The following is a 144,179-nucleotide window of genomic DNA, read 5'->3' as shown; positions in this document are numbered from 1 at the left end:
GCATGGTGACCGTTGTTTTCAATCCCGATGCAATTTCTGTGTTTCATCAACACTCAGATACTCATCAGATTACAGAATGTCTCCAGATGTACATCGGAAACTACTACTGGTCTTCCTGGGAACGATCAAAGAGTAAACTGTTTGAGACATTACTCCCATGGAGGAAAGTGCGCATGGTGACTGTTGTTTTCAATCCCGATGCAATTTCTGTGTTTCATCAACACTCAGATACTCATCAGTTTACAGAATGCCTCCAGATGTGCATCGGAAACTACTACTGGTCTTCCAGGGAACGATCAAAGCGTAGACTGTTTGAGTCATTACTCCCATGGAGGAAATTGCGCGAGGTGACTGTTGTATTAAATCGCGATGCAATTTATGTGTTTCAAGAACACTCTGCTAGTCCACAGACTACAGAATGCCTCCAGACGTGCATCGGACGCTACTACTGGTCTTCCAGGGAACGATCAAAGAGTAGAATGTTTCAGACAAAACTCCCATGGGGGAAAGTGTGCATGGTGACTGTTGTTTTCAATCCCGATGCAACTTCTGTGTTTCATCAACACCCAGATATTCCACAGATTACAGAATGCCTCCAGATGTGCATCGGAAAATACTACTGGTCTTCCTGGAAACGATCAAAGAGTAGACTGTTTGAGATATTACTCCCATGGAGGAAAGTGCGCATGGTGGCTGTTGTTTTCAATCCCGATGCAATTTCTGTGTTTCATCAACACTCAGATACTCATCAGATTACAGAATGCCTCCAGATGTGCATCTGAAACTACTACTGGTCTTCCAGGGAACGATCAAAGCGTAGACTGTTTGAGTCATTACTCCCATGGAGGAAATTGCGCGTGGTGACTGTTGTATTAAATCGCGATGCCATTTCTGTGTTTCAAGAACACTCTGCTAGTCCACAGACTACAGAATGCCTCCAGATGTGCATCGGACGCTACTACTGGTCTTCCATTGAACGATCAAAGCGTAGACTGTTTGAGACATTACTCCCATGGAGGAAAGTGCGCATGGTGACTGTTGAATTCAATCCCGATGCAATTTCGGTGTTTCATCAACACTCTGATAGTTAACAGGTTACAGAATGCCTCCAGATGTGCATCGGAAACTACTACTGGTCTTCCAGTGAACGATCAAAGCGTAGACTGTTTGAGACATTACTCCCATGGAGGAAAGTGCGAATGGTGACTGTTGTATTCAATCCCGATGCAATTTCTGTGTTTCAACAACACTCTGATAGTAAACAGATTACAGAATGCCTCCAGATATGCATCGGAAACTACTACTGACCTTCCAGGGAACGATCAAAGCGTAGACTGTTTGAGACGTTACTCCCATGGAGGAAAGTGCGCATGGTGACTGTTGTATTCCATCCCGATGCAGTTTCTGTGTTTCATCAACACTCTGATAGTCCACAGATTACACAATGCCTCCAGATGTGCATCGGAAACTTCTACTGGTCTTCCAGGGAACGATCAAAGCGTAAACTCTTTGAGACATTACTCCCGTGGAGGAAAGTGCGCATGGTGACTTTTGTATTCAGTCCCGATGAAATTTCTGTGTTTCGTCAACACTGAGTTAGTCCACAGATTACAGAATGCCTCCAGATGTGCATCGGAAACTACTACTGGTCTTCCAGGAAACGATCAAAACGTAGACTGTTTGAGAGATTACTCCCATGGAGGAAAGTGCGCATGGTGACTGTTGTATTCCATCCCGATGCAATTTCTGTGTTTCATCAACACTCTGATAGTCCACAGATTACAGAATGCCGCCAGATGTGCATCGGAAACTACTACTGGTCTTCGAGGGAACGATCAACGCATAGACTGTTTGAGACATTACTGCCGTGGAGGAAAGCGCGCATGGTGACCGTTGTTTTCAATCCCGATGCAATTTCTGTGTTTCATCAACACTCAGATACTCATCAGATTACAGAATGTCTCCAGATGTACATCGGAAACTACTATTGGTCTTCCTGGGAACGATCAAAGAGTAAACTGTTTGAGACATTACTCCCATGGAGGAAAGTGCGCATGGTGACTGTTGTTTTCAATCCCGATGCAATTTCTGTGTTTCATCAACACTCAGATACTCATCAGTTTACAGAATGCCTCCAGATGTGCATCGGAAACTACTACTGGTCTTCCAGGGAACGATCAAAGCGTAGACTGTTTGAGTCATTACTCCCATGGAGGAAATTGCGCGAGGTGACTGTTGTATTAAATCGCGATGCAATTTCTGTGTTTCAAGAACACTCTGCTAGTCCACAGACTACAGAATGTCTCCAGACGTGCATCGGACGCTACTACTGGTCTTCCAGGGAACGATCAAAGGGTAGAATGTTTCAGACAAAACTCCCATGGGGGAAAGTGTGCATGGTGACTGTTGTTTTCAATCCCGATGTAACTTCTGTGTTTCATCAACACCCAGATATTCCACAGATTACAGAATGCCTCCAGATGTGCATCGGAAAATACTACTGGTCTTCCTGGGAACGATCAAAGAGTAGACTGTTTGAGATATTACTCCCATGGAGGAAAGTGCGCATGGTGGCTGTTGTTTTCAATCCCGATGCAATTTCTGTGTTTCATCAACACTCAGATACTCATCAGATTACAGAATGCCTCCAGATGTGCATCTGAAACTACTACTGGTCTTCCAGGGAACGATCAAAGCGTAGACTGTTTGAGTCATTACTCCCATGGAGGAAATTGCGCGTGGTGACTGTTGTATTAAATCGCGATGCCATTTCTGTGTTTCAAGAACACTCTGCTAGTCCACAGACTACAGAATGCCTCCAGATGTGCATCGGACGCTACTACTGGTCTTCCAGGGAACGATCAAAGCGTAGACTGTTTGAGACATTACTCCCATGGAGGAAAGTGCGCATGGTGACTGTTGAATTCAATCCCGATGCAATTTCGGTGTTTCATCAACACTCTGATAGTTAACAGGTTACAGAATGCCTCCAGATGTGCATCGGAAACTACTACTGGTCTTCCAGTGAACGATCAAAGCGTAGACTGTTTGAGACATTACTCCCATGGAGGAAAGTGCGAATGGTGACTGTTGTATTCAATCCCGATGCAATTTCTGTGTTTCAACAACACTCTGATAGTAAACAGATTACAGAATGCCTCCAGATATGCATCGGAAACTACTACTGACCTTCCAGGGAACGATCAAAGCGTAGACTGTTTGAGACTTTACTCCCATGGAGGAAAGTGCGCATGGTGACTGTTGTATTCCATCCCGATGCAGTTTCTGTGTTTCATCAACACTCTGATAGTCCACAGATTACACAATGCCTCCAGATGTGCATCGGAAACTTCTACTGGTCTTCCAGGGAACGATCAAAGCGTAAACTCTTTGAGACATTACTCCCATGGAGGAAAGTGCGCATGGTGACTGTTGTATTCAATCCCGATTCAATTTCCGTGTTTTATCAACACTCTGATAGTCCACAGATAACAGAATGACTAAAGATGTGCATCGGAAACTACTATCGGTCTTCCAGGGAACGATCAAAGCGTAGACTGTTTGAGACATTACTCCCATGGAGGGAAGTGCGCATGGTGACTGTTGTATTCAATCCCGAAGCAATTTCTGTGTTTCATCAACACTCTGATAGTCCACAGTTTACAGAATGCCTCCAGATGTGCATCGGAAACTACTACTCGTCTAACAGGGAACGATCAAAGGGTAGAACGTTTCAGACAATACTCCCATGGGGGAAAGTGTGCATGGTGACTGTTGTTTTAAATCCCGATGCAATTTCTGTGTTTCATCAACACTCAGATAGTCCACAGATTACAGAATGCCTCCAGATGTGCATCTGAAACTACTACTGGTCTTCCTGGGAACGATCAAAGAGTAGTTTGTGACATTACTCCCATGGAGGGAAGTGCGCATGGTTACTGTTGTATTCAATCCCGATGCAATTTCTCTGTTTCATCAACACTCAGTTAGTCCACAGATTACAGAATGGCTCCAGATGTGCATCGGAAACTACTACTGGTCTTCCAGGGAACGATCAAAGCATAGACTGTTTGAGGTATTACTCCCATGGAGGGAAGTGCGCTTGGTGACTGTTGTATTAAATCGCGATGCAATTTCTGTGTTTCATCAACACTTTGAAGCTCCACAGATTACAGAATGCCTCCAGATGTGCAATGGAATCTTCCACTGGTCTTCCAGGGAACGATCAAGCCGTAGACTGTTTGAGATATTACTCCCATGGAGGAAAGTGCGCATGGTTACTGTTGTATTCAATCCCGATGCTATTTCTGTGTTTCAAGAACACTCAGATAGTCCACAGCTTACAGAATGCCTCCAGATGTGCATTGGAAACTACTACTGGTCTTCCAGGGAACGATCAAAGTGTAGACTGTTTGAGACATTACTCCTGTGGAGGAAAGTGCGAATGGTGACTGTTGTATTCAATCCCGATGCAATTTCTGTGTTTCATCAACACTCTGATAGTCCACAGATTACAGAATGCCTCCAGATGTGCATCGGAAACTAATACTGGTCTTCGAGGGAACGATCAAAGCATAGATTGTTAGAGACATTTCTCCTGTGGAGGAAAGTGCGCATGGTGACTTTTGTATTCAATCCCGATGCAATTTCTGTGTTTCGTCAACACTCAGTTTGTCTACAGATTACAGAATGCCTCCAGATGTGCATCGGAAACTACTAATGGTCTTCCAGGAAACGATCAAAGCGTAGACTGTTTGAGACATTACTCCCATGGAGGAAAGAGCGCATGGTGACTGTTGTATTCCATCCCGATGCAGTTTCTGTGTTTCATCAACACTCTGATAGTCCACAGATTACAGATTGCCTCCAGATGTGCATCGGAAACTGCTACTGGTCTTCCTGGGAACGATCAAACAATAGACTGTTTGAGACATTACTCCCATGGAGGGAAATGCGCATGGTGACTTGTATTCAATCGCGATGCAATTTCTGTGTTTCATCAACACTTTGAAGGTCCACAGATTACAGAATGCCTCCAGATGTGCATCGGAAACTACTACTGGTGTTCCTGGGAACGATCAAAGCATAGACTGTTTGAGGTATTACTCCCATGGAGGGAAGTGCGCTTGGTGACTGTTGTATTAAATCGCGATGCAATTTCTGTGTTTCATCAACACTTTGAAGCTCCACAGATTACAGAATGCCTCGAGATGTGCATCGGAATCTTCTACTGGTCTTCCAGGAACGATCAAACCGTAGACTGTTTGAGACATTACTCCCATTGAGGAAAGTGCGCATGGTGACTGTTGTATTCAATCCCGATGCAATTTCTGTGTTTCATCAACACTCTTATAGTCCACAGATTACAGAATGCTTCCAGACGTGCATCGGAAACTAATACTGGTCTTCGAGGGAACGATCAACGCATAGACTGTTTGAGACATTACTCCCATGGAGGAAAGTGCGCATGGTGACTTTTGTATGCAATCCCGATGCAATTTCTGTGTTTCGTCAACACTCAGTTAGTCCACAGATTACAGAATGCCTCCAGATGTGCATCGGAAACTACTACTGGTCTTCCAGGAAACGATCAAAGCGTAGACTGTTTGAGACATTACTCCCATGGAGGAAAGTGCGCATGCTGACTGTTGTATTCCATCCCGATGCAGTTTCTGTGTTTCATCAACACTCTGATAGTCCACAGATTACACAATGCCTCCAGATGTGCATCGGAAACTTCTACTGGTCTTCCAGGGAACGATCAAAGCGTAAACTCTTTGAGACATTACTCCCCTTGAGAAAAGTGCGCATGGTGACTGTTGTATTCAATCCCGATTCAATTTCCGTGTTTTATCAACACTCTGATAGTCCACAGATAACAGAATGACTAAAGATGTGCATCGGAAACTACTACTGGTCTTCTAGGGAACGATTAAAGCGAAGATTGTTTGAGGCACTACTCCCATGGAGAAAATTGCGCATGGTTACTGATGTACTAAATCCCGATGCAAATTCTGTGTTTCATCAACACTTTGAAGGTCCACGGATTACAGAATGCCTCGAGATGTGCATCGGAATCTTCTACTGGTCTTCCAGGGAACGATCAAACCGTAGACTGTTTGAGACATTACTCCCATTGAGGAAAGTGCGCATGGTGACTGTTGTATTCAATCCCGATGCAATTTCTGTGTTTCAACAACACTCTGATAGTCCACAGATTAGAGAACGCCTCGAGATGTGCATCGGAAAGCACTACTGGTCTTCCAGGGACCGAACAAAGGGTACCCTCTTTGAGACATTACTCCCAAGGAGGAAAGTGCGAATGGTGACTGTTGTATTCAATCCCGATGCAATTTCTGTGTTTCATTAGCACTCGGATAGTCCACAGATTACAGAATGCCTCCAGATGTGCATCGGAAACTACTACTGGTCTTCCAGGGAACGATCAAAGCGTAGACTGTTTGAGACATTACTCCTGTGGAGGAAAGTGCGAATGGTGACTGTTGTATTCAATCCCGATGCAATTTCTGTGTTTCATCAACACTCTGATAGTCCACAGATTACAGAATGCCTCCAGATGTGCATCGGAAACTAATACTAGACTTCCAGGGGAAGTTCAAAGCATACACTGTTTGAGACATTACTCCCATGGAGGAAAGTGCGCATGGTGACTTTTGTATTCAATCGCGATGCAATTTCTGTGTTTCATCAACACTCTGATAGTCCACAGATTACACAATGCCTCCAGCTGTCCATCGGAAACTTCTACTGGTCTTCCAGGGAACGATCAAAGCGTAAACTCTTTGAGACATTACTCCCATTGAGGAAAGTGCGCATGGTGACTGTTGTATTCAATCCCGATTCAATTTCCGTGTTTTATCAACACTCTGATAGTCCACAGATAACAGAATGACTAAAGATGTGCATTGGAAACTACTACTGGTCTTCCAGGGAACGATCAAAGCGTAGACTGTTTGAGACATTACTCCCATGGAGGGAAGTGCGCATGGTGACTGTTGTATTCAATCCCGAAGCAATTTCTGTGTTTCATTAACACTCTGATAGTCCACAGTTTACAGGATGCCTCCAGATGCACATCGGAACCTACTACTGGTCTAACAGGAAACGATCAAAGGGTAGAACGTTTCAGACAATACTCCCATGGGGGAAAGTGCGCATGGTGACTGTTGTTTTCAATCCCGATGCAATTTCTGTGTTTCATCAACACTCAGATAGTCCACAGATTACATAATGCCTCCAGATGTGCATCTGAAACTACTACTGGTCTTCCTGGGAACGATCAAAGAGTAGACTGTTTGTGACATTACTCCCACGAAGGAAGGTGCGCATGGTGACTGTTGTATTCAATCCCGATGTAATTTCTGAGTTTCATCAACACTCTGATAGTCCACAGATTACAGATTGCCTCCAGATGTGCATCGGAAACTGCTACTGGTCTTCCTGGGAACGATCAAACAATAGACTGTTTGAGTCATTACTCCCATGGAGGAAATTGCGCGTGGTAACTGTTGAATTCAATCCCGATGCAATTTCGGTGTTTCATCAACACTCTGATAGTTAACAGGTTACAGAATGCCTCCAGATGTGCATCGGAAACTACTACTGGTCTTCCAGTGAACGATCAAAGCGTAGACTGTTTGAGACATTACTCCCATGGAGGAAAGTGCGAATGGTAACTGTTGTATTCAATCCCGATGCAATTTCTGTGTTTCAACAACACTCTGATAGTAAACAGATTACAGAATGCCTCCAGATATGCATCGGAAACTACTACTGACCTTCCAGGGAACGATCAAAGCGTAGACTGTTTGAGACATTACTCCCATGGAGGAAAGTGCGCATGGTGACTGTTGTATTTAATCCCGATGCAATTTCTGTGTTTCATTAGCACTCGGATAGTCCACAGATTACAGAATGCCTCCAGATGTGCATCGGAAACTACTACTGGTCTTCCAGGGAACGATCAAAGCGTAGACTGTTTGAGACATTACTCCTGTGGAGGAAAGTGCGAATGGTGACTGTTGTATTCAATCCCGATGCAATTTCTGTGTTTCAAGAACACTCTGCTAGTCCACAGACTACAGAATGCCTCCAGATGTGCATCGGACGCTACTACTGGTCTTCCAGGGAACGGTCAAAGCGTAGACTGTTTGAGACATTACTCCCATGGAGGAAAGTGCGCATGGTGACTGTTGAATTCAATCCCGATGCAATTTCGGTGTTTCATCAACACTCTGATAGTTAACAGGTTACAGAATGCCTCCAGATGTGCATCGGAAACTACTACTGGTCTTCCAGTGAACGATCAAAGCGTAGACTGTTTGAGACATTACTCCCATGGAGGAAAGTGCGAATGGTAACTGTTGTATTCAATCCCGATGCAATTTCTGTGTTTCAACAACACTCTGATAGTAAACAGATTACAGAATGCCTCCAGATATGCATCGGAAACTACTACTGACCTTCCAGGGAACGATCAAAGCGTAGACTGTTTGAGACATTACTCCCATGGAGGAAAGTGCGCATGGTGACTGTTGTATTTAATCCCGATGCAGTTTCTGTGTTTCATCAACACTCTGATAGTCCACAGATTACACAATGCCTCCAGATGTGCATCGGAAACTTCTACTGGTCTTCCAGGGAACGATCAAAGCGTAGACTGTTTGAGACATTACTCCCATGGAGGGAAGTGCGCATGGTGACTGTTGTATTCAATCCCGATCCAATTTCTCTGTTTCATCAACACTCAGTTAGTCCACAGATTACAGAATGGCTCCAGATGTGCATCGGAAACTACTACTGGTCTTCCAGGGAACGATCAAAGCATAGACTGTTTGAAGTATTACTCCCATGGAGGGAAGTGCGCTTGGTGACTGTTGTATTAAATCGCGATGCAATTTCTGTGTTTCATCAACACTTTGAAGCTCCACAGATTACAGAATGCCTCCAGATGTGCATTGGAATCTTCTACTGGTCTTCCAGGGAACGATCAAGCCGTAGACTGTTTGAGATATTACTCCCATGGAGGAAAGTGCGCATGGTTACTGTTGTATTCAATCCCGATGCAATATCTGTGTTTCAACAACACTCTGATAGTCCACAGCTTACAGAATGCCTCCAGATGTGCATTGGAAACTACTACTGGTCTTCCAGGGAACGATCAAAGTGTAGACTGTTTGGGACATTACTCCTGTGGAGGAAAGTGCGAATTGTGACTGTTGTATTCAATCCCGATGCAATTTCTGTGTTTCATCAACACTCTGATAGTCCACAGATTACAGAATGCCTCCAGATGTGCATCGGAAACTAATACTGGTCTTCGAGGGAACGATCAAAGCATAGATTGTTAGAGACATTACTCCCGTGGAGGAAAGTGCGCATGGTGACTTTTGTATTTAATCCCGATGCAATTTCTGTGTTTCGTCAACACTCAGTTAGTCCACAGATTACAGAATGCCTCCAGATGTGCATCGGAAACTATTAATGGTCTTCCAGGAAACGATCAAAGCGTAGACTGTTTGAGACATTACTCCCATGGAGGAAAGAGCGCATGGTGACTGTTGTATTCCATCCCGATGCAGTTTCTGTGTTTCATCAACACTCTGATAGTCCACAGGTTACACAATGCCTCCAGATGTGCATCGGAAACTTCTACTGGTCTTCCAGGGAACGATCAAAGCGTAAACTCTTTGAGACATTACTCCCATGGAGGAAAGTGCGCATGGTGACTGTTGTATTCAATCCCGATTCAATTTCCGTGTTTTATCAGCACTCTGATAGTCCACAGATATCAGAATGACTAAAGATGTGCATCGGAAACTACTACTGGTCTTCCAGGGATCGATCAAAGCGTAGACTATTTGAGACATTACTCCCATGGAGGGAAGTGCGCATGGTGACTGTTGTATTCAATCCCGAAGCAATTTCTGTGTTTCATCAACACTCTGATAGTCCACAGTTTACAGAATGCCTCCAGATGTGCATCGGAACCTACTACTGGTCTAACAGGGAACGATCAAAGGGTAGAACGTTTCAGACAATACACCCATGGAGGAAAGTGTGCATGGTGACTGTTGTTTTCAATCCCGATGCAATTTCTGTGTTGCATCAACACTCAGATAGTCCACAGGTTACAGAATGCCTCCAGATGTGCATATGAAACTACTACTGGTCTTCCTGGGAACGATCAAAGAGTAGACTGTTTGTGACACTACTCCCACGGAGGAAAGTGGCATGGTGACTGTTGTTTTCAATCCCGATGCAATTTCTGAGTTTCATCAACACTCTGATAGTCCACAGATTACAGAATGCTTCCAGACGTGCATCGGAAACTAATACTGGTCTTCGAGGGAACGATCAACGCATAGACTGTTTGAGACATTACTCCCATGGAGGAAAGTGCGCATGGTGACTTTTGTATGCAATCCCGATGCAATTTCTGTGTTTCATCAACACTCAGTTAGTCCACAGATTACAGAATGCCTCCAGATGTGCATCGGAACCTACTACTGGTCTAACAGGGAACGATCAAAGGGTAGAACGTTTCAGACAATATTCCCATGTGGGAAAGTGTGCATGGTGACTGTTGTTTTAAATCCCGATGCAATTTCTGTGTTTCATCAACACTCAGATAGTCCACAGATTACACAATGCCTCCAGATGAGCATCGGAAACTTCTACTGATCTTCCAGGGAACGATCAAAGCGTAAACTCTTTGAGACATTACTCCCCTTGAGGAAAGTGCGCATGGTGACTGTTGTATTCAATCCCAATTCAATTTCCGTGTTTTATCAACACTCTGATAGTCCACAGATAACAGAATGACTAAAGATGTGCATCGGAAACTACTACTGGTCTTCTAGGGAACGATTAAAGCGAAGATTGTTTGAGGCACTACTCCCATGGAGAAAATTGCGCATGGTTACTGATGTACTAAATCCCGATGCAAATTCTGTGTTTCATCAACACTTTGAATGTCCACGGATTACAGAATGCCTCGAGATGTGCATCGGAATCTTCTACTGGTCTTCCAGGGAACGATCAAACCGTAGACTGTTTGAGACATTACTCCCATTGAGGAAAGTGCGCATGGTGACTGTTGTTTTCAATCCCGATGCAATTTCTGTGTTTCAACAACACTCTGATAGTCCACAGATTAGAGAACGCCTCCAGATGTGCATCGGAAAGCACTACTGGGCTTCCAGGGACCGAACAAAGGGTACCCTCTTTGAGAAATTACTCCCAAGGAGGAAAGTGCGAATGGTGACAGTTGTATTCAATCCCGATGCAATTTCTGTGTTTCATTAGCACTCGGATAGTCCACAGATTACAGAATGCCTCCAGATGTGCATCGGAAACTACTACTGGTCTTCCAGGGAACGATCAAAGCGTAGACTGTTTGATACATTACTCCTGTGGAGGAAAGTGCGAATGGTGACTGTTGTATTCAATCCCGATGCAATTTCTGTGTTTCATCAACACTCTGATAGTCCACAGATTACAGAATGCCTCCAGATGTGCATCGGAAACTAATACTAGACTTCGAGGGGACGATCAAAGCATACACTGTTTGAGACATTACTCCCATGGAGGAAAGTGCGCATGGTGACTTTTGTATTCAATCGCGATGCAATTTCTGTGTTTCATCAACACTCTGATAGTCCACAGATTACACAATGCCTCCAGCTGTCCATCGGAAACTTCTACTGGTCTTCCAGGGAACGATCAAAGCGTAAACTCTTTGAGACATTACTCCCATTGAGGAAAGTGCGCATGGTGACTGTTGTATTCAATCCCGATTCAATTTCCGTGTTTTATCAACACTCTGATAGTCCACAGATAACAGAATGACTAAAGATGTGCATCGGAAACTACTACTGGTCTTCCAGGGAACGATCAAAGCGTAGACTGTTTGAGACATTACTCCCATGGAGGGAAGTGCGCATGGTGACTGTTGTATTCAATCCCGAAGCAATTTCTGTGTTTCATCAACACTCTGATAGTCCACAGTTTACAGGATGCCTCCAGATGCACATCGGAACCTACTACTGGTCTAACAGGAAACGATCAAAGGGTAGAACGATTCAGACAATACTCCCATGGGGGAAAGTGCGCATGGTGACTGTTGTTTTCAATCCCGATGCAATTTCTGTGTTTCATCAACACTCAGATAGTCCACAGATTACAGAGTGCCTCCAAATGTGCATCTGAAACTACTACTGGTCTTCCTGGGAACGATCAAAGAGTAGACTGTTTGTGACATTACTCCCACGGAGGAAAGTGCGCATGGTGACTGTTGTATTCAATCCCGATGCAATTTCTGAGTTTCATCAACACTCTGATAGTCCACAGAATACAGATTGCCTCCAGATGTGCATCGGAAACTGCTACTGGTCTTCCTGGGAACGATCAAACAATAGACTGTTTGAGACATTACTCCAATGGAGAGATGTGCGCATGGTGACTTGTATTCAATCACAATGCAATTTCTGTGTTTCATCAACACTTTGAAGGTCCACAGATTACAGAATGCCTCCAGACGTGCATCGGAAACTACTACTGGTCTTTCTGGGAACGATCAAAGCATAGACTGTTTGAGGTATTACTCCCATGGAGGAAAGTGCGCATGGTGACTGTTGTATTCAATTCCGATGCAATTTCTGTGTTTCACCAACACTCAGTTAGTCCACAGATTACAGAATGACTCCAGATGTGCATCGGAATCTACTACTGGACTTCCAGGGAACGATCAAAGCATAGACTGTTTGAGGTATTACTCCCATGGAGGGAAGTGCGCTTGGTGACTGTTGTATTAAATCGCGATGCAATTTCTGTGTTTCATCAACACTTTGAAGCTCCACAGATTACAGAATGCCTCCAGATGTGCATTGGAATCTTCTACTGGTCTTCCAGGGAACGATCAAGCCGTAGACTGTTTGAGATATTACTCCCATGGAGGAAAGTGCGCATTGTTACTGTTGTATTCAATCCCGATGCAATTTCTGTGTTTCATCAACACTCTGATAGTCCACAGATTACAGAATGCCTCCAGATGTGCATCGGAAACTAATACTGGTCTTCGAGGGAACTATCAAAGCATAGACTGTTTAAGACATTACTCCCGTGGAGGAAAGTGCGCATGGTGACTTTTGTATTCAATCCCGATGCAATTTCTGTGTTTCATCAACACTCAGTTAGTCCACAGATTACAGAATGCCTCCAGATGTGCATCGGAAACTACTACTGGTCTTCCAGGAAACGATCAAAGCGTAGACTGTTAGAGACATTACTCCCATGGATGAAAGTGCGCATGGTGGCTGTTGTATTCCATCCCGATGCAGTTTCTGTGTTTCATCAACACTCTGATAGTCCACAGATTACACAATGCCTCCAGATGTGCATCGGAAACTTCTACTGGTCTTCCAGGGCACGATCAAAGCGTAAACTCTTTGAGACATTACTCCCATGGAGGAAAGTGCGCATGGTGACTGTTGTATTCAATCTCGATTCAATTTCCGTGTTTTATCAACACTCTGATAGTCCACAGATAACAGAATGACTAAAGATGTGCATCGGAAACTACTACTGGTCTTCCAGGGAACGATCAAATCGTAGACTGTTTGAGACATTACTCCCATGGAGGGAAGTGCGCATGGTGACTGTTGTATTCAATCCCGAAGCAATTTCTGTGTTTCATCAACACTCTGATAGTCCACAGTTTACAGAATGCCTCCAGATGTGCATCGGAACCTACTACTGGTCTAACAGGGAACGATAAAAGGGTAGAACGTTTCAGACAATATTCCCATGTGGGAAAGAGTGCATGGTGACTGTTGTTTTAAATCCCGATGCAATTTCTGTGTTTCATCAACACTCAGATGGTCCACAGATTACAGAATGATTCCAGATGTGCATCTGAAACTACTACTGGTCTTCCTGGGAACGATCAAAGTGTAGACTGTTGTGACATTACTCCCACGGAGGAAAGTGCGCATGGTGACTGTTGTATTCAATCCCGATTCAATTTCCGTGTTTTATCAACACTCTGATAGTACACAGATAACGGAATGACTAAAGATGTGCATCGGAAACTGCTACTGGTCTTCCTGGGAACGATCAAACAATAGACTGTTTGAGACATTACTCCCATGGAGGGAGGTGCGCATGGTGACTTGTATTCACTCACGATGCAATGTCTGTGTTTCATCAACACTTTGAAGGTCCACAGATTACAGAATGCCTCCAGATGTGCATCGGAAACTACTACTGGTCTTCCTGGGAACGATCAAAGCATAGACTGTTTGAGGTATTACTCCCTTGGAGGAAAGTGCGCATGGTGACTGTTGTATTCAATCCCGATGCAATTTCTGTGTTTCATCAACACTCAGTTAGTCCACAGATTACAGAATGACTCCAGATGTGCATCGGAAACTACTACTGGTCTTCCAGGGAACGATCAAACCGTAGACTGTTTGAGACATAACTCCCATTGAGGAAAGTGCGCATGGTGACTTTTGTATTCAATCCCGATGCAATTTCTGTGTTTCAACAACACTCTGATAGTCCACAGATTACAGAACGCCTCCAGATGTGCATCGGAAAGCACTACTGGTCTTCCAGAGACCGAACAAAGGGAACCCTCTTTGAGACATTACTCCCAAAGAGGAAAGTGCGCATGGTGACTGTTGTATTCAATCCCGATGCAATTTCTGCCTTTCATCAACATTTTGAAGGTCCACAGATTACAGAATGACTCCAGATGTGCATCGGAATCTACTACTGGTCTTCCAGGGAACGATCAAAGCGTAGACTGTTTGAGACATTACTCCCATAGAGGAAAGTGCGCATGGTGACTGTTGTATTCAATCCCGATGCAATTTCAGTGTTTCAACAACACGCTGATAGTCCACAGATTACAGAATGCCTCCAGATGTGCATCGGAAACCACTACTGGTCTTCCAGTGAACGATCAAAGCGTAGACTGTTTGAGACACTACTCCCATGGAGGAAAGTCCGAATGGTGACTGTTGTATTCAATCGCGAGGAAATTTCTGTGTTTCAACACCACTCCGATGGTAAACAGATAACAGAATGCCTACAGATGTGCATCGGAAACTACTACTGGTCTTCCAGGGAACGATCAAAGCGCTGACTGTTTGAGACATTACTCCCATGCAGGAAAGTGCGGACAGTGACTGTTGTATTCAATCCCGATGCAATTTCAGTGTTTCATCAACATTCTGATAGTCCACAGATTACAGAATGCCTCCAGATGTGCACCGGAGAATACTACTGGTCTTCCAGAGAGCGATCAAAGCGTAGACTGTTTGAGACAATACTCCCATGGGGGAAAGTGCCCATGGTAACTGTTGTATTCAATCCCGATGCAATTTCTGTGTTCATCAACACTCTCATAGTCCTCAGATTACAGAATGCCTCCAGATGTCCATCGGATACTACTACTGGTCTTCCAGGGAACGATCAAAGCGTAATCTGTTTGAGACATTACTCTCATGGAGGAAAGTGCGCATGGTGAATGTTGTATTCAATCCCGATGCAATTTCTGTGTTTCATCAACACTCTGATAGTCCACAGATTTCAGAATGCCTCCAGATGTGCATGGGAAACTACTACTTTTCTTCCAGGGAACGATCATGGCGTAGACTGTTTGAGACATTACTCCCATGGAGGAAAGTGCGCATGGTGGCAGTTATATTCAATCCCGATACAGTTTCTGTCTTTCATCAACACTCTGATAGTCCACACAGTACAGAATGCCTCCAGATGTGCATGGGAAACTACTACTTTTCTTCCAGGGATCGATCAAGGCGTAGACTGTTTGAGACATTACACCCATGGAAGAAAGTGCGCATGGTGACTGTTGTATTCAATCACGATGCAATTTTTGTGTTTCATCAACACTTTGAAGGTCCACAGATTACAGAATGCTTTAAGATGTGAATCGGAAACTTCTACTGGTCTTCGAGGAAACGATCAAAGCATGGACTGTTTGAGACATTACTCCCGTGGAAGAAAGTGCGCATGGTGACTGTTGTATTCCATCCCGATGCAATTTCTGTGTTTCATCAACACTCAGTTAGTCCACAGATTACAGAATGCCTCCAGATGTGCATCGGAAACTACTACTGCTCTTCCAGGGAACGATCAAAGCGTAGACTGTTTGAGACATTACTCCCATGGAGGAAAGTGCGAATGGTGACTGTTGTTCTCAATCCCGATGCAATTTCTGTGTTTCATCAACACTCTGATAGTTCACAGATTACAGAAAGCCACCAGATGTGCATCGGAAACTACTACTGGTCTTCCAGGGAACGATCAAAGCGTAGACTGTTTAAGATATTACTCCAGTGGAGGAAAGTGCACATGGTAACTGTTGTATTCAATCCCGATGCAATTTCTGTGTTTCATCAACACTCTGATATTGCACAGATTACAGAATGACACCAGATGTGCATCGGAAATAACTACTGGTCTTCCAGGGAACGATCAAATCGTAGACTGTTTGAGACATTACTCCTGTTGAGGAATGTGCGCATGGTGACTGTTGTATTCAATCCCGATGCAATTTCTGTGTTTCATAAACACCGGGATAGAAAACAAATTACAGAATTCCTTTAGATGTGCATCGGAAACTACTACTGTTCTTCAGGGAACGATCAAATCGATGACACTTTGAGACATTACTCGCATGTAGGAAAGTGCGCATGGTGACTGTTGTATTCAATCACGATGCAATTTCTGTGTTTCATCAACACTTTGAAGGTCCACAGATTACAGAATGCCTCCAGATGTGCATCGGAAACTACTACTGGTCTTCCAGGGAACGATGAAAGCGTAGACTGTTTGAGACATTACTCCCATGGACGAAAGTCCGTCATAGTGACCGTTGTATTCAATCCCGATGCAATTTCTGTGTTTCAACAACACTCTGATAGTAAACAGATTACAGAATGCCTCCAGATATGCATCGGAAACTACTACTGGCCTTCCAGGGAACGATCAAAGCGTAGACTGTTTGAGACATTACTCCCATGGAGGGAAGTGCGCATGGTGACTGTTGTATTCCATCCCGATGCAATTTCTGTGTTTCATCAACACTCTGATAGTCCACAGATAACAGAATGACTAAAGATGTGCATCGGAAACTACTACTGGTCTTCCAGGGAACGATCAAAGCGTATACTGTTTGAGACATTACTCCCATGGAGGGAAGTGCGCATGGTGACTGTTGTATTCAATCCCGAAGCAGTTTCTGTGTTTCATCAACACTCTGATAGTCCACAGATTACACAATGCCTCCAGCTGTCCATCGGAAACTTCTACTGGTCTTCCAGGGAACGATCAAAGCATAAACTCTTTGAGACATTTCTCCCATTGAGGAAAGTGCGCATGGTGACTGTTGTATTCAATCCCGATTCAATTTCCGTGTTTTATCAACACTCTGATAGTCCACAGATAACAGAATGACTAAAGATGTGCATCGGAAACTACTACTGGTCTTCCAGGGAACGATCAAAGCGTAGACTGTTTGAGACATTACTCCCATGGAGGGAAGTGCGCATGGTGACTGTTGTATTCAATCCCGAAGCAATTTCTGTGTTTCATCAACACTCTGATAGTCCACAGTTTACAGGATGCCTCCAGATGCGCATCGGAACCTACTACTGGTCTAACAGGAAACGATCAAAGGGTAGAACGTTTCAGACAATACTCCCATGGGGGAAAGTGCGCATGGTGACTGTTGTTTTCAATCCCGATGCAATTTCTGTGTTTCATCAACACTCAGATAGTCCACAGATTACAGAATGCCTACAGATGTGCATCTGAAACTACTACTGGTCTTCCTGGGAACGATCAAAGAATAGACTGTTTGTGACATTACTCCCACGGAGGAAAGTGCGCATGGTGACTGTGGTATTCAATCCCGATGCAATTTCTGAGTTTCATCAACACTCTGATAGTCCACAGATTACAGATTGCCTCCAGATGTGCATCGGAAACTGCTACTGGTCTTCCTGGGAACGATCATACAATAGACTGTTTGAGACATTACTCCAATGGAGGGATGTGCGCATGGTGACTTGTATTCAATCACGATGCAATTTCTGTGTTTCATCAACACTTTGAAGGTCCACAGATTACAGAATGCCTGCAGATGTGCATCGGAAACTACTACTGGTCTTCCTGGGAACGATCAAACATAGACTGTTTGAGGTATTACTCCCATGGAGGAAAGTGCGCATGGTGACTGTTGTATTCAATCCCGATGCAATTTCTGTGTTTCACCAACACTCAGTTAGTCCACAGATTACAGAATGACTCCAGATGTGCATCGGAAACTACTACTGGTCTTCCAGGGAACGATCAAAGCATAGACTGTTTGAGGTATTACTCCCATGGAGGGAAGTGCGCTTGGTGACTGTTGTATTAAATCGCGATGCAATTTCTGTGTTTCATCAACACTTTGAAGCTCCACAGATTACAGAATGCATCCAGATGTGCATTGGAATCTTCTACTGGTCTTCCAGGGAACGATAAAGCCGTAGACTGTTTGAGATATTACTCCCATGGAGGAAAGTGCGCATGGTTACTGTTGTATTCAATCCCGATGCAATTTCTGTGTTTCATCAACACTCTGATAGTCCACAGATTACAGAATGCCTCCAGATGTGCATCGGAAACTAATACTGGTCTTCGAGGGACGATCAAAGCATAGACTGTTTAAGACATTACTCCCGTGGAGGAAAGTGCGCATGGTGACTTTTGTATTCAATCCCGAGGCAATTTCTGTGTTTCGTCAACACTCATTTAGTCCACAGATTACAGAATGCCTCCAGATGTGCATCGGAAACTACTACTGGTCTTCCAGGAAACGATAAAAGAGTAGACTGTTTGAGACATTACTCCCATGGAGGAAAGTCCGCATGGTGACTGTTGTATTCAATCCCGATGCAATTTCTGTGTTTCATCAACACTCAGTTAGTCCACAGATTACAGAATGACTCCAGATGTGCATCGGAAACTACTACTGGTCTTCCTGGGAACGATCGAAGCATTGACTGTTTGAGGTATTACTCCCATGGAGGGAAGTGCGCTTGGTGACTGTTGTATTAAACCGCGATGCAATTTCTGTGTTTCATCAACATTTTGAAGCTCCACAGATTACAGAATGCCTCCAGATGTGCATTGGAATCTTCTACTGGTCTTCCAGGGAACGATCAAGCCGTAGACTGTTTGAGATATTACTCCCATGGAGGAAAGTGCGCATGGTTACTGTTGTATTCAATCCCGACGCAATTTCTGTGTTTCATCAACACTCTGATAGTCCACAGATTACAGAATGCCTCCAGATGTGCATCGGAAACTAATACTGGTCTTCGAGGGAACGATCAAAACATAGACTGTTTAAGACATTACTCCCGTGGAGGAAAGTGCGCATGGTGACTTTTGTATTCAATCCCGAGGCAATTTCTGTGTTTCGTCAACACTCATTTAGTCCACAGATTACAGAATGCCTCCAGATGTGCATCGGAAACTACTACTGGTCTTCCAGGAAACGATCAAAGCGTAAACTGTTTGAGACATTACTCCCATGGAGGAAAGTGCGCATAGTGACTGTTGTATTCCATCCCCCAATGCAGTTTCTGTGTTACATCAACACTCTGATAGTCCGCAGATTACACAATGCCTCCAGATGTGCATCGGAAACTTCTACTGGTCTTCCAGGGAACGATCAAAGCGTAAACTCTATGAGACATTACTCCCATGGAGGAAAGTGCGCATGGTGACTGTTGTATTCATTCCCGATTCAATTTCCGTGTTTTATCAACACTCTGATAGTCCACAGATAACAGAATGACTAAAGATGTGCATCGGAGACTACTAATGGTCTTCCAGGGAACGATCAAATCGTAGACTGTTTGAGACATTACTCCCATGGAGGGAAGTGCGCATGGTGACTGTTGTATTCAATCCCGATGCAATTTCTGTGTTTCATCAACACTCTAATAGTCCACAGTTTACAGAATGCCTCCAGATGTGCATCGGAACCTACTACTGGTCTAACAGGGAACGATCAAAGGGTAGAACGTTTCAGACAATATTCCCATGTGGGAAAGTGTGCATGGTGACTGTTGTTTTCAATCCCGATGCAATTTCTGTGTTTCATCAACACTCAGATAGTCCACAGATTACAGAATGCCTCCAGATGTGCATCTGAAACTACTACTGGTCTTCCTGGGAACGATCAAAGAGTAGACTGTTGTGACATTACTCCCACGGAGGAAAGTGTGCATGGTGACTGTTGTATTCAATCCTGATGCAATTTCTGAGTTTCATCAACACTCTGATAGTCCATAGATTACAGATTGCCTCCAGATGTGCATCGGAAACTGCTACTGGTCTTCCTGGGAACGATCAAACAATAGACTGTTTGAGACATTACTCCCATGGAGGGAGGTGCGCATGGTGACTTGTATTCACTCACGATGCAATTTCTGTGTTTCATCAACACTTTGAAGGTCCACAGATTACAGAATGCCTCCAGATGTGCATCGGAAACTACTACTGGTCTTCCAGGGAACGATAAAAGAGTAGACTGTTTGAGACATTACTCCCATGGAGGAAAGTGCGCATGGTGACTGTTGTATTCAATCCCGATGCAATTTCTGTGTTTCATCAACACTCAGTTAGTCCACAGATTACAGAATGACTCCAGATGTGCATCGGAAACTACTACTGGTCTTCCTGGGAACGATCAAAGCATAGACTGTTTGAGGTATTACTCCCATGGAGGGAAGTGCGCTTGGTGACTCTTGTATTAAACCGCGATGCAATTTCTGTGTTTCATCAACACTTTGAAGCTCCACAGATTACAGAATGCCTCCAGATGTGCATTGGAATCTTCTACTGGTCTTCCAGGGAACGATGAAGCCGTAGACTGTTTGAGATATTACTCCCATGGAGGAAAGTGCGCATGGTTACTGTTGTATTCTATCCCGATGCTATTTCTGTGTTTCAACAACACTCTGATAGTCCACAGCTTACAGAATGCCACCAGATGTGCATCGGAAACAACTACTGGTCTTCTAGGGAACGATTAAAGCGAAGATTGTTTGAGGCACTACTCCCATGGAGAAAATTGCGCATGGTTACTGATGTATTAAATCCCGATGCAAATTCTGTGTTTCATCAACACTTTGAAGGTCCACGGATTACAGATTGCCTCGAGATGTGCATCGGAATCTTCTACTGGTCTTCCAGGGAACGATCAAACCGTAGACTGTTTGAGACATAACTCCCATTGAGGAAAGAGCGCGTGGTGACTTTTGTATTCAATCCCGATGCAATTTCTGTGTTTCAACAACACTCTGATAGTCCACAGATTACAGAATGCCTCCAGATGTGCATCGGAAACCACTACTGGTCTTCCAGTGAACGATCAAAGCGTAGACTGTTTGAGACACTACTCCCATGGAGGAAAGTCCGAATGGTGACTGTTGTATTCAATCGCGAGGCAATTTCTGTGTTTCAACACCACTCCGATGGTAAACAGATAACAGAATGCCTACAGATGTGCATCGGAAACTACTACTGGTCTTCCAGGGAACGATCAAAGCGTTGACTGTTTGAGACATTACTCCCATGCAGGAAAGTGCGGACAGTGACTGTTGTATTCAATCCCGATGCAATTTCTGTGTTTCATCAACATTCTGACAGTCCACAGATTACAGAATGCCTCCAGATGTGCATCGAAAAATACTACTGGTCTTCCAGGGAGCGATCAAAGCGTAGACTGTTTGAGACAATACTCCCATGGGGGAAAGTGCCCATGGTAACTGTTGTATTCAATCCCGATGCAATTTCTGTGTTCATCAACACTCTCATAGTAATCAGATTACAGAATGCCTCCAGATGTCCATCGGATACTACTACTGGTCTTCCAGGGAACGATCAAAGCGTAATCTGTTTGAGACATTACTCTCATGGAGGAAAGTGCGCATGGTGACGGTTGTATTCAATCCCGATGCAATTTCTGTGTTTCATCAACACTCTGATAGTCCACAGATTACAGAATGCCTCCAGATGTGCATGGGAAACTACTACTTTTCTTCCAGGGAACGATCATGGCGTAGACTGTTTGAGCCATTACTCCCATGGAGGAAAGTGCGCATGGTGGCAGTTATATTCAATCCCGATACAGTTTCTGTCTTTCATCAACACTCTGATAGTCCACACAGTACAGAATGCCTCCAGATGTGCATGGGAAACTACTACTTTTCTTCCAGGGATCGATCAAGGCATAGACTGTTTGAGACATTACTCCCATGGAGGAAAGTGCGCATGGTGACTGTTGTATTCAATCACGATGCAATTTTTGTGTTTCATCAACACTTTGAAGGTCCACAGATTACAGAATGCCTCAAGATGTGCATCGGAAACTACTACTGGTCTTCGAGGAAACGATCAAAGCATAGACTGTTTGAGACACTACTCCCGTGGAAGAAAGTGCGCATGGTGACTGTTGTATTCAATCCCGATGCAATTTCTGTGTTTCATCAACACTCTGATATTGCACAGATTACAGAATGACACCAGATGTGCATGGGAAATAACTACTGGTCTTCCAGGGAACGATCAAATCGTAGACTGTTTGAGACATTACTCCCGTTGAGGAAAGTGCGCATGGTGACTGTTGTATTCAATCCCGATGCAATTTCTGTGTTTCATAAACACCCGGATAGAAAACAAATTACAGAATTCCTTTAGATGTGCATCGGAAACTACTACTGTTCTTCAGGGAACGATCAAAGCGTAGACTGTTTAAGATATTACTCCAGTGGAGGAAAGTGCACATGGTAACTGTTGTATTCAATCCCGATGCAATTTCTGTGTTTCATCAACACTCTGATATTGCACAGATTACAGAATGACACCAGATGTGCATCGGAAATAACTACTGGTCTTCCAGGGAACGATCAAATCGTAAACTGTTTGAGACATTACTCCCGTTGAGGAAAGTGCGCATGGTGACTGTTGTATTCAATCCCGATGCAATTTCTGTGTTTCATAAACACCCGGATAGAAAACAAATTACAGAATTCCTTTAGATGTGCATCGGAAACTACTACTGTTCTTCAGGGGTCGATCAAATCGATGACAGTTTGAGATATTTTTCGCATGTAGGAAAGTGCGCATATTGACTGTTGTATTCAATCACGATGCAATTTCTGTGTTTCATCAACACTTTGAACGTCCACAGATTACAGAATGCCTCCAGATGTGCATCGGAAACTACTACTGGTCTTCCAGGGAACGATGAAAGCGTAGACTGTTTGAGACATTACTCCCATGGACGAAAGTCCGTCATAGTGACTGTTGTATTCAATCCCGATGCAATTTCTGTGTTTCAACAACACTCTGATAGTAAACAGATTACAGAATGCCTCCAGATATGCATCGGAAACTACTACTGGCCTTCCAGGGAACGATCAAAGCGTAGACTGTTTGAGACATTACTCTAATGGAGGGAAGTGCGCATGGTGACTGTTGTATTCAATCCCGAAGCAATTTCTGTGTTTCATCAACACTCTGATAGTCCACAGTTTACAGAATGCCTCCAGATGTGCATCGGAACCTCTTACTGGTCTAACAGAGACGATCAAAGGGTAGAATGTTTCAGACAATACTCCCATGGGGGAAAGTGTGCATGGTGACTGTTGTTTTCAATCCCGATGCAATTTCTGTGTTTCATCAACACTCAGATAGTCCACAGATTACAGAATGCCTCCAGATGTGCATCTGAAACTACTACTGGTCTTCCTGGGGACGATCAAAGCGTAAACTGTTTGAGACATTACTCCCATGGAGAAAAGTGCGCATGGTGACTTTTGTATTCAATCCCGATTCAATTTCCGTGTTTCATCAACACTGAGATAGTTCACAGATAACAGAATGACTAAAAATGTGCATTGGAATCTACTACTGGTCTTCCAGGGAACGATCAAAGCGTAGACTGTTTAAGATATTACTCCAGTGGAGGAAAGTGCGCATGGTGACTGTTGTATTCAATCCCGATGCAATTTCTGTGTTTCATCAACACTTTGAAGGTCTACAGATTACAGAATGCCTCAAGATGTGCATCGGAAACTACTACTGGTCTTCCAGGGAACGATCAAAGCGTAGACTGTTTGAGATATTTCTCCCATGGAGAAAAGTGCGCATGGTTACTGTTGTATTCAATCCCGATGCAATTTCTGTGTTTCAACAACACTCTGATAGTCCACAGATTACAGAATGATACCAGATGTGCATCGGAAACTGCTACTGGTCTCCCAATGAACGATCAAAGCGTAGACTGTTTGAGACATTACTCCCATTGACGAAAGTCCGCATAGTGACTGTTGTATTCAATCCCGATGCAATTTCGGTGTTTCAACAACACTCTGATAGTAAACAGATTACAGAATGCCTCCAGATATGCATCGGAAACTACTACTGGCCTTCCAGGGAACGATCAAAGCGTAGACTGTTTGAGACATTACTCCCATGGAGGAAAGTGGTCATGGTGACTGGTGTATTCAATCCCGATGCAATTTCTGTGTTTCATTAGCACTCGGATAGTCCACAGATTACAGAATGCCTCCAGATGTGCATCAGAAACTACTACTGGTCTTCCAGGGAACGATCAAAGCGTAGACTGTTTGAGACATTACTCCTGTGGAGGAAAGTGCAAATGGGGACTGTTCTATTCAATCCCGATGCAATTTCTGTGTTTCATCAACACTGTGATAGTCCACAGATTACAGAATGCCTCCAGATGTGCATCGGAAGGTAATACTGGTCTTCGAGGGAACGATCAAAGCATAGACTGTTTGAGACATTACTCCCGTGGAGGAAAGTGCGCATGGTGACTTTTGTATTCAATCCCGATGCAATTTCTGTGTTTCGTCAACACTCAGTTAGTCCACAGATTACAGAATGCCTCCAGATGTGCATCGGAAACTACTACTGGTCTTCCAGGAAACGATCAAAGCGTAGACTGTTTGAGACATTACTCCCATGGAGGAAAGTGCGCATGGTGACTGTTGTATTCCATCCCGATGCAGTTTCTGTGTTTCATCAACACTCTGATAGTCCACAGATTACACAATGCCTCCAGATGTGCATCGGAAACTACTACTGGTCTTCCAGGGAACGATCAAAGCGTAAACTCCTTGAGACATTACTCCAATGGAGGAAAGTGCGTATGGTAACTGTTGTTTCAATCCCGATATAATTTCTGTGTTTGATTAATACTCTGATAGTCCACAGGTTACAGAATGCTTCCAGATGTGCATCGGAAACTACTACTGGTCTTCCAGGGAACGATCAAAGCGTAGACTGTTTGAGACATTACTCCCATGGAGGAAAGTGCGCATGGTGACTGTTCTATTCAATCCCATTGTAATTTCTGTGTTTCATCAACACTCAGTTAGTCCACAGATTACAGAATACCTCCAGATGTGCATCGGAAACTACTACTGGTCTTCCTGGGAACGATCAAAGCGTAGACTGTTTGAGACATTACTCCCATGGAGGAAAGTGCGCATGGTGACTGTTGTATTCAATCCCGAAGCAATTTCTGTATTTCATCAACACTCTGATAGTCCACAGATTACAGAATGCCTCCAGATGTGCATCGGAAACTACTACTGGTCTAAAAGGGAACGATCAAAGGGTAGAAAGTTTCAGACAATACTCTCATGGAGGAAAGTGCGCATGGTGACTGTTGTATTCCATCCCGATGCAATTTCTTTGTTTCATCAACACTCTGATAGTCCATCAGATTACAGAATGCCTCCAGATGTGCATCGGAAACTACTACTGGTCTTCCAGGGAACGATCAAAGCGCAAACTCTTTGAGACTTTACTCCCATGGAGGAAAGTGCGTATGGTGACTGTTGTATTCAATCCCGATGGAATTTCTGTGTTTCATTAATACTCTGATAGTCCACAGATTACAGAATGCCTCCAGATGTGCATCGGAAACCACTACTGGTCTTCCAGTTAACGATCAAAGCGTAGACTGTTTGAGACATTACTCCCATGGAGGAAAGTGCGCATGGTGACTGTTGTATTCAATCCCGAAGCAATTTCAGTGTTTCATCAACTCTCTGATAGTCCACAGATTACAGAATGAAATCAGATGTGCATCGTAAACTACTACTGGTCTAACAAGGAACGATCAAAGCGTAGAATGTTTGACACATTACTCCCATGGGGGAAAGTGCGCATGGTGACTGTTGTATTCAATAACGATGCAATTTCCGTGTTTCATCAACACTCTGATAGTCCACAGATTACAGATTGCCTCCAGATGTGCATCGAAAACTGCTACTGGTCTGCCTGGGAACGATCAAAGCATAGAGTGTTTGAGACATTACTCCCATGGAGGAAAGTGCGCATGGTGACTGTTGTATTCAATCCCGATGCAATTTCTGTGTTTCATCAACACTCAGTTAGTCCACAGATTACAGAATGCCTTCAGATGTGCAACGGAAACTGCTACTGGTCTTCCAGGGAACGATCAAAGCGTAGACTGTTTGAGACATTACTCCCGTGGAGGAAAGTGCGCATTGTGACTGTTGTATTCCTTCCCGATGCAGTTTCTGTGTTTCATCAACACTCTGATAGTCCACAGATTACACAATGCCTCCAGAAGTGCATCGGAAACCATTACTGTTCTAACAGTTAACGATCAAAGCGTAGATTGTTTGAGACATTACTCCCATGGGGGAAAGTGCGCATGGTGACTGTTGTACTCAATAACGATGCAATTTCTGCGTTTCATCAACACTCTGATAGTCCACAGATTACAGATTGCCTCCAGATGTGCATCGGAAACTAGTACTGGACTTCCAGGGAACGATCAAAGCGTAGACTGTTTGAGACATTACTCCCATGGAGGAAAGTGCGCATGGTGACTGTTGTATTCAATCCCGATGCAATTTCTGAGTTTCATCTACACTCTGATAGTCCACAGATTACAGATTGCCTCCAGATGTGCATCGGAAACTAGTACTGGACTTCCAGGGAACGATCAAAGCGTAGACTGTTTGAGACATTACTCCCATGGAGGAAAGTGCGCATGGTGACTGTTGTATTCAATCCCGATGCAATTTCTGAGTTTCATCTACACTCTGATAGTCCACAGATTACAGATTGCCTCCAGATGTGCATCGGAAACTAGTACTGGACTTCCAGGGAACGATCAAAGCGTAGACTGTTTGAGACATTACTCCCATGGAGGAAAGTGCGCATGGTGACTGTTGCATTAAATCCCGATGCAATTTATGTGTTTAATGAACACTCAGTTAGTCCACAAATTACAGAATGCCTCCAGATGTTCAACGGTAACTACTACTGCTCTAACAGGGAACGATCAAAGCGTAGTCTGTTTGAGACATTACTCCCATGGAGGAAAGTGCGCATGGTGACTGTTCTATTCAATCCCATTGTAATTTCTGTGTTTAATCAACACTCAGTTAGTCCACAGATTACAGAATGCCTCCAGATGTGAATCGGAAACTACTACTGGTCTTCCAGGGAACGATCAAAGCGTAGACTGTTTGAGACATTACTCCCATGGAGGAAAGTGCGCATGGTGACTGTTGTATTCAATCCCGAAGCAATTTCTGTGTTTCATCAACACTCTGATAGTCCACAGATTACAGAATGCCTCCAGATGTGCATCGGAAACTATTACTGGTCTATCAGGGAACGATCAAAGGGTAGAATGTTTCAGACAATACTCTCATGGAGGAAAGTGCGCATGGTGACTGTTGTATTCAATCCCGATGGAATTTCTGTGTTTCATTAATACTCTGATAGTCCACAGATTACAGAATGCCTCCAGATGTGCATCGGAAACCACTACTGGTCTTCCAGTTAACGATCAGAACGTAGACTGTTTGAGACACTACACCCATGGAGGAAAGTGCGCATGGCGACTGTAGTATTCAATCCCGAAGCAATTTCTGTGTTTCATCAACACTCTGATGGTCCACAGATTACAGAATGAATTCAGATGTGAATCGTAAACTACTACTGGTCTAACAAGGAACGATCAAAGCGTAGAATGTTTGACACATTACTCCCATGGGGGAAAGTGCGCATGGTGACTGTTGTATTCAATAACGATGCAATTTCTGTGTTTCATCAACACTGTGATAGTCCACAGATTACAGATTGCCTCCAGATGTGCATCGAAAACTACTACTGTTCTTCCTGGGAACGATCAAAGCATAGAGTGTTTGAGACATTACTCCCGTGGAGGAAAGTGCGCATGGTGACTGTTGTATTCAATCCCGATGCAATTTCTGTGTTTCATCAACACTCAGTTAGTCCACAGATTACAGAATGCCTTCAGATGTGCAACGGAAACTGCTACTTTTCTTCCAGGGAACGATCAAAGCGTAGACTGTTTGAGACATTACTCCCATGGAGGAATGTGCGCATGGTGACTGTTGTATTCCATCCCGATGCAGTTTCTGTGTTTCATCAACACTCTGATAGTCCACAGATTACACAATGCCTCCAGATGTGCATCGGAAACTACTACTGGTCTAACAGGGAACGATCAAAAGGTAGACTGTTTGAGACATTACTCACATGGAGGAAAGTGCGCATGGTGACTGTTGTATTCAATCCCAAAGCAATTTTTGTGTTTCATCGACACTCTGATAGTCCACAGATTACAGAATGACTCCAGATGTGCATCGGAAACTACTACTGGTCTTCAAGGGAACGATCAAAGCATAGACTGTTTGAGACATTACACCCGTGGAGGAAAGTGTGCATGGTTACTGTTGTATTCCTTCCCGATGCAGTTTCTGTGTTTCATCAACACTCTGATAGTCCACAGATTACACAATGCCTCCAGATGTGCATCGGAAACTACTACTGGTCTAACAGGGAACGATCAAATGGTAGACTGTTTGAGACATTACTCACATAGAGGAATGTCCGCATGGTGACTGTTGTATTCAATCCCGAAGCAATTTCTGTGATTCATCGACACTCTGATAGTCCACAGATTACAGAATGACTCCAGGTGTGCATCGGAAACTACTACTGGTCTAACAGGGAACGATCAAAAGGTAGACTGTTTGAGACATTACTCACATAGAGGAATGTGCGCATGGTGACTGTTGTATTCAATCCCGAAGCAATTTCTGTGTTTAATCGACACTCTGATAGTCCACAGATTACAGTATGCCTCCAGATGTGCATCGGAAACTACTACTGGTCTAAAAGGGAACGATCAAAGGGTAGAATGTTTCAGACAATACTCTCATGGAGGAAAGTGCGCATGGTGACTGTTGTATTCCATCCCGATGCAATTTCTTTGTTTCATCAACACTCTGATAGTCCATCAGATTACAGAATGCCTCCAGATGTGCATCGGAAACTACTACTGGTCTTCCAGGGAACGATCAAAGCGCAAACTCTTTGAGACATTACTCCCAGGGAGGAAAGTGCGTATGGAGACTGTTGTATTCAATCCCGATGGAATTTCTGTGTTTCATTAATACTCTGATAGTCCACAGATTACAGAATGCCTCCAGATGTGCATCGGAAACCACTACTGGTCTTCCAGTTAACGATCAAAGCGTAGACTGTTTGAGACATTACTCCCATGGAGGAAAGTGCGCATGGCGACTGTTGTATTCAATCCCGAAGCAATTTCAGTGTTTCATCAAGACTCTGATAGTCCACAGATTACAGAATGAAATCAGATGTGCATCGTAAACTACTACTGGTCTAACAAGGAACGATCAAAGCGTAGAATGTTTGACACATTACTCCCATGGGGGAAAGTGCGCATGGTGACTGTTGTATTCAATAACGATGCAATTTCCGTGTTTCATCAACACTCTGATAGTCCACAGATTACAGATTGCCTCCAGATGTGCATCGAAAACTGCTACTGGTCTTCCTGGGAACGATCAAAGCATAGAGTGTTTGAGACATTACTCCCATGGAGGAAAGTGCGCATGGTGACTGTTGTATTCAATCCCGATGCAATTTCTGTGTTTCATCAACACTCAGTTAGTCCACAGATTACAGAATGCCTTCAGATGTGCAACGGAAACTGCTACTGGTCTTCCAGGGAACGATCAAAGCGTAGACTGTTTGAGACATTACTCACATGGAGGAAAGTGCGCATGGTGACTGTTGTATTCAATCCCGAAGCAATTTCTGTGTTTCATCGACACTCTGATAGTCCACAGATTACAGAATGACTCCAGATGTGCATCGGAAACTACTACTGGTCTTCCAGGGAACGATCAAAGCGTAGACTGTTTGAGACATTACTCACATGGAGGAAAGTGCGCATGGTGACTGTTGTATTCAATAACGATGCAATTTCTGTGTTTCATCAACACTCTGATAGTCCACAGATTACAGATTGCATCCAGATGTGCATCGAAAACTACTACTGGTCTTCCTGGGAACGATCAAAGCATAGAGTGTTTGAGACATTACTCCCATGCAGGAAAGTGCGCATGGTGATTGTTGTGTTCCATCACGATGTAATTTCTGTGTTTCATCAACACTTTGAAGGTCCACAGATTACAGAATGCCTCCAGATGTGCATCGGAAACTACTACTGGTCCTCAAGGGAACGATCAAAGAATAGACTGTTTGAGACATTACTCCCGTGGAGGAAAGTGCGCATTGTGACTGTTGTATTCCTTCCCGATGCAGTTTCTGTGTTTCATCAACACTCTGATAGTCCACAGATTACACAATGCCTCCAGATGTGCATCGGAAACTACTACTGGTCTAACAGGGAACGATCAAAAGGTAGACTGTTTGAGACATTACTCACATAGAGGAATGTGCGCATGGTGACTGTTGTATTCAATCCCGAAGCAATTTCTGTGTTTCATCGACACTCTGATAGTCCACAGATTACAGAATGACTCCAGATGTGCATCGGAAACCATTACTGTTCTAACAGTTAACGATCAAAGCGTAGATTGTTTGAGACATTACTCCCATGGGGGAAAGTGTGCATGGTGACTGTTGTATTCAATCCCGATGCAATTTCTGAGTTTCATCTACACTCTGATAGTCCACAGATTACAGATTGCCTCCAGATGTGCATCGGAAACTAGTACTGGACTTCCAGGGAACGATCAAAGCGTAGACTGTTTGAGACATTACTCCCATGGAGGAAAGTGCGCATGGTGACTGTTGCATTAAATCCCGATGCAATTTATGTGTTTAATGAACACTCAGTTAGTCCACAAATTACAGAATGCCTCCAGATGTTCAACGGTAACTACTACTGGTCTAACAGGGAACGATCAAAGCGTAGTCTGTTTGGGACATTACTCACATGGAGGAATGTGCGTATGGTGACTGTTCTATTCAATCCCATTGTAATTTCTGTGTTTAATCAACACTCAGTTAGTCCACAGATTACAGAATGCCTCCAGATGTGAATCGGAAACTACTACTGGTCTTCCAGGGAACGATCAAAGCGTAGACTGTTTGAGACATTACTCCCATGGAGGAAAGTGCGCATGGTGACCGTTGTATTCAATCCCGAAGCAATTTCTGTGTTTCATCAACACTCTGATAGTCCACAGATTACAGAATGCCTCCAGATGTGCATCGGAAACTATTACTGGTCTAACAGGGAACGATCAAAGGGTAGAATGTTTCAGACAATACTCTCATGGAGGAAAGTGCGCATGGTGACTGTTGTATTCCATCCCGATGCAATTTCTTTGTTTCATCAACACTCTGATAGTCCATCAGATTACAGAATGCCTCCAGATGTGCATCGGAAACTACTACTGGTCTTCCAGGGAACGATCAAAGCGCAAACTCTTTGAGACATTACTCCCAGGGAGGAAAGTGCGTATGAAGACTGTTGTATTCAATCCCGATGGAATTTCTGTGTTTCATTAATACTCTGATAGTCCACAGATTACAGAATGCCTCCAGATGTGCATCGGAAACCACTACTGGTCTTCCAGTTAACGATCAAAGCGTAGACTGTTTGAGACATTACTCCCATGGAGGAAAGTGCGCATGGCGACTGTTGTATTCAATCCCGAAGCAATTTCAGTGTTTCATCAAGACTCTGATAGTCCACAGATTACAGAATGAAATCAGATGTGCATCGTAAACTACTACTGGTCTAACAAGGAACGATCAAAGCGTAGAATGTTTGACACATTACTCCCATGGGGGAAAGTGCGCATGGTGACTGTTGTATTCAATAACGATGCAATTTCCGTGTTTCATCAACACTCTGATAGTCCACAGATTACAGATTGCCTCCAGATGTGCATCGAAAACTGCTACTGGTCTTCCTGGGAACGATCAAAGCATAGAGTGTTTGAGACATTACTCCCATGGAGGAAAGTGCGCATGGTGACTGTTGTATTCAATCCCGATGCAATTTCTGTGTTTCATCAACACTCAGTTAGTCCACAGATTACAGAATGCCTTCAGATGTGCAACGGAAACTGCTACTGGTCTTCCAGGGAACGATCAAAGCGTAGACTGTTTGAGACATTACTCACATGGAGGAAAGTGCGCATGGTGACTGTTGTATTCAATCCCGAAGCAATTTCTGTGTTTCATCGACACTCTGATAGTCCACAGATTACAGAATGACTCCAGATGTGCATCGGAAACTACTACTGGTCTTCCAGGGAACGATCAAAGCGTAGACTGTTTGAGACATTACTCACATGGAGGAAAGTGCGCATGGTGACTGTTGTATTCAATAACGATGCAATTTCTGTGTTTCATCAACACTCTGATGGTCCACAGATTACAGATTGCATCCAGATGTGCATCGAAAACTACTACTGGTCTTCCTGGGAACGATCAAAGCATAGAGTGTTTGAGACATTACTCCCATGCAGGAAAGTGCGCATGGTGATTGTTGTGTTCCATCACGATGTAATTTCTGTGTTTCATCAACACTTTGAAGGTCCACAGATTACAGAATGCCTCCAGATGTGCATCGGAAACTACTACTGGTCCTCAAGGGAACGATCAAAGAATAGACTGTTTGAGACATTACTCCCGTGGAGGAAAGTGCGCATTGTGACTGTTGTATTCCTTCCCGATGCAGTTTCTGTGTTTCATCAACACTCTGATAGTCCACAGATTACACAATGCCTCCAGATGTGCATCGGAAACTACTACTGGTCTAACAGGGAACGATCAAAAGGTAGACTGTTTGAGACATTACTCACATAGAGGAATGTGCGCATGGTGACTGTTGTATTCAATCCCGAAGCAATTTCTGTGTTTCATCGACACTCTGATAGTCCACAGATTACAGAATGCCTCCAGATGTGCATCGGAAACCATTACTGTTCTAACAGTTAACGATCAAAGCGTAGATTGTTTGAGACATTACTCCCATGGGGGAAAGTGTGCATGGTGACTGTTGTATTCAATCCCGATGCAATTTCTGAGTTTCATCTACACTCTGATAGTCCACAGATTACAGATTGCCTCCAGATGTGCATCGGAAACTAGTACTGGACTTCCAGGGAACGATCAAAGCGTAGACTGTTTGAGACATTACTCCCATGGAGGAAAGTGCGCATGGTGACTGTTGCATTAAATCCCGATGCAATTTATGTGTTTAATGAACACTCAGTTAGTCCACAAATTACAGAATGCCTCCAGATGTTCAACGGTAACTACTACTGGTCTAACAGGGAACGATCAAAGCGTAGTCTGTTTGAGACATTACTCCCATGGAGGAATGTGCGCATGGTGACTGTTCTATTCAATCCCATTGTAATTTCTGTGTTTAATCAACACTCAGTTAGTCCACAGATTACAGAATGCCTCCAGATGTGAATCGGAAACTACTACTGGTCTTCCAGGGAACGATCAAAGCGTAGACTGTTTGAGACATTACTCCCATGGAGGAAAGTGCGCATGGTGACCGTTGTATTCAATCCCGAAGCAATTTCTGTGTTTCATCAACACTCTGATAGTCCACAGATTACAGAATGCCTCCAGATGTGCATCGGAAACTATTACTGGTCTAACAGGGAACGATCAAAGGGTAGAATGTTTCAGACAATACTCTCATGGAGGAAAGTGCGCATGGTGACTGTTGTATTCAATCCCGATGGAATTTCTGTGTTTCATTAATACTCTGATAGTCCACAGATTACAGAATGCCTCCAGATGTGCATCGGAAACCACTACTGGTCTTCCAGTTAACGATCAAAGCGTAGACTGTTTGAGACATTACTCCCATGGAGGACAGTGCGCATGGCGACTGTTGTATTCAATCCCGAAGCAATTTCTGTGTTTCATCAACACTCTGATGGTCCACAGATTACAGAATGAATTCAGATGTGAATCGTAAACTACTACTGGTCTAACAAGGAACGATCAAAGCGTAGAATGTTTGACACATTACTCCCATGGAGGAAAGTGCGCATGGTGACTGTTGTATTCAATAACGATGCAATTTCTGTGTTTCATCAACACTGTGATAGTCCACAGATTACAGATTGCCTCCAGATGTGCATCGAAAACTACTACTGTTCTTCCTGGGAACGATCAAAGCATAGAGTGTTTGAGACATTACTCCCGTGGAGGAAAGTGCGCATGGTGACTGTTGTATTCAATCCCGATGCAATTTCTGTGTTTCATCAACACTCAGTTAGTCCACAGATTACAGAATGCCTTCAGATGTGCAACGGAAACTGCTACTTTTCTTCCAGGGAACGATCAAAGCGTAGACTGTTTGAGACATTACTCCCATGGAGGAAAGTGCGCATGGTGACGGTTGTATTCCATCCCGATGCAGTTTCTGTGTTTCATCAACACTCTGATAGTCCACAGATTACACAATGCCTCCAGATGTGCATCGGAAACTACTACTGGTCTAACAGGGAACGATCATAAGGTAGACTGTTTGAGACATTACTCACATGGAGGAAAGTGCGCATGGTGACTGTTGTATTCAATCCCGAAGCAATTTCTGTGTTTCATCAACACTCTGATAGTCCACAGATTACAGAATGACTCCAGATGTGCATCGGAAACTACTACTGGTCTTCCAGGGAACGATCAAAGCGTAGACTGTTTGAGACATTACTCACATGGAGGAAAGTGCGCATGGTGACTGTTGTATTCAATAACGATGCAATTTCTGTGTTTCATCAACACTCTGATAGTCCACAGATTACAGATTGCCTCCAGATGTGCATCGAAAACTACTACTGGTCTTCCTGGGAACGATCAAAGCATAGAGTGTTTGAGACATTACTCCCATGGAGGAAAGTGCGCATGGTGACTGTTGTGTTCAATCACGATGTAATTTCTGTGTTTCATCAACACTTTGTAGGTCCACAGATTACAGAATGCCTCCAGATGTGCATCGGAAACTACTACTGGTCTTCAAGGGAACGATCAAAGCATAGACTGTTTGAGACATTACACCCGTGGAGGAAAGTGTGCATTGTTACTGTTGTATTCCTTCCCGATGCAGTTTCTGTGTTTCATCAACACTCTGATAGTCCACAGATTACACAATGCCTCCAGATGTGCATCGGAAACTACTACTGGTCTAACAGGGAACGATCAAATGGTAGACTGTTTGAGACATTACTCACATAGAGGAATGTCCGCATGGTGACTGTTGTATTCAATCCCGAAGCAATTTCTGTGATTCATCGACACTCTGATAGTCCACAGATTACAGAATGACTCCAGGTGTGCATCGGAAACTACTACTGGTCTAACAGGGAACGATCAAAAGGTAGACTGTTTGAGACATTACTCACATAGAGGGATGTGCGCATGGTGACTGTTGTATTCAATCCCGAAGCAATTTCTGTGTTTCATCGACACTCTGATAGTCCACAGATTACAGTATGCCTCCAGATGTGCATCGGAAACCATTACTGTTCTAACAGTTAACGATCAAAGCGTAGATTGTTTGAGACATTACTCCCATGGGGGAAAGTGTGCATGGTGACTGCTGTATTCCATCCCGATGCAATTTCTGAGTTTCATCTACACTCTGATAGTCCACAGATTACAGATTACCTCCAGATGTGCATCGGAAACTAGTACTGGACTTCCAGGGAACGATCAAAGCGTAGACTGTTTGAGACATTACTCACATGGAGGAAAGTGCGCATGGTGACTGTTGTATTCAATCCCGAAGCAATTTCAGTGTTTCATCGACACTCTGATAGTCCACAGTTTACAGAATGCCTCCAGATGTGCATCGGAAACCACTACTGGTCTAATAGGGAACGATCAAATCGTAGATTGTTTGAGACATTACTCCCATGGGGGAAAGTGTGCATGGTGAATGTTGTATTCAATCCCGATGCAATTTCTGAGTTTCATCAACACTCTGATAGTCCACAGATTACAGAATGCCTCCAGATGTGCAACGGAAAATACTACTGGTCTTCCAGGGAAGGAACGAAGCGTAGACTGTTTGAGACATTACTCCTATGTAGGAAAGTGGGCATGGTGACTGTTGTATTCAATCCCGATGGAATTTCTTTGTTTCATCAACACTCTGATAGTCCACAGATTACAGATTGCCTCCAGATGTGCATCGGAAACCACTACTGGTCTTCCAGGGAACGATCAAAGCGTAGACTGTTTGAGACATTACTTCCATGGAGGAAAGTGCGCATGGTGACTGTTGTATTCAATCCCGAAGCAATTTCTGTGTTTCATCAACACTCTGATAGTCCACAGATTACAGAATGAATTCAGATGTGCATCGGAAACTACTACTGGTCTAACAAGGAACGATCAAAGCATAGAGTGTTTGAGACATTACTCCCATGGGGGAAAGTGCGCATGGTGACTGTTGTATTCAATCCCGAAGCAATTACTGTGTTTCATCGACACTCTGATAGTCCACAGATTACAGAATGCCTCCAGATATGCATCGGAAACCACTACTGTTCTAACAGTTAACGATCAAAGCGTAGATTGTTTGAGACATTACTCCCATGGGGGAAAGTGTGCATGGTGACTGTTGTATTCAATCCCGATGCAATTTCTGAGTTTCATCTACACTCTGATAGTCCACAGATTACAGATTGCCTCCAGATGTGCATCGGAAACTAGTACTGGACTTCCAGGGAACGATCAAAGCGTAGACTGTTTGAGACATTACTCCCATGGAGGAAAGTGCGCATGGTGACTGTTGCATTAAATCCCGATGCAATTTATGTGTTTAATGAACACTCAGTTAGTCCACAAATTACAGAATGCCTCCAGATGTTCAACGGTAACTACTACTGGTCTAACAGGGAACGATCAAAGCGTAGTCTGTTTGAGACATTACTCCCATGGAGGAATGTGCGCATGGTGACTGTTCTATTCAATCCCATTGAAATTTCTGTGTTTAATCAACACTCAGTTAGTCCACAGATTACAGAATGCCTCCAGATGTGAATCGGAAACTACTACTGGTCTTCCAGGGAACGATCAAAGCGTAGACTGTTTGAGACATTACTCCCATGGAGGAAAGTGCGCATGGTGACCGTTGTATTCAATCCCGAAGCAATTTCTGTGTTTCATCAACACTCTGATAGTCCACAGATTACAGAATGCCTCCAGATGTGCATCGGAAACTATTACTGGTCTAACAGGGAACGATCAAAGGGTAGAATGTTTCAGACAATACTCTCATGGAGGAAAGTGCGCATGGTGACTGTTGTATTCCATCCCGATGCAATTTCTTTGTTTCATCAACACTCTGATAGTCCATCAGATTACAGAATGCCTCCAGATGTGCATCGGAAACTACTACTGGTCTTCCAGGGAACGATCAAAGCGCAAACTCTTTGAGACATTACTCCCAGGGAGGAAAGTGCGTATGGAGACTGTTGTATTCAATCCCGATGGAATTTCTGTGTTTCATTAATACTCTGATAGTCCACAGATTACAGAATGCCTCCAGATGTGCATCGGAAACCACTACTGGTCTTCCAGTTAACGATCAAAGCGTAGACTGTTTGAGACATTACTCCCATGGAGGAAAGTGCGCATGGCGACTGTTGTATTCAATCCCGAAGCAATTTCAGTGTTTCATCAAGACTCTGATAGTCCACAGATTACAGAATGAAATCAGATGTGCATCGTAAACTACTACTGGTCTAACAAGGAACGATCAAAGCGTAGAATGTTTGACACATTACTCCCATGGGGGAAAGTGCGCATGGTGACTGTTGTATTCAATAACGATGCAATTTCCGTGTTTCATCAACACTCTGATAGTCCACAGATTACAGATTGCCTCCAGATGTGCATCGAAAACTGCTACTGGTCTTCCTGGGAACGATCAAAGCATAGAGTGTTTGAGACATTACTCCCATGGAGGAAAGTGCGCATGGTGACTGTTGTATTCAATCCCGATGCAATTTCTGTGTTTCATCAACACTCAGTTAGTCCACAGATTACAGAATGCCTTCAGATGTGCAACGGAAACTGCTACTGGTCTTCCAGGGAACGATCAAAGCGTAGACTGTTTGAGACATTACTCACATGGAGGAAAGTGCGCATGGTGACTGTTGTATTCAATCCCGAAGCAATTTCTGTGTTTCATCGACACTCTGATAGTCCACAGATTACAGAATGACTCCAGATGTGCATCGGAAACTACTACTGGTCTTCCAGGGAACGATCAAAGCGTAGACTGTTTGAGACATTACTCACATGGAGGAAAGTGCGCATGGTGACTGTTGTATTCAATAACGATGCAATTTCTGTGTTTCATCAACACTCTGATAGTCCACAGATTACAGATTGCATCCAGATGTGCATCGAAAACTACTACTGGTCTTCCTGGGAACGATCAAAGCATAGAGTGTTTGAGACATTACTCCCATGCAGGAAAGTGCGCATGGTGATTGTTGTGTTCCATCACGATGTAATTTCTGTGTTTCATCAACACTTTGAAGGTCCACAGATTACAGAATGCCTCCAGATGTGCATCGGAAACTACTACTGGTCCTCAAGGGAACGATCAAAGAATAGACTGTTTGAGACATTACTCCCGTGGAGGAAAGTGCGCATTGTGACTGTTGTATTCCTTCCCGATGCAGTTTCTGTGTTTCATCAACACTCTGATAGTCCACAGATTACACAATGCCTCCAGATGTGCATCGGAAACTACTACTGGTCTAACAGGGAACGATCAAAAGGTAGACTGTTTGAGACATTACTCACATAGAGGAATGTGCGCATGGTGACTGTTGTATTCAATCCCGAAGCAATTTCTGTGTTTCATCGACACTCTGATAGTCCACAGATTACAGAATGACTCCAGATGTGCATCGGAAACCATTACTGTTCTAACAGTTAACGATCAAAGCGTAGATTGTTTGAGACATTACTCCCATGGGGGAAAGTGTGCATGGTGACTGTTGTATTCAATCCCGATGCAATTTCTGAGTTTCATCTACACTCTGATAGTCCACAGATTACAGATTGCCTCCAGATGTGCATCGGAAACTAGTACTGGACTTCCAGGGAACGATCAAAGCGTAGACTGTTTGAGACATTACTCCCATGGAGGAAAGTGCGCATGGTGACTGTTGCATTAAATCCCGATGCAATTTATGTGTTTAATGAACACTCAGTTAGTCCACAAATTACAGAATGCCTCCAGATGTTCAACGGTAACTACTACTGGTCTAACAGGGAACGATCAAAGCGTAGTCTGTTTGAGACATTACTCCCATGGAGGAATGTGCGCATGGTGACTGTTCTATTCAATCCCATTGTAATTTCTGTGTTTAATCAACACTCAGTTAGTCCACAGATTACAGAATGCCTCCAGATGTGAATCGGAAACTACTACTGGTCTTCCAGGGAACGATCAAAGCGTAGACTGTTTGAGACATTACTCCCATGGAGGAAAGTGCGCATGGTGACCGTTGTATTCAATCCCGAAGCAATTTCTGTGTTTCATCAACACTCTGATAGTCCACAGATTACAGAATGCCTCCAGATGTGCATCGGAAACTATTACTGGTCTAACAGGGAACGATCAAAGGGTAGAATGTTTCAGACAATACTCTCATGGAGGAAAGTGCGCATGGTGACTGTTGTATTCAATCCCGATGGAATTTCTGTGTTTCATTAATACTCTGATAGTCCACAGATTACAGAATGCCTCCAGATGTGCATCGGAAACCACTACTGGTCTTCCAGTTAACGATCAAAGCGTAGACTGTTTGAGACATTACTCCCATGGAGGAAAGTGCGCATGGCGACTGTTGTATTCAATCCCGAAGCAATTTCTGTGTTTCATCAACACTCTGATGGTCCACAGATTACAGAATGAATTCAGATGTGAATCGTAAACTACTACTGGTCTAACAAGGAACGATCAAAGCGTAGAATGTTTGACACATTACTCCCATGGGGGAAAGTGCGCATGGTGACTGTTGTATTCAATAACGATGCAATTTCTGTGTTTCATCAACACTGTGATAGTCCACAGATTACAGATTGCCTCCAGATGTGCATCGAAAACTACTACTGTTCTTCCTGGGAACGATCAAAGCATAGAGTGTTTGAGACATTACTCCCGTGGAGGAAAGTGCGCATGGTGACTGTTGTATTCAATCCCGATGCAATTTCTGTGTTTCATCAACACTCAGTTAGTCCACAGATTACAGAATGCCTTCAGATGTGCAACGGAAACTGCTACTTTTCTTCCAGGGAACGATCAAAGCGTAGACTGTTTGAGACATTACTCCCATGGGGGAAAGTGTGCATGGTGACTGTTGTATTCAATCCCGATGCAATTTCTGAGTTTCATCAACACTCTGATAGTCCACAGATTACAGATTGCCTCCAGATATGCATCGGAAACTACTACTGGACTTCCAGGGAACGATGAAAGCGTAGACTGTTTGAGACATTACTCCAATGTAGGAAAGTGCGCAATGTGACTGTTGTATTCAATCCCGATGCAATGTCTGTGTTTCATCAACACTCAGTTAGTCCACAGATTACAGAATGCCTCCCGATGTGCATCGGAAACTACTACTGGTCTTCCTGGGAACGATCAAAGCGCAGACTGTTTGAGACATTACTCCCATGGAGGAAAGTGCGCATGGTGACTGTTGCATTAACTCCCGATGCAATTTATGTGTTTAATCAACACTCAGTTAGTCCACAGATTACAGAATGCCTCCAGATGTGAATCGGAAACTACTACTGGCCTTCCAGGGAACGATCAAAGCGTAGACTGTTTGAGACATTACTCCCATGGGGGAAAGTGCGCATAGTTACTGTTGTATTCCATCCCGATGCAGTTTCTGTGTTTCATCAACACTCTGATAGTCCACAGATTACACAATGCCTCCAGATGTGCATTTGAAACTACTACTGGTCTTCCAGGGAACAATCAAAGCGTAAACTCTTTGAGACATTACTCCCATGGAGGAAAGTGCGCATGGTGACTGTTGTATTCAATACCGATTCAATTTCCGTCTTTTATCAACACTCTGATAGTCCACAGATAACAGAATGACTAAAGATGTGCATCGGAAACTACTACTGGTCTTGCAGGGAACGATCAAAGCATAGACTGTTTGAGACATTACTCCCATGGAGGAAAGTGCGCATGGTGACTGTTGTATTCAATCCCGAAGCAATTTCTGTGTTTCATCAACACTCTGATAGTCCACAGATTACAGAATGCCTCCAGATGTGCATCGGAAGCTACTACTGGTCTAACAGGGAACGATCAAAGGGTAGAATGTTTCAGACAATACTCCCACGGAAGAAAGTGCGCATGGTGACTGTTGTATTCCATCCCGATTCAATTTCTTTGTTTCATCAACACTCTCATAGTCCATCAGATTATAGAATGCCTCCAGATGTGCATCGGAAACTACTACTGGTCTAGCAGGGGACGATCAAAGCGCAAACTCTTTGAGACATTACCCCCATGGAGGAATGTGCGTATGGTGACTGTTGTATTCAATCCAGATCGAATTTCTGTGTTTCATTAATACTCTGATAGTCCGCAGATTACAGAATATCTCCAGATGTGCATCGGATACCACTACTGGTCTTCCAGGGAACGATCAAAGCGTAGACTGTTTGAGACATTACTCACATGGAGGAAAGTGCGCATGGTGACTGTTGTATTCAATCCCGAAGCAATTTCTGTGTTTCATCAACACTCTGGTAGTCTACAGATTACAGAATGAATTCATATGTGCATCGGAAACTACTACTGGTCTAACAAGGAACGATCAAAGCGTAGAATGTTTCACACATTACTCCCATTTGGGAAAGTGCGCATTGTGACTGTTGTATTCAATAACGATGCAATTTCTGTGTTTCATCAAAACTCTGATAGTCCACAGATTACAGATAGCCTCCAGATGTGCATCGAAAACTACTACTGGTCTTCCTGGGAACGATCAAAGCATAGAATGTTTGAGACATTACTCCCATGGAGAAAAGTGCGCATGGTGACTGTTGTATTCAATCACGATGTAATTTCTGTGTTTCATCAACACTTTGAAGGTCCACAGATTACAGAATGCCTCCAGACGTGCATCGGAAACCACTACTGGTCTAACAGGGAACGATCAAAGCGTAGATTGTTTGAGACATTACTTCCATGGGGGAAAGTGTGCATGGTGACTGTTGTATTCAATCCCGATGCAATTTCTGAGTTTCATCAACACTCTGATAGTCCACAGATTACAGACTGCCTCCACATGTGCATCGGAAACTACTACTGGACTTCCAGGGAACGATCAAAGCGTAGACTGTTTGAGACATTACTCACATGGAGGAAAGTGCGCATGGTGACTGTTGTATTCAATCCCGAAGCAATTTCTGTGTTTCATCGACACTCTGATAGTCCACAGATTACAGAATGCCTCCAGATGTGCATCGGAAACCACTACTGGTCTAACAGGGAACGATCAAAGCGTAGATTGTTTGAGACATTACTCCCATGGGGGAAAGTGTGCATGGTGACTGTTGTATTCAATCCCGATGCAATTTCTGAGTTTCATCAACACTCTGATAGTCCACAGATTACAGATTGTCTCCAGATGTGCACCGCAAACTACTACTGGTTTTTCTGGGAACGATCAAAGAATAGACCGTTTGAGACATTACTACCATGGAGGAAAGTGCGCATGGTGACTGTTGTATTCAATAGCAATGCAATTTCTGTGTTTCATCAACACTCAGATACTCATCAGATTACAGAATGCCTCCAGATGTGCATCGGAAACAGCTACTGACCTTCCAGGGAACGATCAAAGCATAGACGGTTTGAGACATTACTCCAATGTAGGAAAGTGCGCATGGTGACTGTTGTATTCAATCCCGATGCAATTTCTGTGTTTCATCAACACTCTGATAGTCCACAGATTACAGAATGCCTCCAGATGTGCATCGGAAACTACCACTGGTCTTCCAGGGAACGATCAAAGCGTAGACTGTTTGAGACATTACTACCATGGGGGAAAGTGCGCATGGTGACCGATGTATTCAACCCCGATGCAATTTCTTTGTTTCATCAACATTCTGATAGTCCACAGGTTACAGAATGCCTCCAGATGTGCAACGGAAAATACTACTGGTCTTCCAGTGAACGAACAAAGCATAGACTGTTTGAGACATTACTCCCATGGAGGAAAGTGCGCATGGTGACTGTTGTATTCAATCCCGATGCAATTTCTTTGTTTCATCAACACTCTGATAGTCCACAGATTACAGAATGCCTCCAGATGTGCATCGGAAACTACTACTGGTCTTCCAGGGAACGATCTAAGCGTAAACTCTTTGAGACATTACTCCAATGGAGGAAAGTGCGAATGGTGACTGTTGTTTCAATCCCGATGGAATTTCTGTATTTCATTAATACTCTGATAGTCCACAGATTACAGAAAGCCTATAAATATGCATCGGAAGCAACTACTGGTCTAACAAGGAACGATCAAAGCGTAGAATGTTTGAGACATTACTCCCATGGGGGAAAGTGCGCATGGTGACTGTTGTATTCAATCCCGATGCAATTTCAGTGCTTCATCAACACTCAGTTAGTCCACAGATTACAGAATACCTCCAGATGTGCATCGGAAACCACTACTGGTCTAACAGGGAAAGATCAAAGCGTAGATTGTTTGAGACATTACTTCCATGGGGGAAAGTGTGCATGGTGACTGTTGTAATCAATCCCAAAGCAATTTCTGTGTTTCATCGACAATCTGATAGTCCACAGATTACAGAATACCTCCAGATGTGCATCGGAAACCACTACTGTTCTAACAGTTAACGATCAAAGCGTAGATTGTTTCAGACATTACTCCCATTGGGGAAAGTGTGCATGGTGACTGTTGTATTTAATCCCGAAGCAATTTCCGTGTTTCATCGACACTCTGATAGTCCACAGATTACAGAATGCCTCCAGATGTGCATCGGAAACCACTACTGGTCTAACAGGGAACGATCAAAGCGTAGATTGTTTGAGACATTACTCCCATGGGGGATAGTGTGCATGGTGACTGTTGTATTCAATCCCAATGCAATTTCTGAGTTTCATCAACACTCTGATAGTCCACAGATTACCGATTGCCTCCAGATGTGCATCGGAAACTACTACTGGTTTTTCTATGAACGATCAAAGAATAGACCGTTTGAGACATTACTACCATGGAGGAAAGTGCGCATGGTGACTGTTGTATTCAATCCCAATGCAATTTCTGTGTTTCATCAACACTCAGATACTCATCAGATTATAGAATGCCTCCAGATGTGCATCGGAAACAGCTACTGACCTTCCAGGGAACGATCAAAGCATAGACTGTTTGAGACATTACTCCAATGTAGGAAAGTGCGCATGGTGACTGTTGTATTCAATCCCGATGCAATTTCTGTGTTTCATCAACACTCTGATAGTCCACAGATTACAGAATGCCTCCAGATGTGCATCGGAAACTACTACTGGTCTTCCAGGGAACGATCAAAGCGTAGACTGTTTGAGACATTACTACCATGGGGGAAAGTGCGCATGGTGACTGTTGTATTCAACCCCGATGCAATTTCTTTGTTTCATCAACATTCTGATAGTCCACAGATTACAGAATGCCTCCAGATGTGCAACGGAAAATACTACTGGTCTTCCAGTGAACGAACAAAGCGTAGACTGTTTGAGACATTACTCCTATGTAGGAAAGTGCGCATGGTGACTGTTGTATTCAATCCCGATGCAATTTCTTTGTTTCATCAACACTCTGATAGTCCACAGATTACAGAATGCCTCCAGATGTGCATCGGAAACTACTACTGGTCTTCCAGGGAACGATCTAAGCGTAAACTCTTTGAGACATTACTCCAATGGAAGAAAGTGCGAATGGTGACTGTTGTTCAATCCCGATGGAATTTCTGTGTTTCATTAATACTCTGATAGTCCACAGATTACAGAATGCCTCCAGATGTGCATCGGAAACTACTACTGGTCTTCGAGGGAACGATCAAAGCATAGACTGTTTGAGACATTACTCCCGTGGAGGAAAGTGCGCATGGTGATTGTTGTATTCAATCCCGATGCAATTTCTGTGTTTCATCAACACTCAGTTAGTCCACAGATTACAGAATGCCTCCAGATGTGCAACGGAAACTGCTACTGGTCTTGCAGGGAACGATCAAACCGTTGACTGTTTGAGACATTACTCCCATCGAGGAAAGTGCGCATGGTGACTGTTGTATTCCATCCCGATGCAGTTTCTGTGTTTCATCAACACTCTGATAGTCCACAGATTACACAATGCCTCCAGAGGTGCATCGGAAACTACTACTGGTCTTCCAGGGAACAATCAGTGTGTAAACTGTTTGAGACATTACTCCCATGGAGGAAAGTGCGCATGGTGACTGTTGTATTCAATCCCGATACAATTTCCGTGTTTTATCAATACTATGATAGTTCACAGATAACAGAATGACTAAAGATGTGCATCGGAATCTACTACTGGTCTTCCAGGGAACGATCAAATCGTAGACTGTTTGAGACATTACTCCCATGGAGGAAAGTGCGCATGGTGACCGTTGTATTCAATCCCGAAGCAATTTCTGTGTTTCATCAACCCTCTGATAGTCCACAGATTACAGAATGCCTCCAGATGTGCATCGGAAACTACTACTGGTCTAACAGGGAACGATCAAAGGGTAGAATGTTTCAGACATTACTCCCATGGTGGAAAGTGTGCATGGTGACTGTTGTATTCAATCCCGATTCAATTTCTGTGTTTCATCAACACTCTGATAGTCCACAGATTACAGAATGACTCCAGATGTGCATCGGGAACTACTACTGGACTTCCAGGGAACGATCAAAGCGTAGACTGTTTGAGACATTACTCACATGGAGGAAAGTGCGCATGGTGACTGTTGTATTCAATCCCGAAACAATTTCTGTGTTTCATCGACATTCTGATAGTCCACAGATTACAGAATGCCTCCAGATGTGCATCGGAAACCACTACTGGTCTAACAGGGAACGATCAAAGCGTAGATTGTTTGAGACATTACTCCCATGGAGGAAAGTGCGCATGGTGACTGTTGTATTCAATCCCAATGCAATTTCTGTGTTTCGTCAACACTCAGATACTCATCAGATTACAGAATGCCTCCAGATGTGCATCGGAAACAGCTACTGACATTCCAGTGAACGATCAAAGCGTAGATTGTTTGAGACATTACTCCCATGGGGGAAAGTGTGCATGGTTACTGTTGTATTCAATCCCGATGCAATTTCTGAGTTTCATCTACACTCTGATAGTCCACAGATTACAGATTGCCTAGAGATGTGCATCGGAAACTAGTACTGGTCTTCCAGGGAACGATCAAAGCGTAGACTGTTTGAGACATTACTCACATGGAGGAAAGTGCGCATGGTGACTGTTGTATTCAATCCCGAAGCAATTTCTGTGTTTCATCGATACTCTGATAGTCCATAGGTTACAGAATGCCTCCAGATGTGCATCGGAAACCACTACTGGTCTAACAGGGAACGATCAAGGCGTAGATTCTTTGAGACATTACTCCCATGGGGGAAAGTGTGCATGGTGACTGTTGTATTCAATCCCGATGCAATTTCTGAGTTTCATCAACACTCTGATAGTCCACAGATTACAGATTGCCTCCAGATGTGCATCGGACACTACTACTGCACTTCCAGGGAACGATCAAAGCGTAGACTGTTTGAGACATTACTCACATGGAGGAAAGTGCGCATGGTGACTGTTGTATTCAATCCCGAAGCAATTTCTGTGTTTCATCGACACTCTGATAGTCCACAGATTACAGAATGCCTCCTGATGTGCATCGGAAACCACTACTGGTCTAACAGGGAACGATCAAAGCGTAGATTGTTTGAGACATTACTCCCATGGGGGAAAGTGTGCATGGTGACTGTTGTATTCAATCCCGATGCAATTTCTGAGTTTAATCAACACTCTGATTGTCCACAGATTACAGATTGCCTCCAGATGTGCATCGGAAACCACTACTGGTTTTTCTGGGAACGATCAAATAATAGACCGTTTGAGACATTACTACCATGGAGGAAAGTGCGCATGGTGACTGTTGTATTCAATCCCAATGCAATTTCTGTGTTTCATCAACACTCAGATACTCATCAGATTACAGAATGCCTCCAGATGTGCATCGGAAACAGCTACTGACCTTCCAGGGAACGATCAAAGCATAGACTGTTTGAGACATTACTCCAATGTAGGAAAGTGCCCATGCTGACTGTTGTATTCAATCCCGATGCAATTTCTGTGTTTCATCAACACTCTGATAGACCACAGATTACAGAATGCCTCCAGATGTGCATCGGAAACTACTACTGGTCTTCCAGGGAACGGTCAAAGCGTAGACTGTTTGAGACATTACTACCATGGAGGAAAGTGCGCATGGTGACTGTTGTATTCAATCCCGATGCAATTTCTTTGTTTCATCAACATTCTGATAGTCCACAGATTACAGAATGCCTCCAGATGTGCAAATGAAAATACTACTGGTCTTCCAGGGAACGAACAAAACGTAGACTGTTTGAGACATTACTCCTATGTAGGAAAGTGCGCATGGTGACTGTTGTATTCAATCCCGATGCAATTTCTTTGTTTCATCAACACTCTGATAGTCCACAGATTACAGAATGCCTCCAGATGTGCATCGGAAACTACTACTGGACTTCCAGGGAACGATCAAAGCGTAGACTGTTTGAGACATTACTCCCATCGAGGAAAGTGCGCATGGTGACTGTTGTATTCCATCCCGATGCATTTTCTGTGTTTCATCAACACTCTGATAGTCCACAGATTACAGAATGCCTCCAGATGAGCATCGGAAACTACTACTGGTCTTCCAGGGAACGATCAAAGTGTAGATTGTTTGAGACATTACTCCCATGGAGGAAAGTGCGCATGGTGACTGTTGTATTCAATCCCAATGCAATTTCTGTGTTTCATCAACACTCAGATACTCATCAGATTACAGAATGCCTCCAGATGTGCATCGGAAACAGCTACTGACCTTCCAGTGAACGATCAAGGCGTAGACTGTTTGAGAATTACTCCCATGGAGGAACGTGGTCATGGTGACTGTTGTATTCAATCCCGATGCAATTGCTGTGTTTCATCAACACATTGAAGGTCCACAGATTACATAATACCTCCAGATGTGCATCGGAAACTACTACTGGTCTTTCTGGGAACGATCAAAGCATAGACTGTTTGAGACATTACTCCCATGGAGGAAAGTGCGCATGAGGACTGTTGTATTCAATCCCGATTCAATTTCCGTCTTTTATCAACACTCTGATAGTCCACAGATAACAGAATGACTAAAGATGTGCATCGGAAACTACTACTGGTCTTCCAGGGAACGATCAAAGCGCAAACTCTTTGAGACATTACTCCAATGGAGGAAAGTGCGAATGGTGTCTGTTGTTTCAATCCCGATGGAATTTCTGTGTTTCATTAATACTCTGATAGTCCACAGATTGCAGAATGCCTCCAGATGTGCATCGGAAACTACTACTGGTATTCCACTGAACGATCAAAGCGTAGACTGTTTGAGACATTACTTCCATGGAGGAAAGTGCGCATGGTGACTGTTGTATTCAATCCCGAAGCAATTTCTGTGTTTCATCAACACTCTGATGGTCCATAGATTACAGAAAGCCTATAAATGTGCAACGGAAGCTACTACTGGTCTAACACGGAACGATCAAAGCGTAGAATGTTTGAGACATTACTCCCATGGGGGAATGTGCGCATGGTGACTGTTGTATTCAATCCCGATGCAATTTCAGTGTTTCATCAACACTCAGTTAGTCCACAGATTACAGAATGCCTCCAGATTTGCATCGTAAACTACTACTGGTATTCCAGGGAGCGATCAAGGTGTAGACTGTTTGAGAATTACTCCCATGGAGGAAAGTGGTCATGGTGACTGTTGTATTCAATCCCGATGCAATTGCTGTGTTTCATCAACACATTGAAGGTCCACAGATTACATAATGCCTAAAGATGTGCATCGGAAACTACTACTGGTCTTCGAGCTAACGATCAAAGCGTAGACTGTTTGAGACATTACTCCAATGTAGGAAAGTGCGCATGCTGACAGTTGTATTCAATCCCGATGCAATTTCTGTGTTTCATCAACACTCTGATAGACCACAGATTACAGAATGCCTCCAGATGTGCATCGGAAACTACTACTGGTCTTCCAGGGAACGGTCAAAGCGTAGACTGTTTGAGACATTACTACCATGGAGGAAAGTGCGCATGGTGACTGTTGTATTCAATCCCGATGCAATTTCTTTGTTTCATCAACATTCTGATAGTCCACAGATTACAGAATGCCTCCAGATGTGCAAATGAAAATACTACTGGTCCTCCAGGGAACGAACAAAACGTAGACTGTTTGAGACATTACTCCTATGTAGGAAAGTGCGCATGGTGACTGTTGTATTCAATCCCGATGCAATTTCTTTGTTTCATCAACACTCTGATAGTCCACAGATTACAGAATGCCTCCAGATGTGCATCGGAAGCAGCTACTGACCTTCCAGTGAATGATCAAAGCGTAGACTGTTTGAGACATTACTCCTATGTAGGAAAGTGCGCAATGTGACTGTTGTATTCAATCCCGATGCAATTTCTGTGTTTCATCAACACTCTAATAGTCCACAGATTGCAGAATGCCTCCAGATGTGCATCGGAAACTACTACTGGTCTTACAGGGAACGATCAAAGCGTAGAATTTTGAGACATTACTCCCATGGGGGAATGTGCGCATGGTGACTGTTGTATTCAATCCCGATGCAATTTCAGTGTTTCATCAACACTCAGTTAGTCCACAGATTACAGAATGCCTCCAGATTTGCATCGTAAACTACTACTGGTATTCCAGGGAACGATCAAGGCGTAGACTGTTTGAGAATTCCTCCCATGGAGGAAAGTTGTCATGGTGACTGTTGCATTCAATCCCGATGCAATTGCTGTGTTTCATCAACACATTGAAGGTCCACAGATTACATAATACCTCCAGATGTGCATCGGAAACTACTACTGGTCTTCGAGCTAACGATCAAAGCGTAGACTGTTGGAGACATTACTCCTGTGGAGGAGATTGCACATGGTGACTGTTGTATTCAATCCCGATGCAATTTCTGTGTTTCATCAACACTCTGATAGTCCACAGATTACAGATTGCCTCCAGATGTGCATCGGAAACTACTACTGGTCTTTCTGGGAACGATCAAAGCATAGACTGTTTGAGACATTACTCCCATGGAGGAAAGTGCGCATGAGGACTGTTGTATTCAATCCCGATTCAATTTCCGTCTTTTATCAACACTCTGATAGTCCACAGATAACAGAATGACTAAAGATGTGCATCGGAAACTACTACTGGTCTTCCAGGGAACGATCAAAGCGCAAACTCTTTGAGACATTACTGCAATGGAGGAAAGTGCGAATGGTGTCTGTTGTTTCAATCCCGATGGAATTTCTGTGTTTCATTAATACTCTGATAGTCCACAGATTACAGAATGCCTCCAGATGTGCATCGGAAACTACTACTGGTATTCCACGGAACGATCAAAGCGTAGACTGTTTGAGACATTACTTCCATGGAGGAAAGTGCGCATGGTGACTGTTGTATTCAATCCCGATGCAATTTCAGTGTTGCATCAACACTCAGTTAGTCCACAGATTACAGAATGCCTCCAGATTTGCATCGTAAACTACTACTGGTATTCCAGGGAACGATCAAGGCGTAGACTGTTTGAGAATTACTCCCATGGAGGAAAGTGGTCATGGTGACTGTTGTATTCAATCCCGATGCAATTGCTGTGTTTCATCAACACATTGAAGGTCCACAGATTACATAATGCCTAAAGATGTGCATCGGAAACTACTACTGGTCTTCGAGCTAACGATCAAAGCGTAGACTGTTTGAGACATTACTCCTGTAGAGGAGATTGCACATGGTGACTGTTGTATTCAATCCCGATGCAATTTCTGTGTTTCATCAACACTCTGATAGTCCACAGATTACAGATTGCCTACAGATGTGCATCGGAAACTACTACTGGTCTTCCTGGGAACGATCAAAGCATAGACTGTTTGAGACATTACTCCCATGGAGGAAAGTGCGCATTAGGACTGTCGTATTCAATCCCGAAGCAATTTCTGTGTTTCATCAACACTCTGATAGTCCACAGATTACAGAATGCCTAAAGATGTGCATCGGAAACTACTACTGGTCTAACAGAGAACGATCAAAGGGTAGAATGTTTCAGACATTACTCCCATGGAGGAAAGTGCGCATGGTGACTGTTGTATTCCATCCCGATGCAATTTCTTTGTTTCATCAAAACTCTGATAGTCCACAGATTGCAGAATGCCTCTAGATGTGCATCGGAAACCACTACTGTTCTAACAGTTAACGACCAGAGCGTAGATTGTTTGAGACATTACTCCCATGGGTGAAAGTGTGCATGGTGACTGTTGTATTCAATCCCGATGCAATTTCTGAGTTTCATCTACACTCTGATAGTCCACAGATTACAGATTGCCTCCAGATGTGCATCGGAAACTACTACTGTATTTCCAGAAAACGATCAAAGCGTAGACTGTTTGTGACATTACTCACATGGAGGAAAGTGCGCCTGGTGACTGTTGTATTCAATCCTGATGCAATTTCTGAGTTTCATCAACACTCTGATAGTCCACAGATTACAGATTGCCTCCAGATGTGCGTCGGAAACTACTACTGGACTTCCACGGAACGATCAAAGCGTAGACTGTTTGAAACATTACTCACATGGAGGAAAGTGCGCATGCTGACTGTTGTATTCAATCCCGAAGCAATTTCTGTGTTTCATCGACACTCTGATAGTCCACAGATTACAGAATGCCTCCAGATGTGCATCGGAAACCACTACTGGTCTAACAGGGAACGATCAAAGCGTAGATTATTTGAGACATTACTCCAATGTAGGAAAGTGCGCATGGTGACTGTTGTATTCAATCCCGATGCAATTTCTGAGTTTCATCAACACTCTGATAGTCCACAGATTACAGATTGCCTCCAGATGTGAATCGGAAACTACTACTGGTTTTTCTGGGAACGATCAAAGAATAGACCGTTTGAGACATTACTACCATGGAGGAAATTGCGCATGGTCACAGTTGTATTCAATCCCAATGCAATTTCTGTGTTTCATCAACACTCAGATACTCATCAGATTACAGAATGCCTCCAGATATGCATCGGAAACAGCTACTGACCCTCCAGGAAACGATCAAAGCGTAGACTGTTTGAGACATTACTCCAATGTAGGAAAGGGCGCAATGTGACTGTTGTATTCAATCCCGATGCAATTTCTGTGTTTCATCAACACTCTGATAGTCCATAGATTTCAGAATGCCTCCAGATGTGCATCGGAAACTACTACTGGTCTTCCAGGGAACGATTAAAGCGTAGACTGTTTGAGACATTACTCACATGGAGGATAGTGCGTATGGTGACTGTTGTATTCAATCCCGATGCAATTTCTGAGTTTCATCAACACTCTGATATTCCACAGATTACAGAAGGCCTCCAGATGTGCATCGGAAACTACTACTGGTTTTTCTGGGAACGATCAAATAATAGACCGTTTGAGACATTACTACCATGGAGGAAAGTATGCATGGTGACTGTTGTATTCAATCCCAATGCAATTTCTGTGTTTCATCAACACTCAGATACTCATCAGATTACAGAATGCCTCCAGATGTGCATCGGAAACAGCTACTGACCTTCCAGGGAACGATCAAAGCATAGACTGTTTGAGACATTACTCCAATGTAGGAAAGTGCGCATGCTGACTGTTGTATTTTATCCCGATGCAATTTCTGTGTTTCATCAACACTCTGATAGACCACAGATTACAGAATGCCTCCAGCTGTGCATCGGAAACTACTATTGGTCTTCCAGGGAACGATCAAAGCGTAGACTGTTTGAGACATTACTACCATGGAGGAAAGTGCGCATGGTGACTGTTGTATTCAATCCCGATGCAATTTCTTTGTTTCATCAACATTCTGATAGTCCACAGATTACAGAATGCCTCCAGATGTGCAACTTAAAATACTACTGGTCTTCCAGGGAACGAACAAAACGTAGACTGTTTGAGACATTACTCCTATGTAGGAAAGTGCGCATGGTGACTGTTGTATTCAATCCCGATGCAATTTCTTTGTTTCATAAACACTCTAATAGTCCACAGATTACAGAATGCCTCCAGATGTGCATCGGAAACTACTACTGGTCTTCCAGGGAACGATCTAAGCGTAAACTCTTTGAGACATTACTCCAATGGAGGAAAGTGCGAATGGTGACTGTTGCTTCAATCCCGATGGGATTTCTGTGTTTCATTAATACTCTGATAGTCCACAGATTACAGAATGCCTCCAGATGTGCATCGGAAACTGCAAGTGGTCTTCGAGGGAACGATCAAAGCATAGACTGTTTGAGATATTTACTCCCGTGGAGGAAAGTGCGCATGGTGACTGTTGTATTCAATCCCGATGCAATTTCTGTGTTTCATCAACACTCAGTTAGTCCACAGATTACAGAGTGCCTCCAGATGTGCAATGGAAACTGCTACTGGTCTTCCAGGGAACGATCAAAGTGTAGACTGTTTGAGACATTACTCCCATCGAGGAAAGTGCGCATGGTGACTGTTGTATTCCATCCCGAAGCAATTTCTGTGTTTCATCAACACTCTGATAGTCCACAGATTACAGAATGCCTAAAGATGTGCATCGGAAACTACTACTGGTCTAACAGGGAACGATCAAAGGGTAGAATGTTTCAGACATTACTCCCATGGAGGAAAGTGCGCATGGTGACTGTTGTATTCCATCGCGATGCAATTTCTTTGTTTCATCAACACCCTGATAGTCCACAGTTGCAGAATGCCTCTAGATGTGCATCGGAAACCACTACTGTTCTAACAGTTAACGACCAAAGCGTAGATTGTTTGAGACATTACTCATATGGGTGAAAGTGTGCATGGTGACTGTTGTATTCAATCCCGATGCAATTTCTGAGTTTCATCTACACTCTGATAGTCCACAGATTACAGTTTGCCTCCAGATGTGCATCGGAAACTACTACTGGATTTCCAGAAAAAGATCAAAGCGTAGACTGTTTGGGACATTACTCACATGGAGGAAAGTGCGCATGGTGACTGTTGTATTCAATCCCGATGCAATTTCTGAGTTTCATCAACACTCTGATAGTCCACAGATTACACATTGCCTCCAGATGTGCGTCGGAAACTACTACTGGTCTAACAGGGAACGATCAAAGGGTAGAATGTTTCAGACATTACTCCCATGGAGGAGAGACCGCATGGTGACTGTTGTATTCCATCGCGATGCAATTTCTTTGTTTCATCAACACTCTGATAGTCCACAGATTACAGAATGCCTCCAGATGTGCATCGGAAACTACTACTGGTCTAACAGGGAACGATCAAAGGGTAGAATGTTTCAGACATTACTCCCATGGGGGAAAGTGTGCATGGTGACTGTTGTATTCAATCCCGTTTCAATTTCTGTGTTTCATCAACACTCTGATAGTCCACAGATTACAGAATGACTCCAGATGTGCATGGGAAACTACTACTGGACTTCCAGGGAACGATCAAAGCGTAGACTGTTTGAGACATTACTCACATGGAGGAAAGTGCGCATGGTGACTGTTGTATTCAATCCCGAAGCAATTTCTGTGTTTCATCGTCATTCTGATAGTCCACAAATTACAGAACGCCTCCAGATGTGCATCGGAAACCACTACTGGTCTAAGAGGGAACGATCAAAGCGTAGATTCTTTGAGACATTACTCCCATGGAGGAAAGTGCGCATGGTGACTGTTGTATTCAATCCCAATGCAATTTCTGTGTTTCATCAACACTCAGATACTCATCAGATTACAGAATGCCTCCAGATGTGCATCGGAAACAGCTACTGACCTTCCAGTGAACGATCAAAGCGTAGACTGTTTGAGACATTACTCCTATGTAGGAAAGTGCGCAATGTGACTGTTGTATTCAATCCCGATGCAATTTCTGTGTTTCATCAACACTCTGATAGTCCACAGATTACAGAATGCCTCCAGATGTGCATCGGAAACTACTACTGTTCTTCCAGTAAACGATCAAAGCGTAGACTTTTTGAGACATTACTCCCATGGATGAAAGTGCGCATGGTGACTGTTGTATTCAATCCCGATGCAATATCAGTGTTTCAACGACACTCTGATAATCCACAGGTTACAGAATGCCTCCAGATGTGCATCGGAAACTACTACTGGTCTTCCAGGGAACGATCAAAGCGCAAACTCTTTGAGACATTACTCCAATGGAGGAAAGTGCGAATGGTTTCTGTTGTTTCAATCCCGATGGAATTTCTGTTTTTCATTAATACTCTGATAGTCCACAGATTACAGATGCCTCCAGATGTGCATCGGAAACTATTACTGGTATTCCACGGAACGATCAAAGCGTAGACTGTTTGAGACATTACTTCCATGGAGGAAAGTGCGCATGGTGACTGTTGTATTCAATCCCGAAGCAATTTCTGTGTTTCATCAACACTCTGATGGTCCACAGATTACAGAAAGCCTATAAATGTGCAACGGAAGCTACTACTGGTCTAACAAGGAACGATCAAAGCGTAGAATGTTTGAGACATTACTCCCATGGGGGAAAGTGCGCATGGTGACTGTTGTATTCAATCCCGATGCAATTTCAGTGTTTCATCAACACTCAGTTAGTCCACAGATTACAGAATGCCTCCAGATTTGCATCGTAAACTACTACTGGTATTCCAGGGAACGATCAAGGCGTAGACTGTTTGAGAATAACTCCCATGGAGGAAAGTGGTCATGGTGACTGTTGAATTCAATCCCGATGCAATTGCTGTGTTTCATCAACACATTGAAGGTCCACAGATTACATAATGCCTCCAGATGTGCATCGGAAACTACTACTGGTCTTCGAGCTAACGATCAAAGCGTAGACTGTTTGAGACATTACTCCTGTGGAGGAGATTGCACATGGTGACTGTTGTATTCAATCCCGATGCAATTTCTGTGTTTCATCAACACTCTGATAGTCCACAGATTACAGATTGCCTCCAGATGTGCATCGGAAACTACTACTGGTCTTCAAGGGAACGATCAAAGCATAGACTGTTTGAGACATTACTCCCATGGAGGAAAGTGCGCATGAGGACTGTTGTATTCAATCCCGATTCAATTTCCGTCTTTTATCAACACTCTGATAGTCCACAGATAACAGAATGACTAAAGATGTGCATCGGAAACTACTACTGGTCTTCCAGGGAACGATCAAAGCGTAGACTGTTTCAGACATTACTCCCATGGAGGAAAGTGCGCATGGTGACTGTTGTATTCAATCCCGAAGCAATTTCTGTGTTTCATCAACACTCTGATAGTCCACAGATTACAGAATGCCTAAAGATGTGCATCGGAAACTACTACTGGTCTAACAGGGAACGATCAAAGGGTAGAATGTTTCAGACATTACACCCATGGATGAAAGTGCGCATGGTGACTGTTGTATTCCCTCCCGATGCAATTTCTTTGTTTCATCAACACTCTGATAGTCCACAGATTGCAGAATGCCTCTAGATGTGCATCGGAAACCACTACTGTTCTAACAGTTAACGACCAAAGCGTAGATTGTTTGAGACATTACTCCCATGGGTGAAAGTGTGCATGGTGACTGTTGTATTCAATCCCGATGCAATTTCTGAGATTCATCTACACTCTGATAGTCCACAGATTACAGATTGCCTCCAGATGTGCATCGGAAACTACTACTGGATTTCCAGAAAACGATCAAAGCGTAGACTGTTTGTGACATTACTCACATGGAGGAAAGTGAGCATGGTGACTGTTGTATTCAATCCCGATGCAATTTCTGAGTTTCATCAACACTCTGATAGTCCACAGATTACAGATTGCCTCCAGATGTGCGTCGGAAACTACTACTGGACTTCCAGGGAACGATCAAAGCGTAGACTGTTTGAGACATTACTCACATGGAGGAAAGTGCGCATGGTGACTGTTGTATTCAATCCCGCAGCAATTTCTGTGTTTCATCGACACTCTGATAGTCCATAGATTTCAGAATGCCTCCAGATGTGCATCGGAAACTACTACTGGTCTTCCAGGGAACGATCAAAGCGTAGACTTTTTGAGACATTACTCCCATGGATGAAAGTGCGCATGGTGACTGTTGTATTCAATCCCGATGCAATTTCAGTGTTTCAACGACACTCTGATAGTCCACAGGTTACAGAATACCTCCAGATGTGCCTCAGAAACTACTACTGGTCTTCCAGGGAACGATCAAAGCGTAGACTGTTTGAGACATTACTCCCATGGAGGAGAGACCGCATGGTGACTGTTGTATTCAATCCCGAGGCAATTTCTGTGTTTCAACAACACTCTGATAGTAAACAGATAACAGAAGGCCTACAGATGTGCATCGGAAACTACTACCGGTCTTCCAGGGAACGATCAAAGCGTAGACTGTTTGAGACATTACTACCATGGGGGAAAGTGCGCATGGTGACTGTTGTATTCAATCCCGATGCAATTTCTGTGTTTCATCAACACTCTGATAGTCCACAGATTACACAATGCTTCCAGATGTGCATCGGAAACTACTACTGGTCTTCCAGGGAACGATCAAAGCGTAAACTGTTTGAGACATTACTCCCATGGAGGAAAGTGCGCATGGTGACTGTTGTATTCAATCCCGATTCAATTTCCGTGTTTTATCAACACAGAGATAGTTCACAGATAACAGAATGACTAAAGATTTGCATCGGAATATACTACTGGTCTTCCAGGGAACGATCAAATCGTAGACTGTTTGAGACATTACTCCCATGGAGGAAAGTGCGCATGGTGACTGTTGTATTCAATCCCGAAGCAATTTCTGTGTTTCATCAACCCTCTGATAGTCCACAGCTTACAGAATGCCTCCAGATGTGCATCGGAAACTACTACTGGTCTAACAGGGTACGATCAAAGGGTAGAATGTTTCAGACATTACTCCCATGGGGGAAAGTGTGCATGGTGACTGTTGTATTCAATCCCGATTCAATTTCTGTGTTTCATCAACACTCTGATAGTCCACAGATTACAGATTGACTCCAGATGTGCATCGGAAACTACTACTGGACTTCCAGGGAACGATCAAAGCGTATATTGTTTGAGACATTACTCACATGGAGGAAAGTGCGCATGGTGACTGTTGTATTCAATCCCGAAACAATTTCTGTGTTTCATCGACATTCTGATAGTCCACAGATTACAGAATGCCTCCAGATGTGCATCGGAAACCACTACTGGTCTAACAGGGAACGATCAAAGCGTAGACTGTTTGAGACATTACTCCCATGGAGGAAAGACCGCATGGTGACTGTTGTATTCAATCCCGATTCAATTTCAGTGTTTCATCAACACTATGATAAGCCACAGATTACAGAATGCCTCCAGATGTTCAACGGTAACTACTACTGGTCTTCCAAGGAAGGATCAAAGCGTAGTCTGTTTGAGACATTACTCCCATGGAGGAAAGTGCGCATTGTGACTGTTGTATTCAATCCCATTGCAATTTCTGTGTTTCATCAACACTCAGTTAGTCCACAGATTACAGAATGCCTTCAGATGTGCATCGGAAACTACTACTGGTCTTCCTGGGAACGATCAAAGCGTAGACTGTTTGAGACATTACTCCCATGGAGGAAAGTGCGCATGGTGACTGTTGTATTCAATCCCGATCCAATTTCTGTGTTTTATCAACACTCAGTTAGTCCACAGATTACAGAATGCCTCCAGATGTGAATCGGAAACTACTACTGGTTTTCCAAGGAACGATCAAAGCGTAAACTGTTTGAGACATTACTCCCATGGAGGAAAGTGCGCATGGTGACTGTTGTATTCAATCCCGATTCAATTTCCGTCTTTTATCAACACTCTGATAGTCCACAGATAACAGAATGACTAAAGATGTTCATCGGAAACTACTACTGGTCTTCCAGGAAACGATCAAAGCGTAGACTGTTTCAGACATTACTCCCATGGAGGAAAGTGCGCATGGTGACTGTTGTATTCAATCCCGATGCAATTTCTGTGTTTTATCAACACTCAGTTAGTCCACAGATTACAGAATGCCTCCTGATGTGAATCGGAAACTACTACTGGTTTTCCAAGGAACTATCAAAGCGTAAACTGTTTGAGACATTACTTACATGGAGGAAAGTGGTCATGGTGACTGTTGTATTCAATCCCGATGCAATTTCTGTGTTTCATCAACACGTTGAAGGTCCACAGATTACATAATGCCTCCAGATGTGCATCGGAAACTACTACTGGTCTTCCAGGGAACGATCAAAGCGTAGACTGTTTGAGACATTACTCCTGTGGAGGAGATTGCACATGGTGACTGTTGTATTCAATCTCGATGCAATTTCTGTGTTTCATCAACACTCTGATAGTCCACAGATTTCAGATTGCTTCCAGATGTGTATCGGAAACTACTACTGGTCATCCTGGGAACGATCAAAGCATAGACGGTTTGAGACATTACTCCCATGGAGGAAAGTGCGCATGGTGACTATTGTATTCAATCCCGATTCAATTTCAGTGTTTCAACAACACTATGATAGTCCACAGATTACAGAATGCCTCCAGATGTTCAACGGTAACTACTACTGGTCTTCCAGGGAAGGATCAAAGCGTAGACTCTTTGAGACATTACTCCCATGGAGGAAAGTGCGCATGGTGACTGTTGTATTCAATCCCATTGCAATTTCAGTGTGTCATCAACACTTAGTTAGTCCACAGATTACAGAATGACTAAAGATTTGCATCGGAAACTACTACTGGTCTTCCAGGGAACGATCAAAGCGTAGACTTTTTGAGACATTACTCCCATGGATGAAAGTGCGCATGGTGACTGTTGTATTCAATCCCGATGCAATTTCAATGTTTCAACGACACTCTGATAGTCCACAGGTTACAGAATACCTCCAGATGTGCCTCAGAAACTACTACTGGTCTTCCAGGGAACGATCAAAGCGTAGACTGTTTGAGACATTACTCCCATGGAGGAGAGACCGCATGGTGACTGTTGTATTCAATCCCGAGGCAATTTCTGTGTTTCAACAACACTCTGATAGTAAACAGATAACAGAAGGCCTACAGATGTGCATCGGAAACCACTACTGGTCTAACAGGGAACGATCAAAGCGTAGACTGTTTGAGACATTACTACCATGGGGGAAAGTGCGCATGGTGACTGTTGTATTCAATCCCGATGCAATTTCGGTGTTTCATCAACACTCTGATAGTCCACAGATTACACAATGCTTCCAGAAGTGCATCGGAAACTACTACTGGTCTTCCAGGGAACGATCAAAGCGTAAACTGTTTGAGACATTACTCCCATGGAGGAAAGTGCGCATGGTGACTGTTGTATTCAATCCCGATTCAATTTCCGTGTTTTATCAACACTGAGATAGTTCACAGATAACAGAATGACTAAAGATTTGCATCGGAATCTACTACTGGTCTTCCAGGGAACGATCAAATCGTAGACTGTTTGAGACATTACTCCCATGGAGGAAAGTGCGCATGGTGACAGTTGTATTCAATCCCGAAGCAATTTCTGTGTATCATCAACCCTCTGATAGTCCACAGATTACAGAATGCCTCCAGATGTGCATCGGAAACTACTACTGGTCTAACAGGGTACGATCAAAGGGTAGAATGTTTCAGACATTACTCCCATGGGGGAAAGTGTGCATGGTGACTGTTGTATTCAATCCCGATTCAATTTCTGTGTTTCATCAACACTCTGATAGTCCACAGATTACAGATTGACTCCAGATGTGCATCGGAAACTACTACTGGACTTCCAGGGAACGATCAAAGCGTATACTGTTTGAGACATTACTCACATGGAGGAAAGTGCGCATGGTGACTGTTGTATTCAATCCCGAAACAATTTCTGTGTTTCATCGACATTCTGATAGTCCACAGATTACAGAATGCCTACAGATGTGCATCGGCAACCACTACTGGTCTAACACGGAACGATCAAAGCGTAGACTGTTTGAGACATTACTCCCATGGAGGAAAGACCGCATGGTGACTGTTGTATTCAATCCCGATTCAATTTCAGTGTTTCATCAACACTATGATAGTCCACAGATTACAGAATGCCTCCAGATGTTCAACGGTAACTACTACTGGTCTTCCAAGGAAGGATCAAAGCGTAGACTGTTTGAGACATTACTCCCATGGAGGAAAGTGCGCATTGTGACTGTTGTATTCAATCCCATTGCAATTTCTGTGTTTCATCAACACTCAGTTAGTCCACAGATTACAGAATGCCTTCAGATGTGCATCGGAAACTACTACTGGTCTTCCTGGGGACGATCAAATCGTAGACTGTTTGAGACATTACTCCCATGGAGGAAAGTGCGCATGGTGACTGTTGTATTCAATCCCGATCCAATTTCTGTGTTTTATCAACACTCAGTTAGTCCACAGATTACAGAATGCCTCCAGATGTGAATCGGAAACTACTACTGGTTTTCCAAAGAACGATCAAAGCGTAAACTGTTTGAGACCTTACTCCCATGGAGGAAAGTGCGCATGGTGACTGTTGTATTCAATCCCGATTCAATTTCCGTCTTTTATCAACACTCTGATAGTCCACAGATAACAGAATGACTAAAGATGTGCATCGGAAACTACTACTGGTCTTCCAGGAAACGATCAAAGCGTAGACTGTTTCAGACATTACTCCCATGGAGGAAAGTGCGCATGGTGACTGTTGTATTCAATCCCGATGCAATTTCTGTGTTTTATCAACACTCAGTTAGTCCACAGATTACTGAATGCCTCCTGATGTGAATCGGAAACTACTACTGGTTTTCCAAGGATGTATCAAAGCGTAAACTGTTTGAGACATTACTCACATGGAGGAAAGTGGTCATGGTGACTGTTGTATTCAATCCCGATGCAATTTCTGTGTTTCATCAACACGTTGAAGGTCCACAGATTACATAATGCCTCCAGATGTGCATCGGAAACTACTACTGGTCTTCCAGGGAACGGTCAAAGCGTAGACTGTTTGAGACATTACTCCTGTGGAGGAGATTGCACATGGTGACTGTTGTATTCAATCTCGATGCAATTTCTGTGTTTCATCAACACTCTGATAGTCCACAGATTACAGATTGCCTCCAGATGTGTATCGGAAACTACTACTGGTCATCCTGGGAACGATCAAAGCATAGACGGTTTGAGACATTACTCCCATGGAGGAAAGTGCGCATGGTGACTATTGTATTCATTCCCGACTCAATTTCATTGTTTCATCAACACTATGATAGTCCACAGATTACAGAATGCCTCCAGATGTTCAACGGTAACTACTACTGGTCTTCCAGGGAAGGATCAAAGCGTAGACTCTTTGAGACATTACTCCCATGGAGGAAAGTGCGCATGGTGACTGTTGTATTCAATCCCGAAGCAATTTCTGTGTTTCATCAACCCTCTGATAGTCCACAGATTACAGAATGCCTCCAGATGTGCATCGGAAACTACTACTGGTCTAACAGGGTACGATCAAAGGGTAGAATGTTTCAGACATTACTCCCATGGGGGAAAGTGTGCATGGTGACTGTTGTATTCAATCCCGATTCAATTTCTGTGTTTCATCAACACTCTGATAGTCCACAGATTACAGAATGCCTTCAGATGTGCATCGGAAACTACTACTGGTCTTCCAGGGAACGATCAAAGCGTAGACTTTTTGAGACATTACTCCCATGGATGAAAGTGCGCATGGTGACTGTTGTATTCAATCCCGATGCAATTTCAATGTTTCAACGACACTCTGATAGTCCACAGGTTACAGAATACCTCCAGATGTGCATCAGAAACTACTACTGGTCTTCCAGGGAACGATCAAAGCGTAGACTGTTTGAGACATTACTCCCATGGAGGAGAGACCGCATGGTGACTGTTGTATTCAATCCCGAGGCAATTTCTGTGTTTCAACAACACTCTGATAGTAAACAGATAACAAAAGGCCTACAGATGTGCATCGGAAACTACTACTGGTCTTCCAGGGCACGATTAAAGCGTAGACTGTTTGAGACATTACTACCATGGGGGAAAGTGCGCATGGTGACTGTTGTATTCAATCCCGATGCAATATCTGTGTTTCATCAACACTCTGATAGTCCACAGATTACACAATGCCTCCAGATGTGCATCGGAAACTACTACTGGTCTTCCAGGGAACGATCAAAGCGTAAACTGTTTGAGACACTACTCCCATGGAGGAAAGTGCGCATGGTGACTGTTGTATTCAATCCCGATTCAATTTCCGTGTTTATCTACACTGAGATAGTTCACAGATAACAGAATGACTAAAGATTTGCATCGGAATCTACTACTGGTCTTCCAGGGAACGATCAAATCGTAGACTGTTTGAGACATTACTCCCATGGAGGAAAGTGCGCATGGTGACTGTTCTATTCAATCCCGAAGCAATTTCTGTGCTTCATCAACCCTCTGATAGTCCACAGATTACAGAATGCCTCCAGATGTGCATCGGAAACTACTACTGGTCTAACAGGGTACGATCAAAGGGTAGAATGTTTCAGACATTACTCCCGTGGGGGAAAGTGTGCATGGTGACTGTTGTATTCAATCCCGATTCAATATCTGTGTTTCATCAACACTCTGATAGTCCACAGATTACAGATTGACTCCAGATGTGCATCGGAAACTACTACTGGACTTCCAGGGAACGATCAAAGCGTAGACTTTTTGAGACATTACTCCCATGTAGGAAAGTGCGCAATGTGACTGTTGTAGTCAATCCCGATGCAATTTCTGTGTTTCATCAACACTCTGATAGTCCACAGATTACAGAATGCCTCCAGATGTGCATCGGAAACTACTACTGTTCTTCCAGGGAACGATCAAAGCGTAGACTTTTTGAGACATTACTCCCATGGATGAAAGTGCGAATGGTGACTGTTGTATGCAATCCCGATGCAATTTCAGTGTTTCAACGACACTCTGATAGTCCACAGGTTACAGAATGCCTCCAGATATGCATCGGAAACTACTACTGGTCTTCCTGGGAACGATCAAAGCGTAGACTGTTTGAGACATTACTCCCATGGAGGAAAGACCGCATGGTGACTGTTGTATTCAATCCCGATGCAATTTCTGTGTTTCAACAACACTCTGATAGTAAACAGATAACAGAATGCCTCCAGATGTGCAACGGAAACTACTTCTGGTCTTCCAGGGAACGATCAAAGCGTAGACTGTTTGAGACATTACTACCATGGAGGAAAGTGCGCATGGTGACTGTTGTATTCAATCCCGAAGCAATTTCTGTGTTTCATCAACACTCTGATAGTCCACAGATTACAGAAAGCCTATAAATGTGCATCGGAAGCTACTACTGGTCTAACAAGGAACGATCAAAGCGTAGAATGTTTGAGACATTACTCCCATGGGGGAAAGTGCGCATGGTGACTGTTGTATTCAATCCCGATGCAATTTCAGTGTTTCATCAACACTCAGTTAGTCCACAGATTACAGAATGCCTCCAGATGTGCATCGTAAACTACTACTGGTCTTCCAGGGAACGATCAAGGCGTAGACTGTTTGAGAATTACTCCCATGGAGGAAAGTGGTCATGGTGACTGTTGTATTCAATCCCGATGCAATTTCTGTGTATCATCAACACATTGAAGGTCCACAGATTACATAATGCCTCCAGATGTGCGTCGGAAACTACTACTGGTCTTCCAGGGAACGATCAAAGCGTAGACTGTTTGAGACATTACTCTTGTGGATGAGATTGCACATGGTGACTGTTGTGTTCAATCCCGATGCAATTTCTGTGTTTCATCAACACATTGAAGGTCCACAGATTACATAATGCCTCCAGATGTGCATCGGAAACTACTACTGGTCTTCCAGGGAACGATCAAAGCGTAGACTGTTTGAGACATTACTCCTGTGGAGGAGATTGCACATGGTGACTGTTGTATTCAATCTCGATCCAATTTCTGTGTTTTATCAACACTCAGTTAGTCCACAGATTACAGAATGCCTCCAGATGTGAATCGGAAACTACTACTGGTTTTCCAAGGAACGATCAAAGCGTAAACTGTTTGAGACCTTACTCCCATGGAGGAAAGTGCGCATGGTGACTGTTGTATTCAATCCCGATTCAATTTCCGTCTTTTATCAACACTCTGATAGTCCACAGATAACAGAATGACTAAAGATGTGCATCGGAAACTACTACTGGTCTCCCAGGAAACGATCAAAGCGTAGACTGTTTCAGACATTACTCCCATGGAGGAAAGTGCGCATGGTGACTGTTGTATTCAATCCCGATGCAATTTCTGTGTTTTATCAACACTCAGTTAGTCCACAGATTACAGAATGCCTCCTGATGTGAATCGGAAACTACTACTGGTTTTCCAAGGAACTATCAAAGCGTAAACTGTTTGAGACATTACTCACATGGAGGAAAGTGGTCATGGTGACTGTTGTATTCAATCCCGATGCAATTTCTGTGTTTCATCAACACGTTGAAGGTCCACAGATTACATAATGCCTCCAGATGTGCATCGGAAACTACTACTGGTCTTCCAGGGAACGGTCAAAGCGTAGACTGTTTGAGACATTACTCCTGTGGAGGAGATTGCACATGGTGACTGTTGTATTCAATCTCGATGCAATTTCTGTGTTTCATCAACACTCTGATAGTCCACAGATTACAGATTGCCTCCAGATGTGTATCGGAAACTACTACTGGTCATCCTGGGAACGATCAAAGCATAGACGGTTTGAGACATTACTCCCATGGAGGAAAGTGCGCATGGTGACTATTGTATTCATTCCCGACTCAATTTCAGTGTTTCATCAACACTATGATAGTCCACAGATTACAGAATGCCTCCAGATGTTCAACGGTAACTACTACTGGTCTTCCAGGGAAGGATCAAAGCGTAGACTCTTTGAGACATTACTCCCATGGAGGAAAGTGCGCATGGTGACTGTTGTATTCAATCCCATTGCAATTTCAGTGTGTTATCAACACTTAGTTAGTCCACAGATTACAGAATGACTAAAGATTTGCATTGGAAACTACTACTGGTCTTCCAGGGAACGATCAAATCGTAGACTGTTTGAGACATTACTCCCATGGAGGAAAGTGCGCATGGTGACTGTTGTATTCAATCCCGAAGCAATTTCTGTGTTTCATCAACCCTCTGATAGTCCACAGATTACAGAATGCCTCCAGATGTGCATCGGAAACTACTACTGGTCTAACAGGGTACGATCAAAGGGTAGAATGTTTCAGACATTACTCCCATGGGGGAAAGTGTGCATGGTGACTGTTGTATTCAATCCCGATTCAATTTCTGTGTTTCATCAACACTCTGATAGTCCACAGATTACAGAATGCCTTCAGATGTGCATCGGAAACTACTACTGGTCTTCCAGGGAACGATCAAAGCGTAGACTTTTTGAGACATTACTCCCATGGATGAAAGTGCGCATGGTGACTGTTGTATTCAATCCCGATGCAATTTCAATGTTTCAACGACACTCTGATAGTCCACAGGTTACAGAATACCTCCAGATGTGCATCAGAAACTACTACTGGTCTTCCAGGGAACGATCAAAGCGTAGACTGTTTGAGACATTACTCCCATGGAGGAGAGACCGCATGGTGACTGTTGTATTCAATCCCGAGGCAATTTCTGTGTTTCAACAACACTCTGATAGTAAACAGATAACAAAAGGCCTACAGATGTGCATCGGAAACTACTACTGGTCTTCCAGGGCACGATTAAAGCGTAGACTGTTTGAGACATTACTACCATGGGGGAAAGTGCGCATGGTGACTGTTGTATTCAATCCCGATGCAATATCTGTGTTTCATCAACACTCTGATAGTCCACAGATTACACAATGCCTCCAGATGTGCATCGGAAACTACTACTGGTCTTCCAGGGAACGATCAAAGCGTAAACTGTTTGAGACACTACTCCCATGGAGGAAAGTGCGCGTGGTGACTGTTGTATTCAATCCCGATTCAATTTCCGTGTTTATCTACACTGAGATAGTTCACAGATAACAGAATGACTAAAGATTTGCATCGGAATCTACTACTGGTCTTCCAGGGAACGATCAAATCGTAGACTGTTTGAGACATTACTCCCATGGAGGAAAGTGCGCATGGTGACTGTTCTATTCAATCCCGAAGCAATTTCTGTGCTTCATCAACCCTCTGATAGTCCACAGATTACAGAATACCTCCAGATGTGCATCGGAAACTACTACTGGTCTAACAGGGTACGATCAAAGGGTAGAATGTTTCAGACATTACTCCCGTGGGGGAAAGTGTGCATGGTGACTGTTGTATTCAATCCCGATTCAATATCTGTGTTTCATCAACACTCTGATAGTCCACAGATTACAGATTGACTCCAGATGTGCATCGGAAACTACTACTGGACTTCCAGGGAACGATCAAAGCGTAGACTTTTTGAGACATTACTCCCATGTAGGAAAGTGCGCAATGTGACTGTTGTATTCAATCCCGATGCAATTTCTGTGTTTCATCAACACTCTGATAGTCCACAGATCACAGAATGCCTCCAGATGTGCATCGGAAACTACTACTGTTCTTCCAGGGAACGATCAAAGCGTCGACTTTTTGAGACATTACTCCCATGGATGAAAGTGCGAATGGTGACTGTTGTATGCAATCCCGATGCAATTTCAGTGTTTCAAAGACACTCTGATAGTCCACAGGTTACAGAATGCCTCCAGATATGCATCGGAAACTACTACTGGTCTTCCTGGGAACGATCAAAGCGTAGACTGTTTGAGACATTACTCACATGGAGGAAAGACCGCATGGTGACTGTTGTATTCAATCCCGAGGCAATTTCTGTGTTTCAACAACACTCTGATAGTAAACAGATAACAGAATGCCTCCAGATGTGCAACGGAAACTACTTCTGGTCTTCCAGGGAACGATCAAAGCGTAGACTGTTTGAGACATTACTACCATGGAGGAAAGTGCGCATGGTGACTGTTGTATTCAATCCCGAAGCAATTTCTGTGTTTCATCAACACTCTGATAGTCCACAGATTACAGAAAGCCTATAAATGTGCATCGGAAGCTACTACTGGTCTAACAAGGAACGATCAAAGCGTAGAATGTTTGAGACATTACTCCCATGGGGGAAAGTGCGCATGGTGACTGTTGTATTCAATCCCGATGCAATTTCAGTGTTTCATCAACACTCAGTTAGTCCACAGATTACAGAATGCCTCCAGATGTGCATAGTAAACTATTACTGGTCTTCCAGGGAACGATCAAGGCGTAGACTGTTTGAGAATTACTCCCATGGAGGAAAGTGGTCATGGTGACTGTTGTATTCAATCCCGATGCAATTTCTGTGTTTCATCAACACATTGAAGGTCCACAGATTACATAATGCCTCCAGATGTGCATCGGAAACTACTACTGGTCTTCCAGGGAACGATCAAAGCGTAGACTGTTTGAGACATTACTCTTGTGGAGGAGATTGCACATGGTGACTGTTGTGTTCAATCCCGATGCAATTTCTGTGTTTCATCAACACATTGAAGGTCCACAGATTACATAATGCCTCCAGATGTGCATCGGAAACTACTACTGGTCTTCCAGGGAACGATCAAAGCGTAGACTGTTTGAGACATTACTCCTGTGGAGGAGATTGCACATGGTGACTGTTGTATTCAATCTCGATGCAATTTCTGTGTTTCATCAACACTCTGATAGTCCACAGATTACAGATTGCCTCCAAATGTACATCGGAAACTACTACTGGTCTTCCTGGGAACGATCAAAGCATAGACGGTTTGAGACATTACTCCCATGGAGGAAAGTGCGCATGGTGACTGTTGTATTCAATCCCGAAGCAATTTCTGTGTTTCATCAACCCTCTGATAGTCCACAGATTACAGAATGCCTCCTGATGTGTATCGGAAACTACTACTGGTCTAACAGGGTACGATCAAAGGGTAGAATGTTTCAGACATTACTCCCATGGGGGAAAGTGTGCATGGTGACTGTTGTATTCAATCCCGATTCAATTTCTGTGTTTCATCAACACTCTGATAGTCCACAGATTACAGATTGACTCCAGATGTGCATCAGAAACTACAACTGGACTTCCAGGGAACGATCAAAGCGTAGACTGTTTGAGACATTACTCACATGGAGGAAAGTGCGCATGGTGACTGTTGTATTCAATCCCATTGCAATTTCTGTGTTTCATCAACACTCAGTTAGTCCACAGATTACAGAATGCCTTCAGATGTGCATCGGAAACTACTACTGGTCATCCAGGGAACGATCAAAGCGTAGACTTTTTGAGACATTACTGCCATGGATGAAAGTGCGCATGGTGACTGTTGTATTCAATCCCGATGCAATTTCAATGTTTCAACGACACTCTGTTAGTCCACAGGTTACAGAATACCTCCAGATGTGCATCAGAAACTACTACTGGTCTTCCAGGGAACGATCAAAGCGTAGACTGTTTGAGACATTACTCCCATGGAGGAGAGACCGCATGGTGACTGTTGTATTCAATCCCGAGGCAATTTCTGTGTTTCAACATCACTCTGATAGTAAACAGATAACAGAAAGCCTACAGATGTGCATCGGAAACTACTACTGGTCTTCCAGGGCACGATCAAAGCGTAGACTGTTTGAGACATTACTACCATGGGGGAAAGTGCTCATGGTGACTGTTGTATTCAATCCCGAAACAATTTCTGTGTTTCATCGACATTCTGATAGTCCACAGATTACAGAATGCCTCCAGATGTGCATCGGAAACCACTACTGGTCTAACAGGGAACGATCATGTCGTAGATTGTTTGAGACATTACTCCCATGGAGGAAAGTGCGCATGGTGACTGTTGTATTCAATCCCGATTCAATTTCCGTGTTTTATCAACACTGAGATAGTTCACAGATAACAGAATGACTAAAGATTTGCATCGGAATCTACTACTGGTCTTCCAGGGAACGATCAAATCGTAGACTGTTTGAGACATTACTCCCATGGAGGAAAGTGCGCATGGTGACTGTTGTATTCAATCCCGAAGCAATTTCTGTGTTTCATCAACCCTCTGATAGTCTACAGATTACAGAATGCCTCCAGATGTGCATCGGAAACTACTACTGGTCTAACAGGGTACGATCAAAGGGTAGAATGTTTCAGACATTACTCCCATGGGGGAAAGTGTGCATGGTGACTGTTGTATTCAATCCCGATTCAATTTCTGTGTTTCATCAACACTCTGATAGTCCACAGATTACAGATTGATTCCAGATGTGCATCGGAAACTACTACTGGACTTCCAGGGAACGATCAAAGCGTAGACTGTTTGAGACATTAGTCACATGGAGGAAAGTGCGCATGGTGACTGTTGTATTCAATCCCGATTCAATTTCCGTGTTTATCTACACTGAGATAGTTCACAGATAACAGAATGGCTAAAGATTTGCATCGGAATCTACTACTGGTCTTCCAGGGAACGATCAAATCGTAGACTGTTTGAGACATTACTCCCATGGAGGAAAGTGCGCATGGTGACTGTTGTATTCAATCCCGAAGCAATTTCTGTGTTTCATCAACCCTCTGATAGTCCACAGATTACAGAATGAGTCCAGATGTGCATCGGAAACTACTGCTGGTCTAACAGGGTACGATCAAAGGGTAGAATGTTTCAGACATTACTCCTATGGGGGAAAGTGTGCATGGTGACTGTTGTATTCAATCCCGAAACAATTTCTGTGTTTCATCGACATTCTGATAGTCCACAGATTACAGAATGCCTCCAGATGTGCATCGGAAACCACTACTGGTCTAACAGGGAACGATCAAATCGTAGATTGTTTGAGACATTACTCCCATGGAGGAAAGTGCGCATGGTGACTGTTGTATTCAATCCCAATGCAATTTCTGTGTTTCATCAACACTCAGATACTCATCAGATTACAGAATGCCTCCAGATGTGCATCGGAAACAGCTACTGACCTTCCAGTGAACGATCAAAGCGTAGACTGTTTGAGACATTACTCCTATGTAGGAAAGTGCGCAATGTGACTGTTGTATTCAATCCCGATGCAATTTCTGTGTTTCATCAACAATCTGATAGTCCACAGATTACAGAATGCCTCCAGATGTGCATAGGAAACTACTACTGTTTTTCCAGGGAACGATCAAAGCGTAGACTTTTTTAGACATTACTCCCATGGATGAAAGTGCGCATGGTGACTGTTGTATTCAATCCCGATGCAATTTCAGTATTTCAACGACACTCTGATAGTTCACAGGTTACAGAATGCCTCCAGAAATGCATCGTAAACTACAACTGGTCTTCCTGGGAACGATCAAAGCGTAGACTGTTTGAGACATTACTCCCATGGAGGAAAGACCGCATGGTGACAGTTGTATTCAATCCCATTGCAATTTCTCTGTTTCAACAACACTCTGATAGTAAACAGATAACAGAATGCCTCCAGACGTGCAACGGAAACTACTTCTGGTCTTCCAGGGAACGATCAAAGCGTAGACTGTTTGAGACATGACTACCATGGAGGAAAGTGCGCATGGTGACTGTTGTATTCAATCCCGAAGCAATTTCTGTGTTTCATCAACACTCTGATAGTCCACAGATTACAGAAAGCCTATAAATGTGCATCGGAAGCTACTACTGGTCTAACAAGGAACGATCAAAGCGTAGAATGTTTGAGACATTACTCCCATGGGGGAAAGTGCGCATGGTGACTGTTGTATTCAATCCCGATTCAATTCCAGTGTTTCATCAACACTATGATTGTCCACAGATTACAGAATGCCTCCAGATGTTCAACGGTAACTACTACTGGTCTTCCAGGGAAGGATCAAAGCGTAGACTGTTTGAGACATTACTCCCATGGAGGAAAGTGCGCATGGTGACTGTTGTATTCAATCCCATTGCAATTTCTGTCTTTCATCAACACTCAGTTAGTCCACAGATTACAGAATGCCTTCAGATGTGCTTCGGATACTACTACTGGTCTTCCTGGGAACGATCAAAGCGTAGACTGTTTGAGACATTACTCCCATGGAGGAAAGTGCGCATGGTGACTGTTGTATTCAATCCCGATTTAGTTTCCGTCTATTATCAACACTCTGATAGTCCACAGATAACAGAATGACTAAAGATGTGCATCGGAAACTACTACTGGTCTTCCAGGAAAAGATCAATGCGTAGACTGTTTGAGACATTACTCCCATGGAGGAAAGTGCGCATGGTGACTGTTGTATTCAATCCCGAAGCAATTTCTGTGTTTCATCAACACTCAGTTAGTCCACAGATTACAGAATGCCTTCAGATGTGCATCGGAAACTACTACTGGTCTTCCTGGGAACGATCAAAGCGTAGACTGTTTGAGACATTACTCCCATGGAGGAAAGTGCGCATGGTGACTGTTGTATTCAATCCCGATTCAATTTCAGTGTTTCATCAATACTATGATAGTCCACAGATTACAGAATGCCTCCAGATGTTCCACGGTAACTACTACTGGTCTTCCAGGGAAGGATCAAAGCGTAGACTGTTTGAGACATTACTCCCATGGAGGAAAGTGCGCATGGTGACTGTTGTATTCAATCCCTTTGCAATTTCTGTGTTTCATCAACACTCAGTTAGTCCACAGATTACAGAATGCCTTCAGATGTGCATCGGAAACTACTACTGGTCTTCCTGGGAACGATCAAAGCGTAGACTGTTTGAGACATTACTCCCATGGAGGAAAGTGCGCATGGTGACTGTTGTATTCAATCCCGATGCAATTTCTGTGTTTTATCAACACTCAGTTAGTCCACAGATTACAGAATGACTCCAGATGTGAATCGGAAACTACTACTGGTTTCCCAGGGAACGATCAAAGCGTAAACTGTTTGAGACATTACTCCCATGGAGGAAAGTGCGCATGGTGACTGTTGTATTCAATCCCGATTCAATTTCCGTCTTCTATCAACACTCTGATTGTCCACAGATAACAGAATGACTAAAGATGTGCGTGGGAAACTACTACTGGTCTTCCAGGGAACGATCAAAACGTAGACTGTTTGAGACATTACTACCATGGAGGAAAGTGCGCATGGTGACTGTTGTATTCAATCCCGAGGCAATTTCTGTGTTTCAACAACACTCTGATAGTAAACAGATAACAGAATGCCTACAGATGTGCATCGGAAACTACTTCTGGTCTTCCAGGGAACGATCAAAGCGTAGACTGTTTGAGACATTACTACCATGGAGGAAAGTGCGCATGGTGACTGTTGTATTCAATCCCGATGCAATTTCTGTGTTTCATCAACATTCTGATAGTCCACAGATTACAGAATGCATCCAGATGTGCAACGGAAACTACTACTGGACTTCCAGGGAACGATCAAAGCGTAGAATGTTTGAGACATTACTCACATGGAGGAAAGTGCGCATGGTGACTGTTGTATTCAATCCCGATTCAATTTCCGTGTTTATCTACACTGAGATAGTTCACAGATAACAGAATGGCTAAAGATTTGCATCGGAATCTACTACTGGTCTACCAGGGAACGATCAAATCGTAGACTGTTTGAGACATTACTCCCATGGAGGAAAGAGCGCATGGTGACTGTTGTATTCAATCCCGAAGCAATTTCTGTGTTTCATCAACCCTCTGATAGTCCACAGATTACAGAATGCCTCCAGATATGCATCGGAAACTACTACTGGTCTAACAGGGTACGATCAAAGGGTAGAATGTTTCAGACATTACTCCTATGGGGGAAAGTGTGCATGGTGACTGTTGTATTCAATCCCGATTCAATTTCTGTGTTTCATCAACACTCTGATAGTCCACAGATTACAGATTGACTCCAGATGTGCATCGGAAACTACTACTGGACTTCCAGGGAACGATCAAAGCGTAGACTGTTTGAGACATTACTCACATGGAGGAAAGTGCGCATTGTGACTGTTGTATTCAATCCCGAAACAATTTCTGTGTTTCATCGACATTCTGATAGTCCACAGATTACAGAATGCCTCCAGATGTGCATCGGAAACCACTACTGGTCTAACAGGGAACGATCAAATCGTAGATTGTTAGAGACATTACTCCCATGGAGGAAAGTGCGCATGGTGACTGTTGTATTCAATCCCAATGCAATTTCTGTGTTTCATCAACACTCAGATACTCATCAGATTACAGAATGCCTCCAGATGTGCATCGGAAACAGCTACTGACCTTCCAGTGAACGATCAATGCGTAGACTGTTTGAGACATTACTCCTATGTAGGAAAGTGCGCAATGTGACTGTTGTATTCAATCCCGATGCAATTTCTGTGTTTCATCAACACTCTGATAGTCCACAGATTACAGAATGCCTCCAGATGTGCATAGGAAACTACTACTGTTTTTCCAGGTAACGATCAAAGCGTAGACTTTTTTAGACATTACTCCCATGGATGAAAGTGCGCATGGTGACTGTTGTACTCAATCCCGATGCAATTTCAGTGTTTCAACGACACTCAGATAGTCCACAGGTTACAGAATGCCTCCAGATATGCATCGGAAACTACAACTGGTCTTCCTGGGAACGATCAAAGCGTAGACTGTTTGGGACATTACTCCCATGGAGGAAAGACCGCATGATGACTGTTGTATTCAATCCCATTGCAATTTCTCTGTTTCAACAACACTCTGATAGTAAACAGATAACAGAATGCCTCCAGATGTGCAACGGAAACTACTTCTGGTCTTCCAGGGAACGATCAAAGCGTAGACTGTTTGAGACATGACTACCATGGAGGAAAGTGCGCATGGTGACTGTTGTATTCAATCCCGAAGCAATTTCTGTGTTTCATCAACACTCTGATAGTCCACAGATTACAGAAAGCCTATAAATGTGCATCGGAAGCTACTACTGGTCTAACAAGGAACGATCAAAGCGTAGAATGTTTGAGACATTACTCCCATGGGGGAAAGTGCGCATGGTGACTGTTGTATTCAATCCCGATTCAATTACAGTGTTTCATCAACACTATGATTGTCCACAGATTACAGAATGCCTCCAGATGTTCAACGGTAACTACTACTGGTCTTCCAGGGAAGGATCAAAGCGTAGACTGTTTGAGACATTACTCCCATGGAGGAAAGTGCGCATGGTGACTGTTGTATTCAATCCCATTGCAATTTCTGTGTTTCATCAACACTCAGTTAGTCCACAGATTACAGAATGCCTTCAGATGTGCATCGGAAACTACTACTGGTCTTCCTGGGAACGATCAAAGCGTAGACTGTTTGAGACATTACTCCCATGGAGGAAAGTGCGCATGGTGACTGTTGTATTCAATCCCGATGCAATTTCTGTGTTTTATCAACACTCAGTTAGTCCACAGATTACAGAATGCCTCCAGATGTGAATCGGAAACTACTACTGGTTTTCCAGGGAACGATCAAAGCGTAAACTGTTTGAGACATTGCTCCCATGGAGGAAAGTGCGCATGGTGACTGTTGTATTCAATCCCGATTTAATTTCCGTCTTTTATCAACACTCTGATAGTCCACAGATAACAGAATGACTGAAGATGTGCATCGGAAACTACTACTGGTCTTCCAGGAAACGATCAATGCGTAGACTGTTTGAGACATTACTCCCATGGAGGAAAGTGCGCATGGTGACTGTTGTATTCAATCCCGATGCAATTTCTGTGTTTCATCAACACTCAGTTAGTCCACAGATTACAGAATGCCTTCAGATGTGCATCGGAAACTACTACTGGTCTTCCTGGGAACGATCAAAGCGTAGACTGTTTGAGACATTACTCCCATGGAGGAAAGTGCGCATGGTGACTGTTGTATTCAATCCCGATGCAATTTCTGTGTTATATCAACACTCAGTTAGTCCACAGATTACAGAATGCCTCCAGATGTGAATCGGAAACTACTACTGGTTTTCCAGGGAACGATCAAAGCGTAAACTGATTAAGACATTACTCCCATGGAGGAAAGTGCGCATGGTGACTGTTGTATTCAATCCCGATTCAATTTCCGTCTTTTATCAACACTCTGATAGTCCACAGATAACAGAATGACTAAAGATGTGCATCGGAAACTACTACTGGTCTTCCAGGAAACGATCAAAGCGTAGACTGATTGAGACATTACTCCCATGGAGGAAAGTGCGCATGGTGACTGTTGTATTCAATCCCGAAGCAATTTCTGTATTTCATCAACACTCTGATAGTCCACAGATTACAGAAAGCCTATAAATGTGCATCGGAAGCTACTACTGGTCTTCCAGGCAACGATCAAGGCGTTGACTGTTCGAGAATTACTCCAATGGAGGAAAGTGGGTCATGGTGACTGTTGTATTCAATCCCGATGGAATTTCTGTGTTTCATCAACACATTGAATGTCCACAGATTACATAGTGCCTCCAGATGTGCATAGGAAACTACTACTGGTCTTCCAGGGAACGATCAAAGCGTAGACTGTTTGAGACATTACTCCTGTGGAGGAGATTGCACATGGTGACTGTTGTATTCAATCCCGATGCAATTTCTGTGTTTCATCAACACTCTGATAGTCCACAGATTACAGATTGCCTCCAGATGTGCATTGGAAACTACTACTGGTCTTCCTGGGAACGATCAAATCATAGACTGTTTGAGACATTACTCCCATGGAGGAAAGTGCGCATGGTGACTGTTGTATTCAATCCCGATTCAATTTCAGTGTTTCATCAATACTATGATAGTCCACAGATTACAGAATGCCTCCAGATGTTCAACGGTAACTACTACTGGTCTTCCAGGGAAGGATCAAAGCGTAGACTGTTTGAGACATTACTCCCATGGAGGAAAGTGCGCATGGTGACTGTTGTATTCAATCCCATTGCAATTTCTGTGTTTCATCAACACTCAGTTAGTCCACAGATTACAGAATGCCTTCAGATGTGCATCGGAAACTACTACTGGTCTTTCTGGGAACGATCAAAGCGTAGACTGTTTGAGACATTACTCCCATGGAGGAAAGTGCGCATGGTGACTGTTGTATTCAATCCCGATGCAATTTCTGTGTTTTATCAACACTCAGTTAGTCCACAGATTACAGAATGACTCCAGATGTGAATCGGAAACTACTACTGGTTCTCCAGGGAACGATCAAAGCGTAAACTGTTTGAGACATTACTCCCATATAGGAAAGTGCGCATGGTGACTGTTGTATTCAATCCCGATTCAATTTCCGTCTTCTATCAACACTCTGATTGTCCACAGATAACAGAATGACTAAAGATGTGCATGGGAAACTACTACTGGTCTTCCAGGGAACGATCAAAACGTAGACTGTTTGAGACATTACTACCATGGAGGAAAGTGCGCATGGTGACTGTTGTATTCAATTCCGAGGCAATTTCTGTGTTTCAACAACACTCTGATAGTAAACAGATAACAGAATGCCTACAGATGTGCATCGGAAACTACTTCTGGTCTTCCAGGGAACGATCAAAGCGTAGACTGTTTGAGACATTACTACCATGGAGGAAAGTGCGCATGGTGACTGTTGTATTCAATCCCGATGCAATTTCTGTGTTTCATCAACATTCTGATAGTCCACAGATTACAGAATGCATCCAGATGTGCAACGGAAAATACTACTGGTCTTGCAGGGAACGAACAAAGCGTAGACTGTTTGAGACATTACTCCTAAGTAGGAAAGAGCGCATGGTGACTTTAGTATTCAATCCCGATGCAATTTCTTTGTTTCATCAACACTCTGATAGTCCACAGATTACAGAATGCCTCCAGATGTGCATCTTAAACTACTACTGGTCTTCCAGGGAACGATCAAAGCGTAAACTCTTTGAGACATTATTCCAATGGAGGAAAGTGCGAATGGTGACTGTTGTTTCAATCCCGATGGAATTTCTGTGTTTCATTAATACTCGGATAGTCCACAGATTACAGAATGCCTCCAGATGTGCATCGGAAACTACTACTGGTCTTCCAGGGAACGATCAAAGCGTAGACTGTTTGAGACATTACTCCCATGGAGGAAAGTGCGCATGGTGACTGTTGTATTCAATTCGAAAGCAATTTCTGTGTTTCATCAACACTCTGATAGTCCACAGATTACAGAAAGCCTATAAATGTGGATCGGAAGATACTACTCGTCTAACAAGGAACGATCAAAGCGTAGAATGTTTGAGACATTACTCCCATGGGGGAAAGTGCGCATGGTGACTGTTCTATTCAATCCCGATGCAATTTCTGTGTTTCATCAACACTCTGATAGTCCACAGACTTCAGATTGCCTCCAGATGTGCATCGAAAACTACTACTGGTCTTCCTGGGAACGATCAAAGCATAGACTGTTTGAAGCATTACTCCCATGGAGGAAAGTGCGCCTGGTGACAGTTGTATTCAATCACGATGTAATTTCTGTGTTTCATCAACACTTTGAATGTCCACAGATTACAGATTGCCTGCAGATGTGCATCGGAAACTGCCACTGGTCTTCGAGGGAACGATCAAAGCATAGACTGTTTGAGACATTACTCCCGTGGAGAAAAGTGCGCATGGTGACTGTTGTATTCAATCCCGATGCAATTTCTGTGTTTCATCAACACTCAGTTAGTCCACAGATTACAGAATGCCTCCAGATATGCAACGGAAACTGCTACTGGTCTTCCAGGGAACGATCAAACCGTAGACTGTTTGAGACATTACTCCCATGGAGAAAACTGCGCATGGTGACTGTTGTATTCCATCCTGATGCAGTTTCTGTGTTTCATCAACACTCTGATAGTCCACAGATTACAGAATGCCTCCAGATGAGCATCGGAAACTACTACTGGTCTTCCAGGGAACGATCAAAACGTAAACTGTTTGAGACATTATTCCCATATAGGAAAGTGCGCATGGTGACTGTTGTATTCAATCCCGATTCAATTTCCGTGTTTTATCAACACTATGATAGTCCACAGATAACAGAATGACTAAAGGTGTGCATCGGAAACTACTACGGGTCAAACAGGGAACGATCAAAGGGTAAAATGTTACAGACATTACTCCCATGGGGGAAAGTGTGCATGGTGACTGTTGTTTTCAATCCCGATGCAATTTCTGTGTTTCATCAACACTCAGATAGTCCACAGATTACAGAATGCCTCCAGATGTGCATCGGATACTACTACTGGTCTTCCAGAGAACGATCAAAGCGTAAACTGTTTGAGACATTACTCCCATGGAATAAAGTGCGCATGGTGACTGTTGTATTCAATCCCGATTCAATTTCCGTGTTTTATCAACACTCTGATAGTCCACAGATAACAGAATGACAAACGATGTGCATCGGAAACTACTACTGGTCTTCCAGGGAACGATCAAATCGTATACTGTTTGAGACATTACTCCCATGGAGGAAAGTGCGCATGGTGACTGTTGTATACAGTCCCGTAGCAATTTCTGTGTTTTATCATCACTCTGATAGTCCACAGATTACAGAATGCCTCCAGATGTGCATCGGAAACTATTACTGGTCTTCCAGGGAGCGATGAAAGCGTAAACTGTTTGAGACATTACTCCCTTGGAGGAAAGTGCGCATGGTGACTGTTGTATTCAATCCCGATTCAATTTCTGTGATTCATCAACACTCTGATAGTCCACAGATTACAGAATGACTCCAGATGTGCATCGGAAACTACTACTGGACTTCCAGGGAACGATCAAATTGTAGACTGTTTGAGACATTACTCACATGGAGGAAAGTGCGCATGTTGACTGTTGTATTCAATCCCGAAGCAATTTCTGTGTTTCATCAACACTCTGATAGTCCACAGATTTCAGAATGCCTCCAGATGTGGATCGGAAACCACTACTGGTCTAACAGGGAACGATCAAAGCGTAGATTGTTTGAGACATTACTCCCATGGGGGAAAGTGTGCATGGTGACTGTTGTATTCAATCCCGATGCAATTTCTGAGTTTCATCAACACTCTGATAGTCCACAGATTACAGATTGCCTCCAGATGTGCATCGGAAACTACTACTGGTTTTTCTGGGAACGATCAAAGAATAGACCGTTTGAGACATTACTCCGATGGAGGAAAGTGCGCATGGTGACTGTTGTATTCAATCCCAATACAATTTCTGTGTTTCGTCAAAACTCAGATACTCATCAGATTACAGAATGCCTCCAGATGTGCATCGGAAACTACTACTGGTCTTCCAGGGCACGATCAAAGCGTAGACTGTTTGAGTCATTACTCCCATGGAGAAAAGTGCGCATGGTGACTGTTGTATTCAATCGCGATGCAATTTCTGTGTTTCAACAACACTCTGATAGTCCACAGTTTACAGAATGGCTCCAGATGTGCATCGGAAACTACTACTGGTCCTTCAGGGAACGATCAAGGCGTAGACTGTTTGAGAGATTACTCCCATGGAGGAAAGTTCGCATGGTGACTGTTGTATTCAATGACGATACAATTTCTGTCTTTCATCAACACCCGGATAGACCACAGATTACAGAATGCCTCCAGATGTGCATCGGAAACTACTACTGGTCTTCCTGGGAACGATCAAAGCATAGACTGTTTGAAGCATTACTCCCATGGAGGAAAGTGCGCATGGTGACAGTTGTATTCAATCACGATGTAATTTCTGTGTTTCATCAACACTTTGAATGTCCACAGATTACAGATTGCCTGCAGATGTGCATCGGAAACTGCCACTGGTCTTCGAGGGAACGATCAAAGCATAGACTGTTTGAGACATTCCTCCCGTGGAGGAAAGTGCGCATGGTGACTGTTGTATTCAATCCCGATGCAATTTCTGTGTTTCATCAACACTCAGTTAGTCCACAGATTACAGAATGCCTCCAGATATGCAACGGAAACTGCTACTGGTCTTCCAGGGAACGATCAAACCGTAGACTGTTTGAGACATTACTCCCATGGAGGAAAGTGCGCATGGTGACTGTTGTATTCCATCCTGATGCAGTTTCTGTGTTTCATCAACACTCTGATAGTCCACAGATTACAGAATGCCTCCAGATGAGCATCGGAAACTACTACTGGTCTTCCAGGGAACGATCAAAACGTAAACTGTTTGAGACATTATTCCCATATAGGAAAGTGCGCATGGTGACTGTTGTATTCAATCCCGATTCAATTTCCGTGTTTTATCAACACTATGATAGTCCACAGATAACAGAATGACTAAAGGTGTGCATCGGAAACTACTACGGGTCAAACAGGGAACGATCAAAGGGTAAAATGTTTCAGACATTACTCCCATGGGGGAAAGTGTGCATGGTGACTGTTGTTTTCAATCCCGATGCAATTTCTGTGTTTCATCAACACTCAGATGGTCCACAGATTACAGAATGCCTCCAGATGTGCATCGGATACTACTACTGGTCTTCCAGAGAACGATCAAAGCGTAAACTGTTTGAGACATTACTCCCATGGAATAAAGTGCGCATGGTGACTGTTGTATTCAATCCCGATTCAATTTCCGTGTTTTATCAACACTCTGATAGCCCACAGATAACAGAATGACAAACGATGTGCATCGGAAACTACTACTGGTCTTCCAGGGAACGATCAAATCGTATACTGTTTGAGACATTACTCCCATGGAGGAAAGTGCGCATGGTGACTGTTGTATACAGTCCCGAAGCAATTTCTGTGTTTTATCATCACTCTGATAGTCCACAGATTACAGAATGCCTCCAGATGTGCATCGGAAACTATTACTGGTCTTCCAGGGAGCGATGAAAGCGTAAACTGTTTGAGACATTACTCCCTTGGGGGAAAGTGCGCATGGTGACTGTTGTATTCAATCCCGATTCAATTTCTGTGATTCATCAACACTCTGATAGTCCACAGATTACAGAATGACTCCAGATGTGCATCGGAAACTACTACTGGACTTCCAGGGAACGATCAAATTGTAGACTGTTTGAGACATTACTCACATGGAGGAAAGTGCGCATGTTGACTGTTGTATTCAATCCCGAAGCAATTTCTGTGTTTCATCAACACTCTGATAGTCCACAGATTTCAGAATGCCTCCAGATGTGCATCGGAAACCACTACTGGTCTAACAGGGAACGATCAAAGCGTAGATTGTTTGAGACATTACTCCCATGGGGGAAAGTGTGCATGGTGACTGTTGTATTCAATCCCGATGCAATTTCTGAGTTTCATCAACACTCTGATAGTCCACAGATTACAGATTGCCTCCAGATGTGCTTCGGAAACTACTACTGGTTTTTCTGGGAACGATCAAAGAATAGACCGTTTGAGACATTACTCCGATGGAGGAAAGTGCGCATGGTGACTGTTGTATTCAATCCCAATACAATTTCTGTGTTTCGTCAAAACTCAGATACTCATCAGATTACAGAATGCCTCCAGATGTGCATCGGAAACTACTACTGGTCTTCCAGGGCACGATCAAAGCGTAGACTGTTTGAGTCATTACTCCCATGGAGAAAAGTGCGCATGGTGACTGTTGTATTCAATCGCGATGCAATTTCTGTGTTTCAACAACACTCTGATAGTCCACAGTTTACAGAATGGCTCCAGATGTGCATCGGAATCTACTACTGGTCCTTCAGGGAACGATCAAGGCGTAGACTGTTTGAGAGATTACTCCCATGGAGGAAAGTTCGCATGGTGACTGTTGTATTCAATGACGATACAATTTCTGTCTTTCATCAACACCCGGATAGACCACAGATTACAGAATGCCTCCAGATGTGCATCGGAAACTACTACTGGTCTTCCTGGGAACGATCAAAGCATAGACTGTTTGAAGCATTACTCCCATGGAGGAAAGTGCGCATGGTGACAGTTGTATTCAATCACGATGTAATTTCTGTGTTTCATCAACACTTTGAATGTCCACAGATTACAGATTGCCTGCAGATGTGCATCGGAAACTGCCACTGGTCTTCGAGGGAACGATCAAAGCATAGACTGTTTGAGACATTCCTCCCGTGGAGGAAAGTGCGCATGGTGACTGTTGTATTCAATCCCGATGCAATTTCTGTGTTTCATCAACACTCAGTTAGTCCACAGATTACAGAATGCCTCCAGATATGCAACGGAAACTGCTACTGGTCTTCCAGGGAACGATCAAACCGTAGACTGTTTGAGACATTACTCCCATGGAGGAAAGTGCGCATGGTGACTGTTGTATTCCATCCTGATGCAGTTTCTGTGTTTCATCAACACTCTGATAGTCCATAGATTACAGAATGCCTCCAGATGAGCATCGGAAACTACTACTGGTCTTCCAGGGAACGATCAAAACGTAAACTGTTTGAGACATTATTCCCATATAGGAAAGTGCGCATGGTGACTGTTGTATTCAATCCCGATTCAATTTCCGTGTTTTATCAACACTATGATTGTCCACAGATAACAGAATGACTAAAGGTGTGCATCGGAAACTACTACGGGTCAAACAGGGAACGATCAAAGGGTAAAATGTTTCAGACATTACTCCCATGGGGGAAAGTGTGCATGGTGACTGTTGTTTTCAATCCCGATGCAATTTCTGTGTTTCATCAACACTCAGATAGTCCACAGATTACAGAATGCCTCCAGATGTGCATCGGATACTACTACTGGTCTTCCAGAGAACGATCAAAGCGTAAACTGTTTGAGACATTACTCCCATGGAATAAAGTGCGCATGGTGACTGTTGTATTCAATCCCGATTCAATTTCCGTGTTTTATCAACACTCTGATAGTCCACAGATAACAGAATGATAAACGATGTGCATCGGAAACTACTACTGGTCTTCCAGGGAACGATCAAATCGTATACTGTTTGAGACATTACTCCCATGGAGGAAAGTGCGCATGGTGACTGTTGTATACAGTCCCGAAGCAATTTCTGTGTTTTATCATCACTCTGATAGTCCACAGATTACAGAATGCCTCCAGATGTGCATCGGAAACTATTACTGGTCTTCCAGGGAGCGATGAAAGCGTAAACTGTTTGAGACATTACTCCCTTGGAGGAAAGTGCGCATGGTGACTGTTGTATTCAATCCCGATTCAATTTCTGTGATTCATCAACACTCTGATAGTCCACAGATTACAGAATGACTCCAGATGTGCATCGGAAACTACTACTGGACTTCCAGGGAACGATCAAATTGTACACTGTTTGAGACATTACTCACATGGAGGAAAGTGCGCATGTTGACTGTTGTATTCAATCCCGAAGCAATTTCTGTGTTTCATCAACACTCTGATAGTCCACAGATTTCAGAATGCCTCCAGATGTGCATCGGAAACCACTACTGGTCTAACAGGGAACGATCAAAGCGTAGATTGTTTGAGACATTACTCCCATGGGGGAAAGTGTGCATGGTGACTGTTGTATTCAATCCCGATGCAATTTCTGAGTTTCATCAACACTCTGATAGTCCACAGATTACAGATTGCCTCCAGATGTGCATCGGAAACTACTACTGGTTTTTCTGGGAACGATCAAAGAATAGACCGTTTGAGACATTACTCCGATGGAGGAAAGTGCGCATGGTGACTGTTGTATTCAATCCCAATACAATTTCTGTGTTTCGTCAAAACTCAGATACTCATCAGATTACAGAATGCCTCCAGATGTGCATCGGAAACTACTACTGGTCTTCCAGGGCACGACCAAAGCGTAGACTGTTTGAGTCATTACTCCCATGGAGAAAAGTGCGCATGGTGACTGTTGTATTCAATCGCGATGCAATTTCTGTGTTTCAACAACACTCTGATAGTCCACAGTTTACAGAATGGCTCCAGATGTGCATCGGAAACTACTACTGGTCTAACAAGGAACGATCAAATCGTAGAATGCTTGAGACATTACTCCCATGGGGGAAAGTGCGCATGGTGACTGTTGTATTCAATCCCGATGCAATTTCTGTGTTTCATCAACACTCAGATAGTCCTCAGATTACAGAATGCCTCCAGATGTGCATCGTAAACTACTACTGGTCTTACAGAGAACGATCAAGGCGTAGACTTTTTGAGAATTACTCCCATTGAGGAAAGTGGTCATGGTGACTGTTGTATTCAATCCCGATGCAATTTCTGTGTTTCATCAGCACTTTGAAGGTCCACAGATTACAGAATGCCTCCAGATGTGCATCGAAAGCTACTACTGGTCTTCCAGGGAACGATCAAAAGCGTAGACTGTTTGAGACATTACTCCTGTGGAGGAAAGTGCGAATGGTGACTGCTGTATTCAATCCCGATGCAATTTCTGTGTTTCATCAACACTCTGATAGTCCACAGATTACAGATTGCCTCCAGATGTGCATCGGAAACTACTACTGGTCTTCCTGGGAACGATCAGAGCATAGACTGTTTGAGACATTACTCCCATGGAGGAAAGTGCGCATGGTGACTGTTGTATTCAATCACGATGTAATTTCTGTGTTTCATCAACACTTTGAAGGTCCACAGATTACAGAACGCCTCCAGATGTGCATCGGAAACTACTACTGGTCTTCGAGGGAACGATCAAAGCATAGACTGTTTGAGACATTATTCCTGTGGAGGAAAGTGCGAATGGTGAGTGTTGTATTCAATCCCGATGCAATTTCTGTGTTTCATCAACACTCAGATAGTCCTCAGATTACAGAATGCCTCCAGATGAGCATCGGAAACTACTACTGGTCTTTCAGGGAACGATCAAAGCGTAGACTGTTTGAGACATTACTCCCATGGAGGAAAGTGCGCATGGTGACTGTTGTATTCAATCCCGATTCAATTTCCGTGTTTTATCAACACTCTGATAGTCCACAGATAACAGAATGACTAACGATGTGCATCGGAAACTATTACTGGTCTTCCAGGGAACGATCAAATCGTAGACTGTTTTAGACATTACTCCCATGGAGGAAAGTGCGCATGGTGACTGTTGTATTCAGTCCCGAAGCAATTTCTGTGTTTCATCATCACTCTGATAGTCCACAGATTATAGAATGCCTCCAGATGTGCATCGGAAACTACTAATGGTCTAACTGCGAACGATCAAAGGGTAGAATGTTTCAGACATTACTCCCATGGGGGAAAGTGTGCATGGTGACTGTTGTTTTCAATCCCGATGCAATTTCAGTGTTTCATCAACACTCAGATAGTCCACAGATTACAGAATGCCTCCAGATGTGCATCGGGAACTACTACTGGTCTTCGAGGGAACGATCAAAGCATAGACTGTTTGAGACATTACTCCCGTGGAGGAAAGTGCGCATGGTGACTGTTGTATTCAATCCCGATGCAATTTCTGTGCTTCATCAACACTCAGTTAGTTCACAGATTACAGAAGGCCTCCAGATGCGCAACGGAAACTACTACTGGTCTTCCAGGGAACGATGAAAGCGTAGACTGTTAGAGACATTACTCCCATGGAGGAAAGTGCTCATGCTGACTGTTGTATTCCATCGCCATGCAGTTTATGTGTTTCATCAACACTCTGATATTCCACAGATTACACAATGCCTGCAGATGTGCATCGGAAACTACTACTGGTCTTCCAGGGAACGATCAAAACGTAAACTGTTTGAGACATTACTCCCATGGAGGAAAGTGCGCATGGTGACAGTTGTATTCAATCTCGATTCAATTTCCGTGTTTTATTAACACTCTGATAGTCCACAGATAACAGAATGACTAACGATGTGCATCGGAAACTACTACTGGTCTTCCAGGGAACGATCAAATCGTAGACTGTTTGAGTCATTACTACCATGGAGGAAAGTGCGCATGGTGAATGTTGTATTAAATCGCGATGCAATTTCTGTGTTTCAACAACACTCTGATAGTCCACAGATTACAGAATGGCTCCAGATGTGAATCGGACACTACTACTGGTCTTCCAGGGAACGATTAAAGCGTAACCTGTTTGAGACATTACTCCCATGGAGGAAAGTGCGCATGGTGACTGTTGTATTCAATCCCGATGCAAATTCTGAGTTTCATCAACACTTTGATAGTCCACAGATTATAGATTGCCTCCAGATGTGCATCGGAAAATACTACTGGTCTTTCTGGGAACGACCAAAGAATAGACCGTTTGAGACATTACTCCCATGGAGGAAATAGTGCATGTCGACTGTAGTATTCAATCCCAATGCAATTTCTGTGTTTCATCAACCCTCAGATACTCATCAGATTACATAATGCCTCCAGATGTGCATCGGAAGCTACTACTGGTCTTCCAGGAACGATCAAAGCGTAGACTGTTTGAGTCATTACTCCCATGGAGGAAAGTTGGCATGGTGACTGTTGTATTCAATCCCGATGCAATTTCTGTGTTTCAACAACACTCTGATAATCCACAGTTTACAGAATGGCTCCAGATGTGCATCGGAAACTACTACTTGTCCTCCATGGAACGATCAAGGCGTAGAATCTTTGAGACATTACTCCCATGGAGGAAAGTGCGAATGGTGACTGTTTGAGACATTACTCCCATGGACGAAAGTGGTCATGATGACTGTTGTATTCAATCCCGATGCAATTTCTGTGTTTCATCAACACTTTGAAGGTCCACAGATTACAGAATGTCACCAGATGTGCATCGGAAACCACTACTGGTCTTCCAGGGAACGATCAAAGCGTAGACTGTTTGAGACATTACTCCCATATAGGAAAGTGCGCATGGTGACTGTTGTATTTAATTCCGAAGCAATTTATGTATTTCATCGACACTCTGATAGTCCACAGATTACAGAATGGCTCCAGATGTGCATCGGAAACCACTACTGGGGTAACATGGAACAATCAAAGCGTAGATTGTTTGAGACATTACTCCCATGGGGGAAAGTGTGCATGGTGACTGTTGTATTCAATCAAGATGCAGTTTCTGTGTTTCGACAACACTCTGATAATCCACAGTTTACAGAATGGCTCCAGATGTGCATCGGGAACTTCTACTGGTCCTCCAGGGAACGATCAAGGCGTAGACTGTTTGAGACATTACTCCCATGGAGGAAAGTTCACATGGTGACTGTTGTACTCAATGCCGATACAATTTCTGTGTTCCATCAACACCCGGATAGACCACAGATTACAGAATGCCTCCAGATGTGCATCGGAAACTACTACTTGTCTTCAGGGAACGATCAAATCGATGACAGTTTGAAACATTACTCTCATGGAAGAAAGTGCGCATTGTGACCGTTGTATTTAATCCCGATGCAATATCTGTGTTTCATCAAGACTCAGATAGTCCACAGATTACAGAATGCCTCCAGATGTGCATCGTAAACTACTACTGGTCTTCCAGGGGTCGATCAAGGCGTAGACTGTTTCAGACATTACTCCCATGGAGGAAAGTGTGCATGGTGACTGTTGTATTCAATCCCGATGAAATTTCTGTGTTTCATCAACACCCTGATAGTCCACAGATTACAGAATGCCTCCAGATGTGCATCGAAAACTACTACTGGTCTTCCAGGGAACGATGAAAGCATAAACTGTTTGAGACATTACTCCCTTGGTGGAAAGTGTGCATGGTGACTGTTGTATTAAATCCCGATTCAATTTCTGTGTTTCATCAACACTCTGATAGTCCACAGATTACAGAATGCCTCCAGATGTGTATCGGACACTACTACTGGTCTTCCAGGGAACGATTAAAGCGTAGACAGCTTGAGACATTACTCCCATGGAGGAAAGTGCGCATGATGACTGTTGTATTCAATCCCGATGCAATTTCTGTGTTTAATCAACACTCTGATAGTCCACAGATTACAGAATGCCTCCAGATGTGCATCGGAAACTACTACTGGTCTTCTAGGGAACGATGAAAGCGTAAACTGTTTGAGACATTACACCCTTGGAGGACAGTGCGCATGGTGACTGTTGTATTCAATCCCGATTTAATTTCTGTGTTTCATCAACACTCTGATAGTCCACAGATTACAGAATGACTCCAGACGTGCATCGGAAACTACTACTGGTCTTCGGGAACGATCAAAGCGTAGACTGTTTGAGACATTACTCCCATATAGGAAAGTGCGAATGGTGACTGTTGTATTCAAACCCGAAACAATTTCTGTGTTTCATCGACACTCTGATAGTCCACAGATTACAGAATGCCTCCAGATGTGCATCGGAAACCACTACTGGTCTAACAGGGAACGATCAAAGCGTAAATTGTTTGAGACATTACTCCCATGGGGGATGTGTGCATGGTGACTTTTGTATTCAATCCCGATGCAATTTCTGAGTTTCATCAACACTCCAATAGTCCACAGATTACAGATTGCCTCCAGATGTGCATCGGAAACTACTACTGGTCTTTCTGGGAACGATCTAAGAATAGAACGTTTGAGACATTACTCCCATGGAGGAAAGAGCGCATGGTGACTGTTGTATTCAATCCCAATGCAATTTCTGTGTTTCATCAACACTCAGATACTCATCAGATTACAGAATGCCTCCATATGTGCATCCGAAACTACTACAGGTCTTCCAGGGAACGATTAAAGCGTAGACAGATTGAGACATTACTTCTGTGGAGGAAAGTGCGCATGGCGACTGTTGTATTCAATCCCGATGCAATTTCTGTGTTTCATCATCACTTTGAGGGCCCACAGATTACTGAATGCCTCCAGATGTGCATCGGAAACTACTACTGGTCTTCCAGGGAACGATCAAAAGCGCAGACTGTTTGAGACATTACTCCTGTGGAGGAAAGTGCGAATGGTGACTGTTGTATTCAATCCCAATGCAATTTCTGTGTTTCATCAACCCTCAGATACTCATCAGATTACAGAATGCCTCCAGATGTGTATCGTAAACTACTACTGGTCTTCCAGGGATCGATCAAGGCGTAGACTGTTTCAGACATTACTCCCATGGAGGAAAGTGTGCATGGTAACTGTTGTATTCAATCCCGAAGCAATTTCTGTGTTTCATCGACGCTCTGATAGTCCACAGATTACAGAATGGCTCCAGATGTGCATCGGAAACCACTACTGGTCTAACAGGGAACGATCAAAGCGCAGATTGTTTGAGACATTACTCCCATGGGGGAAAGTGTGCATGGTGACTGTTGTATTCAATCCCGATGCAATTTCTGAGTTTCATCAACACTCTGATAGTCCACAGATTACAGCTTGCCTCCAGATGTGCATCGGAAACTACTACTGGTCTTTCGGGTAACGATCAAAGAACAGACCGTTTGAGACATTACTCACATGGAGGAAAGTGCGCATGGTGACTGTTGTATTCAATCCCAATGCAATTTCTGTGTTTCATCAACACTCAGATACTCATCAGATTACAGAATGCCTCCAGATGTGCATCGGAAACTACTACTGGTCTTCCAGGGAACGATTAAAGCGTAGACAGCTTGAGACATTACTCCCGTGGAGGAAAGTGCGCATGGTGACTGTTGTATTCAATCCCGATGCAATTTCTGTGTTTCATCAACACTCTGATAGTCCACAGATTACAGAATGCCTCCAGATGTGCATCGGAAACTACTACTGGTCTTCCAGGGAACGATTAAAGCGTAGACAGCTTGAGACATTACTCCCATGGAGGAAAGTGCGCATGGTGACTGTTGTATTCAATCACAATGCAATTTCTGTGCTTCATCAACCCTCAGATACTCATCAGATTACAGAATGCTTCCAGATGTGCATCGGAAGCTACTACTGGTCTTCCAGGGAACGATCAAATCGTAGACTGTTTGCGTCATTACTCCCATGGAGGAAAGTTGGCATGGTGACTGTTGTTTTCAATCCTTATGCAGTTTCTTTGTTTCAACAACACTCTGATAGTGCACAGTTTACAGAATGGCTCCAGATGTGCATCGGAAACTACTACTGGTCCTCCTGGGAGCGATCAAGGCGTAGACTGTTTGAGACATTACTCCCATGGAGGAAAGTTCGCATGGTGACTGTTGTATTCAATGCCGATACAATTTCTGTGTTCCATCAACACCCGGATAGACCACAGATTACAGAATGGTTCCAGATGTGCATCGGAAAATACTACTGGTCTTCAGGGAACGATCAAATCGATGACAGTTTGAGACATTACTCTCATGGAGGAAAGTGCGCATGGTGACTGTTGTATTCAATCCCGATGCAATTTGTGTGTTTCATCAACCCTCAGATACTCATCAGATTACAGAAGGCCTCCAGATGTGCATCGGAAGCTACTACTGGTCTTCCAGGGAACGATCAAAGCGTAGACTGTTTGAGTCATTACTCCCATGGAGGAAAGTTCGCATGGTGACTGTTGTATTCAATGCCGATATAATTTCTGTGTTCCATCAACACCCGGATAGACAACAGATTACAGAATGCCTCCAGATGTGCATCGGAAACTACTACTGGTCTTCCAGGGAACGATCAAGGCGTAGACTGTTTCATACATTATTCCCATGGAGGAAAGTGCGCATGGTGACTGTTGTATTCAATCCCGATGTAATTTCTGTGTTTCATCAACACTCTGATAATCCACAGATTACAGAATGCCTCCAGATGTGCATCGGAAACTACTACTGGTCTTCCAGGGAACGATGAAAGCGTAAACTGTTTGAGACATTACTCCATTGGAGGAAAGTGTGCATGGTGACTGTTGTATTAAATCCCGATTCAATTTCTGTGTTTCATCAACACTCTGATAGTCCACAGATTACAGAATGCCTCCAGATGTGCATCGGACACTACTACTGGTCTTCCAGGGAACGATCAAAGCATAGACTGTTTGAGACATTACTCCCGTGGAGGAAAGTGCGCATGGTGACTGTTGTATTCAATCCCGATGCAATTTCTGTGTTTCATCAACACTCAGTTAGTCCACAGATTACAGAATGCCACCAGATGTGCATTGGAATTTACTACTGGTCTTCCAGGGAACGATCAAAGCGTAGACTTTTTGCGACATTACTCCCATGGAGGAAAGTGCGCATGGTGACAGTTGTATTCCATCCCGAAGCAAACTCTGTGTTTCATCAACACTCTAATAGTCCACAGATTACAGATTGCCTCCAGATGTGCATCGGAAACTGCTACTGGTCTTCCTGGGAACGATCAAACAAGAGACTGTTTGAAACATTACTCCCGTTTAGGAAAGTGCGCATGGTGACTGTTGTATTAAATCGCGATGCAATTTCAGTGTTTCATCAACACTCTGATAGTCCATCAGATTACAGAATGCCTCCAGATGTGCATCGGAAACTACTACTGGTATTCCAGGGAACGATGAAAACGTAAACAGTTTGAGACATTACTCCCTTGGAGGAAAGTGCGCATGGTGACTGTTGCATTCAATCCCGATTCAATTTATGTGTTCCATCAACACTCTAATAGTCCACAGATTACAGAATGACTCCAGATGTGCATCGGAAACTACTACTGGTCTTCCAGGGAACGATCAAAGCATAGACAGAGATATTACTCCCATGGAGGAAAGTGCGCATGGTTACTGTTGTATTCAATCCTGATGCAATTTCTGTGTTTCAAAAACACTCTGATAGTCCACTGATTACAGAATGCCTCCAGATGTGCATCGGAAACTACTACTGGTCTTCCAGGCAACGATAAAAGAGTAGACTGTTTGAGACATTACTCCCATGAAGAAATGTACGCATGGTGCCTGTTGTATTCAATCCCGATGCAATTTCTGTCTTTTATCACCACCCGGATGGACCACAGATTACAGAATATCTCCAGATGTGCATCGAAAACTACTACTGGTCTTCCAGGGAACGTTCAAAGCGTAGACTGTTTGAGACATTACTCCCATGGAGGAAAGTGGTCATGGTGACAGTTGCGTTCAACCCCGATGGAATTTCTGTGTTTCATCAACACTCTGATAGTCCACAGATTACAGAATGCCTCCAGATGTGCGTCGGAAACTACTACTGGTCTAACATGGAACGATCAAATCGATGACAGTTTGAGACATTACTCCCATGGAGAAATGTACGCATGGTGCCTGTTGTATTCAATCCCGATGCAAGTTCTGTCTTTTATCAACACCCGGATAGACCACAGATTACAGAATACCTCCAGATGTGCATCGGAAACTAATACTGGTCTTCCAGGGAACGATCAAAGCGTAGACAGTTTGAGACATTACTCCCATGGAGGAAAGTGCGCATGGTGACTGTTGTATTCAATCCCGATGGATCTTCTGTATTTCATCAACACTCTTATAGTCCACAGATTACAGAATGCCTCCAGATGTGCATCGGAAACTACTACTGGTCTAACAGGGAACGACCTTAGCGATGACAGTTTGAGACATTACTCCCATGGAGAAGTGTACGCATGCTGCCTGTTGCATTCAATCCCGATGCAATTTCTGTCTTTTATCAACACCTGGATACACCACAGATTACAGAATACCTCCAGATGTGCAATGGAAACCACTACTGGTCTTCCAGGGAACGATCAAAGCGCAGACTGTTTGAGACATTACTTTCATGGAGGAAAGTGCGCATGGTGACTGTTGTATTCAATCCCGGTGCAATTTCAGTGTTTCATCAACACTCTGATAGTCCACAGATTACAGAATGCTTCCAGATGTGCATCGGAAACTACTACTGGTCTTCCAGGGAACGATCAAAGCTTAGACTGTTTGAGACATTATTCCCATGGAGGAGAGTGTGCATGGTGACTGTTGTATCCAATCCCGATGCAATTTCTGTGTTATATCAACACTCTGATAGTCCACAGATTATAGAATGCCGCCAGATATGCATCGGAAAGTACTACTGGTCTTCCAGGGAACGATCAAAGCGTAGACTGTTTGAGACATTACTCCCATGGAGGAAAGTGCGCATGGTGACTGTTGTATCCAATCCCGATGCAATTTCTGTGTTTCATCAACACTTTGAAGGTCAACAGATGACAGAATGCCTCCAGATGTGCATCGGAAACTACTACTGGTCTTCCAGGGAACGATCAAAGCGTAGACTGTTTGAGACATTACTCCCGTGGTGGAAAGTGCGCATGGTGACTGTAGTATTCAATCCCGATGCAATTTCTGTGTTTCATCAACACTCAGATAGTCCACAGATTACAGAATGCCCCCTGATGAGCATCGGATACTACTACTGGTCTTCCAGGGAACGATCAAATCGTACACTATTTGAGACATTACTAGCATGGAGGAAAGTGCGCATCGTGTCTGTTGTATTCAAACCCGATGCAGTTTCTGTATTTCATCAACAATCTGATAGTCCACAGATTACAGAATGCCCCCAGATGTGCATCGGAAACTACTACTGGTCTTCCTGGGAACGATCAATGTAGACTGTTTCAGACGTTACTCCCATGGAGGAAATTGCGGATGGTGACTGTTGTATTCAATCCCGATGCAATTTCTGTGTTTCATCAACACTTTGAAAATCCCCAGATTACAGAATGCCTCCAGAAGTGCATCGGAAACTACTACTGGTCTTCCAGGGAACGATCAGAGCGTGGACTGTGTCAGACATTACTCCCATGGAGGAAAGTGCGCATGGTGACTGTTGTATTCAATCCCGATTCAATTTCAGTGTTTCAACAACATTCTGATAGTCCACAGATTACAGAATGCCACCAGATGTGCATCGGAAACTACTACTGGTCTTCCAGGGAACTATCAAAGCGTAGACTGTTTGAGACATTACTCCCATGGAGGAAGGTGCACATGGTGACTGTTGTATTGAATCACGATGCAATTTCTGTGTTTCATCAACACTCTGATAGTCCACAGATAACAGATTGCCTCCAGAAGTGCATCGAAAACTACTACTGGTTTTCCTGGGAACGATCAAAGCTTAGACTGTTTCAGACATTATTCCCATGGAGGAAAGTGTGCATGGTGACTGTTGTATTCAATCCCGATGCAATTTCTGTGTTTCATCAACACTCTGACAGTCCACAGATTACAGAATGCCTCCAGATGTGCATCGGAAACTACTACTGGTCTTCCAGGGAACGATCAAAGGGTAGACTGTTTCAGACGTTACTCCCATGGAGGAATGTGCGGATGGTGACTGTTGTATTCAATCCCGATGCAATTTCTGTGTTTATCAACACTCTGATAGTGCACAGATTACAGATTGCCTCCAGATGTGCATCGGAAACTACTACTGGTCTTCCAGGGAACGATCAAAGCGTAGACTGTTTGAGACATTAATCCTGTGGAGGAAAGTGAGCATGGTGCCTGTTGTATTCAATCCCGATGCAATTTCTGTGTTTCATCAACACTCTGATAGTCCACAGAATACAGAATGCCACCAGACGTGCATCGGAAACTACTACTGGTGTTCCAGGGAACGATCAAAGCGTAGACTGTTTGAGACATTACTCCCGTGGAGGAAAGTGCGCATGGTGACTGTTGTATTCAATCCCGATGCAATTTCTGTATTTCATCAACACTTTGAAGGTCAACAGATGACAGAATGCCTCCAGATGTGCATCGGAAACTACTACTGGCCTTCCAGGGAACGATCAAAGCGTAGATTGTTTGAGACATCACTCCCGTGGTGGAAAGTGCGCATGGTGACTGTTATATTCAATCCCAATGCAATTTCTGTGTTTCATCAACACTCTGATAGTCCACAGATTACAGATTGCCTCCAGATATGCGTCGGAAACTACTACTGGTCTCCCTGGGAACGGTTAAAGCATAGACTGTTTGAGACATTACTCCCATGTAGGAAACTGCGCATGGTGACGTATTCAATCCCGATGCAGTTTCTGTGTTTCATCAACACTCTGATGATCCACAGATTACAGAATGCCTCCAGATGTGCATCGGAAAATACTACTGGTCATCCAGGGAACGATCAAAGCGTAGACTGTTTGAGACATTACTCCCGTGGAGGAAAGTGCGCATGGTGACTGTAGTATTCAATCCCGATGCAATTTCTGTGTTTCATCAACACTCAGATAGTCCACAGATTACAGAATGCCCCCTGATGAGCATCGGATACTACTACTGGTCTTCCAGGGAACGATCAAATCGTACACTGTTTGAGACATTACTAGCATGGAGGAAAGTGCGCACCGTGTCTGTTGTATTCAAACCCGATGCAGTTTCTGTGTTTCATCAACAATCTGATAGTCCACAGATTACAGAATGCCCCCAGATGTGCATCGGAAACTACTACTGGTCTTCCTGGGAACGATCAAAGCGTAGACTGTTTCAGACGTTACTCCCATGGAGGAAATTGCGGATGGTGACTGTTGTATTCAATCCGGATGCAATTTCTGTGTTTCATCAACACTTTGAAAATCCCCAGATTACAGAATGCCTCCAGAAGTGCATCGGAAACTACTACTGGTCTTCCAGGGAACGATCAAAGCGTGGACTGTTTCAGACATTACTCCCATGGAGGAAAGTGCGCATGGTGACTTTTGTATTCAATCCCGATGCAATTTCAGTGTTTCAACAACATTCTGATAGTCCACAGATTACAGAATGCCACCAGATGTGCATCGGAAACTACTACTGGTCTTCCAGGGAACTATCAAAGCGTAGACTGTTTGAGACATTACTCCCATGGAGGAAGGTGCACATGGTGACTGTTGTATTGAATCACGATGCAATTTCTGTGTTTCATCAACACTCTGATAGTCCACAGATAACAGATTGCCTCCAGAAGTGCATCGAAAACTACTACTGGTCTTCCTGGGAACGATCAAAGCTTAGACTGTTTGATACATTATTCCCATGGAGGAAAGTGTGCATGGTGACTGTTGTATTCAATCCCGATGCAATCTCTGTGTTTCATCAACACTTTGAAGGTCCACAGATTACAGAATGCCTCCAGATATGCATCGGAAACTACTACTGGTCTTCCAGGGAACGATCAAATGGTAGACTGTTTCAGACGTTACTCCAATCGAGGAATGTGCGGATGGTGACTGTTGTATTCAATCCCGATGCAATTTCAGTGTTTTATCAACACTCTGATAGCCCACAGATTACAGAATGCCACCAGATGTGCATCGGAAACTACTACTGGTCTTCCAGGAAACGATTAAAGCGAGGACTGTTTCAGACATTACTCCCATGGCGGAAAGTGTGGATGGTGACTCTTGTATTCAATCCCGATGAAATTTCTGTGTTTCATCAACACTCTGATAGTCCACAGATAACACAATGCCACCAGATGTGCATCGGAAACTACTACTGGTCTTCCAGGGAACGATCAAAGCGTAGACTGTTTGAGACATTAATCCTGTGGAGGAAAGTGAGCATGGTGCCTGTTGTATTCAATCCCGATGCAATTTCTGTGTTTCATCAACACTCTGATAGTCCACAGAATACAGAATGCCGACAGACGTGCATCGGAAACTACTACTGGTCTTCCAGGGAACGATCAAAGCGTAGACTGTTTGAGACATTACTCCCGTGGAGGAAAGTGCGCATGGTGACTGTTGTATTCTATCCCGAAGCAATTTCTGTGTTTCATCAACACTTTGAAGGTCAACAGATTACAGAATGCCTCCAGATGTGCATCGGAAACTACTACTGTTCTTCCAGGGAACGATCAAAGCGTAGACTGTTTGAGACATTACTCCCGTGGTGGAAAGTGCCGATGGTGACTGTTGTATTCAATCCCGATGCAATATCTGTGTTTCATCAACACTCTGATACTCCACAGATTACAGAATGCCTCCAGATGTGCATCGGAAACTACTACTGGTCTTCCAGGGAACGATCAAGGCATAGACTGTTTCAGACGTTACTCCCATGGAGGAAATTGCGGATGGTGACCGTTGTATTCAGTCCCGATGCAATTTCTGTGTTTCATCAACACTCTGATAGTTCACAGAATACATATTGTCTCCAGATGTGCATCGGAAACTACTACTTGTCTTCCTGGTTACGATCAAAGCGTAGACTGTTTGAGACATTACTCCCATTGAGGAAAGTGCGGATTGTGGCAGTTGTACTCATTCCCGATGCAATTTATGTGTTTCATTAACACTTTGAATGTCCAAAGATTACAGAATGCCTCCAGATGTGCATCGGAAACTACTACTGGTCTTCCAGGGTACAATCAAAGCGTAGACTGTTTCAGACATTACTCCCATTAAGGAATGTGTGGATGGTGACTGTTGTATTCAATCCCGATGCAATTTCTATGTATGATCAACACTTTGAAGATCCCCAGTTTACAGAATGCCTCCAGATGTGCATCGGAAACTACTACTGGTCTTCCAGGGAACGATCAAAGCGTAGACTGTTTTAGACATTATTCCCATGGAGAAAAGTGCGGATTGTGACTGTTGTATTCAATCCCGATGCAATTTCTGTGTTTCATCAACACTTTAAAGAACCACAGATTACAGAATGCCTCCAGATGTGAATCGAAACTTCTACTGGTCTTCCAGGGATCGATCAAACTGTAGACTGTTTTAGACATTACTCCCATGGAGGAAAGTGCGCATGGTGACTGTTGTATTCAATCCCGATGCAATTTCAGTGTTTCAACAACATTCTGATAATCCACAGATTACAGAATGCCACCGGATGTGCATCGGAAACTACTACTGGTCTTCCAGGGAACTATCAAAGCGTAGACTGTTTGAGACATTACTCCCATGGAGGAAGGTGCACATGGTGATTGTTGTATTGAATCCCGATGCAATTTCTGTGTTTCATCAACACTCTGATAGTCCACAGATTACAGAATACCTCCAGAAGTGCATCGAAAACTACTACTGGTCTTCCAGGGAATGATCAAAGCGTAGACTGTTTGACACACTACTCCCGATTAGGAAAGTGCGCATGGTGACTGTTGTATTCAATCCCGATGCAATTTCTGTGTTTCATCAACACTTTGAAGGTCAACAGATTACAGAATGCCGCCAGATGTGCATCGGAAACTACTACTGGTCTTCCAGGGAACGATCAAAGCGTAGACTGTTTGAGACATTACTCCCGTGGTGGAAAGTGCGGATGGTGACTGTTGTATTCAATCCCGATGCAATTTCTGTGTTTCATCAACACTCTGATACTCCACAGATTACAGAATGCCTCCAGATGTGCATCGGAAACTACTACTGGTCTTCCAGGAAAAGATAAAAGAGTACACTGTTTGAGACATTACTCCCACGGAGGAAAGAGCCCATGGTGACTGTTGTATTTAATCCCGATGCAATTTCTGTGTTTCATCAACACTTTAAAGAACCACAGATTACAGAATGCCTCCAGATGTGAATCGAAACTTCTACTGGTCTTCCACGGATCGAACAAACTGTAGACTGTTTTAGACATTACTCCCATGGAGGAAAGTGCGCATGGTGACTGTTGTATTCAATCCCGATGCAATTTCAGTGTTTCAACAACATTCTGATAGTCCACAGATTACAGAATGCCACCGGATGTGCATCGGGAACTACTACTGGTCTTCCAGGGAATGATCAAATCGTAGACTGTTTGACACACTACTCCCGTTTAGGAAAGTGCGCATGGTGACTATTGTATTCAATCCCGATGCAATTTCTGTGTTTCATCAACACTGTGACAGTCCACATATTACAGAATGAAACCAGATGTGCATCGGAAACTACTACTGGCCTTCCAGGGAACGATCAAAGCTTAGACTGTTTGATACCTTATTCCCATCGAGGAAAGTGAGCATGGTGACTGTTGTATTCAATCCCGATGCAATTTCTGTATTTCATCAACACTTTGAAGGTCCACAGATTACAGAATGCCTCCAGATATGCATCGGAAACTACTACTGGCCTTCCAGGGAACTATCAAATGGTAGACTGTTTCAGACGTTACTCCCATGGATGAATGTGCGGATGGTGACTGTTGTATTCAAACCCGATGCAATTTCAGTGTTTTATCAACACTCTGATAGCCCACAGATTACAGAATGCCACCAGATGTGCATCGGAAACTACTACTGGTCTTCCAGGAAACGATTAAAGCGAGGACTGTTTCAGACATTACTCCCATGGCGGAAAGTGTGGATGGTGACTGTTGTATTCAATCCCGATGAAATTTCTGTGTTTCATCAACACTCTGATAGTCCACAGATAACAGAATGCCACCAGATGTGCATGGGAAACTACTACTGGTCTTCCAGGGAACGATCAAAGCGTAGACTGTTTGAGACATTAATCCTGTGGAGGAAAGTGAGCATGGTGCCTGTTGTATTCAATCCCGATGCAATTTCTGTGTTTCATCAACACTCTGATAGTCCACAGAATACAGAATGCCACCAGACGTGCATCGGAAACTACTACTGGTTTTCCAGGGAACGATCAAAGCGTAGACTGTTTGAGACATTACTCCCGTGGAGGAAAGTGCGCATGGTGACTGTTGTATTCAATCCCGAAGCAATTTCTGTGTTTCATCAACACTTTGAAGGTCAACAGATTACAGAATGCCTCCAGATGTGCATCGGAAACTACTACTGGTCTTCCAGGGAACGATCAAAGCGTAGACTGTTTGAGACATTACTCCCGTGGTGGAAAGTGCCGATGGTGACTGTTGTATTCAATCCCGATGCAATTTCTGTGTTTCATCAACACTCTGATACTCCACAGATTACAGAATGCCTCCAGATGGGCATCGGAAACTACTACTGGTCTTCCAGGGAACGATCAAAGCGTAGACTGTTTGAGACTTTACTCCAATGGAGGAAAGTGCGCATCGAGTCTGTTGTATTTAAACCCGATGCCATTTCTGTGTTTCATCAACAATCTGATAGTCCACAGATTACAGAATGCCAACAGATGTACATCGGAAACTACTACTGGTCTTCCAGGGAACGATCAAGGCATAGACTGTTTCAGACGTTACTCCCATGGAGGAAATTGCGGATGGTGACTGTTGTATTCAGTCCCGATGCAATTTCTGTGTTTAATCACCACTCTGATAGTTCACAGAATACAGATTGTCTCCAGATGTGCATCGGAAACTACTACTTGTCTTCCTGGTTACGATCAAAGCGTAGACTGTTTGAGACATTACTCCCATTGAGGAAAGTGCGGATTGTGAAATTTGTATTCATTCCCGATGCAATTTATGTGTTTCATCAACACTTTGAAGGTCCAAAGATTACAGAATGCCTCCAGATGTGCATCGGAAGCTACTACTGGTCTTCCAGGGTACAATCAAAGCGTAGACTGTTTCAGACATTACTCCCATTAAGGAATGTGTGGATGGTGACTGTTGTATTCAATCCCGATGCAATTTCTATGTTTCATCAACACTCTGATAGTCCACAATTTACAGATTGCCTCCAGATGTGCATCGGAAACTACTACTGTTATTCCTGGGAACGATCAAAGCCTAGACTGTTTCTGACGTTACTCACATGGAGGAAATTGCGGATGGTAACTGTTGTATTCAATCCCGATGCAATTTCTGTGTTTCATCAACACTCTGATAGTCCACAGAATAGAGATTGTCTCCAGATGTGCATCGGAAACTACTACTGGTCTTCCTGGGAACGATCAAAGCGTAGACTGTACCAGTCATTACTCCCATTGAGGAAATTGCGGATTGTGACAGTCACCATGCGCACGGGAGTAATGTCTCAAGCTGTCTACGCTTTAATCGTTCCCTGGAAGACCAGTAGTAGTTTCCGATGCACATCTGGAGGCATTCTGTAATCTGATGAGTATCTGAGGGTTGATGAAACACAGAAATTGCATTGGGATTGAATACAACAGTCACCATTCGCACTTTCCTCCACAGGAGTAATGTCTCAAACAGTCTGCCCATTTGATCGTTCCCTGGAAGACCAGTAGCAGTTTCCGATGCACATCTGGAGGCATTCTGTAATCTGTGGGCCCTCAAAGTGTTGATGAAACACAGAAATTGCATCGGGATTGAATACAACAGTCACCATGGGCACTTTCCTCCACAGAAGTAATGTCTCAAGCTGTCTACGCGTTAATCGTTCCCTGGAAGACCTGTAGTAGTTTCGGATGAACATATGGAGGCATTCTGTAATCTGATGAGTATCTGAGTGTTGATGAAACACAGAAATTGCATTGGGATTGAATACAACAGTCAACATGCGCTCTTTCCTCCATGGGAGTAATGTCTCAAACGTTCTATTCTTTGATCGTTCCCAGAAAGACCAGTAGTAGTTTCCGATGCACATCTGGAGGCAATCTGTAATCTGTGGACTATTGGAGTGTTGATGAAACTCAGAAATTGCATCGGGATTGAATACAAAAGTCACCATGCACACTTCCCCAATGGGAGTAATGTCTCAAACAATTTACGCTTTGATCGTTCCCTGTTAGACCAGTAGTGGTTTCCGATGCACATCTGGAGGCATTCTGTAATCTGTGGACTATCAGAGTGTCGATGAAACACAGAAATTGTTTCGGGTTTGAATACAACAGTCACCATTCGCACTTTCCTATATGGGAGTAATGTCTCAAACAGTCTACGCTTTGATCGTTCCCGAAGACCAGTAGTTGTTTCCGATGCACGTCTGGAGTCATTCTGTAATCTGTGGACTATCAGAGTGTTGATGAAACACAGAAATTGAATCGGGATTGAATACAACAGTCACCATGCGCACTGTCCTCCAAGGGTGTAATGTCTCAAACAGTTTACGCTTTCATCGTTCCCTAGAAGACCAGTAGTAGTTTCCGATGCACATCTGGAGGCATTCTGTAATCTGTGGACTATCAGAGTGTTGATTAAACACAGAAATTGCATCGGGATTGAATACAACAGTCACCATGCGCACTTTCCTCCATGGGAGTAATGTCTCAAGCTGTCTACGCTTTAATCGTTCCCTGGAAGACCAGTAGTAGTGTCCGATACACATCTGGAGGCATTCTGTAATCTGTGGACTATCAGAGTGTTGATGAAACACAGAAATTGAATCGGGATTTAATACAACAGTCACCATGCACACTTTCCTCCAAGGGAGTAATGTCTCAAACAGTTTATGCTTTCATCGTTCCCTGGAAGACCAGTAGTAGTTTTCGATGCACATCTGGAGGCATTCTGTAATCTGTGGACTATCAGAGTGTTGATGAAACACAGAAATTTCATCGGGATTGAATACAACAGTCACCATGCAAACTTTCCTCCATGGGAGTAATGTCTGAAACAGTCTACGCCTTGATCGATCCCTGGAAGACCAGTAGTAGTTTACGATGCACATCTGGAGGCATTCTGTAATCTGTGGACTATCTGAGTCTTGATGACACACAGATATTGCATCGGGATTAAATACAACGGTCACAATGCGCACTTTCTTCCATGAGAGTAATGTTTCAAACTGTCATCGATTTGATCGTTCCCTGAAGACCAGTAGTAGTTTCCGATGCACATCTGGAGGCATTCTGTAATCTGTGGTCTATCCGGGTGTTGATGGAACACAGAAATTGTATCGGCATTGAGTACAACAGTCACCATGCGAACTTTCCTCCATGGGAGTAATGTCTCAAACAGTCTACGCCTTGATCGTTCCCTGGAGGACCAGTAGTAGTTCCCGATGCACATCTGGAGCCATTCTGTAAACTGTGGATTATCAGAGTGTTGTCGAAACACAGAAACTGCATCTTGATTGAATACAACAGTCACCATGCACACTTTCGCCCATGGGAGTAATGTCTCAAACAATCTACGCTTTGATCGTTCCATGTTACCCCAGTAGTGGTTTCCGATGCACATCTGGAGCCATTCTGTAATCTGTGGACTATCAGAGTGACGATGAAATACATAAATTGCTTCGGAATTAAATACAACAGTCACCATGCGCACTTTCCTATATGGGAGGAATGTCTCAATCAGTCTACGCTTTGATCGTTCCCTGGAAGACCAGTAGTGGTTTCCGATGCACATCTGGTGGCATTCTGTAATCTGTGGACCTTCAAAGTGTTGATGAAACACAGAAATTGCATCGGGATTGAATACAACAGTCATCATGACCACTTTCGTCCATGGGAGTAATGTCTCAAACAGTCACCATTCGCACTTTCCTCCATGGGAGTAATGTCTCAAAGATTCTACGCCTTGATCGTTCCCTGGAGGACAAGTAGTAGTTTTTGATGCACATCTGGAGCCATTCTGTAAACTGTGGATTATCAGAGTGTTGTTGAAACACAGAAATTGCATCGGGATTGAATACAACAGTCACCATGCCAACTTTCCTCCATGGGAGTAATGACTCAAACAGTCTACGCTTTGATCGTTCCTGGAAGACCAGTAGTAGCTTCCGATGCACATCTGGAGGCATTATGTAATCTGATGAGTATCTGAGGGTTGATGAAACACAGAAATTGCATTGGGATTGAATACTACAGTCGACATGCACTTTTTCCTCCATGGGAGTAATGTCTCAAACGGTCTATTCTTTGGTCGTTCCCAGAAAGACCAGTAGTATTTTCCGATGCACATCTGGAGGCAATCTATAATCTGTGGACTATCAAAGTGTTAATGAACCTCTGAATTTGCATCGGGATTGAATACAACAGTCACCATGCGCACTTTCCTCCATGGGAGTAATGTCTCAAACAGGTTACGCTTTAATCGTTCCCTGGAAGACCAGTAGTAGTGTCCGATTCACATCTGGTGCCATTCTGTAATCTGTGGACTATCAGAGTGTTGTTGAAACACAGAAATTGCATCGCGATTTAATACAACATTCACCATGCGCACTTTCCTCCATGGTAGTAATGACTCAAACAGTCTACGATTTGATCGTTCCCTGGAAGACCAGTAGTAGTTTCCGATGCACATCGTTAGTCATTCTGTTATCTGTGGACTATCAGAGTGTTAATAAAACACGGAAATTGAATCGTGATTGAATACAACTGTCACCATGCGCACTTTCCTCAATGGGAGTAAAGTCTCAAACAGTTTACGTTTTGATCGTTCCCTGGAAGACCAGTAGTAGTTTCCGATGCACATCTGGAGGCATTGTGTAATCTGTGGAATATCAGAGTGTTGATGAAACACATAAACTGCATGGCGATGGAATACAACAGTCAGCATGAGCACTTTCCTTCATGGGAGTAATGTCTCAAACAGTCTACGCTTTCATCGTTCCCTGGAAGACCAGTAGTAGTTTCCGTTGCGCATCTGGAGGCCTTCTGTAATCTGTGGACTAACTGAGTGTTGATGAAGCACAGAAATTGCATCGGGATTGAATACAACAGTCACCATGCGCACTTTCCTCCACGGGAGTAATGTCACAAACAGTCTATGCTTTGATCGTTCCCTCGAAGACCAGTAGTAGTTCCCGATGCACATCTGGAGGCATTCTGTAATCTGTGGACTATCTGAGTGTTGATGAAACACTGAAATTGCATCGGGATTGAAAACAACAGTCACCATGCACACTTTTCCCCATGGGAGTAATGTCTGAAACATTCTACCCTTTGATCGTTCGCAGTTAGACCAGTAGTAGTTTCCGATGCACATCTGGAGGCATTGTGTAATCTGTGGAATATCAGAGTGTTGATGAAACACATAAACTGCATGGCGATGGAATACAACAGTCAGCATGAGCACTTTCCTCCATGGGAGTAATGTCTCAAACAGTCTACGCTTTCATCGTTCCCTGGAAGACCAGTAGTAGTTTCCGTTGCGCATCTGGAGGCCTTCTGTAATCTGTGGACTAACTGAGTGTTGATGAAGCACAGAAATTGCATCGGGATTGAATACAACAGTCACCATGCGCACCTTCCTCCACGGGAGTAATGTCTCAAACAGTCTATGCTTTGATCGTTCCCTCAAAGACCAGTAGTAGTTCCCGATGCACATCTGGAGGCATTCTGTAATCTGTGGACTATCTGAGTGTTGATGAAACACTGAAATTGCATCGGGATTGAAAACAACAGTCACCATGCACACTTTCCCCCATGGGAGTAATGTCTGAAACATTATACCCTTTGATCGTTCGCAGTTAGACCAGTAGTAGTTTCCGATGCACATCTGGAGGCATTCTGTAATCTGTGGACTATCAGAGTGATGATGAAACACAGAAATTGCATCGGGATTGAATACAACAGTCACCATTCGCACTTTCCTCCACAGGAATAATGTCTCAAACAGTCTATGCTTAGATCGTTCCCTCGAAGACCAGTAGTAGTTTCCGATGCACATCTGGAGGCGTTCTGTAATCTGTGGACCTTCAAAGTGTTGATGAAACACAGAAATTACATCGTGATTGAATACAACAGTCACCATGCGCACTTTCCTCCATGGGAGTAATGTCTCAAACAGTCTATGCTCTGATCGTTCCCAGGAAGACCAGTAGTAATTTCCGATGCACATCTGGAGGCAATCTGTAATCTGTGGACTATCAGAGTGTTGATGAAACACAGAAATTGCATCGGGATTGAATACAGCAGTCACCATTCGCACTTTCCTCCACAGGAGTAATGTCTCAAACAGTCTACGCTTTTGATCGTTCCCTGGGAGACCAGTAGTAGTTTCCGATGCACATCTGGAGGCATTATGTAATCTGTGGACCTTCAAAGTGCTGATGAAACACAGAAATTGCATCGGGATTGAATACAACAGTCACTATGACCACTTTCCTCAATGGGAGTAATTCTCAAAAAGTCTACGCCTTGATCGTTCTCTGTAAGACCAGTAGTAGTTTACGATGCACATCTGGAGGCATTCTGTAATCTGAGGACTATCTGAGTGTTGATGAAACACAGAAATTGCATCGGGATTGAATACAACAGTCACCATGCGCACTTTCCCCCATGGGAGTAATGTCTCAAGCATTCTACGATTTGATCGTTCCTTGTTAGACCAGTAGTAGTTTCCGATGCACATCTGGATTCATTGTGTAATCTGTGGACCATCACAGTGTTGATGAAACACAGAAATTGCTTCGGGATAGTATACAAGAGTCACCATGCACACTTTCCTCCATGGGAGTAACGTCTCAGACAGTCTACGCTTTGATCCTTCCCTGGAAGACCAGTAGTGGTTTCCGATGCACATCTGGAGGCATTCTGTAATCTGTGGACTATCAGAGTGTTGATGAAACAAAGAAATTGCATCGGGAATGAATACAACAGTCACTATGACCACTTTCCTCCATGGGAGTAATGTCTCAAACTGTCATCGATTTCATCGTTCCCTGAAGACTAGTAGTAGTTTTCGATGCACATCTGGAGGCATTCTGTAATCTGTGGTCTATCCGGGTGTTGATGAAAGACAGAAATTGTATCGGCATTGAATACAACAGTCACCATGCGAACTTTCCTCCATGGGAGTAATCTCTCAAACAGTCTACGCCTTGATCGTTCCCTGAAGGACCAGTAGTAGTTTCCGATGCACATCTGGAGCCATTCTGTAAACTGTGGACTATCAGAGTGTTGTTGAAACACAGAAATTGCATCGCGATTGAATACAACAGTCACCATGCGCACTTTTCTCCATGGGAGTAATGACTCAAACAGTCTACGCTTTGATCGTGCCCTGGAAGACCAGTAGTAGTTTCCGATGCACATCTGGAGGCAATCTGTAATCTGTGGACTATCAGAGTGTTGGTGAAACTCAGAAATTGCATCGGGATTGAATACAACAGTCACCATGCACACTTTCCCCCATGGGAGTAATGTCTCAAACAATCTACGCTTTGATCGTTCCCTGTTAGACCAGTAGTGGTTTCCGATGCACATCTGGAGGCATTCTGAAATCTGTGGACTATCAGAGTGTTGATGAAACACAGAAATTGCTTCGGGATTGAATACAACAGTCAACATGCGCACTTTCCTCCATGTGAGTAATGTCTCAAACAGTCTACAATTTGATCGTTCCCTGGAAGTCCAGTAGTAGTTTCCGATGCACATCTGGAGTCATTCTGTAATCTGTGGACTATCAGAGTGTTGATGAATCACAGAAATTGAATCGGGATTGAATACAACAGTCACCATGCGCACTTTCCTCCAAGGGAGTAATGTCTCAAACAGTTTACGCTTTCATCGTTCCCTGGAAGACCAGTAATAGTTTCCGATGCACATCTGGAGGCATTCTGTAATCTGTGGACTATCAGAGTGATGATAAAACACAGAAATTGCTTCGGGACTGTATACAACAGTCACCATGCGCACTTTCCTCCATGGGAGTAATGTCTCAAACAGTATACGATTTGATCGTTCCCTGGAAGACCAGTAGTAGTTTCCGATGCACATCGTTAGTCATTCTGTTATCTGTGGACTATCAGAGTGTTGATAAAACACGGAAATTGAATCGGGAATGAATACAACAGTCACCATGCGCACTTTATTCCATGGGAGTAATGTCTCAAACAGTTTACGCTTTGATCGTTCCCTGGAAGACCAGTAGTAGTATCCGATGCACATCTGGAGGCATTCTGTAATCTGTGGACTATCTGAGTGTTGATGAAACACAGAAATTGCATCGGGATTGAAAACAACAGTCACCATGCACAATTTCCCCCATGGGAGTAATGTCTGAAACATTCTACCCTTTGATCGTTCCCTGTTTGACCCGTAGTAGTTTCCGATGCACACCTTTAGTCATTCTGTTATCTGTGGACTATCATAGTGTTGATAAAACACGGAAATTGAATCGGGATTGAATACAACAGTCACCATGCGCACTTTCCTATATGGGAATAATGTCTCAAACAGTTTACGTTTTGATCGTTCCCTGGAAGACCAGTAGTAGTTTCCGATGCTCATCTGGAGGCATTCTGTAATCTGTGGACTATCAGAGTGTTGATGAATCACAGAAACTGCATCGGGATGGAATACAACAGTCACCATGCGCACTTTCCTCTATGGGAGTAATGTCTCAAACAGTCTACGGTTTGATCGTTCCCTGGAAGACCAGTAGCAGTTTCCGTTGCACATCTGGAGGCATTCTGTAATCTGTGGACTAACTGAGTGTTGATGAAACACAGAAATTGCATCGGGATTGAATACAACAGTCACCATGCGCACTTTCCTCCACAGGAGTAATGTCTCAAACAGTCTATGCTTTGATCGTTCCCTCGAAGACATGTGGCAGTTTCCGATGCACATCTGCAGGCAATCTGTAATCTGTAGACATTCAAAGTGTTGATGAAACACAGAAATTGCATCGGGATTGAATAGAACAGTCACCATGCGCACTTTCCCCCATGGGAGTAATGTCTCAAATATTCTACGCTTTGATCGTTCCTTGTTAGACGAGTAGTATCTTCCGATGCACATTTATAGGCTTTCTGTAATCTGTGGACTATCAGAGTGTTGATGAAACACAGAAATTGCTTCCGAATTGAATACAACAGTCACCATGCGCACTTTCCTCCATGGGAGTAATGTCTCAAACAGTCTACGCTTTGATCGTTCCCTGGAAGACCAGTAGTAGTTTCCGATGCACATCTGGAGGCATTCTGCAATCTGTGGACTATCAGAGTATTAATGAAACACAGAAATTCCATCGGGATTCAAACAACAGTCACCATTCGCACTTTCCTCCATTGGAGTAATGTCTCAAAGAGTTTACGCTTTGATCGTTCCCTGGAAGACCAGTAGTAGTTTAAGATGCACATCTGGAGGCATTCTGTAATCTGTGGACTATCAGAGTGTTGATGAAACAAAGAAATTGCATCGGGATTGAATACAAAAGTCACCATGCGCTCTTTCCTACATAGGAGTAATGTCTCAAACAGTCTACGCTTTGTTCGTTCCCTGTAAGACCAGTAGTTTTTTCCGTTGCACATCTGGATGCATTCTGTAATCTGTGGACTATCAGAATGTTGATGAAACACAGAAATTGCATCGGGATTGAATACAACAGTCACCATGCGCACTTTCCTCCATGGTAGTAATGTCTCAAACAGTCTACGCTTTGATCGTTCCCTGGAAGACCAGAAGTAGTTTCCGATGCACATCTGTAGGCATTCTGTTATCTGTTTACTATCAGAGTGTTGTTGAAACACAGACATTGCCTCGGGATTGAATACAACAGTCACCATGCGCACTTTCCTCCATGGTAGTAATGTCTCAAACAGTCTACGTTTTGATCGTTCCCTGGAAGACCAGTAGTAGTTTCCCATGCACATCTTTAGTCATTCTGTTATCTGTGGACAATCAGAGTGTTGATAAAAGACGGAAATTGAATCGGGATTGAATACAACAGTCACCATGCGCACTTTCCTCCATGGGAGTAATGTCTCAAACAGTTTACGCTTTGATCGGTCCCTGGAAAACCAGTAGTAGTTTCCGATTCACATCTGGAGTCATTCTGTAATCTGTGGACTAACTGAGTGTTGATAAAACACAGAAATTGCATCGGGATTGAATACAACAGTCACCATGCGCACTTTCCTCCATGGGAGTAATGTCTCAAACAGTCTACGCTTTGATCGTTCCCAGGAAGACCAGTAGTAGTTTCCGATGCACATCTGAAGGCATTCTGTAATCTGTGGACTAACTGGGTGTTGATGAAACACAGAAATTGCAATGGGATTGAATACAACAGTCACCATGCGCACTTTCCTCCATGGGAGTAATGTCTCAAACAGTCTACGCTTTGATCCTTCCCTGGAAGACCAGTAGTAGTTACCGTTGAACATCTGGAGGCATTCTGTAATCTGTGGACTATCATAGTATTGATGAAACACTGAAATTGAATCGGGATTGAATACAACAGTCACCATGCGCACTTTCCTCCATGGGAGTAATGTCTCAAACAGTCTATGATTTGATCGTTCCCAGGAAGACCAGTAGTAGTTTCCGATGCACATCTGGAGGCAATCTGTAATCTGTGGACTATCAGAGTGTTGATGAAACACAGAAATTGCATCGGGATTGAATACAACAGTCACCATGTGCAATCTCCTCCACAGGAGTAATGTCTCAAACAGTCTACGCTTTGATCGTTCCCTGGAAGACCAGTAGTAGTTTCCGATGCACATCTGGAGGCACTATGTAATCTGTGGACCTTCAATGTGTTGATGAAACACAGAAATTCCATCGGGATTGAATACAACAGTCACCATGACCACTTTCCTCCATTGGAGTAATTCTCGAACAGTCAACGCCTTGATCGTTCCCTGTAAGACCAGTAGTATTTTCCGTTGCACATCTGGATGCATTGTGTAATCTGTGGACTATCAGAATGTTGATGAAACACAGAAATTGCATCGGGATTGATTACAACAGTCACCATGCGCACTTTCCTCCATGGTAGTAATGTCTGAAACAGTCTACGCTTTGATCGTTCCCTGGAAGACCAGAAGTAGTTTCCGATGCACATCTGTAGGCATTCTGTTATCTGTTTACTATCAGAGTGTTGTTGAAACACAGAAATTGCCTCGGGATTGAATACAACAGTCACCATGCGGTCTTTCCTCCATGGTAGTAATGTCTCAAACAGTCTACGCTTTGATCGTTCCCTGGAAGACCAGTAGTAGTTTCCGATGCACATCTGGAGGCATTCTGTAACTTGCGGACTATCAGAGTGTCGTTGAAACACTGAAATTGCATCGGGATTGAATACAACAGTCACCATGCTCACTTTCATCAATGGGAGTAATGTCTCAAAAAGTCTACGCTTTGATCGTTCCCTGGAAGACCAGTAGTAGTTTCCGATGCACATCTGAAGGCATTCTGTAATCTGTGGACTAACTGAGTGTTGATGAAACACTGAAATTGCATCGGGATTGAAAACAACAGTCACCATGCACACATTCCCCCATGGGAGTAATGTCTGAAACATTCTACCCTTTGATCGTTCGCAGTTAGACCAATAGTAGTTTCCGATGCACATCTGGAGGCATTCTGTAATCTGTGGACTATCAGAGTGATGATGAAACACAGAAATTGCTTCGGGACTGAATACAACAGTCACCATGCGCACTTTCCTCCATGGGAGTAATGTCTCAAACAGTCTACGATTTGATCGTTCCCTGGAAGACCAGTAATAGTTTCCGATGCACATCGTTAGTCATTCTGTTATCTGTGGACTATCAGAGTTTTGATAAAACACGGAAATTGAATCGGGATTGAATACAACAGTCACCATGCGCACTTTCCTCCATGGGAGTAATGTCTCAAACAGTTTACGCTTTGATCGTTCCCTGGAAGACCAGTAGTAGTTTCCGATGCACATCTGGAGGCATTCTGTAATCTGAGGACTATCTGAGTGTTGATGAAACACAGAAATTGCATCGGGATTGAATACAACAGTCACCATTCGCACTTTCCTCCACAGGAATAATGTCTCAAACAGTCTATGCTTTGATCGTTCCCTCGAAGACCAGTAGTAGTTTCCGATGCACATCTGGAGGCGTTCTGTAATCTGTGGACCTTCAAAGTGTTGATGAAACACAGAAATTACATCGTGATTGAATACAACAGTCACCATGCGCACTTTCCTCCATGGGAGTAATGTCTCAAACAGTCTATGCTCTGATCGTTCCCAGGAAGACGAGTAGTAGTTTCCGATGCACATCTGCAGGCAATCTGTAATCTGTGGACTATCAGAGTGTTGATGAAACACAGAAATTGCATCGGGATTGAATACAGCAGTCACCATTCGCACTTTCCTCCACAGGAGTAATGTCTCAAACAGTCTACGCTTTTGATCGTTCCCTGGAAGACCAGTAGTAGTTTTCGATGCACATCTGGAGGCATTCTGTAATCTGTGGACCTTCAAAGTGCTGATGAAACACAGAAATTGCATCGGGATTGAATACAACAGTCACCATGACCACTTTCCTCAATGGGAGTAATTCTCAAAAAGTCTACGCCTTGATCGTTCTCTGTAAGACCAGTAGTAGTTTACGATGCACATCTGGAGGCATTCTGTAATCTGAGGACTATCTGAGTGTTGATGAAACACAGAAATTGCATCGGGATTGAATACAACAGTCACCATGCGCACTTTCCCCCATGGGAGTAATGTCTCAAGCATTCTACGATTTGATCGTTCCTTGTTAGACCAGTAGTAGTTTCCGATGCACATCTGGATTCATTGTGTAATCTGTGGACCATCACAGTGTTGATGAAACACAGAAATTGTTTCGGGATAGAATACAAGAGTCACCATGCACACTTTCCTCCATGGGAGTAACGTCTCAAACAGTCTACGCTTTGATCCTTCCCTGCAAGACCAGTAGTGGTTTCCGATGCACATCTGGAGGCATTCTGTAATCTGTGGACTATCAGAGTGTTGATGAAACAAAGAAATTGGATCGGGATTGAATACAACAGTCAACATGCGCACTTTCCTCCATGTGAGTAATGTCTCAAACAGTCTACAATTTGATCGTTCCCTGGAAGTCCAGTAGTAGTTTCCGATGCACATCTGGAGTCATTCTGTAATCTGTGGACTATCAGAGTGTTGATGAATCACAGAAATTGAATCGGGATTGAATACAACAGTCACCATGCGCACTTTCCTCCAAGGGAGTAATGTCTCAAACAGTTTACGCTTTCATCGTTCCCTGGAAGACCAGTAATAGTTTCCGATGCACATCTGGAGGCATTCTGTAATCTGTGGACTATCAGAGTGATGATAAAACACAGAAATTGCTTCGGGACTGTATACAACAGACACCATGCGCACTTTCCTCCATGGGAGTAATGTCTCAAACAGTATAGGATTTGATCGTTCCCTGGAAGACCAGTAGTAGTTTCCGATGCACATCGTTAGTCATTCTGTTATCTGTGGACTATCAGAGTGTTGATAAAACACGGAAATTGAATCGGGATTGAAAACAACAGTCACCATGCACAATTTCCCCCATGGGAGTAATGTCTGAAACATTCTACCCTTTGATCGTTCCCTGTTTGACCCGTAGTAGTTTCCGATGCACACCTTTAGTCATTCTGTTATCTGTGGACTATCATAGTGTTGATAAAACACGGAAATTGAATCGGGATTGAATACAACAGTCACCATGCGCACTTTCGTATATGGGAATAATGTCTCAAACAGCTTACGTTTTGATCGTTCCCTGGAAGACCAGTAGCAGTTTCCGATGCTCATCTGGAGGCATTCTGTAATCTGTGGACTATCAGAGTGTTGATGAAACACAGAAACTGCATCGGGATGGAATACAACTGTCACCATGCGCACTTTCCTCCATGGGAGTAATGTCTCAAACAGTCTACGGTTTGATCGTTCCCTGGAAGACCAGTAGCAGTTTCCGTTGCACATCTGGAGGCATTCTGTAATCTGTGGACTAACTGAGTGTTGATGAAACACAGAAATTGCATCGGGATTGAATACAACAGTCACCATGCGCACTTTCCTCCACGGGAGTAATGTCTCAACCAGTCTATGCTTTGATCGTTCCCTCGAAGACATGTGGCAGTTTCCGATGCACATCTGCAGGCAATCTGTAATCTGTGGACATTCAAAGTGTTGATGAAACACATAAATTACATCGTGATTGAATACAACTGTCACCATGCGCACTTTCCTCCATGGGAGTAATGCTTCAAACAGTCTATGCTTTGATCGTTCCCAGGAAGACCAGTAGTAGTTTGCGATGCACATCTGGAGGCAATCTGAAGTCTGTGGACTATCAGAGTGTTGATGAAACACAGAAATTGCATCGGGATTGAATAGAACAGTCACCATGCGCACTTTCCCCCATGGGAGTAATGTCTCACACATTCTACGCTTTGATCGTCCCTTGTTAGACGAGTAGTATCTTCCGATGCACATCTATAGGCTTTCTGTAATCTGTGGACTATCAGAGTGTTGATGAAACACAGAAATTGCTTCCGAATTGAATACAACAGTCACCATGCGCACTTTCCTCCATGGGAGTAATGTATCAAACAGTCTACGCTTTGATCGTTCCCTGGAAGACCAGTAGTAGTTTCCGATGCACATCTGGAGGCATTCTGTAATCTGTGGACTATCAGAGTATTAATGAAACACAGAAATTCCATCGGGATTCAAACAACAGTCAACATTCGCACTTTCCTCCATTGGAGTAATGTCTCAAAGAGTTTACGCTTTGATCGTTCCCTGGAAGACCAGTAGTAGTTTAAGATGCACATCTGGAGGCATTCTGTAATCTGTGGACTATCAGAGTGTTGATGAAACAAAGAAATTGCATCGGGATTGAATACAAAAGTCACCATGCGCTCTTTCCTACATAGGAGTAATGTCTCAAACAGTCTACGCTTTGTTCGTTCCCTGTAAGACCAGTAGTTTTTTCCGTTGCACATCTGGATGCATTCTGTAATCTGTGGACTATCAGAATGTTGATGAAACACAGAAATTGCATCGGGATTGAATACAACAGTCACCATGCGCACTTTTCTCCATGGGAGTAATGACTCAAACAGTCTACGCTTTGATCGTGCCCTAGAAGACCAGTAGTAGTTTCCGATGCACATCTGGAGGCATTCTGTAATCTGATGAGTATCTGAGTGTTGACGAAACACAGAAATTGTATTGGGATTGAATACAACAGTTACCATGCGCACTTTCCTCCATGGGAGTAATGTCTCAAACGGTCTATTCTTTGATCGTTCCCAGAAAAACCAGTAGTAGTTTCCGATGCACATCTGGAGGCAATCTGTAATCTGTGGACTATCAGAGTGTTGATGAAGCTCAGAAATTGCATCGGGATTTAATACAACAGTCACCATGCACACTTTCCCCCATGGGAGTAATGTCTCAAACAATCTACGCTTTGATCGTTCCCTGTTAGACCAGTAGTGGTTTCCGATGCACATCTGGAGGCATTCTGAAATCTGTGGACTATCAGAGTGTTGATGAAACACAGAAATTGCTTCGGGATTGAATACAACAGTCAACATGCGCACTTTCCTCCATGTGAGTAATGTCTCAAACAGTCTACAATTTGATCGTTCCCTGGAAGTCCAGTAGTAGTTTCCGATGCACATCTGGAGTCATTCTGTAATCTGTGGACTATCAGAGTGTTGATGAATCACAGAAATTGAATCGGGATTGAATACAACAGTCACCATGCGCACTTTCCTCCAAGGGAGTATTGTCTCAAACAGTTTACGCTTTCATCGTTCCCTGGAAGACCAGTAATAGTTTCCGATGCACATCTGGAGGCATTCTGTAATCTGTGGACTATCAGAGTGATGATAAAACACAGAAATTGCTTCGGGACTGTATACAACAGACACCATGCGCACTTTCCTCCATGGGAGTAATGTCTCAAACAGTATACGATTTGATCGTTCCCTGGAAGACCAGTAGTAGTTTCCGATGCACATCGTTAGTCATTCTGTTATCTGTGGACTATCAGAGTGTTGATAAAACACGGAAATTGAATCGGGATTGAAAACAACAGTCACCATGCACAATTTCCCCCATGGGAGTAATGTCTGAAACATTCTACCCTTTGATCGTTCCCTGTTTGACCCGTAGTAGTTTCCGATGCACACCTTTAGTCATTCTGTTATCTGTGGACTATCATAGTGTTGATAAAAAACGGAAATTGAATCGGGATTGAATACAACAGTCACCATGCGCACTTTCCTATATGGGAATAATGTCTCAAACAGCTTACGTTTTGATCGTTCCCTGGAAGACCAGTAGTAGTTTCCGATGCTCATCTGGAGGCATTCTGTAATCTGTGGACTATCAGAGTGTTGATGAAACACAGAAACTGCATCGGGATGGAATACAACTGTCACCATGCGCACTTTCCTCCATGGGAGTAATGTCTCAAACAGTCTACGGTTTGATCGTTCCCTGGAAGACCAGTAGCAGTTTCCGTTGCACATCTGGAGGCATTCTGTAATCTGTGGACTAACTGAGTGTTGATGAAACACAGAAATTGCATCGGGATTGAATACAACAGTCACCATGCGCACTTTCCTCCACGGGAGTAATGTCTCAACCAGTCTATGCTTTGATCGTTCCCTCGAAGACATGTGGCAGTTTCCGATGCACATCTGCAGGCAATCTGTAATCTGTGGACATTCAAAGTGTTGATGAAACACATAAATTACATCGTGATTGAATACAACTGTCACCATGCGCACTTTCCTCCATGGGAGTAATGCTTCAAACAGTCTATGCTTTGATCGTTCCCAGGAAGACCAGTAGTAGTTTGCGATGCACATCTGGAGGCAATCTGAAGTCTGTGGACTATCAGAGTGTTGATGAAACACAGAAATTGCATCGGGATTGAATAGAACAGTCACCATGCGCACTTTCCCCCATGGGAGTAATGTCTCACACATTCTACGCTTTGATCGTCCCTTGTTAGACGAGTAGTATCTTCCGATGCACATCTATAGCCTTTCTGTAATCTGTGGACTATCAGAGTGTTGATGAAACACAGAAATTGCTTCCGAATTGAATACAACAGTCACCATGCGCACTTTCCTCCATGGGAGTAATGTATCAAACAGTCTACGCTTTGATCGTTCCCTGGAAGACCAGTAGTAGTTTCCGATGCACATCTGGAGGCATTCTGTAATCTGTGGACTATCAGAGTATTAATGAAACACAGAAATTCCATCGGGATTCAAACAACAGTCAACATTCGCACTTTCCTCCATTGGAGTAACGTCTCAAAGAGTTTACGCTTTGATCGTTCCCTGGAAGACCAGTAGTAGTTTAAGATGCACATCTGGAGGCATTCTGTAATCTGTGGACTATCAGAGTGTTGATGAAACAAAGAAATTGCATCGGGATTGAATACAAAAGTCACCATGCGCTCTTTCCTACATAGGAGTAATGTCTCAAACAGTCTACGCTTTGTTCGTTCTCTGTAAGACCAGTAGTTTTTTCCGTTGCACATCTGGATGCATTCTGTAATCTGTGGACTATCAGAATGTTGATGAAACACAGAAATTGCATCGGGATTGAATACAACAGTCACCATGCGCACTTTCCTCCATGGTAGTAATGTCTCAAACAGTCTACGCTTTGATCGTTCCCTGGAAGACCAGAAGTAGTTTCCGATGCACATCTGTAGGCATTCTGTTATCTGTTTACTATCAGAGTGTTGTTGAAACACAGAAATTGCCTCGGGATTGAATACAACAGTCACCATGCGCACTTTCCTCCATGGTAGTAATGTCTCTAACAGTCTACGTTTTGATCGTTCCCTGGAAGACCAGTAGTAGTTTCCCATGCACATCTTTAGTCATTCTGTTATCTGTGGACAATCAGAGTGTTGATAGAAGACGGAAATTGAATCGGGATTGAATACAACAGTCACCATGCGCACTTTCCTCCATGGGAGTAATGTCTCAAACAGTTTACGCTTTGATCGTTCCCTGGAAAACCAGTAGTAGTTTCCGATTCACATCTGGAGTCATTCTGTAATCTGTGGACTAACTGAGTGTTGATAAAACACAGAAATTGCATCGGGATTGAATACAACAGTCACCATGCGCACTTTCCTCCATGGGAGTAATGTCTCAAACAGTCTACGCTTTGATCGTTCCCAGGAAGACCAGTAGTAGTTTCCGATGCACATCTGAAGGCATTCTGTAATCTGTGGACTAACTGAGTGTTGATGAAACACAGAAATTGCAATGGGATTGAATACAACAGTCACCATGCGCACTTTCCTCCATGGGAGTAATGTCTCAAACAGTCTACGTTTTGATCCTTCCTTGGAAGACCAGTAGTAGTTACCGTTGAACATCTGGAGGCATTCTGTAATCTGTGGACTATCATAGTATTGATGAAACACTGAAATTGAATCGGGATTGAATACAACAGTCACCATGCGCACTTTCCTCCATGGGAGTAATGTCTCAAACAGTCTATGATTTGATCGTTCCCAGGAAGACCAGTAGTAGTTTCCGATGCACATCTGGAGGCAATCTGTAATCTGTGGACTATCAGAGTGTTGATGAAACACAGAAATTGCATCGGGATTGAATACAACAGTCACCATGTGCAATCTCCTCCACAGGAGTAATGTCTCAAACAGTCTACGCTTTGATCGTTCCCTGGAAGACCAGTAGTAGTTTCCGATGCACATCTGGAGGCACTATGTAATCTGTGGACCTTCAATGTGTTGATGAAACACAGAAATTCCATCGGGATTGAATACAACAGTCACCATGACCACTTTCCTCCATTGGAGTAATTCTCGAACAGTCAACGCCTTGATCGTTGCCTGGAAGACCAGTAGTAGCTTCCGATGCACATTTATAGGCTTTCTGTAATCTGTGGACTATCAGAGTGTTGATGAAATACAGAAATTGCTTCGGGATTGAATACAACAGTCACCATGCGCACTTTCCTCCATGGGAGTAATGTCTCAAACAGTCAACGCTTTGATCGTTTCCTGGAAGACCAGTAGTAGTTTCCGATGCACATCTTTAGTCATTCTGTTATCTGTGGACTATCAGAGTGTTGATAAAAGACGGAAATTGAATCGGGATTGAATACAACAGTCACCATGCGCACTTTCCTCCATGGGAGTAATGTCTTAAACAGTTTACGCTTTGATCGTTCAATGGAAAACCAGTATTAGTTTTCGATTCACATCTGGAGGCATTCTGTAATCTGTGGACTAACTGAGTGTTGATATAACACAGAAATTGCATCGGGATTGAATACAACAGTCACCATGCGCACTTTCCTCCATGGGAGTAATGTCTCAAACAGTCTACGCTTTGATCGTTCCCAGGAAGACCAGTAGTAGTTTCCGATGCACATCTGAAGGCATTCTGTAATCTGTGGACTAACTGAGTGGTGATGAAACACAGAAATTGCTTCGTGATTGAATACGACAGTCACCATGCGCACTTTCCTCCATGGGAGTAATGTCTCAAACAGTCTACGCATTGATCGTTTCCTGGAAGACCAGTAGTAGTTTCCGATGCACATCTTTAGTCATTCTGTTATCTGTGGACTATCAGAGTGTTGATAAAAGACGGAAATTAAATCGGGATTGAATACAACAGTCACCATGCGCACTTTCCTCCATGGGAGTAATGTCTCAAACAGTTTACGCTTTGATCGTTCCCTGGAAAACCAGTAGTAGTTTCCGATTCACATCTGGAGGCATTCTGTAATCTGTGGACTAACTGAGTGTTGATAAAACACAGAAATTGCATCGGGATTGAATACAACAGTCACCATGCGCACTTTCCTCCATGGGAGTAATGTCTCAAACAGTCTACGCTTTGATCGTTCCCAGGAAGACCAGTAGTAGTTTCCGATGCACATCTGAAGGCATTCTGTAATCTGTGGACTAACTGAGTGTTGATGAAACACAGAAATTGCAATGGGATTGAATACAACAGTCACCATGCGCACTTTCCTCCATGGGAGTAATGTCTCAAACAGTCTACGCTTTGATCCTTCCCTGGAAGACCAGTAGTAGTTACCGTTGAACATCTGGAGGCATTCTGTAATCTGTGGACAATCATAGTGTTGATGAAACACTGAAATTGAATCGGGATTGAATACAACAGTCACCATGCGCACTTTCCCCCATGGGAGTAATGTCTCAAACATTCTACGCTTTGATCGTTCCTTGTTAGACCAGTAGTAGCTTCCGATGCACATTTATAGGCTTTCTGTAATCTGTGGACTCTCAGAGTGTTGATGAAACACAGAAATTGCTTCGGGATTGAATACAACAGTCACCATGCGCACTGTCCTCCATGGTAGTCATGTCTCAAACAGTCTACGCTTTGATCGTTCCCTGGAAGACCAGAAGTAGTTTCCGTTGCACATCTGGAGGCATTCTGTTATCTGTTTACTGTCAGAGTGTTGTTGAAACAGAGAAATTGCAATGGGATTGAATACAACAGTCACCATGCGGTCTTTCCTCCATGGGAGTAATGTCTCAAACAGTCTACGCTTTGATCGTTCCCAGGAAGACCAGTTGTAGTTTCCGATGCATATCTGGAGGCATTCTGTAACCTGTGGACTATCAGAGTGTCGTTGAAACACTGAAATTGCATCGGGATTGAATACAACAGTCACCATGCGCACTTTCATCCATGGGAGTAATGTCTAAAAAAGTCTACGCTTTGATCGTTCCCTGGAAGAACAATAGTAGTTTCCTATGCACATCTGGAGGCATTCTGTAATCTGTGGACTATCAGAGTGTTGATGAAACACAGAAATTGCATCGGGATTGAATACAACAGTCACCATGCGCACTTTCCTCCATGGGAGTAATGTCTCAAACAGTCTACGCTTTGATCCTTCCCTGGAAGACCAGTAGTAGTTACCGTTGAACATCTGGAGGCATTCTGTAATCTGTGGACAATCATAGTGTTGATGAAACACTGAAATTGAATCGGGATTGAATACAACAGTCACCATACGCACTTTCCCCCATGGGAGTAATGTCTCAAACATTCTACGCTTTGATCGTTCCTTGTTAGACCAGTAGTAGCTTCCGATGCACATTTATAGGCTTTCTGTAATCTGTGGACTATCAGAATGTCGATGAAACACAGAAATTGATTCGGGATTGAATACAACAGTCACAATGCGCACTTTCCTCCATGTGAGTAATGTCTCAAACAGTCTACGCTTTGATCGTTCCCTGGAAGTCCAGTAGTAGTTTCCGATGCACATCTGGAGTCAATCTGTAATCTGTGGACTATCAGAGTGTTGATGAAACACAGAAATTGAATCGGGATTGAATACAACAGTCACCATGCACACTTTCCCCCATAGGAGTAATGTCTGAAACATTCTACCCTTTGATCGTACCCTGTTAGACCAGTAGTAGTTTCCGATGCACATCTGGAGGCATTCTGTAATCTGTGGACTATCAGAGGGTTGATGAAACACAGAAATTGCTTCGGGATTGAATACAACAGTCACCATGCGCACTTTTCTCCATGGGAGTAATGTCTCAAACAGTCTACGATTTGATCGTTCCCTGGAAGACCAGTAGTAGATTCCGATGCAAATCTTTAGCCATTCTGATATCTGTGAACTATCTCAGTGTAGATAAACACGGAAAATGAATCGGGATTGAATACAACAGTCACCATGCGCACTTTCCTCCATGTGAGTAATGTCTCAAACAGTCTACGCTTTGATCGTTCCCCGGAAGTCCAGTAGTAGTTTCCGATGCACATCTGGAATCAATCTGTAATCTGTGGACTATCAGAGTGTTGATGAAACACAGAAATTGAATCGGGATTGAATACAACAGTCACCATGCACACTTTCCCCCATGGGAGTAATGTCTGAAACATTCTACCCTTTGATCGTACCCTGTTAAACCAGTAGTAGTTTCCGATGCACATCTGGAGGCATTCTGTAATCTGTGGACTATCAGAGGGTTGATGAAACACAGAAATTGCTTCGGGATTGAATACAACAGTCACCATGCGCACTTTCCTCCATGGGAGTAATGTCTCAAACAGTCTACGATTTGATCGTTCCCTGGAAGACCAGTAGTAAATTCCGATGCAAATCTTTAGTCATTCTGTTATCTGTGAACTATCTCAGTGTTGATAAAACACGGAAATTGAATCGGGATTGAATACAACAGTCACCATGCGCACTTTCCTCCATGGGAGTAATGTCTCAAACAATCTACGATTTGATCGTTCCCTGTTAGACCAGTAGTGGTTTCCGATGCACATCTGGAGGCATTCTGTAATCTGTGGACTATCAGAATGTCGATGAAACACAGAAATTGTTTCGGGATTGAATACAACAGTCACCATGAGCACTTTCCCCCATGGTAGTAATGTCTCAAACAGTCTACGCTTTGATCGTGCCCTGGAAGACCAGTAGTAGTTTCCGATGCACATCTGTAGGCTTTCTGTTATCTGTTTACTATCAGAGAGATGTTGAAACACAGAAATTGCCTCGGGATTGAATACAACAGTCACCATGCGGTCTCTCCTCCATGGGAGTAATGTCTCAAACAGTCCACGCTTTGATCGTTCCCTGGAAGACCAGTAGTAGTTTCTGATGCACATCTGGAGGTATTCTGTAACCTGTGGACTATCAGAGTGTCGTTGGAACATTGAAATTGAAACGGGATTGAATACAACAGTCACCATGCGCACTTTCATCCATGGCAGTAATGTCTCAAAAAGTCTACGCTTTGATCGTTCCCTGGAAGACCAGTAGTAGTTTCCGATGCACATCTGAAGGCATTCTGTAATCTGTGGACTATCAGAGTGTTGATGAAATACAGAAATTGCAATGGGATTGAATACAACAGTCACCATGAGCACTTTGCTCCATGTGAGTAATGTCTCAAACAGTCTACGCTTTGATCGTTCCCTGGAAGTCCAGTAGTAGTTTCCGATGCACATCTGGAGTCAATCTGTAATCTGTGGACTATCAGAGTGTTGATGAAACACAGAAATTGAATCGGGATTGAATACAACAGTCACCATGCACACTTTCCCCCATGGGAGTAATGTCTGAAACATTCTACCCTTTGATCGTACCCTGTTAGACCAGTAGTAGTTTCCGATGCACATCTGGCGGCATTCTGTAATCTGTGGACTATCAGAGGGTTGATGAAACACAGAAATTGCTTCGGGATTGAATACAACAGTCACCATGCGCACTTTCCTCCATGGGAGTAATGTCTCAAACCGTCTATGCTTTGATCGTTCCCAGGAAGACCAGTAGTAGTTTCCGATGTACATTTGGAGGCAATCTGTAATCTGTGGACTATCAGAGTGTTGATGAAACACAGAAATTGCATCGAGATTGAATACAACAGTCACCATGTGCAATCTCCTCCACAGGAGTAATGTCTCAAACAGTCTACGCTTTGATCGTTCCCTGGAAGACCAGTAGTAGTTTCCGATGCACATCTGGAGGCATTATGTAATCTGTGGGCCTTCAATGTGTTGATGAAACACAGAAATTGCATCGGGATTGAATACAACAGTCACCATGTGCAATCTCCTCCACAAGAGTAATGTCTCAAACAGTCTACGCTTTGATCGTTCCCTGGAAGACCAGTAGTAGTTTCCGATGCACATCTGGAGGCATTATGTAATCTGTGGACCTTCAATGTGTTGATGAAACACAGAAATTGCATCGGGAGTGAATACAACAGTCACCATGACCACTTTCCTCCATGGGAGTAATTCTCAAACAGTCTACGCCTTGATCGTTCCCTGGAAGACCAGTAGTAGTTTACGATGCACATCTGGAGGCATTCTGTAATCTGTGGACTAACTGAGTGTTGATGAAACACTGAAATTGCATCGGGATTGAATACAACAGTCACCATGCGCACTTTCCCCCATGGGAGTAATGTCTCAAACGTTCTACGCTTTGATCGTTCCTTGTTAGACCAGTAGTAGCTTCCGATGCACATTTATAGGCTTTCTGTAATCTGTGGACTATCAGAGTGTTGATGAAACACAGAAATTGCTTCGGGATTGAATACAACAGTCACCATGCGCACTTTCCTCCATGGTAGTAATGTCTCAAACAGTCTACGCTTTGATCGTTCCCTGGAAGACCAGAAGTAGTTTCCGTTGCACATCTGGAAGCATTCTGTTATCTGTTTACTATCAGAGTGTTGTTGAAACACAGAAATTGCCTCGGGATTGAATACAACAGTCACCATGCGGTCTTTCCTCCATGGGAGTAATGTCTCAAACAGTCTACGCTTTGATCGTTCCCAGGAAGACCAGTAGTAGTTTCCGATGCATATCTGGAGGCATTCTGTAACCTGTGGACTATCAGAGTGTCGTTGAAACACTGAAATTGCATCGGGATTGCATACAACAGACACCATGCGCACTTTCATCCATGGGAGTTATGTCTCAAAAAGCCTACGCTTTGATCGTTCCCTGGAAGAACAGTAGTAGTTTCCGATGCACATCTGGAGGCATTCTGTAATCTGTGGACTATCAGAGTGTTGATGAAACACAGAAATTGCATCGGGATTGAATACAACAGTCACATTGCGCACTTTCCTACATAGGAGTAATGTCTCAAACAGTCTACGATTTGATCGTTCACTGGAAGGTCAGTACCTGTTTCCGATGCACATCTGGAGGCATTCTGTAATCTGATGAGTATCTGGGTGTTGATGAAACACAGAAATTGCATTGGGATTGAATACAACAGTCACCATGCGCACTTTCCTCCATGGGAGTAATGTCTCAAACAATCTACGATTTGATCGTTCCCTGTTAGACCTGTAGTGGTTTCAGACGCACATCTGGAGGCATTCTGTAATCTGTGGACTATCAGAATGTCGATGAAACACAGAAATTGTTTCGGGATTGAATACAACAGTCACCATGCGCACTTTCCTCCATGTGAGTAATGTCTCAAACAGTCTACGCTTTGATCGTTCCCTGGAAGTCCAGTAGTAGTTTCCGATGCACATCTGGAGTCAATCTGTAATCTGTGGACTATCAGAGTGTTGATGAAACACAGAAATTGAATCGGGATTGAATACAACAGTCACCATGCACACTTTCCCCCACGGGAGTAATGTCTGAAACATACTACCCTTTGATCGTACCCTGTTAGACCAGTAGTAGTTTCCGATGCACATCTGGAGGCATTCTGTAATCTGTGGACTATCAGAGGGTTGATGAAGCACAGAAATTGCTTCGGGATTAAATAGAACAGTCACCATGCGCACCTTTCTCCATGGGAGTAATGTCTCAAACAGTCTACGATTTGATCGTTCCCTGGAAGACCAGTAGTAGATTCCGATGCAAATCTTTAGTCATTCTGTTATCTGTGAACTATCTCAGTGTAGATAAACACGGAAATTGAATCGGGATTGAATACAACAGTCACCATGCGCACTTTCCTCCATGGGAGTAGTGTCTCAAACAGTTTACGCTTTGATCGTTCCCTGGAAGACCAGTAGTAGTTTCCGATGCACATCTGGAGGCATTGTGTAATCTGTGGACTATCAGAGTGATGATGAAACACAGATATTGCATCGGGATTGTATACAACAGTCACCATGCGCACTTTCCCCCATGGTAGTAATGTCTCAAACAGTCTACGCTTTAATCGTGCCCTGGAAGACCAGTAGTAGTTTCCGATGCACATCTGTAGGCCTTCTGTTATCTGTTTACTATCAGAGTGTTGTTGAAACACAGAAATTGCCTCGGGATTGAATACAACAGTCACCATGCGGTCTCTCCTCCATGGGAGTAATGTCTCAAACAGACTACGCTTTGATCGTTCCCTGGAAGACCAGTAGTAGTTTCTGATGCACATCTGGAGGTATTCTGTAACCTGTGGACTATCAGAGTGTCGTTGAAACATTGAAATTGCATCGGGATTGAATACAACAGTCACCATGCGCACTTTCATCCATGGGAGTAATGTCTCAAAAAGTCTACGCTTTGATCGTTCCCTGGAAGACCAGTAGTAGTTTCCGATGCACATCTGAAGGCATTCTGTAATCTGTGGACTATCAGAGTGTTGATGAAACACAGAAATTGAATCGGGATTGAATACAACAGTCACCATGCACACTTTCCCCCATGGGAGTAATGTCTCAAAGAGTCTACGCTTTGATCCTTCCCTGGAAGACCAGTAGTAGTTACCGTTGAACATCTGGAGGCATTCTGTAATCTGTGGACTATCATAGTGTTGATGAAACACTGAAATTGAATCGGGATTGAATACAATAGTCACCATGCGCACTTTCCTCCATGGGAGTAATGTCTCAAACCGTCTATGCTTTGATCGTTCCCAGGATGAGCAGTAGTAGTTTACGATACACATCTGGAGGCATTATGTAATCTGTGGACTAACTGAGTGTTGATAAAACACAGAAATTGCATCGGGATTGAGTACAACAGTCACCATGCGCACTTTCCTCCATGGGCGTAATGTCTGAAACAGTCTACGCTTTGATCGTTTCCTGGAAGACCAGTAGTAGTTTCCGATGCACATCTTTAGTCATTCTGTTATCTGTGGACTATCAGAGTGTTGATAATAGACGGAAATTGAATCGGGATTGAATACAACAGTCACCATGCGCACTTTCCTCCATGGGAGTAATGTCTCAAACAGTTTACGCTTTGATCGTTCCTTGGAAAACCAGTAGTAGTTTCCGATTCACATCTGGAGGCATTCTGTAATCTGTGGACTAACTGAGTGTTGATAAAACACAGAAATTGCATCGGGATTGAATACAAGAGTCACCATGCGCACTTTCCTCCATGGGAGTAATGTCTCAAACAGTCTACGCTTTGATCGTTCCCAGGAAGACCAGTAGTAGTTTCCGATGCAAATCTGAAGGCATTCTGTAATCTGTGGACTAACTGAGTGTTGATGAAACACAGAAATTGCAATGGGATTGAATACAACAGTCACAATGCGCACTTTCCTCCATGGGAGTAATGTCTCAAACAGTCTACGCTTTGATCCTTCCTTGGAAGACCAGTAGTAGTTACCGTTGAACATCTGGAGGCATTCTGTAATCTGTGGACTATCATAGTGTTGATGAAACACTGAAATTGAATCGGGATTGAATACAACAGTCACCATGCGGTCTTTCCTCCATGGGAGTAATGTCTCAAACAGTCTACGCTATGATCGTTCCCTGTTAGACCAGTAGTGGTTTCCGATGCACATCTGGAGGCATTCTGTAATCTGTGGACTATCAGAATGTCGATGAAACACAGAAATTGTTTCGGGATTGAATACAACAGTCACCATGCGCACTTTCCTCCATGTGAGTAATGTCTCAAACAGTATACGCTTTGATCGTTCCCTGGAAGTCCAGTAGTAGTTTCCGATGCACATCTGGAGTCAATCTGTAATCTGTGGACTATCAGAGTGTTGATGAAACACAGAAATTGCTTCGGGATTGAATACAACAGTCACTATGACCACTTTCCTCCATGGGAGTAATTCTCAAACAGTCTACGCCTTGATCGTTCCCTGGAATACCAGTAGTAGTTTACGATGCATATCTGGAGGCATTCTGTAATCTGTGGACTAACTGAGTGTTGATGAAACACTGAAATTGCATCGGGATTGAATACAGCAGTCACCATGCGCACTTTCCCCCATGGGAGTAATGTCTCAAACATTCTACGCTTTGATCGTTCTTTGTTAGACCAGTAGTAGCTTCCGTTGCACATTTATAGGCTTTCTGTAATCTGTGGACCATCAGAGTGTTGATGAAACACAGAAATTGCTTCGGGATTGAATACAACAGTCACCATGCGCACTTTCCTCCATGGAAGTAATGTCTCAAACAGTCTACGCTTTGATCGTTCCGTGGAATACCAGTAATAGTTTCCGATGCACATCTGGAGGCATCTGTAATCTGTGGACTATCAGAGTATTAATGAAACACAGAAATTCCATCGGGATTGAAACAACAGACACCATTCGCACACACCTCCATTGGAGTAATGTCTCAAAGAGTTTGCGCTTTGATCGTTCCCTGGAAGACCAGTAGTAGTTTCCGATGCACATCTGGAGGCATTCTGTAACCTGTGGATTATCAGAGTGTCGTTGAAACACTGAAATTGCATCGGGATTGAATACAACAGTCACCATGCGCACTTTCATCCATGGGAGTAATGTCTCAAAAAGTATACGCTTTGATCGTTTACTGGAAGAACAGTAGTAGTTTCCGATACACACCTGGAGGCATTCTGTAATCTGTGGACTATCAGAGTGTTGATGAAACACAGAAATTGCATCGGGATTGAATACAACAGTCACATTGCGCACTTTCCTACATAGGAGTAATGTCTCAAACAGTCTACGCTTTGATCGTTCACTGGAAGGTCAGTAGCTGTTTCCGATGCACATCTGGAGGCATTCTGTAATCTGATGAGTATCTGAGTGTTAATGAAACACAGAAATTGCATTGGGATTGAATACAACAGTCACCATGCGCACTTTCCTCCATGGGAGTAATGTCTCAAAGAATCTACGCTTTGATCGTTCCCTGTTAGACCAGTAGTGGTTTCCGATGCACATCTGGAGGCGTTCTGTAATCGGTGGACTATCAGAATGACGATGAAACAGAGAAATTGCTTCGGGATTGAATACAACAGTCACCATGCGCACTTTCCTCCATGTGAGTAATGTCTCAAACAGTCTACGCTTTGATCGTTCCCTGGAAGTCCAGTAGTAGTTTCCGATGCACATCTGGAGTCATTCTGTAATCTGTGGAATATCAGAGTGTTGATGAAACACAGAAATTGAAACGGGATTGAATACAACAGTCACCATGCACACTTTCCCCCATGGGAGTAATGTCTGAAACATTGTACCCTTTGATCGTTCCCTGTTAGACCAGTAGTAGTTTCCGATGCACATCTGGAGGCAATGTGTAATCTGTGGACTATCAGAGTGTTGATGAAACTCAGAAATTGCATCGGGATTGAATACAACAGTCACCATGCGCACTTTCCTCCATGTGAGTAATGTCTCAAACAGTCTACGCTTTGATCGTTCCCTGGAAGTCCAGTAGTAGTTTCCGACGCACATCTGGAGGCAATGTGTAATCTGTGGACTATCAGAGTGTTGATGAAACTCAGAAATTGCATCGGGATTGAATACAACAGTCACCATGCGCACTTTCCTCCATGTGAGTAATGTCACAAACAGTCTACGCTTTGATCGTTTTCTGGAAATCCAGTAGTAGTTTCCGATGCACATCTGGAGGCAATCTGTAATCTGTGGACTATCAGAGTGTAGATGAATCTCAGAAATTGCATCGGGATTGATTACAACAGTCACCATGCACACTTTCACCCATGGGAGTAATGTCTCAAACAATCTACGCTTTGGTCGTTAACTGTTAGAACAGTAGTGGTTTCCGATGCACATATAGAGGCATTCTGCAATCTGTGGACTATCAGAGTGTTGATGAAACAAACAAATTGCATCGGGATGGAATACAACAGTCACCATGCGCACTTTCCTCCATGGGAGTAATGTCTGAAACATTGTACCCTTTGATCGTTCCCTGTTAGACCAGTAGTAGTTTCCGATGCACATCTTTAGGCATTCTGTAATCTGTGGACTATCAGAGTGTTGATGAAACACAGAAATTGCTTCGGGATTGAATACAACAGTCACCATGCGCACTTTCCTCCATGGGAGTAATGTCTGAAACAGTCTACGCTTTGATCGTTCCCTGGAAGACCAGTAGTAGTTTCCGATGCACATCTTTAGTCATTCTGTTACCTGTGGACTATCAGAGTGTTGATAAAAGACGGAAATTGAATCGGGATTGAATACAACAGTCCTCATGCGCACTTTCCTCCATGGGAGTAATGTCTCAAACAGTCTATGCTTTGATCGTTCCCTTGAAGACCAGTAGTAGTTTCCGATGCACATCTGGAGGCAATCTGTAATCTGTGGACTATCAGAGTGTTGATGAAACACTGAAATTGCATCGGGATTGAATACAACAGTCACCATGCGCACTTTCCCCCATGGGAGTAATGTCTCAAACATTCTACGCTTTGATCGTTCCTTGTTAGACCAGTAGTAGCTTCCGTTGCACATTTATAGGCTTTCTGTAATCTGTGGACCATCAGAGTGTTGATGAAACACAGAAATTGCTTCGGGATTGAATACAACAGTCACCATGCGCACTTTCCTCCATGGAAGTAATGTCTCAAACAGTCTACGCTTTGATCGTTCCGTGGAATACCAGTAGTAGTTTCCGATGCACATCTGGAGGCATCTGTAATCTGTGGACTATCAGAGTATTAATGAAACACAGAAATTCCATCGGGATTGAAACAACAGACACCTTTCGCACTTTCCTCCATTGGAGTAATGTCTCAAAGAGTTTGCGCTTTGATCGTTCCCTGGAAGACCAGTAGTAGTTTCCGATGCACATCTGGAGGCATTCTGTAACCTGTGGATTATCAGAGTGTCGTTGAAACACTGAAATTGCATCGGGATTGAATACAACAGTCACCATGCGCACTTTCATCCATGGGAGTAATGTCTCAAAAAGTCTACGCTTTGATCGTTTACTGGAAGAACAGTAGTAGTTTCCGATGCACATCTGGAGGCATTCTGTAATCTGTGGACTATCAGAGTGTTGATGAAACACAGAAATTGCATCGGGATTGAATACAACAGTCACATTGCGCACTTTCCTACATGGGAGTAATGTCTCAAACAGTCTACGCTTAGATCGTTCACTGGAAAGTCAGTAGCTGTTTCCGATGCACATCTGGAGGCATTCTGTAATGTGATGAGTATCTGAGTGTTGATGAAACACATAATTGCATTGGGATTGAATACAACAGTCACCATGCGCACTTTCCTCCATGGGAGTAATGTCTGAAACAATCTACGCTTTGATCAATCCCTGTTAGACCAGTAGTGGTTTCCGATGCACATCTGGAGGCATTCTGTAATCTGTGGACTATCAGAATGACGATGAAACACAGAAATTGTTTCGGGATTGAATACAACAGTCACCATGCGCACTTTCCTCCATGTGAGTGATGTCTCAAACAGTCTACGCTTTGATCGTTCCCTGGAAGTCCAGTAGTAGTTTCCGATGCACATCTGGAGTCATTCTGTAATCTGAGGACTATCAGAGTGTTGATGAAACACAGAAATTGAATCGGGATTGAATACAAAAAGTCACATTGCGCACTTTCCTCCATGGGAGTAATGTCTCAAACAGTCTACGATTTGATCGTTCCCTGGAATACCAGTAGTAGATTCCGATGCACATCTTTAGTCATTCTGTTATCTGTGAACTATCATAGTGTTGATAAAACACGGAAATTGAATCGGGATTGAATACAACAGTCACCATGCGAACTTTCCTGCATGGGAGTAATGTCTCAAACAGTTTACACTTTGATCGTTCCCTGGAAGTCCAGTAGTAGTTTCCGATGCACATCTGGAGGCATTGTGTAATCTGTGGACTATCAGAGTGTTGATGAAACACAGAAAATGCATCGGGATGGAATACAACAGTCACCATGCGCACTTTCCTCGATGGGAGTAATGTCTCAAACAGTCTACACTTTGATCGTTCCCTGGAAGACCAGTAGCAGTTTCCGTTGCACATCTGGAGGCATTCTGTAATCTGTGGACTAACTGAGTGTTGATGAAACACAGAAATTGCATCGGGATTGAATACAACAGTCACCATGCGCACTTTCCTCCACGGGAGTAAATATCTCAAACAGTCTATGCTTTGATCGTTCCCTCGAAGACCAGTAGCAGTTTCCGATGCACATCTGGAGGCATTCTGTAATCTGTGGACTATCAGAGTATTAATGAAACACAGAAATCCCATCGGGATTGAAGCAACAGTCACCATTCGCACTTTCCTCCATTGGAGTAATGTCTCAAAGAGTTTACGCTTAGATCGTTCCCTGGAAGACCAGTAGTAGTTTCCGATGCACATCTGGAGGCATTCTGTAATCTGTGGACTATTAGAGTGTTTATGAAACAAAGAAATTGCATCGGGATTGAATACAACAGTCACCATGCGCACTTTCCTACATAGGAGTAATGTCTCAAACAGTCTACGTTTTGTTCGTTCCCTGGAAGACCAGTAGTATTTTAAGTTGCACATCTGGAGGCATTCTGTAATCTGTGGACTATCAGAATGTTGATGAAACAAAGAAATTGCATCGGGATTGAATGCAACAGTCACCATGCGCACTTTCCTCCATGGTAGTAATGTCTCAAACAGTCTACGCTTTGATCGTTCCCTGGAAGACCAATAGTATTTTCCGATGCACATCTGGAGGCATTCTGTAATCTGTGGTCTATCAGAGCGTTGATGAAACACAGAAATTGCATCGGGATCGAATACAACAGTCAGCATGCGCTCTTTCCTACATTGGAGTAATGTCTCAAACAGTCTATGCTTTGATCGTTCCCTGGAAGGTCAGTAGCTGTTTCCGATGCACATCTGGAGGCATTCTGTAATCTGATGAGTATCTGAGTGTTGATGAAACACAGAAATTGGATTGGGATTGAATACAACAGTCACCATGCATACTTTCCTCCATGGTAGTAATGTCTCAAACGGTCTATTATTTGATCGTTCCCAGAAAAACCAGTAGTAGTTTCCGATGCACATCTGGAGGCATTCTGTAATCTGTGGAATATCAGAGTGTTGATGAAACTCAGAAATTGCATCGGGATTGAATACAACAGTCACCATGCGCACTATCCTCCATGTGAGTAATGTCTCAAACAGTCTACGCTTTGATCGTTCCCTGGAAGACCAGTAGTAGTTTCCGATGCACATCTGTAGGCAATCTGTAATCTGTGGACTATCAGAGTGTTGATGAAACACAGAAATTGCATCGGGATTGAATACAACAGTCACCATGTGCAATCTCCTCTACAGGAGTAATGTCTCAAACAGTCTACGCTTTGATCGTTAGCTCGAAGACCAGTAGTAGTTTCCGATGCACATCTTTAGGCATTATGTAATCTGTGGACCTTCAATGTGTTGATGAAACACAGCAATTGCATCGGGATTGAATACAACAGTCACCATGACCACTTTCCTCCATGGGAGTAATTCTGAAACAGTCTACGCCTTGATCGTTCCCTGGAATACCAGTAGTAGTTTACGATGCAAATCAGGAGGCATTCTGTAATCTGTGGACTAACTGAGTGTTGATGCAACACTGAAATTGCATCGGGATTGAATACGACAGTCACCATGCGCACTTTCCCCCATGGGTGTAATGTCTCAAACATTCTACGCTTTGATCGTTCCTTGTTAGACCAGTAGTAGCTTCCGTTGCACATTTATAGGCTGTCTGTAATCTGTGGACCATCAGAGTGTTGATGGAACACAGAAATTCCATCGGGATTGAAACAACAGACACCATTCGCACTTTCCTCCATTGGAGTAATGTCTCAAAGAGTTTGCGCTTTGATCGTTCCCTGGAAGACCAGTAGTAGTTTCCGATGCACATCTTTAGTCATTCTGTTATCTGTGGACTATCAGAGTGTTGATAAAAGACGGAAATTGAATCGGGATTGAATACAACAGTCCTCATGCGCACTTTCCTCCATGGGAGTAATGTCTCAAACAGTCTATGCTTTGATCGTTCCCAGAAAGACCAGTAGTAGTTTCCGATGCACATCTGGAGGCAATCTGTAATCTGTGGACTATCAGAGTGTTGATGAAACACAGAAATTGCATCGGGATAGAATACAACAGTCACCATGTGCAATCTCCTCCACAGGAGCAATGTCTCAAACAGTCTACGCTTTGATCGTTAGCTCGAAGACCAGTAGTAGTTTCCGATGCACATCTCTAGGTATTATGTAATCTGTGGACCTTCAATGTGTTGATGAAACACAGCAATTGCATCGGGATTGAATACAACAGTCACCATGACCACTTTCCTCCATGGGAGGAATTCTCAACAGTCTACGCCTTGATCGTTCCCTGGAATACCAGTAGTAGTTTACGATGCAAATCTGGAGGCATTCTGTAATCTGTGGACTAACTGAGTGTTGATGAAACACTGAAATTGCATCGGGATTGAATACAACAGTCACCATGCGCACATTCCCCCATGGGAGTAATGTCTCAAACATTCTACGCTTTGATCGTTCCGTGTTAGACCAGTAGTAGCTTCCGTTGCACATTTATAGGCTTTCTGTAATATGTGGACCATCAGAGTGTTGATGAAACACAGAAATTGCTTCGGGATTGAATACAACAGTCACCATGCGCACTTTCCCCCATGGAAGTAATGTCTCAAACAGTCTACGCTTTGATCGTTCAGTGGAATACCAGTAGTAGTTTCCGATGCACATCTGGAGGCATTCTGCCATCTGTGGACTATCAGAGTATTAATGAAACACAGAAATTCCATCGGGATTGAAACAACAGACACCATTCGCACTTTCCTCCATTGGAGTAATGTCTCAAAGAGTTTGCGCTTTGATCGTTCCCTGGAAGACCAGTAGTAGTTTCCGATGCGCATCTGGAGGCATTCTGTAACCTGTGGACTATCAGAGTGTCGTTGAAACACTGAAATTGCATCGGGATTGAATACAACAGTCACCATGCGCACTTTCATGCATGGGAGTAATGTCTCAAAAAGTCTACGCTTTGATCGTTCCCTGTAAGACCAGTAATAGTTTCCGATGCACATCTGGAGGCATTCTGCAATCTGTGGACTATCAGAGTGTTGATGAAACAGAGAAATTGCATCGGGATTGAATACAATAGTCACATTGCGCACTTTCCTACATAGGAGTAATGTCCCAAACAGTCTACGCTTTGATCATTCACTGGAAGGTCAGTAGCTGTTTCCGATGCACATCTGGAGGCATTCTGTAATCTGATGAGTATCTGAGTGTTGATGAAACACAGAAATTGCATTGGGATTGAATACAACAGTCACCATGCGCACTTTCCTCCATGGTAGTAATGTCTCAAACAGTCTACGCTTTGACCGTTCCCTGGAAGACCAGTAGTAGTTTCCGATGCACATCTGGAGGCATTCTGTAACCTGTGGGTTATCAGAGTGTCGTTGAAACACTGAAATTGCATCGGGATTGAATACAACAGTCACCATGCGCACTTTCATCCATGGGAGTAATGTCTCAAAAAATATACGCTTTGATCGTTTACTGGAAGAACAGTAGTAGTTTCCGATACACATCTGGAGGCATTCTGTAATCTGTGGACTATCAGAGTGTTGATGAAACACAGAAATTGCATCGGGATTGAATACAACAGTCACATTGCGCACTTTCCTACATAGGAGTAATGTCTCAAACAGTCTACGCTTTGATCGTTCACTGGAAGGTCAGTAGCTGTTTCCGATGCACATCTGGAGGCATTCTGTAATCTGATGAGTATCTGAGTGTTAATGAAACACAGAAATTGCATTGGGATTGAATACAACAGTCACCATGCGCACTTTCCTCCATGGGAGTAATGTCTCAAAGAATCTACGTTTTGATCGTTCCCTGTTAGACCAGTAGTGGTTTCCGATGCACATCTGGAGGCGTTCTGTAATCTGTGGACTATCAGAATGACGATGAAACAGAGAAATTGCTTCGGGATTGAATACAACAGTCACCATGCGCACTTTCCTCCATGTGAGTAATGTCTCAAACAGTCTACGCTTTGATCGTTCCCTGGAAGTCCAGTAGTAGTTTCCGATGCACATCTGGAGTCATTCTGTAATCTGTGGAATATCAGAGTGTTGATGAAACACAGAAATTGAAACGGGATTGAATACAACAGTCACCATGCACACTTTCCCCCATGGGAGTAATGTCTGAAACATTGTACCCTTTGATCGTTCCCTGTTAGACCAGTAGTAGTTTCCGATGCACATCTGGAGGCATTCTGTAATCTGTGGACTATCAGAGGGTTGATGAAACACAGAAATTGCTTCGGGATTGAATACAACAGTCACCATGCGCACTTTCCTCCATGTGAGTAATGTCTCAAACAGTCTACGCTTTGATCGTTCCCTGGAAGTCCAGTAGTAGTTTCCGACGCACATCTGGAGGCAATGTGTAATCTGTGGACTATCAGAGTGTTGATGAAACTCAGAAATTGCATCGGGATTGAATACAACAGTCACCATGCGCACTTTCCTCCATGTGAGTAATGTCACAAACAGTCTACGCTTTGATCGTTTTCTGGAAATCCAGTAGTAGTTTCCGATGCACATCTGGAGGCAATCTGTAATCTGTGGACTATCAGAGTGTAGATGAATCTCAGAAATTGCATCGGGATTGAATACAACAGTCACCATGCACACTTTCACCCATGGGAGTAATGTCTCAAACAATCTACGCTTTGGTCGTTAACTGTTAGAACAGTAGTGGTTTCCGATGCACATATAGAGGCATTCTGCAATCTGTGGACTATCAGAGTGTTGATGAAACAAACAAATTGCATCGGGATGGAATACAACAGTCACCATGCGCACTTTCCTCCATGGGAGTAATGTCTGAAACATTCTACCCTTTGATCGTTCCCTGTTAGACCAGTAGTAGTTTCCGATGCACATCTTTAGGCATTCTGTAATCTGTGGACTATCAGAGTGTTGATGAAACACAGAAATTGCTTCGGGATTGAATACAACAGTCACCATGCGCACTTTCCTCCATGGGAGTAATGTCTGAAACAGTCTACGCTTTGATCGTTCCCTGGAAGACCAGTAGTAGTTTCCGATGCACATCTTTAGTCATTCTGTTACCTGTGGACTATCAGAGTGTTGATAAAAGACGGAAATTGAATCGGGATTGAATACAACAGTCCTCATGCGCAGTTTCCTCCATGGGAGTAATGTCTCAAACAGTCTATGCTTTGATCGTTCCCTTGAAGACCAGTAGTAGTTTCCGATGCACATCTGGAGGCAATCTGTAATCTGTGGACTATCAGAGTGTTGATGAAACACTGAAATTGCATCGGGATTGAATACAACAGTCACCATGCGCACTTTCCCCCATGGGAGTAATGTCTCAAACATTCTACGCTTTGATCGTTCCTTGTTAGACCAGTAGTAGCTTCCGTTGCACATTTATAGGCTTTCTGTAATCTGTGGACCATCAGAGTGTTGATGAAACACAGAAATTGCTTCGGGATTGAATACAACAGTCACCATGCGCACTTTCCTCCATGGAAGTAATGTCTCAAACAGTCTACGCTTTGATCGTTCCGTGGAATACCAGTAGTAGTTTCCGATGCACATCTGGAGGCATCTGTAATCTGTGGACTATCAGAGTATTAATGAAACACAGAAATTCCATCGGGATTGAAACAACAGACACCTTTCGCACTTTCCTCCATTGGAGTAATGTCTCAAAGAGTTTGCGCTTTGATCGTTCCCTGGAAGACCAGTAGTAGTTTCCGATGCACATCTGGAGGCATTCTGTAACCTGTGGATTATCAGAGTGTCGTTGAAACACTGAAATTGCATCGGGATTGAATACAACAGTCACCATGCGCACTTTCATCCATGGGAGTAATGTCTCAAAAAGTCTACGCTTTGATCGTTTACTGGAAGAACAGTAGTAGTTTCCGATGCACATCTGGAGGCATTCTGTAATCTGTGGACTATCAGAGTGTTGATGAAACACAGAAATTGCATCGGGATTGAATACAACAGTCACATTGCGCACTTTCCTACATGGGAGTAATGTCTCAAACAGTCTACGCTTAGATCGTTCACTGGAAGGTCAGTAGCTGTTTCCGATGCACATCTGGAGGCATTCTGTAATGTGATGAGTATCTGAGTGTTGATGAAACACATAATTGCATTGGGATTGAATACAACAGTCACCATGCGCACTTTCCTCCATGGGAGTAATGTCTGAAACAATCTACGCTTTGATCGTTCCCTGTTAGACCAGTAGTGGTTTCCGATGCACATCTGGAGGCATTCTGTAATCTGTGGACTATCAGAATGACGATGAAACACAGAAATTGTTTCGGGATTGAATACAACAGTCACCATGCGCACTTTCCTCCATGTGAGTGATGTCTCAAACAGTCTACGCTTTGATCGTTCCCTGGAAGTCCAGTAGTAGTTTCCGATGCACATCTGGAGTCATTCTGTAATCTGAGGACTATCAGAGTGTTGATGAAACACAGAAATTGAATTGGGATTGAATACAAAAAGTCACATTGCGCACTTTCCTCCATGGGAGTAATGTCTCAAACAGTCTACGATTTGATCGTTCCCTGGAATACCAGTAGTAGATTCCGATGCACATCTTTAGTCATTCTGTTATCTGTGAACTATCATAGTGTTGATAAAACACGGAAATTGAATCGGGATTGAATACAACAGTCACCATGCGAACTTTCCTGCATGGGAGTAATGTCTCAAACAGTTTACACTTTGATCGTTCCCTGGAAGTCCAGTAGTAGTTTCCGATGCACATCTGGAGGCATTGTGTAATCTGTGGACTATCAGAGTGTTGATGAAACACAGAAAATGCATCGGGATGGAATACAACAGTCACCATGCGCACTTTCCTCGATGGGAGTAATGTCTCAAACAGTCTACACTTTGATCGTTCCCTGGAAGACCAGTAGCAGTTTCCGTTGCACATCTGGAGGCATTCTGTAATCTGTGGACTAACTGAGTGTTGATGAAACACAGAAATTGCATCGGGATTGAATACAACAGTCACCATGCGCACTTTCCTCCACGGGAGTAAATATCTCAAACAGTCTATGCTTTGATCGTTCCCTCGAAGACCAGTAGCAGTTTCCGATGCACATCTGGAGGCATTCTGTAATCTGTGGACTATCAGAGTATTAATGAAACACAGAAATCCCATCGGGATTGAAGCAACAGTCACCATTCGCACTTTCCTCCATTGGAGTAATGTCTCAAAGAGTTTACGCTTAGATCGTTCCCTGGAAGACCAGTAGTAGTTTCCGATGCACATCTGGAGGCATTCTGTAATCTGTGGACTATTAGAGTGTTTATGAAACAAAGAAATTGCATCGGGATTGAATACAACAGTCACCATGCGCACTTTCCTACATAGGAGTAATGTCTCAAACAGTCTACGTTTTGTTCGTTCCCTGGAAGACCAGTAGTATTTTAAGTTGCACATCTGGAGGCATTCTGTAATCTGTGGACTATCAGAATGTTGATGAAACAAAGAAATTGCATCGGGATTGAATACAACAGTCACCATGCGCACTTTCCTCCATGGTAGTAATGTCTCAAACAGTCTACGCTTTGATCGTTCCCTGGAAGACCAATAGTATTTTCCGATGCACATCTGGAGGCATTCTGTAATCTGTGGTCTATCAGAGTGTTGATGAAACACAGAAATTGCATCGGGATTGAATACAACAGTCAGCATGCGCTCTTTCCTACATTGGAGTAATGTCTCAAACAGTCTATGCTTTGATCGTTCCCTGGAAGGTCAGTAGCTGTTTCCGATGCACATCTGGAGGCATTCTGTAATCTGATGAGTATCTGAGTGTTGATGAAACACAGAAATTGGATTGGGATTGAATACAACAGTCACCATGCATACTTTCCTCCATGGTAGTAATGTCTCAAACGGTCTATTATTTGATCGTTCCCAGAAAAACCAGTAGTAGTTTCCGATGCACATCTGGAGGCATTCTGTAATCTGTGGAATATCAGAGTGTTGATGAAACTCAGAAATTGCATCGGGATTGAATACAACAGTCACCATGCGCACTATCCTCCATGTGAGTAATGTCTCAAACACTCTACGCTTTGATCGTTCCCTGGAAGACCAGTAGTAGTTTCCGATGCACATCTGTAGGCAATCTGTAATCTGTGGACTATCAGAGTGTTGATGAAACACAGAAATTGCATCGGGATTGAATACAACAGTCACCATGTGCAATCTCCTCTACAGGAGTAATGTCTCAAACAGTCTACGCTTTGATCGTTAGCTCGAAGACCAGTAGTAGTTTCCGATGCACATCTTTAGGCATTATGTAATCTGTGGACCTTCAATGTGTTGATGAAACACAGCAATTGCATCGGGATTGAATACAACAGTCACCATGACCACTTTCCTCCATGGGAGTAATTCTGAAACAGTCTACGCCTTGATCGTTCCCTGGAATACCAGTAGTAGTTTACGATGCAAATCTGGAGGCATTCTGTAATCTGTGGACTAACTGAGTGTTGATGCAACACTGAAATTGCATCGGGATTGAATACGACAGTCACCATGCGCACTTTCCCCCATGGGTGTAATGTCTCAAACATTCTACGCTTTGATCGTTCCTTGTTAGACCAGTAGTAGCTTCCGTTGCACATTTATAGGCTGTCTGTAATCTGTGGACCATCAGAGTGTTGATGAAACACAGAAATTCCATCGGGATTGAAACAACAGACACCATTCGCACTTTCCTCCATTGGAGTAATGTCTCAAAGAGTTTGCGCTTTGATCGTTCCCTGGAAGACCAGTACTAGTTTCCGATGCACATCTTTAGTCATTCTGTTATCTGTGGACTATCAGAGTGTTGATAAAAGACGGAAATTGAATCGGGATTGAATACAACAGTCACCATGCGCACTTTCCTCCATGGAAGTAATGTCTCAAACAGTCTACGCTTTGATCGTTCAGTGGAATACCAGTAGTAGTTTCCGATGCACATCTGGAGGCATTCTGCCATCTGTGGACTATCAGAGTATTAATGAAACACAGAAATTCCATCGGGATTGAAACAACAGACACCATTCGCACTTTCCTCCATTGGAGTAATGTCTCAAAGAGTTTGCGCTTTGATCGTTCCCTGGAAGACCAGTAGTAGTTTCCGATGCGCATCTGGAGGCATTCTGTAACCTGTGGACTATCAGAGTGTCGTTGAAACACTGAAATTGCATCGGGATTGAATACAACAGTCACCATGCGCACTTTCATGCATGGGAGTAATGTCTCAAAAAGTCTACGCTTTGATCGTTCCCTGTAAGACCAGTAATAGTTTCCGATGCACATCTGGAGGCATTCTGCAATCTGTGGACTATCAGAGTGTTGATGAAACAGAGAAATTGCATCGGGATTGAATACAATAGTCACATTGCGCACTTTCCTACATAGGAGTAATGTCCCAAACAGTCTACGCTTTGATCATTCACTGGAAGGTCAGTAGCTGTTTCCGATGCACATCTGGAGGCATTCTGTAATCTGATGAGTATCTGAGTGTTGATGAAACACAGAAATTGCATTGGGATTGAATACAACAGTCACCATGCGCACTTTCCTCCATGGTAGTAATGTCTCAAACAGTCTACGCTTTGACCGTTCCCTGGAAGACCAGTAGTAGTTTCCGATGCACATCTGGAGGCATTCTGTAATCTGTGGTCTATCAGAGTGTTGATGAAACACAGAAATTGCATCGGGATTGAATACAACAGTCAGCATGCGCACTTTCCTACATTGGAGTAATGTCTCAAACAGTCTACGCTTTTATCGTTAGCTCGAAGACCAGTAGTAGTTTCCGATGCACATCTTTAGGCATTATGTAATCTGTGGACCTTCAATGTGTTGATGAAACACAGCAATTGCATCGGGATTGAATACAACAGTCACCAAGACCACTTTCCTCCATGGGAGTAATTCTCAAACAGTCTACGCCTTGATCGTTCCCTGGAATACCAGTAGTAGTTTACGATGCAAATCTGGAGGCATTCTGTAATCTGTGGACTAACTGAGTGTTGATGAAACACTGAAATTGCATCGGGATGGAATACAACAGTCACCATGCGCACATTCCCCCATGGGAGTAATGTCTCAAACATTCTACGCTTTGATCGTTCCGTGTTAGACCAGTAGTAGCTTCCGTTGCACATTTATAGGCTTTCTGTAATCTGTGGACCATCAGAGTGTTGATGAAACACAGAAATTGCTTCGGGATTGAATACAACAGTCACCATGCGCACTTTCCTCCATGGAAGTAATGTCTCAAACTGTCTACGCTTTGATCGTTCAGTGGAATACCAGCAGTAGTTTCCGATGCACATCTGGAGGCATTCTGCAATCTGTGGACTATCAGAGTATTAATGAAACACAGAAATTCCATCGGGATTGAAACAACAGACACCATTCGCACATTCCTCCATTGGAGTAATGTCTCAAAGAGTTTGCGCTTTGATCGTTCCCTGGAAGACCAGTAGTAGTTTCCGATGCGCATCTTGAGGTATTCTGTAACCTGAGGACTATCAGAGTGTCGTTGAAACACTGAAATTGCATCGGGATTGAATACAACAGTCACCATGCGCACTTTCATCCATGGGAGTAATGTCTCAAAAAGTCTACGCTTTGATCGTTCCCTGTAAGACCAGTAGTAGTTTCCGATGCACATCTGGAGGCATTCTGCAATCTGTGGACTATCAGAGTGTTGATGAAACACAGAAATTGCATCGGGATTGAATACAACAGTCACATTGCGCACTTTCCTACATAGGAGTAATGTCTCAAACAGTCTACGCTTTGATCGTTGACTGGAAGGTCAGTAGCTGTTTCCGATGCACATCTGGAGGCATTCTGTAATCTGATGAGTATCTGAGTGTTGATGAAACACAGAAATTGCATTGGGATTGAATACAACAGTCACCATGCGCACTTTCCTCCATGGGAGTAATGTCTCAAACAATCTACACTTTGATCGTTCCCTGGAAGACCAGTAGTAGTTTCCGATGCACATCTGGAGGCATTGTGTAATCTGTGGACTATCAGAGTGTTGATGAAACACTGAAATTGCATCGGGATTGAATACAACAGTCACCATGCGCACTTTCATCCATGGGAGTAATGTCTCAAAAAGTCTACGCTTTGATCGTTCCCTGTAAGACCAGTAGTAGTTTCCGATGCACATCTGGAGGCATTCTGCAATCTGTGGACTATCAGAGTGTTGATGAAACACAGAAATTGCATCGGGATTGAATACAACAGTCACATTGCGCACTTTCCTACATA

The sequence above is a fragment of the Schistocerca gregaria genome, chromosome 6 (assembly GCF_023897955.1).
Source record: "Schistocerca gregaria isolate iqSchGreg1 chromosome 6, iqSchGreg1.2, whole genome shotgun sequence".
Classification (NCBI taxonomy): Eukaryota; Metazoa; Arthropoda; class Insecta; order Orthoptera; family Acrididae; genus Schistocerca; species Schistocerca gregaria.
Note: the sequence above shows the minus strand (reverse complement) of the source record.